The sequence below is a fragment of the Phodopus roborovskii genome, unplaced genomic scaffold (genome assembly GCF_943737965.1).
Source record: "Phodopus roborovskii unplaced genomic scaffold, PHOROB, whole genome shotgun sequence".
Taxonomy (NCBI): Eukaryota; Metazoa; Chordata; class Mammalia; order Rodentia; family Cricetidae; genus Phodopus; species Phodopus roborovskii.
Window position 1 is genome coordinate 1 of NW_026125197.1, and position 126,193 is coordinate 126,193.

The 126,193-nt window shown below is 38.6% G+C and overlaps 1 protein-coding gene across 1 annotated transcript; it reads right to left on the reverse strand.

Moving 5' to 3' along the window:
* Positions 1-6,491: 6,491 nt before the first annotated feature.
* Positions 6,492-119,136, reverse strand: LOC127226804 (E3 ubiquitin-protein ligase CBL-B-like; the record flags this gene model as incomplete). The annotated part of the gene is given in 11 exon segments (XM_051190936.1): positions 6,492-6,616; positions 10,496-10,627; positions 12,341-12,428; positions 15,052-15,189; positions 18,782-18,903; positions 24,670-24,826; positions 40,906-41,052; positions 104,375-104,621; positions 117,565-117,627; positions 117,630-117,749; positions 119,007-119,136. Coding segments are annotated over 10 exon segments (1,325 nt in total), but the record flags the coding sequence as incomplete, so codon positions are not given.
* Positions 119,137-126,193: the final 7,057 nt, after the last annotated feature.

The window sequence follows — 126,193 nt, forward strand, 5'->3', positions numbered from 1 at the left end:
AACACATCTGACAGAGAGAGGGAAGAGGGGAGTGGGAGGGATGGAAGGAGTATTAGGAGAGAGAGCAGAGAGAGAGAACACACATACCAGCCATGTTCAGAATTGATGAACTTTGCAGTGAAATATTGTTTATGGTCTAATAAAGCCACTGGAGATCAGAATGCAAAGCCAGCCACACTAGTTAGGTATAGAAGCTGGGTGGGGGTGGCATACACCTTTTAATTACAGAACTCAAGGGACAGAGGCTGATAGATATCTCTTAGTTCAAGGTCACCCTGGCCTACGCAAAAGTGAATCAGTCTAAGAGAGAATTAGAGCGCACCTTTAATACCAGCCCAAGAGCGGTATATAAAAGACAGGCACCAAAGTCTCAGGACAATTAGTCTCTAGCCACATTGAGAACACAGCAGTCTGAATGAATCTGAGCAGCGTGAAGTTGGAGCAGCTTAAAGATGGCCACTTTGGTCTGAGCACTGGTAGAGGTGAGAACTCTAGCGACTGGCTGCTTTGCTTCTCTGTCTCTGGGTTTTTATTATTCCTGCTACAGAACTTAAATGTTTTGTGACCCATAATTTCACACATGATAAAAACAAGATTGAATTCCTTTCATTTTGGGGTAATCTTCTTACTTTGATATTTTTAACACTGAGAAACTTTAAAGAAATCTAAACCTCCAGAGTACGATATGATGAAAAGACCTTTAAAGTTAAGGGAAGAGTCAATACGTGTTATCATCCGGGTGAAATCTTACTGCAGCAAGGTTAAAATCTGTACTGTGTGTCTCTATTGGTATTTCAGTAGTGAACCTATATTAGAATTGAGTCATTTACAAAAGCTAGCTCTTCATGTGTAAGCTAAAAGGAACTCATGTTCTCTGCTAGAAGAATGCATGGCAAAAATGAACGGAAAGGAGGAGAATTCTGAGCCTTGTGTGGACACTTGATTTTATAATACAATTTCAACATTATTGCAGTAAATTAAAATTAAAATACAGTATAATGAATACATGTGAGCACTGCCCTAACTGACCAACAATTAATTCCTGCCTAATCTGTTTCCTCCATGCCTTCACATCTTCCACTTGCCAATTACTTTGAAGCCCATTCTACACAATAGATAAACTCCTCCACATATATCTTAGCGTGGATATCTAGATGCAACAAATCATTTAAAGATCTAAGCACAACTGCTGTAACTAAAGTAATTCATTTCAAATTGAATCACAGGGCCATATCATACGTTAGTACAGTGCATGGACGCTGTAATGGTCTTTATTGTACTCTTACTCCCAGGCCAATCCCCATGCAGCTCTAGCTATGGGTGGTTTGACTTTTCGTTTCCTCCCTAAGATTGACTGACTTTACTTTAGAAAGAGGAGTGAGGCAATAGGGCAACAACATCCTGAGCACACAAAGGAAGACTGGACGTGGTTTCTTCTAAACAAGGACTGAATTTTTTGCTCTAGCCTCCCTACCTGGAGTGTTAATGTCATGAAAACTACTAATGTGTGTAAGATTAGCAAATATAGAGAGCAGTTATCTCAAAAGACATCATCTGATCAGTTTGACCTATTGTTGGTAGGATGAATTCACTCACAAAGTGAAGAATTACCAGTGAATACCCCTTTTCTTATGCCTGAACATATGCGCATTTCATGGATGTCAAATGTAAACAGCTACATTGACGATTCATTTTGATTGGTCAAACAGTTCACAAGTGACTGAAGTACTTACTCTTGTACATCACCCATCACTCTTTTCTTTAACTACTGTCACATGCAAATGAGACAAAACCATAAATTTCCAAATGCCACTTTGGTTACCAAGTGCCCTAGTTTCTGTCATATGGTCGACTGAATACAGATGAAGAATGTCTAGAACAGAAATATAACTCATAAGGACTGTGCATCAATAATTAAAAAATAAGTTCCTGTCAACACATACTGAAGTCGGATCAAAAAGAACATATGTTATAGGAGAAGAACAATAAATAATTCTGCTCTTAGTCCTTAATATGTTCACAACATGTGAATGTTAAGAGGAACTATTTAAGATTCCTTTTATTCTAATTTACTCAGTAGCTTTCACTTCCTCAATGGAGGAAAATGTTCAAAATGAATGGTCAGAGAATTTACCAGTGGATACTCCCACTACCTGAATATTACCTATATAACATACCCAATGATATAGTAACATTTGTTATGTTACCATCCATTAACACTGTGAGTTAATATTATACATAATCATAACTTTAAGTAACATCATGATGAATTTCCAATGATAGACAATACAGAAAAATTAATGTAGAAAAACCAATGTGCTTTGCTATAAACACTCTACATAAGAGCCCAAAGGGAACAATACAAGTACCAAGTTTCACCTGGATCACTATGTGTACTATTTCTCTATTGCTCAGAAAAATACTATTTCCCAACCATTTCTTCTTAGACATCTTAAGATAAGCACTATACTTACAATTTATTTTATTTCAAAATTATTACAGGAATCCTTTGTCTAACAGTCAAACACTTCCTTTAGAATTTGGTATACGTGGTGTACAGTGTGTATGTTCCCAGGGCTGGGTGTATGCAAGCCAGAGGTCTATGTTGGCTCTCTTCCTTTATTTACTTTCTACATTGGTTTTTGACAGCTCCACAGTAAGACTGAAGCTCACCATTTCAGCCAAAGTTCCCTTGTCTGCAAGTCCTGGGAACCCTCCCTGTTCAGAACCTTTCCCCACAGACTATAGGGATGCTAAGAGGCCAAACTCAGGTTCTCATGCTTGCACACCTACTGGGCCCCAGCTAACCACCTTCTGACTTCTCACATATATAATATGCATGGAAGGCTCCAGGACTAAAGTATACTCCCATTTTGAAACACATTTCATATTTTCCCACCATGGGACGTCTCAGTGAATGTGTGTTTTTCCTTATTAGTTACTTGTAATTTATATCATCTTTCTATGTTTTATGCATTTTGGAAATTACCAGGTATTTTTTATTCATGACAGTTACATCAATAATTGTGTTTCAGAATCAATGGATTTTAAGAGGTAGGTCCCAAATCGTTACTAAACATTTTCATATTTCAAAGACTTTAATAATAACTTTGTGTTGAAAGTAAGTGAAGGACCAAATGAAGCTTCAGCGGTTCAGAGTGTGAAAGAGACTTCTGTTTGGTATTTTACAATGGATGAGCCGATGAGACTTTGGTGACTTAGAACTTCATAGCTTTGATGTGGAAGATCTGGAGAACTGTACAGTAAATCATAAAATGTTCCAAGGCATTCTGAATTAGAGCACCATGACCGGGCTGATTCAATCACTGCCATAGACTGGACAGTTAACTGCCTCTTATTTGGAAGGTACAATGAGATAACACACCGTATAAAGGGCATCATTTGGTTATAGTGACTATTACGTGACGTTAACTAGTTTGAAGCTTAACAAACTACTGTACAGATTCCACTCCCAAATGAAGATACATTCAAAACTAAGCAAATGTGAGGATTGAGGGAACAAAAGAGTATCTAAAACAAAATTTAGTTCTGGAGGAATTCCCATCTTTTCCAGAGATGAATATGATTTTAACACCAATGAATAATCATTGGTATAACACTGCTTAACAATAACTAGAAATAAGGATGTCTGCTAAATGATACTTTCTGAAGGACTATTATAAACCCATTTATATGATATTATCTTATTTGTTCCCTCCGATATAGTCATAGTCTCAATTCCAATTTTCCCAGTAAGAAAATTAACGTTTTTCACAGTCTGATGAAAGCTATACTTAGATAAGCAATACTTGTGCAGGAAATCAAGGCAAGGAGCCCTGTTCCAGGAGCCTAATTGTTTCACCCTAAAAAACTTTACTATTATATCATAATTTATCCAATCTCAGGTCAGTACGCTGTTATGCTCAAAATGTAAGTTTCAAAATAAAAGAAGCCATGATAGTCAATGGATGTTTTGTTCAAACATTCAATTGCTTTGCAGGATGATGCACACCTCAGCTCTGCAATCTGTAATATGACAACAAAGAGCTTTTCATCCTAAAATCTGCTGCTCAATCTAGGGCAGTGGTTCTCAACCTGTTGGTCATGACCCCCTTTGGTGATCACATAGCAGATAGTTTGCTTATCACAAATTTAAATTATGATTAATAACAATAGCAAAATTACAGTTACGAAGTAGCTGTGAAAATCAATGTTATGGTTGGGGGTCACCACTACATGAGGAACTGTATAAAGGGGTCACAGCATTAGGGAAGGGTGAGAACCACTGGTCTGGAGGGTCATTCCCATTGCCCAGGTTTATGATTAGCAGACATGTTCCATAATGCTACCAACTTTCAAACAACCAAAAGCAGAAAAGCTCCTTAACTAAGGTTAAGAGCACCCTTTGCTCTTGCAGACAGCCAGGTTTTTCAGTTCCTAACACTACATGGTAGCTCACACCCGCCTGTAATTCTAATTCTTGGCAATCCAATGTCCTCTTCCGACCTCCATGGGCACTAGACAGAGCTGTTCATATAAACATATATGTAGGCAAAGCATTCACACACATAAAAGTAAATCTTCAAAAGAATGGTTCACACTGGAGTGTTAGAGCTAACTGCTAATGTTTCCCAAGTGTCCATTTCTGTTACGATGCAATGAGAGTCCATCTATTTAGTCAGTAGACACGGGCTTCAGCATTTGTTCTACAAGATTTTATTTTCTCTGGAGTGGGAAGGATGGTTCAACAGGTAAAGACACTTTCCTTCTAGCCTGCAGGCCTGGAAGAGACAGAGTCTGATGCCCGAAAATGACACTTATCTGTAATCCCAGAACCTCTGTGACAAAACGGGAGGTGGAGCTAGGGAGACTGGCCAGGAAGCTCTCAGGCCTGCCAGACTGGAGTGCTCAACATTCCTGAAGAAGAGGGACCAGACCTCAGCAGGTGAAAGGAGAGATCAGCCTTCTCAGAGGGGCTGCTCTGCTTTATACCCTCGACCCCTACTCCGTCCTCTCTCAGCCCTGTGCAAGCCTAGCCATGCCTGGGCTAGCTCAGGGTCACTACAACACTTCTGGCCAAATCTTACAGCTCCTTCAGTCCTCCTCCAGTGAAAGAGAAGCCTCACTCTACCACACTACCTCAAAAAAGATGCACCGGAAGTCAAAGTGTGAAGTGTCCATTTTAAACATTCTTGAAGGCAAGTATTATTTTAGCTTTCGTTAAAAATAATTTCAGTAAGGGTAGAAATTTGAACAGTGTTTTTAAAACAAGTTAGAATAATATCCATTGCTTACTAAGATAGAAGCATTGAGCTCAACTCCCGCCTGCCCCCTGAGCTCTCTTTAATCACAGGATATTAAACCCAAGCTCACAGATTTGCATGTATTCCCTTTTTCTAATTACCATTTTGGACACTGCAATGTCTTCCCCTTCAAAACTGGCTGAATTAAAATACTGGGAAAGAAAAATCACAGAAGAAGTTCACTTTTCTTTAATTAAATTAAAGTTCTTGGCAGCAATTCAAAAATACAGCTGCCCAGAATTGACAGAGATGGTCATTTTATTTGGGGAGACTTAAACTGTGTTTACTGTCTGTGCCATTTGAAAGCCCAGAGGCCATTTAACAGACTCTATAAAACAACGCACAATTCCTTACTTTACTTTCCATGCAGTGATGTGACAGGCTGCACTATGGGGTCTATAGACTGTGCACAAAGGAAGGATGTACCACCAGAGACTGCAAGGATGTGAAAGTGAGCAGGAGCCTGCAAGCTTTACTGAGCAAGGGTAGAAAGAGATGCCGCGCCCAGGTGAATGCTATTTCAAAGGCGCCTGGAAAGATGCTTATTTAACTTATTTGGTATTCTGTACAAACCTTTCCATGGTTATTCAATTTATTACATAACACATGTTTCAAAAATGAAAAGAAAAAAATCTAACACCTCTTTGCGGGGGCATGACTAATGGGCCATTATAACAGCAATTAAACAGCAACCACTGACAGCTGTAACAGCTACCACTACTGTGCCCCTCTTAGGTTTGCTGTTAATTACAACAAAAGTTAAGTCCCCAATGAATTTCAATGGCATCAGAATAGGGCATCAAACGAAAGACAATTCTGGTGAAGAATGACTTGCTAAAAATACACTTCTTGAACACATTATGATTCACTATCCAGGTTCAGTGTTGCCCATTGGACTCAGATTGATTCATCCTAACTTTTAGCAGGCAGGCATTGCCCTGAAGTGATTTTCATATCAGCACACCCAACCACTGAACTGTAGAGTATGAGGAAACACCCTAAAGCTTATAAATGAAGCTGCAGGAAAAGCAGACACTCGGCTCAGGTAATTATCAGCCCCAATCCAGTCTACAAAACTTTCAGGACTAATTGCAAGTAGAAACTATGTCCGTACTTTCTTTAGCGCAGAGGCTGGTATAGAAGTCACCAGCTGCTCAAGATACAGTTCTAAAATAAATAAAAACAGACCTGAGGTCATTGGGAATGAACATTAAAGTGTCCAGGTTTGCTTCTATCAAAGGGTATGGTTGCTGGATAACTAAAGCAGTAGATTTTTGCTGGTCATGATCTACCTTAAATACTTCACTTTTTCTCTGAGAGGAAAAGTGAACAATTCCATGAAATAAAACCAAAAGGTAAACAAATGATTCTATACTATATCATTTTGGAACATAAGCAATGTAAAAAAGAGAGAAATCTGTTAGAATCTGCCCTTCAGCCCAGAGCTCCAACACTCAGAAATTTCCCATAATGTGTACCCTTCAGGATCCCAGGTTTGACAATATGTTACAGAACAAAAGAATTGCTCCATAGTTGTGTTCTGCTCATCCACATACAATCAACTAAGTCCAGGAAGCCTCAAACTGAGGTTCCAGGGAAGAGGCTGTTAAAAGAGTGAATGCTCTTCAACTATGTTTTTGTTAAAGGTTTATTTATGTAATTAATGTATGTGGGTGTTTTGTCTGCATTTACATCTGCATACCAGAAGAGGGCATCAGATCCCCATGGGACTACAGTTATAGATGGCTGCGAGCTACCACGGGGTGCTGCGAATTGAACTCAGACCTCTGGAAGAGCAGCCAGGGCTCTAAACTACAGAGACACCCCTTCAGCTCCTCAACAATATTTTGATTGAATGAAAATAATACTTGTTCTTAATAAAGGAGTATTTTTAGTAGCTTGTTTAAGGGATCACAAAATATTGCTGTTCATGCACTAAATAGAAAGCTTTGCTTTGCACACAGATGTCCTGGTCAGCAGGACCACACTATGTCATCCCTGTAATATAAATGTAGAAATAATTCCAACACAGAAGCAGAATGGTTTGGTGTCTTTCACTAGTGAGATTCCCCTGGGATACAGAGACTCCAAAATATCACTGTAGGAATTTCAAGCCTTGTCCTAATGACACGTTATTTAAGACAAAAGGAAAAGTGTGTCAGACATCACTGCAAATAACCCTGGCAGGAACAAGGTAAGTAGAAGCCATGTCTGGTAGCCCATCCATGCCAGCAGTCCAACCAGAAGCAGAGGTAAATTGTGAAGTTCAAGGGCTACTGCACAGAACACATAGATCCCCATGGCTACAAGTTTTAAATCTCCTTCTCAGGGGGAAAGCTGGCAAAGGTCTCTGAAGATCAGTGCCTTCTCAGGAAGAACTGTCCAGAACAAGCACTCCAGGAGGCTGTCTGCAGATGACCTGCAGCACGGTCCATTAGACCAGTCTCATGTCCCCTGCTTTCCTCCAGTGTCTAACTGAAAACTATGTATCACATCACCACCCACATGCACCATCCTCCATCACTGATCCTTATTCCAGACACTGAATGGATATGCATGGAAATGTTTACAATAGAACCGGAGAAAAGCTCATGAGAGTCACACAAATTGATCCAGAATATTTATTAAAACATATTTTTGTGAGAGGATGTCAAAATTAGTATGGTACTAAAAATGTTGCCCATTTTCCCTTAGTCATATACAAAATCCAACCATCAGTTTAGGGTAATAGTACTCATTGGTGGTATAATTTAATGGGAGTCTTATATCAATTTCATGATCACCTCGAATTGTTACTTTTTTAAAACTTGACTTAATAAGTTACTAATTTATTAGAACTTTCCGAGTAATTTATACTAATTTCCCTTACCCTACTTTACAGTGCTTGATCATGTATGTACTTCCTCAATTTCTAAAAGTAGAACTGAGAAGTATTTAAGCATAAAAAGGAGAAGCAGCAAAGGTTAGTAATTTATAAGTATTACTGGACCTGTCTACACATATGGTCACCAATATTGATATGAAAACATATGCAAGGCATCTGGGGAGCTGATTATTAGCTAGAAAGAGGAAGCCCGTACACCCTCTGGAGAATGTTTGCTAATATACAGAAAGAGTTTGATGCAAAGGGCAGAGCATTAACATTACAGAAGTAAGAAGTTGGAAATAATCCCATGTCCTTTTACACAACAAACTGAGACAAAGCTTTACAGAAATCTGGAAAAAAACAAAACAAAACAAAAAAAAAACCAAACTTTAAACACACCGTTTCCTGTTTTATATTCAGACATACTTTTAAAAACCCACTTGGGTCTACACTCTAAGTGGCATTTGTAAAGTGCATTAAACAAGTTTTCATCCAACTGCCTAACTACCTGCCCATGGTAAGCATAGCACTAGGTCAAACATGTCAATTCCCATGAACACTTCAGGATTGAAGCCCACCTAGAACCTACTGAAACCCACAGCCCCAAAAAGAGGTACAGGGTCCAGTGTGCAGGAGCCTATAATTATGTATTTTCTATTTAAAAAAAAATAAAGATTTTATTTTTCTATCAGGAACACGTGAAAACCATTATTGCTAGACCTGATCCCAAATGAGTGTTGGGTGAAGCAGTTCTAAATACCCCTTCACAGGAGGTGAAAAGTCAACAGCATTTTATACCAGTCCATCTGGTGCAGCTGGAAAAACCTGACTTCCACTGGCATATCAAAATTGATCACAAGCCATTTTGAAGAAGGCCTTGATAAGTCTACAAAATGATTGCTGCTAACATAAACAGCAATTGAGTGCCCATCTGCTGGGAATGATTCTTGCTGATGCCACATCAAGTGCCTTCCTTCCTCCAGCAACTCTCTATGCTGTGCAGATTCATCATCAAAATGAATAGGTTGCAAGAAATAAGGGCAAGGATATCAAGAAAACTTAAAGCAACATAGAAACCAAAAGCGTGTTGAAGGAGACAGGCAGAGATGCTGAACAGATTTCCCGAGGTGACAATGATGCCTATGAGCTCACAGAAGGCTTTGAAAACCTACATCAACTGTATTTCATTTCTTGTTCTTTCTCTTCTTTCCTATCTGAAAGTCTCTTCAGGGAGGGCAAGTCCCTTTTGAAGACTGTGAAATTGTGAAAGTTATTGTATTTTATCACCAATCCATGAGTTCAAGGTGCCATCACTCTCTGAGGCAGCTTGCCTCTTTTCACGAATGCCCGGCCCACCTTCCCTCATAACAGAAGTTCAAGGTTGTAAAGAGGAGGCAAAGAGAGAGAGCTAAAGTTTAAAAATTAAATGTTTTGCTTTCCAAATCACACCAACATGTTGCTAGCTTAACAGGGCTACATTAATTAGCAAGCTGCAAGATGGCTTGATCAAACTATTCTCCCAAACAGTTAAAACTGGAAGTCTATTAAAAGACCCATTTTAAATCCCAAACTTTTCCAACAGTTAACGGTGTGGTGTGGTGTGGTGTGGTGTGGTGTGTGTGTGTGTGTGTGTGTGTGTGTGTGTGTGTGTGTGTGTTTGTGTGTGTAGCTTTCTTCTAAAACATTAAGTTGTTTTGTATTTAGTGACTGCCTAACCATGAACAGGAAGCAAGTTAGTCTTTGTAAGTTTTTCAAAATTGGAAATTGCCTGTTTGGATAGAAACTGCTTCAGAGACATATTTCTCTGGTTTCCAAGTTGGGGTCTCAGAAAACAACTGTCATAGACACACGTAGGACATGAGAATTATCTCAAGAGAAAGAAAATTGGATTGACAGCAGCAGCATAAGATTCATCTACTATAGTTCACTGTACTCCAGGATCTTCCCATGAGCACAATCTGAAGGTAGATTACATGGACTCATTGGGTAAATTAATATTTGTGTTGTGAAATTAATGGTATGACAGAAGCAGGACCACGTACAATCAACAGGAACTTAGTTATACATGTGAAAAAAAATCAACATATAAAACAGAAAAATGTCAATTTCTATGATCAAAACAGTTTATATGCACTTATAATACGTACATATAGTGCATGTACACACACACACACATGCACGCACGCACGCACGCATGCACGCACGCACACGCACACACTACTATTTGAGTATTACTTCCTGAATCATTCAGATGTAGAACCCGAAGGGGAAGTGTGGTTGGGGAAGTAGAGATGGGGCCCTGGGGCTACAGGAAACTTGGCTGTACCTGCCACGCAGTAAGGCACGAGGTGCACATCAGATGTCCACAAGGCTCAATCTTTACGTCTTTGTCATTCTCTGCACAGATCTTACAAAGCTGAAAAGTGGAGCCCATTTCACAATATAGCTCGTATTGTTCCTGGAATACAGGGAAAAGGCACTGACATTAACAATTTTCTAAGCACGAAGTATTAGTATTGAATTTCCTCAAGTACAATGACTCACAGTAAGTTTCCTGTACTTGAACTTTTCAGAATTATGTTACCATTTAAGGACATGTTTTAAGTTGATATTCAATTTGATCTCCAAAATCAATTCTTAAAACATCTGAGATCTTGGCACCAATTTTGTATGTATGTATGTATGTATGTATGTATGTATGTATGTATGTATGTATATGTATATATTTATCTAAATACTCTGGGTTGGTTATTTAATGGTTTATGTCATTATTTTTAAGAACAGACTTGCTTTAACAGCCACAGGGATTCTAAAGACAGTATCAACAGTTTAAGAATGGCAAGATAAATGACTTGGTCTTGGTTTGTTTGTTTTTGTAAATGTCACACTCATGTCACTTCATTGTCAAATTTAAAAGGTGCTGTCTGGACATTATATTTTATTTCTTAGATATCTTAGGATGAAAGATAAGCAATGTTTGCTTGTCATGCATGCATGCTGCTACCACACTTTCTGTAGCCTACAAGCCCAAGCATCTCATTATATCTATTAGAAAATACAATGTGAAATTGCTACACAATGTAAGAATGGTAGCTGTATATTAAATTTTAAATGCCTTCCACAAAGAGTACATATGCATGATATGTATCCCTCACACTTGAGCATATCAAGACTATGGCTACTGAAACCAATAAACATTTTTTTACCCTCTTTGACCTTTATTGTTCAATAAAGTATGAACATATTTGAGTTATGAAATACTATAAAAATAGACTCAGCAAGACAATGATCAAGTCCCCTTCATGTTCTCTTCAACTCAATAATTCTTTTTTTTTTTTTTTTTCAATAATTCTTCAGTTAAACACGTTTCTTGTTTGGCAACTTTGGGAATGCACACTCACCTATTCTTATATAGCAGTTCATTTTGAAAAAGTGGAGTTCTGCAATGTAAGCTTTAAAGGTTAAACAGTGCACTTAAGCTCTGAATCAATAGAGATCTGTAGGGGACAAGGGGGAGACGTTCCCAGTGGACATACAGGGTTCCTGCCCACCTGTTGGTCACCTTACACAACTCCTGTGAGAAGCTATGGGTGGGTTAATCCACTACAGAACCTTTTAGTATTTTGTGATCTGTTGCTTCGTGGGAAATGGTACAGGGAACACCCTGGTGTGCAGCCCCTCCTGTGCACAGGGAAGTGCTAACACATGGTGTTTATCAAAAGATGTTTGCATTTAGATTTTTGACTTTACTGAAAATTAAGGTTTTCCAAGTTCTCACTCAGAGTTTGTGGGACTGTCAAATGGATTTATAAAATGGAATCATGACCGTCAGTGATCTTGAGGACTCACTTCACTTTAAAACCCTTGCATGAAATGGATCACTTTTAATCCTGTTTGTTTTAATTCCATTTTTTTCTCCTTACATCTACGAAGCTACATCTGATTATCTATCTTAGATAGATACCAGTAAGACTGCAACCATTACCACTAACAACAAAAAATTTTATTTAACACAGATCATAAAATTTCTTTGAATTCTTAGAAATCCTAGTGTTAGCATGTTAAACACGTCTGTGTGCTTTCTCATTAGCATGTAGGTAGAAGTTCAGTTTTATTTCATATATAGTACAAAAATAGATATGTACTAATTACATTTCAAAAATATTCTTACCTGTGTAACTTTTATATGATCATGAGGTGTAGGTTCACACAATCCGGTTAAATCGGGGTTATAACTTCGCCCATCAGGATAAAGATAACTGAATTTAAACAAACAAACAAAAATTATTTTAAATATCTAAGGTTTTACTGCAATTAACTCTCATCAGATTCTTCTGTTTAGACTCACATTTTTGTCTTTTTTTGTAAATCAAGAAAATGTTCTTGCATTGTTTTCCTTATAAGAAATGCATAACATAACTAATCCACTTTTATAGTAGTTTCAAATAATATCTGTTAGTGTATATTCTTCATAAAGTTAAAAAGTTATTTCAGAAGCAGATTAATATGTACTTTATTGGAGGCTTCATAACTGGTATCACATTAATGTCCTGTTAAAAACCACATGGGGAGACAACAATTAAACCATAACTATGTCCTACACCCTCTAGCTCTTCTCTGTGGGCCTTTTCCATAGCCTCCCAGTCTTTCTCTCAGAACTTTCCACTTCTGCTAACATGCACACATGTGCACACTGCCTAGATGTGAACACTGTGAAATATGCGCATGCATGTTATAAAACCCAGAGAATATGACAATCCCATATTTCACTGACTACAATAAAGTCACACACCCAGACCTGTAGAAATAGGTTTCCTTCTCAGAATAGAACATTAGCCTAATGTTATAATAAGGGATCTTCCTGCAATGTTCAAAACAGTGCTAAATCGTTATTCAAGAATGTACCGAAAATCGTTTATTGTCATTAATGTCATTTTTAGGCAAGAATGGTTATAATGTTATTGCTGGCATAATTAGTTCAATAAAAGTAATTAAAATCTATGATTAATCCTATTGAACAGTTTTCTATATTATAATGCTTAATAAAAATTTTAAAACACCTAGTAGTGATTATCTTAATGAAAAAGTCTACAAAAGTATTTTTGATGACATAATAAAAACATTCATCTACAAATGAAGAATCTAGAAACATTAGAGTAACCAATATTGGAAAATTATGCTAGACAAATAAACAGCTGGAAGTCTAGGACCAAGTATTTTCCCACAGTAATAGACAGATCACATAGAGTTTTCTTTGAGTCAGGGAATGGACTCATCTGAACAAGATACAGTGCTAACATGAGGCAACTAAATCTTACAAATATTAAATGAGGAATAATAAGCAAAAGTGGGTACTTTTCTTCTCATACAAAGTGGCTATTAAAAGTATTGTCATGCAGGATTGAAACCATCAAACTATATACTAATTTGAGGAAGATGTCCATACTGGAATATTACAGAAATGATAACAAAGATTCAGAGAAAGCTTATAAATGTCTACCTAACGCACAAAGGGGATCTCCGTGATTTGGTTCTCAGAATGTCCAGAATGACCCAGGAATGAGAAAAATGGCACCCTGGCTCATTATCAACATACACCTGTCATCTATGTCACACAGTATTAGTTTAACTATAAGAGAAAACATCCAACCCTGATGATAATTACACCTGATGGCATTCCTTAGTTTAAAAAAAAAAAATCCTTCCAATTCAATCATTATCCCAATCTATTGTGGAAGTGACATTCAACAAGCCAGTAGATTTGATGATACCTCTGAGTATGTATGCACTTGTGTGTGTGTGTGTGTGCGCGCGTGTGCGTGAGTGTGTGTGTGTGTGTGTGTGTGTGTGTGTGTGTGTGTGCATATTAAAAGTTAATTTGCTTAGGAGTTCAAAGGGTTTGTTATCCTTCAGGAAAATTTCCTAGTTTTTATTACTCATTTTGGGGGGTGGGGAGCTTGGTTTTTGAAAAAATAGAAGGCGTAAAATATAAACAAATAAAATAAAAAATCAGTAACACATACACAAAACAAAAGCAGAATCACGCTGGTCTATGCAGAGTTTCCCAACATTATACCTTCTTTATAAACTTAAAAAAAAAAAACTCCCCCCCCCAAAAAAAGCCTGTATCATGGCAAATCAAAAGGTTCATATAGAAATCTTTAAGGTCCTAGAAGTAAAGCATGAAAGAACAGCATATTTATGATGATCTGCTAATAAAAAGAGAAATGTGTATGTGGTACCACAACCATCCATATATTTCCCATATAACTGCTTTCTTAAAGCTGTATATCCTTAAAAATGACAGGAATGCATTCTTGATGGGACAGGAGAGTGGTGGAGTGATGCCCACAAAAAAAGGAGAGGGCAATGGCAATAGCAGGGAATCTTAGTTATAGTAAAAATTTAATGATCAACAGCTTGGCATGAACTGGGTTTAGCTATTAACATATAACTTTGAAATCTGGATTCAGTATTAAGGTTAAGAAAAAGGCATACAAATAAAAAGGAAAGTGAACAAGTGTAAAAGATTAAAAAGGAGGAAAGAAATCTAGAATTCAGAACAAAAGGCAACAATCAATTTTGTTTTACATTAAATAATTGGCAATGAATTACTCTAAATTAGTAATATACAAATATTTCAAAGGTACTCTATGTTTCATCATTTTTTTTTTTTTGATGCTGAAATATGTCTGCTCTATATAGTTAGAGTGCCATAAAATGATGGCTTTGGCCTGAGTAACAAGAATGAAGGGATGTCTATTCCTTAGGCTTGAGGTAAACTACAAACTAGGAGTCATTAGCCTCACTATCTGTTCCATGCTCAGGCAGAATTTGGGTTTTGAATTTATTTGCAAGTCGAACAAATTGTCTCATACTTACAAGCCTTCTCTGCTACCGTCAATCAGGGCTTGGAATAGAGGCTTGTTATGAGGTATGGTCTGCAGGATATTGCCGTCCCCAGTCACATAGCCAATGGCCCATTGTCCCAGCCGGGTGCAGCTTAACCGGAAAATGTAGCTAGGGAACATGACAAAAAGATCTTCACTCACATTCAAAAGACATGACAACCACTAAACAATTTGTTACTCCTTTGTCTCCTGCAGAATCGTTTAGAATTCCGGATAGAAATTTCTACCCTTTTCCTCAATTTAACTCTACTGTGCCTCACTGTTATCAATCTGTGAAAGAAACACTGATAATAATTCTTGTTCATTTAAGTATCTCCAGAGCTCTATTGAAAATAAATGAGGCTGGAAACTACCAAGAGATTTATTACCACCACCCTTGGGGATGTGTGGAAACATGGCTGTTATGATGTAGTTGCGACATAAATCATCCTTGGAGAAGGATAAAATGAAGTAAATAGCTAAATAATTAATTTATCCACCACAGAAGCTGAACCAGGAATTCAATATATTTCTTTACCAGTTGGGCATTAAAATTTGGTCATAGATTTATTTAATGTTTTCTTGCAAGCATTCTATGATTCATCTTTAAGCAAATCTCAGAAGAGCTGAACTCTATCAATTACAAACTTGATAAACTCATAGCTGCTCCACACCTGCCAGTCAAATGCTTTTTTCCATAAGCAGCAGATGTAATTTAAATACTGGTTATTCAAATGAGTGATAAATCTCTTAAATTAATTTCCAATAAAAGGAAATACTGATGTGGCCTTAACTTCATCATCATTTATTAATCATTTCAGTACATTATTCCTCTTTATAGGACTGTATACCCCTCCTCCTTGTAATCATGATATTAGTATTTGGAGTGTATAGTCAGTTAATCAATCAGACCAAAAATAAGTTATCTTAAGCCACTAGATATTAATTTGTTACATGAATGCATAACATAAGGGGCAAAAAAGTAAGAATTTTTTTTCATATTTTAATTATTGATAGAGTGCATTAAAAAGCCTCATAAACTATAGTTTAGCAAACAGGATGATTTGCCACTATATTTAGTAACCTCATATGCTTAGTAGCACAATGACATTTCATTTATCAAGAAAACTAGGCTTATGAAAGGAGGAATTGTTGAAAGAACTGTCAAAAAGGGTGTTTTCAAATTAGTCTAAACAGATTCCCTTGGGAGACCCTAATTATAATATACCAACCTTTAAATTATTGATATTATTAATCAATATCATAAAAATAATTCTTCTCATTTCAGACTAATGGTTATATTAGTTTTCAAATAATATACAGCAATTATCATTTTGAAGGTCACATGTTACTTTAAGAAATGTATATAATGAGTGGGAGAAGTAACTCAGCAGTTAAGGGCATTTGCTTTTCTTGAAAAGGACTCAGGTTTGGTTCTCAGCACACACACCAAGTAGTAGTTTTACACCACCTGTAATTCCAATCCCAGGATACGTGCTGCCCTCTCTGGCCTCTAAGGGTACCTGTATGCACATAGTGCATACACATACATTCAGTAAATAAACCTTTCCAAAGCATCTTATTCAGAAATGTATACAATAAATGTAGAAGTAAATAATATATATATGTGTGTGTGTGTGTGTGTGTGTGTGTGTGTGTGTGTGTGTGTATATATATAATAAAATGTAGAAATCTCAGAGATTGTAGGCACCATGTATTTGAGAAAACATGTATACTTTGACATTGAATTGAACACATAACTATAAAAATTGAGTGGTTAATATTTTAAAAGTAATTACCTATTTATGCATCTTGTATACTTGCAAAATTGTCAAGTTTTAAGAAACTTCTTTTTCTCTGGACTGCCTTACGATGGTGTTTCTAAAATCAGGCATTACAGAGGAGATTCAAGGAGTCCACACAACGTGTGCTGTTACTAATAATTTGTGAAATCTACATATAGCTATTAAGAACAATTTATTCCTCACAGGTAAATTTTGGCTTCCATTTTATTTGTTCAACAGCTTTAAATCATTTGCTCCTGACCCTTCTGTGGGTAGCTAGCTAGCTCTGCCTTCCTTAGGCAGAAGTAAATTCACACTTTCAGATTTAGCACCTTATACTCCAAAACAGCATGATGAATATAATGAGATATATCTGTTTCATTTTCACAGGGTGGCTCACAATTAAAAGTCATTCTTGAGCCTAAAAGTCACTCAAGAGATTAATTCCTTAGATTCTCAATTCTTTGGAGGGGTGCTGGGAACCAAACACAGAACCTGGTACATACTAGACAGTCTTTCAAAGAAGGTAGCTCATGTTTGATTGGTTGTGATACAGGCAAAGCACTTCTAAAGGAACTCAAATATCCTTGGAATGGATTTAAATGTTTTATTTACTGTGAAACCAGAGGACAAAAAATACTTTCTAAAAGAAAGGGCCGTTTAGATAGATATTTCACAAAGCAAGTAATCATCTGTTTATAAGGAGATTCTCTGAACAGATTTTAAATATCCAAATCCCACCCCCTCATACTACAGTTACTACATAGTTCTGGCTTCATGAATTATTATGAGGAGTGAACCCTGGATGAAGCAAAAATAATTCATCTATTCTTTGGGTGATATACAGATTACCTGACCTGTGTGACTCGGTCAGAACAGTTACCTCCCTAGAAGCTTCAATAGGACCCACTTGTGTTTTGTATAACTAGTTCCTTTGAATATGCCATCTTAAATGCTTAAAAACATGAAGCACTTTATCACCAGAGAAGGAACTAGAACTCTAGACTCTGACTTAAGAAGACGGTGTTGAAGGCCAACTAAGCACAAGTGTCCTATGTCATTTTAAACCTATCTAAGAAGAGGGAGACTTAAATAAAAACAAAGTTCTCCCATAAATTGCAACAACCTAGTGATACAGTGACAAAATTACTAAAATGTACAGAATTCCAAGGCAGGCTGTAATGCCAATAACATTCTACCCAGGTCTGCTGTGGCTTAGATGTCACTGCCCAAAGGCCTCTTGTGTCCTAACACAGATGCGCACATGAGCTGGGGAAAGACAGGTTTCTATTCTTTTATTTGCCATAGTGATGGGTGCTTTCTTGACCAATGCCAGAAGAACTGACTAGACACCAAGACCTCTGACAGTCACATTCAGATTAGTCATCTGAAAAGCAAAACTTAAATGTTGAGGCTCTAAAGAAGTGGGTCATGCTAAATTTCAAGGGCATGGGATTGAATTAGAATATAACCATGACCTTACATACTGTTAGGTAATTTATGTGCATATTTAAATATACTTATACATTAGTCTACACTTAGTCATAGAAATCCCCTGAAATTACTCAAAACTGTCTTAAAACAATGCACAGAAAACTAAACTAACTGAATTTTATCTTCAACACAATACTTGAGTGGTCAACATACATACCTAAGTTTAAACTGGAAGATTCTATACATAAAACCACTAATATGAAAACATTCCACACTGATTTGAGGAGAATCAAGCATTGCATAATCTTTAAATTTATTAATATCACTTTCTACTTAACAACAATATTAAAAGTGTATATCAATTTTAAAGGTTCAATCAAAGCGCAGCCCTTTCAGTCTACCAGCTTTCCCATGCCTGTAAGGCCACGGCCAGTTTTCGTAAGAGTGAACCACAGGGAGTTTTCTCTTTAAGCATAACATCCACTAATATTGCTAGAGTCTTACCTTCCGGGCTTGGTGCTATATTTCTGTAGTCGTGCTTTAACTTCATCATAAGTGAGAAATGCCATATACCCCGGATGTGTCACAGCTAAGAAATTCCAATTCCGTAAAATAGAGCCCCAGGGCTAAACACATAAATAAATGGAAAGAGATTACACAAAAAAAAATACACACCAATGACACTGTTTCACACACTTTGAGAAAGAAAAATCTCCTTCATATTTTTAAGTTGATATGGCTTATGAGCATTAGGTCAATTTTTGTTAAATAATAGCAAACAGGCAATAGCTTGTTTTGTTTTACAGAAATGTGTTGAGACAAAGAAAAAAAAAAGCCATGTTTCTCAGGAATATAATAGAGGGCAAAAGGAAAACTAAGTGTTCCTTACACAGTATATCCCCAGTAGAGAAGATATGATCACTACAAAATGGAAAATGTGACCAACTGGTTTGAGAGTTTGATCCCCAGTCACCGTTCTGTACTCTCTGCTGTCACTTTGACTTTTCTGTAGCCCACTGCCTTATCTACTACTCTTAAATATAAAACCCTGTCCAATCTTAGAGCCTTTGGATTTGCTGAATCTCAATCACTCACCCCAACATCCACCCTTTTCTTTCCTCCATTAGGCCCTTTTAGACCCTCCTAATTAAAGCTGATATCGCTTGCCATAGTCCTCATCGTTCCCATTTTTTTTTTTTTTATTGCAGCTTCTTGCTCAGATGCCTCATTTAATAGGAAACCATGATACTAAAGTTAAGTGTTCTCGAAAAGGTTGCACAATAACCACAAAGCCATGTAAGGCTAAGCTGCATTCCTGTGCAGATCAGGCCTGGATCCCAGTCACTCAAGCAGCTTAAGATATATAGTAATCAGGGGGTTATAATTCCATATAGACAGGGTTACCTTAGAGGGGGCTGTTCTTTTCAAGAGTCCAGTCCTCACACTAGCTTTATCCTAGCTCTGCTAAAAACCTGGGAAAGGTTTAGGGTTTGAAAACAAAAAGAAAACTTTTCACAAAAACATGTGTTTCATATCAATCTCTCTTAATCTAATTAGGTGTCTCTCCAGGTATCGGGGCACAAGAAAAAAAAGGCAATAACAGGCAACTTTGCTGCAGGGTGTGGATGAATCATTCCTGCAGTACTTTCAAGACTGAAGTTACATTTATTCCAAAGAATTGGCAGCATGCTCCATCTGTTCTGCCAGATTCTTCACTCACATCATCTACATGGAGGAAAAAAAAAATCTGTGTTTCAAGTCACCGACTTCAAGCTGCTGAAACCGGCATCTCAGACTTGATTACTGTAGCAGAGTTCAGACTTCCATTTGTTTTGAAACTTGTACTTGTTCTTCATTGTGAAGCAAGTTTCCAATGTGTAAGGCAGAATTATGCAAGGACCCTGTGTCCCCTACCAACGGGGATAACAAGAAAGAATGATTTGGGACTAAAGAACTTTTTAGCCTTTTTGACTTAACAAGAGAAGTCTTTAGGGAATTTCCTCACCACACTGACACATCTAATTGGGTAATAAAGGAGGAATGAGAAGACTAGCAACATAGATAGCGGCTCTGCACTTGAAAACTACGGCAAGTTTTTAATTTTCTTCTTAAGGCTTGGCTGAAATTGCATAAAACAATTCTTGGATAAAATATCAGCATATGTCAGAAAGGCAATGGAGAAATTACTGCCATGCTAGACATTTTGGTTTTCGTTTTATTGTTTTGCTCCACCATCCAAGAAGGACAAGGCAAAGGGGAATACAAAATACTGGAGCTGATTCCATTAACATCCACACACATTCTTGAAACATGTTATAATCTAAAACTTTAAAGAGAACCAATTAACAGATCAAAATACAACTAAAAACACGATGAAATTGAAGGTTAAAGCCATCCCCAGAGACATTAAGCCAGAAGGGCAGCTTCTTGTTGCAGAAATATTTATGTGACAGGATGAGTCTGTGCTGTTGTGCACACTAGTAATCCAGAGGTCAGAACCCTACTCCCATCCCCGGCTTAAAGAAAGAAAAAACAAATACGTTGGAGAAAATAATTCTTTAATTATTTTTGTAACTCATTTGTCTAGGATTTAAGGACATCTCTCCCCCCCCCCACCAATCACTGGGATGCTATTAACCAGCAACAGAATATACTGAGGAGAATGCAACAGATGAACCAACTTAATGCTGGAGGAGGGGCCGGGCTGTTCTACTCAGATACTCTCTGGAAACCTTGCTATCACTGATGGCTTCCTTCCCTCTTAGATGCTTTCTAGTCTACTACTGCTTGATGGTCTAGTCGACTAGAATGTTCTCCCAAATATTCCTCTGCCACCCTTCCCCCATAGACATTTTCATGTAAAGTTCTAGGACTCAGGCTTTTCCAGCAGCAGAGGAAATAGGAAGCGAAACCAAGTAGCAGGTTTGGAAAAGGAACAGGAGGAAAATGTCCAAGTATCCATTGCATGACTCTCGTATCTTCCTATCCCCACCTCTCTCTTTGACAGGAAGAGGAAAAGCAGACAGACAAGGGCAGAAGAAGGAAGAGGAAGTGGAAGAAGACCACAGCACAGCCACTTCCTCCCCAGGTTCACCAGCTGTTGTTTAAGTTCCACGTGGACTTAGGATGGGGGCTGCAAGGAAGGACAGGTCTGGTAGTCTTATGATTCCTGCAACCTTCTCCCTTCACCTCTTGGTTTCTCCTCACTGCTTCCTAAGTAGCCACGCTGCTCTCGACTTTAGACTGCAAACTCCAAGAGTACCTCATGGACCTTCAGATGGTACACAAAACACTATGCCCCATTATTTGCTAAAGAACTACCATTTTTAAGTTACAATAAAACAGACGCTTATGCACTTAGAGCACTAAAAACCTTACATTCCTATAAAGACCATGGAAATACTAAGTTTTGATAATAGCGAATTTAAGAAAACTATTACTTAACTTTTAATTGCATTTAAAAATAAAGATCAGTAAAAATGAAAACATCACAAAGCCAATTTCTTCATATTTGAAGCCATAAGTGTGATGAGTATAGTTGAAGTATTAAATGGTAAATACAGAAACCGGAAAAATGAAGAATCTCAGATATTGCAGGATTAATCAGGTTGTTTGGAAACAATTCCTAATAACCTGACCAGGTCATCAAGGCTGTCTTCTGTCAAATAATCCTTTTGTACTTTGTAAAGATGTTTTGCTCTCGTTGGTTTAATAAGGATCTAACTGGCCAATAGTTAGGCAGAAAGATGTAGACATGAGAGCCAGACTGAGAGAATGCTGGGAAGGAGGAGGGCAAAATCATCTACAGCAATGACTCCTGGGGGTTTTTGACTGAGGTTATATTAAATCTATAGATCAATTTAAGGAGAAGTGACAGCCTTATAATACTGAGTCTGGCAGCTTGCTGGAAAGTTATATCTCCTTAGGACTGCTATTTCTGACTCTGTTTCATGTTTTCAGATACCATTGTGCCATATAGAATTTTAGAGTTTTAGGTTCTAGTCCAGGTTTGTAATAATCTTTCCAGAAATGATGAAAATGTTTAACATTGGACTCTTAATACCAGTAACTAAATAAAAACTAGCTTTTATTTATATATAACAATGTGCCATGAACACATTTACATGGTAAATATCAGTCTGTGCAATTGCAGTTGCTGAAATACAGACTAATAGTCTGTCATTACACAGGAACTTATTTGCTTTTGGTTTTGAGGCCATTAAACACTGCAGCACTGTCTTAAAGAGACAGGTAGGTGAGGCTTCACACTCCACACCGAGTGCTTTTTTAAGACCAATGTGTCTTAGACGTAATCTCAAGGAAGCAGACTGTCCTGGTGTACAGGCTTTGAACCGTGTTACGCAGAGGAAGCAGGAGATGAATTTGTCTTGCTGAAAAAGGTGCCACCACATCGTACAGCATAGGCGAGAAATATGGGTTAACCTAAGCTATAGGAGCTAGCAGGTAACAAGGCCAAGCTATTGACTAAATATTATAACTAATGGTGAGCTGGCTGGTAGGACAAAACCATGTCTACAGCTGTCACATTATCTATGCTTTTACTTTCTCACACCCCTATGAATATGCAGATAGGCAAACCTCGGAATATTTAGGCTGCTTGGCTATCTTTAAGTATAATTCTATATCAGACAATGTATGCAGAGCAGTGTGGGTAGAGGAGGTAAGCATATAACCAAAATGAAACTGCCTACATACTTATAATATACAACTGAGATCTTAGTGCTCTTAATGTCTACTCTAAAAAGGCACGCCCCCCCCCCCACACACACACCACAAATAACTACAACAATAAACAAAAACAGAGTTAGGGGAAGCTATGTTTAACAGTGAAAATTACAGAAGATTTCTACATCAAAGGTAAAGAATCAAAACATCATTTAGAATATTTGGCTTCCACTGAAAATGAAGCCTTTGTTCTGCCAAACAATGAGAAATCTTTAACACAGAAGCAAGTTATACAGTTAATGCCTAGTGCTGGGTAACAATATTCCTCTGAAAACCTTCTTACAATGTTTTAAAAGTAACGGCTCTAATTATATTATAAAAATAATTTAAAGAGGGCTTACAACAGACATCAGGAAAATAACCACTAAGCCATTAGAAAATTTGAAATAAGCAAGCCCATACTTCCTATAGTATTTTATTAAATTTTTTTTATCCCACATATAATGTAGAGCTATAATTTCTAAATTGTGATAAAGTAAAATCCACCATAACTCTGTTGTTGGCCAGAGTCTGTTTACCTCCTGATAATGAGTTATGTTAAGTTGATCCTATGCAGTGATTTCTAACTAAATGAGTTAGTCATCTCGACTTTGCAGCTAGCACTAAAGTCACAAATCATACAGCACAGGGAAAAAAATGAAGCTGGTGTCACACTCTAACATTTTATTTAACAATATCACTTTCAGAACATGATCTATTCAAGATTAAAATGATATTTTCAGAACACAATTAAGCTTGATGTCTAGCCAATCTTATCACATTTACTGTAATTATAAGTAGAATTGTAAACATATTGAAAGGATGATTTCATGTTGTAAGTCTTGAATTGAAACCAATAAATAATATACATTTCAGTGGCAAAGCCAAATTCAAAACACGATTTTTATTTTTTTGCATTTAGAGGAATTCTGTTTATATATTTACAATAAGCAAAGAAGCAAAAAAAATATTGTTTCAGTATTATGCCACTTGTTTGTGAATATCTATGTAAAATAATTATGAATGTCAAAAAGCAAAAAAAAAAAAAAAAAAACCCACAAATTTATCACTGGACAAAGCAGAAAGAAAAACAAAATTTTGATTAGAGTTCTTAAATGAATATTGATAAAGTTGTGAAAGAATATCAAATAGGCACTAAAAAATGTGCTGATGAAGAATATCTGTTGGGATGGAAAAATATTTGTTACAACTTGTTGAAAGAGAAAAGCAATTTGTAAAGTGGTGTGAGACCACAGTACACTATACATAGCTCACTGAACTATTCATAGCTTTACCCTTTATCTTCTGATCCAAAAACTGCCGTTGCCAAATACATGGGATCCAACTCTGGCTAACACCCACCTATAATGGTTTCAATATATCAGCCACTGGACTTAAAAATGAGCAAAGTGAAAAAAGTTAAAGAAGGAGTTTAAAATAATTCCTTTCCTGAACCACTAATACTGGCAAGCAAACTACCAGGATCACATGACCTGATATACCAAGCTTGTACATGGGACACACTAAAACTTGGAGGAATGACCAGTGGCTACCAAGTATGTTCTTGTCCATATGCTTTTGTACATTGCATGCAGGTGACAAAAAGAATCATACACAGAGCTAGAGGAAAGAAAGGGATAGATAGACAAAGTAAGTGTATATCTTACCTGAAATAGCCTGGTAAAAATATCAAATTCAAAAACTGAGATATAATCATTGCAAGTTAAATCAATGGTCGATTTCAGAGCCATTGCTTCCAGGCCAGAGCTAATCTGATGGACCTCATGCAGGCACTGTCTGAAGACTTTCCATGGTACAATGGTTCTGGGCAAAGGAAAAAAGATGAGTTAATGATTCAAGTGTCAATGAAAATGGATCTTCTAGTGAAAAACAGAAATAAACTATAACATTAATAGTATTATACTTGAGCCAGGTGGTGGTGATGTATGCCTTTAATCCCAGCACTAAGGAGACAGAGGCAGGCGGATCTCTGTGAGGTCAAGGCCAGCCTGGTCTACAAAGCGAGTTCCAGAACAGCCAGGACTGTTAAAGGGAAACTGTCGTGGAAAAAAAAAAAAAAAAAAAAAAAAAAAAAAACCACACACAAACACACATAGTTGAAAATATTGTGCATAATTCAGGCTCCGTGTAAGGTGTTCACATACAACAAGAATCTTGGTTTCTTATTCAGTTCATAGACATCAAGATGTATCTCAAAGCATATCAGAAGGTAAAAGTATGAGGTGTCATCATCTCTTCCTTTGTATACTCAAGGCAGTTTAACTATGGACCAATCACCTACCACGTCTCAGACACATGCTTTTTGTGGAGAAGACACATGCTCTCTTACCTACCATATGAATACAACTTGAAAACTTCTTTTGTAAGTGCAACTATCTTGTAGGAATTTGTTTATTCAGTATCTAGCAGTTGCTAAATTTCATTATTTATCATATAGCAACAATTTTTTTTTAATGTACTGTCATGCCTCAGAACATTGGAGGACTTCAGAAGGGATTCAGAAAAGGTCTGTCTCTCATTCCTCAAACAGCAATTTCCACTACTCACCCACCCTCCTTTCCACCATGAAAATCTGTAACATCCATTATCTGTTCCTTAGCAACCTTTTCCTCCTTTCACAATGCCAAATTCCTATTCATGAATAGATGGAAGTTAGAAACTATTCATATTTTAAACATTTATATTTCGGTCTCAAAACAGGATACAAGAGCTATATGCATGCTTCAGAAAGACAGCACATATTTAAATCTTGGGCTTTTCTTTATCATTGTCTCCAGAGAAAATAAGCAGAAATTAGGTAAAATTTCCCTGGGTTCGCTCCAATACCAATTTTCTCAATGAAGATCTCATACAGATACAACTTGAATATTCTGAATTATTATCATTATCTACAGCAGTCAAATGGTAGCACAGATTAAGTCACTTAAAGGGTTTATTGTCACAGAGAATCTGAAACCTAAGTGATTCTTGAGGCTCTGGGTGGGGCCCAAAAATGAATAATTTTGACGAGTTCCTAAATGGTGTTGACTGTGCCTGTCACTCGGAGCCATTGTGGGGCACAGCTACCTAAATGGCAATGCCATTGGAGGCCCTTAACTGTGGAAGGGCTCGGCACCACCTCTGGTCTTGAGCACCATATATTTTGGAGGTAGGATGTATACAACTCATAGGAAATGAGAAAAGAGAAAACCCTACTGACTGAACACTTGGAAAGAATGGGAAGATTACAGGAATGTGTGTGAGAAGTAGCAGAAAAACAAATGACAGACCTACAAGACAGTGAAATTACAGCAATGCTTAGGCCTGGTGCGCCATTAAAGAAGACAACTACAACATTTAATACCTCAAAAGACTTTTCTCTATGTCTGAAAAAAACAGGAAACCACAGAGAACTGAAGGGAGACACCACATCAGATGCCATTTAAGAGAAACACACGTCAGACTCTGATGAAGGTTAACAAACTGTTGCTGTCTTAAAAGAACAAGGAAAAATTCTAGTAGTATCAGGAAGCTATTGATTTATAGAGAAGTGTAGTGATACAGTTAGGCCAGCTGCAGTACAGTGACCATGAAAGTGATACCTAAGACGAACATATTCCTATTCCAAATTAAAGATTCCAATACTTACCGGACACAAAGAACAAAACTCATATATAACAAAGGGAAAATGGTTGATCAAAGACTACTGATTACAGAGTGATATAAATAGAACGTTTTTCTGCAAAAGCACAACATTGTTCTACTTAAAAAGCATAAACTAAATAAACTGGCTGAATGGAAAAGTTCAGTCTTATGTGTATGTAAAGTATAAAAGTCAAAACAAAATGGCACTGATAAACGTTTTATATATGTTACCCTAAGATTATCACTATCCAATACTTACAATCTTAAATATCTCATGATTTTCCAGAGGGGAAAACTATATATAAAATATAGCTACTTCTAACTTTTGATGTAACCTACAACTGCAGAGCAGTAATTTTCAACATAAAAAGGAGACGTTTTCCTAATAGTTATGGCATAAGATTTGATCATAGTTCATTTATGATAAACCCTAAAGCCCCAAAGTACATATTCATTAGAACCTTAATTAAAGCTGGCAAAGAAGACTTAGAAACCAGAGCATCATTTGGCTATTTTATCACCCAGAATCATTACTGTATTTCCCCCACTTCTGTGTGCTCAGAGGAGACTAAGTGTAGGGGTGGGAGGAGGAGCAGGGCAGGCAGGCTATATGAGGGAAGATCAGAAGTAGAGTGCAAAGATGCCTTTAAAAGCAAGAAAAGAATACTGTGTTTTCAAATTCTTGCACCCTGGCTTTCTTCACAAAGACGAGCATCAAAGGCCATGAGATCAAGCAAGGGGCAGGACATATTGATGGCAAGATGTTTCACTGATATGTGCACATTTGGGTGTCTTGGCAATGACCACAGGCAAAGACAGGGAAGAGAGTGGCATAAAGGGGCAAATGTGAGCTTCGGTATCTCATCACACTAGAAAATTTAATCTGCTCTATTTGTCGCTTGTCATTCATTATAAATCTCATTAGCTGCAGTCAGAACATCCAGAACGTATACTGGAATTGTTTTCATTTTATTACATGTATTTACTTCTGTGCTATGCATGAGAGAGATAGAGATAGATAGATAGATAGTGTGTGTGTGGGGGGGTAGGGGTTCTGAAGACACACTGTCATAATCTGTTCTTTCCTTCCACAGTATTGGTCATGGGGATTAAATTTGGGTGATCATCTTTGCCATTAAGTGCCTTTGTCCACAGTCATCTTACCATCTTAACAGAACAAACACAAGTAATGCTCAATGTACAAGACAAGTAGGAATCCAGACCATTGCTTCCATAATACACTCTCAGAATCTTTAGAATCTCAGTTAAGCTTGAGAGCTGGGATTCCTTCACAACTGACCATTGTTTACCTGCAATACAGAAATCTCTTAAGGGCTTACAAAAGGGGAAAGTCGCTTCATGGAATGCCCTAAGAGAAAGCAATATGCTAAATAAGGCATTGATATCATTCTGTTATTAGATGCTATACCTTAAATCTATATATCAAAAAGTAACTATTATTTAAGAAAGAGTAATGAATTAGATCAATTTGATGCAACAGGAAAGGGGGTCAGTGGGTCAAAGGTCAAGGGACAACTCAAGTCATCTTCGTTCTTATTTGTGTAAGAGGAAACATGTGTCAGTCTAATGTGAAAGCCTTGAAATTTTAAGATATAAAGGATGAACATTAGGAAATCAATAGAAAAAAAAGGAAGACAAAACAATTTCATGAAGTATCTAGCTCATGCAAGGCTATGTGTTTTATGTGCAGCACTCGAGGGGAAATTTCACATAACAAAGGTGTGACTATGAGCAAGGGTGATAGTGTCTGGAAACAGGAAATAGCATACACATGTGGTAAGAGGAGAATTTACACAGCATTTCTAGAGGGCAAACTGGTAACAGGGTTCAAAGGCTGTACATCAGAAGTCTGCTTCCATGAGATTCTGTCTAAGAAACAGTGGTCTTAAAAAGGTGCTTGGTGTGTAGTGTAAGACCTACCTGTAAGACCTACTGCAGCACCTCTCTCTAAGACAGTGCTGCAGTATGTAATGGCTCCATAGCAAAAGCAAGTAAGTTCATGTTAATCAGTCTGTATTTCAGCAACTGCAATTGCACAGACTGATACTTACCATGTAAATGTGTTCATGGCACATTATTATATATATAAATAAAAACTAGTTTTGTATTTAGTTACTGGTATTAAGAGTCCAATGTTAAACATTACAAATCTGGACTAGAACCTAAAACTCTAAAATTCCACATGACACAATGGTATCTGAAAACATGAAACACTGGGCTGTGGGGAGTTAACAGAGAACACAGTCAGCACACATGCACAGAGTCAGAAATAGCAAAGTCCTAAGGAGATATAACCTTCCAGCAGGCTGCCAGTCTCAGTATTATAAGGCTGTCACTTCTCCTTAAATTGATCTATAGATTTAATATAACCTCAGTCAAAACCCCCAGGAGGCATTGCTGCAGTGGAAACAAACAGATTCTAAACCTCACGGCAAAACGCCAATAACCAAGATTAAAATAAAACAATCTTCAAGAGAAGACAGGCAAGCTTGTATCCTTCACATTATCACAGTGGCGATGAGACGGACAGACAAGCAAATGGCAAAACTGCTATTTAAGAAACAAACAAACAAAAATACATAGCCGCTCTCTATAGAACATCAAGGGTTTGTAAAATGTGATTTTAAAAAGATGTTTTTCATAGATCCTGGTGGGTACAAGTGGGAAGGAACTGAATCTTGCCCATTAGACACTAGTACACCTTTAGAAAAATCAACTTGAGGTATTTTAAAGCTAACTATGAAACAAAGTTTTCTTAGAAGAGACAGAGCATTATCTGCACACATTTGGGGCAGGCATAAAATTTAAACAGAACCCAAAACATTCAAGTATAAAGTAAATGATGAATTGGTGGAGGGTGTGTTCATGAAGAAGACACTATAAACACAATTAAAAGGGAGCAACATAGTAAGATGTTGAATAAACATACAATGATAGGCTCAACCTCATCGGTCATCAGAGAAAACAAAATCAAAGTATGATAAAATTCCATTCTCCTCAAAAGATATTAAAAAGATAAATGACATCAGAAAGCACTGGAGATGTACAGCAAGGTGAACCACTCCATGGCCAGAAGTGACTAGAAGTGCTTCAGGGAATGCTAAGGAGCCTGCTAAAGATGGAGGTCTGAACTCAAATACAACCATCAGAAACGCACAAATACTTTGAGGAGGTGTATAAAACAGTCCACTATTGACAGCCATTCAAATCCATGCACAAGAACGAGTACTTACACAATGGAGCAAGAGAAATGAATTAAACACTGCTACAAATAAGAATAGGGGCCTTTTTGAACACAACAAAGAGAGGAGTCAGTGTCATGAATAAAATAATACAATACATGCTGTCTAACTCTTAATGACTCCATCAACTACAAGGTGAGACTTGGGTGGGTGGGTGGTGCCTACTCCATAGGACTTCCTGCAAGTGTGGACTCCGAGCAACAGAGGGGCAGCTGATATGCTCATACCTTCTTCAGAATGTAATGATAATGGTGTGTTCACTTCATGAAAATCCATTACCTAACAGTATGCATGTTTCTATCCATGAACATTAAATCTGAATTATAGGTTGAATTCTTAAAATGGTATATTAAAATCACCACTGAATATCAAAAGAGAACACTGGAGCAGACAATACAGTATTTAAGAATAAAACTCAAGGAAATCAAGACTTGTTGTTTATCAGTTTTGCCATTGTGGCAGTAGTTTATAAACATTGATTCTGGTTCACTCATTTGTAGTGTCATTTTGGCTTTAAATAGATAATCTGTCCTACCTGTATTAGCCCATTTCTTATTTTAACGTTTCTGTTGAATTTTTCAGCACATTCACCTTACCAAACAGACATTCAGTGTTAGCACTTCTAAATTGAAGCTAGCTTTGTGCAGACTGTAAGAGGGTGTTCAGAAGTTGTCTGGTACGTTTGATTTTACTTTTTTTTTTCATTATGGAGGCAGAATATTAGAACTCTGATTCCCTATGTCTGCTGACACTTTTGTAAATAGTTATTACTTAAATCCAATCTTTTTGTAATGACTGCATTTCTTGAAGAATATGAAAATAGATTCTTATCAGGCTCTCATTGCTCTGCTGCTCCATCAATAAGGGAAAACCAATTGTTTTCCAGAAAGAGCACATCAGAAGGACTGTGGTCAAATAGATGCCTCGGGACTACTCATATTTCACAGGACATAACCATGGTTACTAGAGATGTTCATAGTTAGATCTAATCACTTCTCAACTTCCACAGGAAAGTCACAGACAGCATTTGTGATATGTATTCTTCCTATACAAACAAGCCCGTGACACTCAATAGAGTGGACCATTACTTTTTGCCAGTCTGATATCTATATTCAGAAATCTACATTTGCAGAAATCAGGAAATACTTTCACAATAAAATCATTCAGGTAGCTTTTGCTCTCACAGCCTATACTCACTCCTGTTTTTTTATAGTGGGGAGGACTTTTTCCTTTATTAATAAGAAGTCTCCTTCAATGACCTTCTGGACATTTTGACACTCCTAGAAACACATGCCCTGATCCATTTTGCAATGTAGCTCTTGCTGACCTCTGTGGCTGAACCTGCCTGCTTTCTTGGATCCTAACTTAAAAGGTATGATTCTGTCTTCCTCTTCTTCAGTTTCCCACTCGTGGCAACTGCTGAGATTTTTAGCTTGCCTGCTCTATTCTTTTTCTTTCAAACTCTAATAAAATGTTCATCATGCTTCCAAGTCAATTTTTCAATTGTTTTTATTAACCAGGAGAATAAGAATTCACTAAAGACAATTCTAAATCAACACTGTGACACTCATATTTATTTTTGAAATATGGTTATTAGTAGAAAGGACTAGGCAGAGAGGCTGCAAATACACCACTTATTAAAATGCATTAAAATTCCTGGTATAATTTTTCCATTTCCTAGCCATGGACCACAGAGCAGCAAACTCTAGTCTTAAGACACTGAGTGTTTGTTCATGTCTTCCTAAAGTACAACTGGTCTTCATTATATTTCCTCAGAAAGTTCATTAACATGTGGAAAGTGCATGGCATGCAACTGTTCATGTTCAAAGCAAGCAGCCTTTGATGAGCTATAGTCAGATTAAGTCAAATTTAAAAAATATACACATTAAAATTAAGAAATTATGACACAGAAATTTGAGCAATGTTTTTAAATTATCTTCTTTTCAACAATGTGCTTGCTCAGTATTACAGACACAGACAGATAGACACACACACACACACACACACACACACACACACACACACACACACACACACAAATAATAAAACAGAATTCCTCTTAAATCTCTCAATACTGGCCAATTAACTCAGTAAGCAATGAGTGAAGCCTATTAGAAGTCTAAGCAAGAAAGCAAAACAAATGGGTATCCAGCAATATTTTAAGACCTTGACAGGAGAACCTACACACTGAGCATAATTAGGTATAGCATAAGGCCCTTCTACATTCAGACTAGGTCTCATTAAATTGCCTAGGATGGACATTAACTGTCTCCATAGCCCAGGCACACCTTCAATTTGTAATTATCCTGCCTTACGCTCTTGAGGAGCTGGGATTACAGGCCTGAGGCACAGGCCAGGGATAAAACACCGCTTTATCACTTAAGAGTAACAAATGGGCAAACCTAGAACTAAAGAGGAAAAACAGGTACTTACTATCCTTCACAGTAATAATCAACATTTGAAACATAATATTAATATTTAGCAGCCAGTGATGAATATTTAGTAGTAATGTATTTCCATATGCTGACTGTAAAAAAAAATCAATTAACTTTACTATTAAGTCGAATAGGTTTCCTACCAGCTAAAAGTGATTTTAAGGTGCCACAGAGGCTGGGATGCTAACCTTCCAAGCTCCCAAGGAATTAATTTCCAGTTTCATTGATGCTAGCTGAAGACTCCAGGCTTCTGGGTCAGAAAAAAAGATGTGTTTTACTCACAACAAGACAGTGATGGAAGCATCAGCTGTCTTTTACATGTGCTCCCCAAGCCTTAATTCTCTCTATGAGGACGCCCAGTGGTACCCACACACATGGTGGGATCTTAGTGATGTCGAGACTGACTGAAATTTAAGAAGCCCAGATGTTTTATAATGGGTAATATACATGCTTGTCCAGTCACCAGCTGGAATAGTGCTTGTGACTTACAAGGATAAAACCGCCAATCCCCCAATTCCCTGCCTTCTTCTCTTCCATCCTCCTACCAGTGTCAAAACATCCAAGACAAAGGAGGAATGGTAGGAAGGCTCCCAGGGTTTAGCAAACAAGATCTCTGATTCCAAAGATAACAGTTTTTCTTGCAATATTTTAATATGAGGTCTCTTCCTTAGTATACTGCAATTAATTTCAAATATTTTGAAACATATTTAATATTATAATGAAGCTATAAACTATTATAGAAACACATTTTAAAGTACTGGATTTCAACTTTCTTAAGATTAACGATTCAAAAAGTAAAAATGTACAAGAATTTCTGAGAATGAAATGAGTGAATCTTAAATATTTTTCTTAATGAATCAACTCAAAACTAACTGACAAGAATCCAGGAGAAAAAAATTATGGAATTTTGTGGGATGGAATGTTTTTGGTCACTTAAATTTTTTTGGAAATTTCTCTTTTGGATTTTGTTTTACATAGAGGTTACACAGGGATTTTTCTAAACTATACTTCACAAACAGTTTGGAGACACAATTTTAGGTGCTTAAGTGATTAGCTTAATATCAAGCCCTCATTCAGTAAACATTAGTGATATCACCAAATGTTACTAATGTATTTTGTCATTAAGAAATGCATACACAGAAGGAGTAGGAAGATGGGGTGAGGGATGGAGATGAGGAGAAAGGGAAGTATATAGACAGGGAAGGGGGGAGGGGAGGAAGCATGGAAGATAGAAAGGGAAGTAAAAGGGGAGTAAAGGAAAAAAAAAACATGAGCACAAACAATAGTATCTCAAAATTAAAAAAGGTATCAAAAGCTAAAAAAAAATTGCAGATGGGTGCTTCAGGTATAACTCTTTCCTTTCATCTTTGTCTTACTTAATAAAGCGCAGGTCCTACTCAAGTAGCTTTTTCCTGTGGACCATCATCTACAACAGTGTCTTTTTTTCATCCTGTCTCCATATCTCTCTTTATTTTTCACTTTCTCGTGTGTGTGTGTGTGTGTGTGTGTAGGTGCATGATGAAAAAGTAGAAGGAAGATTTGGGGGAATAGAATAGGTAGCAGAGAGAGTAAAGGAATGAACCTGAACAAAGTGCATAAATGGGCATGTATAAAGATGTTACAACGAACCTTAGGTGTAGGTGGTTATCATACACACTACAGGATATACACAAATGATCTTTTTCCAGGATGTGAATAATTTGTCAACATTATTCTTGTATATAATTTAAAGTTTTTATATTATAGCATGTCACTCCATTTGTGTTATGCATGTGGTAAATAAATGCATTAGTATAGTGATGCAGATATATAAGCTATATATATATATATATATATATATATATATATACACAAAAATAGGTAAAAGACTGAGTAATAGCCTATGCTAGAAAAGTACTTCATAATAAGTTTGCAATAAAGAATTCCATAAAGATTTGAATACCATTGCTCACATTACTTAACCACACTGTACATATTGTGATCCACCTAGCACATAAATTGAACACCCTTCCACTTAAAATTTACCAATGGTTTTGAATTTTTCTTAGGGACCTAAACAATTGAGCTTTGAAAGTTGGCTTTGCATAAGAAATAAAAAGTGCAAAGAAAGCAACAGGCAGAGGTTTCAAAATACAGTATAGTGGAGAGAGAGCCAGCAGAGTTGAGTGTGCTCAGTCCTGAGCCAGGGGAGCCCTTGAGGGAGCAGAACCCACCCTCCCTTGTTTGAATTCCACAGTCACCAAGACCATTCTGAATATAATGTAGTTCGGCTGATCATCTGTCAATAAAGCCACAACATCCTCTGCCCAACAATGGCATTAATCCCTGTAACATAATAAAATCATTATTCTGTTTTGTTGATTTTGTAAGGGTAGCTAATCTAGATCTACCCTGTAAATGTGTTCTTCTTTTTATTAAGATGATGCTGAATATCACTTCTTTCAAAGAGAATAATAAAGAAAAAAGAGGGGAAGACAATGTATTTATAAAACACTGAATTTCCCATGTTCCTTTCTTTTGAACTAACCAGATACCAGAGTAAGTCAGCCATACTCCTGCATCCCTAGCGAGAGGCTAGGTGGATATGTTGTTAGTAAATGTACATTCTCTACAATATACACTCTCCTTGGAAGCCAATGTTCCTCTGGTAAATCAACTTACTACTTGTAGTAATGGCAAAATAATAACTTTAAGCATTTACCATTTTTATATCCTATATTTCAAACTGAACAAACAATGCTTATACTTAGTAAGTTATAATTTTGTGTTTTTTGCATTTTAGACAATGAGTACAACAGTAGGAAAAATCTCTTCAATTTGTATTTAACGTTCATTATTTTATGGGCATAAAATACTACAATTTGTTTAAGTAGACAATAATGGGACCTGGTTTGACAAAAATTGTTTTTGAGTTTATATTTTAGTTTTTAGATATTTTTTCCCTCGTGAACATGTTATATAGTTTCATTGTGAAAGTTCTCAGTTTCAACTATGCTCTCTCTCTATTAATCGAAGAGAACTAGATTGTCTTTTCTACAATGGGAAACAGTTAATAGCCTAGAAGAACATATACCTTACTCAATGGGAAGGAAAAGGAATAAGTTTTGCTTGTTTCTTATTAAAAGTGAAAAGTAAATACAGGAAACCAAAGAAGGTCCATACCACTTTCCTGGGAAATCAAAGGCAGAGGCAATAAATCAGTTACAAAAAGGGCTTTTTCCCCAAGCGCAAGCAAGATATTTTATCTTTAACTCACTTTTACAAGGGGATATACAAATCTTAGAACAATTCAATTTTCACTTTTAATTCTTTTTGGTGTGCTTTGGTGTGCTTTTGGTGTGGAAGTTCCATCAAAGAGTAACTATATGAATTCTAGAACCAGCAAATATATAGATACATGGTATCTGAAGTAAGATCAAAGAGCAAAACTTTAATTACTTCACAATACAGTTGGTTCACTATGCACCAGGCAGCATTCTCCTTACAGGCAGCTTCTAACCCAATGACTTTCCACAGCAGCATCAGACAACAGATAAATAATATCACTATCTCACATGCACCTTAGACAAAGGGAAAGGGACACATGGACAGTCCATGCATGTGCCCAGTGACAAAGCAAGGAAATGTTGCAGTCAGAACCCACAAGCACTACAGAGCCTCTCATCTAAGATGCATTCCTCCATTCAAGGAAACAAGCTGCTTTGTCTTTTTCCCACACAGGCTAGGGAGCCAAACAATCCTGCACTTCTCCCACTCTGTGAACTAAATATACAATGCTCATGGAAACATAAATGACACGCTCTGCTGAGGGATGTACAGAGACAAATCCATGAACCTGACCACATGAAGCTCAGAACCTAAATGAAAGGATGATCATTACCCAAGTGATTTTAATAAAATAGTAAAGATAGAAATGCACACCGTCTGCTAATAAATATTAGTGCCTACACATTCTAAGACATATAACAGGCTCTCAAAAGCAAAGTTAAATGAGAGTCTTCAAATGGACTGTCTAGTCTCTTGGAAGAGTCTCAACTGGGAAATGGGAATGAACATATCAGAGTTTCCTGTAAATTAGAGGAACGGATGGGAACCTGGATACCTGGCCAATAAGAATGTGGAAAACCAGTTTAGATAAAAGTTTGTCAAGAAAGCATCTAAAGTGTTTGGGCACACCATGCATGACTAGCCACCCAAGCAGTGGTAGGAAAATTAATAGAGTGAAGTGCAAAAACAGAGAAATGTGCAAGGGGGAAATACTGGTGAACTGTTGGCTAGCTGTTTCTTTGCAGATGATCTGAGTGTGAGAGCTGAGAGTGGGTGAATCAAAGGGGGCAAGAAGAAAGAAAAGAGAAAAGGAGATCACTTAACCTTTCCTAAATCCTAAAGCTTGGAGCCTTACACTTGAGCTTAGAGCCAATATTTCTGAAAGCAGTTCTGGCTGATGCATGGAATGATTGCTTCTGCTTCCTCCTACACATCTCACTGGTCTCAGACGCTGTTACGGAAGACAGAGGTTCCAATAAAAAGGCTGTTACAGCAAGTCAGGGGAGGGGGAGGGTCAAAACTTCAAAATGGCCATGGGCCTATTAGAGAAATCAAAGACAGTAGTTCATTGGTCCTTGCTGAATAATAATTTGCTCAGGACCCATTGATGAAATCTTATTAGCTACTGATCCTGCTTAGGAAAATAGCTTCCACAGAGTGTGAACACTTTAGCCCCTCCTCTTCTCCCTGACCGTCGCATATTGTCCTCTTCCATTCCTCCATCCCTCCATCCCTTCCCTTATCCTCTCTGCTGCCTTCCTCACCACTCTGCCTTCTTTCCTAGGCAATTATACACTTGTGAGAGTTAGGAAATCTGCCAGACAGAAAATGATTTGGGATTAACAATATGAGTCACCTCCCCTTTGCCCAGATTATAAAGAATATTCCAGAATATGAAGATTTGGTCTGATATTGTATGATTTTGTAAGACTTACATTGACAAATGTATTCAATAATGTTACTTTCCTATATGCTTCTATTATCTCCTAGTGAACAGAAAAAGGAAGTAAAGGCAACAAACAGTAAACTTTTGAAACACTAAAATTTGACAAGTGCAATGATTTTCTCTTCCTTTTGTCATGCCCATCTTGTTTTACTAAGGTGCTCTGGCAGACAGGGCCTATTGGTTGCTATACTGAGCCTCAGACAGAGGGGTTAGGCAGATAGATTTGAAAGCTGCTTTCCTAGTCCCTGTTTTCATAAGGTCTGACCTGAAATTATATTTTAGGATATCATTAAGTCTTATGAAGAATGGCTTGTTTTCTATTTTAATTCATCTATTTTAATTCATTCTTAACATTTTGCTAAAGATGACTGTATCTCTTCAGGGGTGTAAACCATAATAATATGCTTTAAGGAATATATATATATATATATGTATATATATAATTACATATATACATATATACATAAGTATACACACACACATACATACATACATACATACATACATATATATATATATATATATATATATATATATATAATTACAATCAGTTTGCAGAAACATCCTCCTATGGATCTGTTTTTTTTAAAACAATTCCATTCTGATTTGTAAAGTCTGGTTAGATTAAATGAAATAGTTCCCGCTTATTATCACTCTAAAAGGTAAGTGACAGGAATTCTTGAAGATGAGAACCAAGTAAATAAGGGTTATCTGAGGAAGAGAAAGAATTGAGTCCATGGGAAGTTACACTATTCATGAACTGTTCATGAATTCAGAAGACACAGGGAAATGCAGAATAACCACCAACAGAGAATACAGAGATGGCGTCTCCAATAATCTTGCAAAGGTGTTGCTCATTTTATAACTCTAGTTTTATTCTTAACAGTTCTAGAAGCACCTTGAAATTGTATGCTCACACAAAAAGTGTTAAAGTCTCTTCCAAGTCAGTAGACTTGGCAGGAGGATTGGGGACAGGGACAACAGTGGACCTGTAGCTTAAATAATTTTCTGACAGAACAGATCTACACAATAGCAGCCCATTGGTGTCTGTGGCTAAACAGAGGAAACCCAAGCTGTCTAAAATTCATAATTCACTGTACTGTGTGGTGTCAGCAAAGTAAACATGACTTTTAAAAAATATGAGCAAAATTGTCATTACTCAGGAACATCCTAACAAAGCATTTTACTACAAAGTATAATTTTCAGTTTTTGGAGTGAATTTTCATGAACAACTAACTTGTTCTATGCATTTTCAGAAGCTGGAAGAGAAATACTATTTTGAAAGTCACTATGTTTGCCCTGGGTTATCAGGGCTGCAAATGCTGGTATTCTTCCAGAACTTGCATGTCTGCTTTGCACTGCTTATCCATATTCATGAGTATACCCTCTGCTTCGTAGTTTGCATTAGTAGATGACTATGACTCTATTAATCACTCACTGGATACAGAAATGTTATGAAAAGCTGGGTTTCTACAACACAAAATGTCCATACTATTGGGATAAAATGGAATCTTCTCCTTTCATTCAAGAAGTCCATTTTAATATAGCACTGGAAAAATAGAATTCAATATTGACTTGAAGCCAAACAAGGAATGGTGGCACACACCTGTGATGCTGGCACGTGAGAGTTAGCCAGCCTAACAAGGACCTCAACTTTCAGGCTAGCCTAAGCTACATAGTAAGACCCTTCTCAAACAGAAAACCAAAATGTATCTTTGGAACAAAAATGTTGTGTGTCTATTACCATTACTGCTCTATCTAAGTATATTCTAGCTGTAGTAGCAGCTACTACATTAACCAACCAATATATAAAAGAAAAGACAAAGATTAAACCAATACTACAAACCACCAGGATGAAAGCATTGAGCATCTCAAAGCATAGCCATACTTAGCATGTATAACTTCACGATTTATGCAAGACATATCCACCCAGTTTCAAAACCTCGTCATCAATGTAGAAGCCATCAGTCTTCCTCTCCACTGGGCAGTATACCTCTTCCATCAAGAGCACGTGAAGATGCCCTTTGTAAAGGAAGCCTTACAAAGTCACCTGAGAAGACATTTGTCTCCTGTTGTCAGGGATGCTCCACCAAGTTTTCATAGTTTACATGAATTATGATGAATCCATACATTAGATCCAAACATTACCCTGCTCATGGACATTTTTATCTGAGTAAGAAGTGTTTATGAGAAATATCTTCACTGTCTTCACTTGGCAGCTATGTGATGACACTGGCAACATAGCTTTTGTTCAAATATAATGAATGGGCTTTTGGAAATAATGCACACACAGAAAGGGTGGCTGGGTGAATCAAGGAATTTCTTGCACCTCATTTTAAAACATCTTTTCTAATCTTAACATATACCTCCTCTAGGAAGAAGTTTGTAGTTTCTTTTTTCTGTTTTAACTATTTGCCACCCAGCTCCCAAATAAGTACACAGAGATTTATTCTTACTTATGAATGCCCAGCCTTAACTTGGCTTGTTTCTAGCCAGCTTTTCTAACTTAAATTATCTGGTTCCTCTTTAACTACATTTTGCCTCTGGGCTTCTTACCTTTATTCTACATATCTTTCTTTCTCTGTGGCTGGCTGTGTGGCTGGGTAGCTGGCCCTGATGTCCTCTCCTTCTCTTTTTCTCACTTCTTACCCCTTTTCCCTATATTTCTTCTATTTAGTCTCTCTGCCCAACAGCCCTGCTTTTTTTCTCTCTCTTGCCTAGCTATTGCCCATTCAGCTTTTATTAGACCAATCAGGTGTTTTAGGCAGACAAAGTAACAGTTTTACAAAGTTCAACAAATGCAATATAAAAGAATGCAACACATCTTTGCATCATTAAACAAATATTCTACAGCACAGATGAATGTAATACATCTTAAATTAATATTCCACATCAGAAACCTCTCTCTCTTTTTTGTGCATGTATATGGTATATATTTCCATGTTTGTATCTGTGGATGCATGTGTGTGTATTCATATATGAGGAGGCCTGAGTATGACTTTCTCAATCAATCTCCACCTTATATATGAGGCAGGGTCTCTCACATTTCACATTACCCTGGGCTCACCAACTCAGTTAATGTAGCCTGTTAGCTTGCTTTAGAATTCCATCTCCATGTTTAGCATATTGGTGTTACAGGTGGGCTGCCATTCCCATCAACAGTTATGTGGATCCTGGGAATTCAAGCTGTTGTTTCCTGCCTACACAGCAAGCACTTTCTGTTGAGCTATCTCCACAGTCTGATTTACGTTTTTGAAAGTAAATATTCCCATATATATGTAATATATATATTATATATATGAAATTATACACATGAATTATTTTATGTCTCTGCTTTTCAGAGCTAATGGACTGAAAAAGTTCTCTCAGAACACATAATTCTGTCTAATCTCTGACATATACTCTAACAACAAAAACTATATGTTGCATTATTACACATATGATGACCACAACAGGAACAATTACCATTCTAAACACTTAGCAAGGTTTGGGGGACAAAGCTCAGTGGTAAAACACTTATGGAACATGCAGAGCTCACTTGAGAAAGATGGATCCATATTCACTTACTTGTCTCCGAAAAACTTCCTCCAGAATTCAGCAGCATCTGCTTTTGTGATCCGGAAGTTATCTCCTTGGAACTGGCCATTGGGAAAGATTGCCTTAATTTCTGCCAGCATGTGACTGAAGATAAGGGACAATTTTGTGAGATTCCGTCTGTACAAGGGGAAAAAAAATGAAGAGAGGTAAATAGATGCATGCAACCTTTAATGAAAATTTAGGTTAAGCCATGTAAATTCTGTTTATATCAATCTGAGTCTTAGGAATCAGTCATGAACCTAAAAATAAGTTGGTCTCAACCTGAAAATCCAACTAAAATAATGTTCACTGCACAATTACATTCCTAACAGGTTTTTATTGATCCTTTACCTATATATTCATTTAACAGAAACATATACAGGAAAAATTGTGTAATTTCATTCATTAAGCTCACAGTTTAATGAAAAAGATAAAGTCATGGATGGCATACACAACTACAAATGCCAAACACAAATGAGAGGGGGCTATTGCTACCCAGAGAAGGGGAAAATATGCCACTAGAGGGGAGTCCAGGAAGATATGTAATTGCATGGCACACGAATATCCTGAGGAAGAGGAGAGGGTGGGAGAGGAGAGGAGAGGATAGGGGAGGAGAGGAGAGGAGAGGGTGCTGAAAGCATCACAAGCAAAGCTTTCAGAGGATGCTTATCACTTTGGTTCTCTGGAGCTCGGTAAAGGGAAAGATGTGACAGGAAATGGGATGAGAGCACATTCATTTGTACTAGACATGAAGGAAACCAAATGAATGAGCCAAAGTGTCTCTGAATTCACTGGCCTCATCTACCTACAAAGAAGATGTCTTTGTGAAGGGGTTGAAAACAAACATTTGCAGACTTCCCTGGGTCATTCTAACATATTTCCCTCATTATGAGGGAATGTGAAGGAGAGCCGAAACAGGTAGAACGAAATGTCTCAAAAGTATGATGTGGCAACAGGATGAGAAGAGATGAGTAAGCAAGAAATTAATGCTGGGATTCTCCATTCTAATTCCCACATTTTGGGGGGATTCCAATGTAATTTAAAATATATTTTATAGGCCAAAGCAGCACTACCACCTGCAACTACTCTCAAAGTTATGTCATTAACTTTATGACATAAACTATGTTGAAAGGTCCTCAATGCCAGTGCAAGATAATGACAAAGCTACTGAACGAAACACAAAATGTTAAACAAAATTATTTTAAAGTAAGTTTAATTTGATTTTACATTCTTTTTAACTCACAACTACCAGCCAGAACTCAACCAACATACACCACACCACCCCCACACACACACACACCGTAAAACTTCCTTCTACTTTGAGGCTTTAAACCACTTTGAGTGCATACATGAAATACACATGAAATATAGAGAGTGATTTAACTTGGAATATGTAAAACCTTGTATTTACCAATGTCTTTGTCACTAAAAATCATGCTTCTTTGCCTATTTTTTCCTCTTAAATCTTACTTAATAACAACAGAAAAACAAGAACAACAACAACAAAAAACAAAGAACAAAAAACATGCTTAGAAGAGATAGTGTAACATGAACCCATGGGCGGTTTGCTTCCTAAAACACTTTTGAAGATACATAAGATGAACAGAGAAAAATATAGATATTCAAGAAGTGACAGAGTAAAAATAAAAAGGAAACAATAGGCATACACACAGTTGTCATAATATACTCATCCTTAAGAAAAGTGCCAAGTAGTCTCATAACACACATTATCTATGAAGTTTCATTTCGAAGGAGTCAGAAGTTAGCAATCTGCAGATTCACTATCACTGTCCACAACTCTTCATTTCCTGAAATGCATCCACACTGGTGCTCAACACAACCTCATTCAAGAGCAAATATGATACTCAGCAGAATCTTTAAGATTGAGCTGGCTGTCCCATGTCTGCCCACCCATCCAGATTAAAATGACAGCAGGTGTTAAGACATGGATTCTAGGAGATGAAAAGCAAAATGTTCTGTTCTATAAAAGTATCCAAGTGTGCTCAACCTCAACTGTAAAAACCGTCAAGATCCATGCTTAGAGAAAAGAGCAACCTTAGAAAACCTGCAGTGAATTAAATCATCTTATTAGATGAGTGGGTTAGTTTTCCACCAATCCTCCAGCTGACACATAAGAAGGAAAAAGAGACATGAATATGGTTATAATTAAGATAAATCAACTGTTCCTTATTTTCTAAAATGCTTGCCTCCATTCCCTTGTGTCTTTGTTCTTTAATCCTATCCAAATGTTTTTAATTTCCCCTTGCTAGGTGTAGGCATAAAGTTGGTGATTACTAATTTTGGCTATATGAGCCACAGGAGACGGAAGAGACATTCAACATGTAAAATAGAAACATGAACACTGTATAATTTTAAAACTACGGGCTCTAATGGTCACTAGTACATACATGAATAACTACTCCTTGTTTCTTTGTGTGCATAGATCCATTGTTTTTTAAACCTGCAAATGGTTCAATAAATTTTGTCAGTCTTGTTTTAAATGACCTGAGATAAAGAAAAAAAAAAAATACACTTGACCTGTGTTTTTTAAAGAAACTCCTACTTGTCTTGTTAAAGGTATCTGGAGCCACTAGTGCCATGGTCTCTTAATTTCCATATAATCCAGAATTTTATTATATTTAAACATACCCTACAAATATGTAAATGACCATTTTGGGAACTTATTGCCAAAAAAATTGATTTGTGAGGCTTATAATTCAATAAGGTTAATTAAATCTTTTATTACTATTTAAATTTATTGACACAATATACCCACCATACTCTCTATTATAGACCTCTAGCTGTTAGTAACATCCTAACTTCCAATAAATTACAAAGTTACATTTACTTCTAAGCATCTAATACTGGGGAAGAAAAAAGCCTCCCTAAGCATGTTCTCTGAGGCTGAGATACTTGTTCCTATCATACAAACATTCCAGTGAGGCAGCTTTTCCTAAAGCCACCTGATTTGCCATCATATGATCAGAAATAATGACTAATTAACACTGGCTTTCATGATTACTAATTACAAGCTCTCCTACCCCACCTCACACACAAAAAAAAAATCTGTTCAAAAAGACCACAATATAATGGTATTACAAATATAATTCTAAGGTCACTTACAAAGAATTTTGCATTATGAATTCTTTCATTTACAAGAAAATGTCCTCAATACTATTTATCTTCCATTACCCATTAAAATATGAGCCAAGAACTTTTTCGTGTGTGTGTGTGTGTGTGTGTGTGTGTGTGTGTGTGTGTGTGTGTGTGTGTGTTTCTGAGTAAAGGTATTTTGAAATACCAATCAGAAAGTAGATATTAGTTCTGAATAGAACTACTGAAGATATCAACATTGCAGGAGGCTGAAAAGGAGGGAAGGTGTAAAAATAAATGAACAAACAAGAAAAGGAAAGTAAAGGCAGTTTTACTGTTTTTTTGAAAACTGTGCCCAATTCATCCATAACATCAAGGTCATCAGTTAAGCTGCAGGACACCCTTCTGTTCTAGATTCAGTCTCCAACAGTGTATCCCTTTTCAATGGTGTGAATCAAGTTCTCTGAAACTTAAGGAAAGTTGTGGAAGGTGAATCAAAAATATACAGCTGAATTGGAATGAATAAATGGCTTAAATTGATATCACTTCATTGTTTATGAATAAGTCCAAGTAGTTTAGATGGCTCTAGCCAATATCATGAAGGACAAAGAATAAATACAGTTTGATTCTGGGATTAAAAAAAAAAAACACACACACACACACAAAGAGGACATTACAATAAAACATACCAGGGCGGGGTGAGGTAGTACATCCTAATCATGGCCATTAAGACTTGACTATGTAATGTTGAAAATTAATCAATAACCACTTTTTTCATTTATGGCATCCACTGAACATGAGAGATGTACAATGCATATGATCTAGTGAGATTACATGTTGTTGGATCGTCTGTCCCATCGGAGAAATAGCTGTCATAATGCAAGGAGGAAATAAAACCTAAATTAGGCAAACACTTTAAAAGACATTTAATTAGTGAAGTTCAAACTTCAGGAGAACGTGCTCCTCTGGGTAGAAGAAACGGGGGATCAGATTTTATCAAAAACTATTAATAATTCAATTCTCACATTCCAAGGGGGAAACAAAGTGAACACAAGCCCAAGCAGCACAGAAAACATATAAATATAGGCACTCAGAAGGAAACTCATGGCCAGCTGAGGAGTAATTTCTACTGAATCTGTGACTTAGTGCCTCCAAGACAGGCTTAGAGGGGTTCCACCTGTTGTTGACCTTCGGTACTCTCATTCCCAAGGGAGCAGGGAGACATGGCTGACGTCAGCCATGGCTTTCATTCCTTCCTCCTCAGAACAGTCTATTATTAAGAAGAGACCAGACTGTCTGAAATAAGACTGATTATTACTCATTCCTCTGCCCAAATACTAAAAGCTGTCAAGACCTCTAAGGGGACTGAAGGTTGGTGGCTTTGGTTCTAGTCACAGCACCAGAAGAAAAAAAAGCAGAAGAGTCCAGCAACTGTTTACCACTGAAGATGTAGTGTTTACTTCAAGCCATAAGACAAGTGAGGAGTGTGCCCAGAAACAACTTAGACTGGAACAAAGGCATTAGGACCATCTTCAGTCTATCTACATCAACGAGCTTCCTGGGAACTGAGGGCTGATGGCTGACTTGGGAGTGGAAGCAGACCAGGCAGAAGGGGATGAGGATACAGAAGAGAGTGGGGATGAAAACAAAGTGTAATGATAAGTGGGAAATCGTCACAACAAATTTCATTCTTTTGTATGCTTATTAAAATACTAACCCATTAAATATGAAAACTGATTAGAAACTTTAAAAGAAAATAACTAAATCAACCTAGAAGATTGCTACAACAAAAGCCAAGCTCCAATTTCTAGAGCCTGAATCTGGGCACTGGGCATCCTTAGACCTCTACATAGCATTCTCTTCTATGTGTGATATACAAGTTTCCACCATTAAGGTAAAGGCTATCAAAGCAAGGATTCTGCTCAGGAGGAAAGCTACAAATGGACACTTCATGATCATTCTACTCAGAAACACTCAAAAATTAAATTATGCTGTTATGTTCAAAACTAATATACTTAAACGAGTTTTTAAAAGACATTTGAATACATATGGTTGAATCATTCAAATACTCTACATTTGAGAGTTTGGCTCTGCAGTCTGTTATGACCAGAGTCATATCCTTACTCTGATGGTAGGTCCTAAGTTACTAAGTCTTTGGACTTAGTCATTTTGAAATATTACATAATAGACTGCCCCACTGAGGTTTTTTTGTTTTAAGTGATGCATGGGGCAAAGTGTCTAATATGTATAAGTCTGAGAAGGTTGATGTGGCTTTTCTTCCCATTTTAGTATGAATATCATCTATATAACTGATAGCCATGGAGAACAGTATACACCTTAGGAATACCATAGCATTCAGTCCTTACTCAGGAACAACTAGCAAGCAGCCGACACATACATAACACTCAATCATTTGCCCTAGATACCTTTGTGAATGTCTAACACATGCCAGGCTTGGTCTAAGTACTGTGGACAATGAAGACAGATCGCTTCACTTAAAAGTGATTGGGGACCTCCAAAGATTAAAAACATTCAGTAGTAACAAAGGGAGCAGCTAGAGCCAGAAGCCACGTGAAAGCAATCATCTGAGAGAAGATTGTAAGATTCCCAGGGTGACAGTTCCAAAGGGAACACTGCCTGTGATGAGTAGGTCCATGGGGAAGGTGGATTAGGTTGGGTATGAGGACTCTGTGGTTCAACAGGGCTATTCCCCAGGACTTTGAAAAGTTCTAGGATAAGGCCAGCACTGCCCACACAAGGACTGCAATAAATTTTACCTTACGAATTCAATAAAGCTGTTAAATGTTTCTTTCATGCTAGCCATTTTAACTTTGCATCAGTGCCAAAGAAGGATTAACAACTTATCTTTGCCGATTTCCACAAATGAATATCTACTGAAGCATAATATGATTACTCCTACTTTTATCTGGTTTAAAATCTTTTTTAAAATTCCCTCAATAACATAAACCCTTCTTTTCTTTAGTATTGGGCCTCTTTTGATGAAATGTGATCTGTGATAGAATCCCTTCGTAATAAATCTTTAAAATGTAGACCAGACTATTAATTAGTGCAAGAAAGCAAGGAGAGCACACTTCTTTCAACTCCTTAGATAAAAGATAACGTGCAATGAAAGATCCATAAACTAAGTGGAAAGTTGTGAGTATGATGAGATCCAGACAGAAATGATCAGAACACAGAATATTTATTTATTTATTTTTCTCAGAGAATGGAACATTAGGAACTGAAGTACACATTCATGACCAGACGTAAGGTGGTAATGAGTTTCATCAAAAACCAAAACAAATTTGACTTCAGAAGAGCAACAGTGAAAACTGTTAGAAAATAGTGAGATCAGACTAGCACAAAGGCTGGACAGGTAAAGAAGCTTGCTGCCAAGCCTGAGAACTTGAGCTTAATCCCCTACTCCCACAGGGTAGAAGAGATCAACTCCCACAAGTTATCCATTAACCACTATAAAAATGGAATATGTGTGCACATTAGCACATACTCAAAATAAAAATGAAATAAGGACTTAAAAAAGGACTTGTTTTTATACCCCAAAATAACCTACCATTACAAAATATAAAATATCCTCCAGTGTAGTAGCTATCTGAATATTACTCATTTCTTTTACTGCTTATTTCCACTTTCATTTTAAAGGCATAAAAAGTAAGACATAGTTGGGAATCTTCATAAGCCCTGTCACATATACCAGAAGAAAAAAAAAGTTCTTGGTTTCTTTTTCCTTGAAACATTCTTGAGCCCACCAATTTTATTTATTCATTTTTTAAAAGTCATCTGGTTCAGTCAAGGATGGTTTTCATTTTGTTTTACTCAATTAAATATAGTCTACAATTCTTCAGTATTTTAAAAACATGTGTTGATCCACGGGACAGCTACCTTTCCATCTTTCTTTTGACACTTTCTTGAGTTTGTCCCAAGCCATCCCCCAAGGCCTTCTGCATTGCCTCTGACACACTCTTCCTATGACTCATTCTGTTGGCTTATCTGTATCAAAATATGCTCAAGTCATCTTCTCCACAACCTTTCTTGTGATGAACTGGCTGTTAAATGCTCCATCACTTTACCTGCCCTGAATGGTTTCCCCTGAAGGGTAATGAAGATCACTTTATGTGGCCACATACTGCAGTGGACTTTAATCACATCATGAAGAAATTTTATACTTGTAACAACTTCTTAAACATATATCCCACAAGCATTTGATTATAAAGTGTCATAAAATATTTTAAAATTTTAAGGAAAGATTTCCTACCACCCAAAATAATGCCAAAGAACAAGTAGACAGAAGTGATGCTCTCTCGCCTCTCTCTTTCTCTTCTCTTCTGCTCCCGGTGTCTCTGCCTCATTTCTCTTCCCTTCCCCCTCACTCCCCTTCCTAATAAACTTCTCACTCAAACAAACAAACAAAAAGAAAGAAAAAAAAGAAAGAACCAAAGTGATTTTCTCTCTCTCTCTCTCTCTCTCTCTCTCTCTCTCTCTCTCTCTCTCTCTCTCACACACACACACACACAGCAGTACATTTTACTAACACTGCATACTGAGGCAATATGGTTCTAAATCTTGGTAAAAAATGATTTTTATAATTACCAAAAACTACATTAATGCTAGAATAATATAGGGTTTAAATCTAGAATCTGAATCAGAAAAAAAAAAATTAAAATCCTCTGTGAGCTCAGAGATATTTTCTTTTCTTGCTTTCTCATTATGCTTTCTTTCTTCACGAATGGCAAGACAGAATGCCAGCAAGTCAATGGAAAAGTGCTGCCACTCTGACATGCAGTCTGCAGGGACAGAAGCAACTGGAACACATCTGCCCTGCTTCCTGAGGAAGCATATGAAGTTCCCACCATACTAACTGTTCCGCAGAACCTTCTTCCCTTTTGGGAATCTGGAACACTTCCTTACAGATCCTGCTGTCTCATCTCCACATCATTTCCCTGGAACACAGCACGGGAACTACAAATGACACACAGAAGTGGAAAGACCCAGTTCATCTCCATTCCTGACAATGCAACACGGACAAATGGAGAGATACTGTGAGCTTCACGGCATCCCCCAAGAACTAAACCATGGCTGTCCTACAATGACAACCAAAATGGTACTAATTCACCACACCATTCCCAGGTCTATTCATGGTAGGCACAATCTGGTATGATTGCCACAGCCTAACACTGAGGAGCAATGGGATGAAAGGAAAGTGTGGGATGATGAAAGACAAATAATTATCAGTATATCCAATCCAGACAGACACATCAAAACTCTCAAGATCCACCCACAGCATCACATTATAGGTAAATGATAAACAGTCAACGCATAGGATATATGACAACACTGGCAGCAGTGGTCTCAGAAGAGCTGATTCACTAGAGATGTTTGTCTTCTTTTTTTATTTCCTATTTTCACAAGGAACAAAAGCATCATTGAAAACCTTTCTTTTTTTCTTTCTTTCTTTTTTTTTTTTTTTTTAAGAAAAGGGTGAAATGTGCTTGAGGAAGAATGGACTCCCAGAACAGCGCATGCTCCATCATCTGAAGGGCCCCACTGAAAACACCTGTGTTGGTTTTCTTATCAAAAGCCTTTTGCCATTCTCACCATCACCCAAGGAACACTGGTTGACATATTTCTGCAAAGGGATTCACCTCTCCCCTCTACAGTATCCACAAATCCCACACGTATATTTATTCTGAATCCTTACCTCCAAAGAAGGATTCTTACACTCACACTCTTAAATAGCACAAAACATAATGGATAAACACTTAAGCCCATAGCTAAAAACTACTCAAGAAAGAATGGGCCCTTAAATCTCTTTGATAACTTTACTTCCTACTTTTATAACAGGCTCTGAAGAGTTCAGCTCAAAATACTCTTAGCAACCTTGTCTGGCAAATCAGTACATCACAATGCACGGTGACATACATTAACCCAAAAGATACAGCTACATGAAATCAGATGAAACCACTGGCCACAGTTTTTCTTCCATTCACAAGATGTTGAATATGATAACAGTTCAAGAGGTGTTATCACAGAGAAATGCTGTGACGATCTTGCTGCCCAGTTATTCTTCTTCCAGGGGGAAAATAAAAGGGTAAAGATGTCTCAGGAAAACAGCTCCTATAGCCCGCCAGTTCTTAGGTGCAAAGCTCCTCTGGACAACAGACTCACTTTTCTAAACATGGAGGACACACAGATGTCACTTCTCCTATGCTGAATGGTATGACCAATCCTTGAGTAAGTGGAATCTATGTCTCAAGAAACACGACTAGTTAAATGAATGCCAGTATATAATGGGGTACACAGAGAGTTTATAGTGTACACAGCACAGCGCTGGTAGCTGTGTATTCTAGACATGGGCCTTCTGTGAAACATCTCTCATCCAAAGCATCTGTGAGATGAGGTGGTGGGAACATATTCAAAGGCTCCACGACACGCATTGGGGTGGTTAACATTTTATTGCAACGAACAGGAGGCAACTAGGAAACTGTGTACTGTAGACCCCTATGTCATGGGCAAACTCGTGAGTGCACTTTACAAACTGCTGATGAAGTAGAAATATAAAGCTGTACCATATTTTCAACTTACAGTCTCCCCCAAACACATCTGAACTAAAGACAAAAGTCCTCAAACCAGGATGCTAGAAATTGAATATAGAAAACTGAAATTACAGTAAGCACAGAAACTGTCACTATCTCATCCCAGGCCTTCATTTTTACTTTGTTCCCTATGGCTGTCTTCTCTGACATTGCTTTTCTCTTTTTTTCTTTTTAGCAAAAGAAAATCCATGAATAATGTTTGCTCTCAAAACAATGAAAACCACAAAACAACAGGGGGAAAAGGCCACTTGAAACTCTCTGCGTTTCATGTTAATGAATAGTAAACATTACTAGTGAAACCATATGAAAACTGTACACTTTAGCAGAACAGAGTATGCCCCCCACCCCGGGAACATACCATTTCAAAGGCTCTATTTGTTCTTGGTAAGGAAATATACTAATCTATGTAATGACGGCCAGGCAGTATCAGAATTTTTCCACTCACTTTTTACAACAATCTAGAAATATTCAGATATGGATGCTCTTTTGACTAAGCACACTAAGCACATGACAGCTAATCACCAATTTGATTCAGATATATTACATCTCCAGTCTGACTGCTAATGGGCTAAACTCCTCAAGCCAATCAATCTACACTTAGGTATTGGCTGTGGCACATAAACCAAGACCCAGTTATCTGTCTCTGGCAAGAGGCTCAACACAGCACAGCTTAAAAGCTCTACGCAGGGCATCAGAGCCACACCTTGCATTAAGCTTAAACCATGTTGCAACTGTATATTCCAGGACACTATCGTGTCCTCTGTAGACCTTAGTTTCCTCATTTTTTACATACACATCATAGCAGGTCTTAACTCAGAAGATCTGTGGAGGTTAGAGATGGCCAAAGATTATTTTGTCATTCGTTTCATCATGAGATGCAAACCGTTGTCCTCCCTTTCTGTCTGGAACAGATTATGGCCCATTTGGTCAACAGGAAGTGATAGATTGGCACCATACAATGTTAAAGATGACAAAGTGAGAGGGGATCTTAAGAGACCCAAAGTTCTGCGTCTCTCTTTGAAAGTGTCCCTGAATGTACCGGCTTTGCTGTGAGGACAACAAAGCAAGCATGTAGAAATGTCTCTAGCAGCCCCCCAGTAGCAAGTCAACATTGCATGTTATACATGGGTCACCAGTGGATCTTCCGTCTGAACTAGTGCCCCAACCAGCATGACATGAAGAGGAATCATGCAATCCACACAGCAATCTGCAAATAATTGAAGTTAAATAGCACTACCAAGTTTGGAATGGTTTGTAAACAGAGTGTTATAACTGGTTTAGGGAAACGGATACACAGTAAGCACTGGATGTTTATTGGTACTATAGCATCTCTTGCTCATGAAGTTTATGACCAGAAGTGTTTCAGATCTGTAATTGAGAGCGGTGTATGAAAAATTATGGGAATAAGGCCCAGGTCAGGTCCACATTGTATATAACTTACAGTTCATTTTAAATAATTTACATAGTGGGGAATTTTCCATGGATGCCGTGACGTGAGCACTCACAATTCTTCATATTTTACAGCATCAAGGGATGTGAATTTCAGATTACTCTTGGTCCACCCATGCTGAACAGTGCTATCATATCAATTTCCAAGGGCTACAGAAGTCCCTCCTAATTTGCAGAGAGGCACAGCCCCAGGGTTCTACATGGATACCTAAAGGTACAAAGAGTATGGACACTTATATATACTATTGGGGGTTTTCTTATTTTGTTTTTGCTTTTTTGAGACAGGGTTTCTCTGTATTGCTTTGGAGTCTGTCCTTGAACTCGATCTGTAGATCAGGCTGGCCTCAAATTCACAGAGATCTACCTGCCTCTGCCTCCTGAGTGCTGGGATTAAAGGCCCATGCCACCAAAGCCCAGCATACTGTTTTTCATTATGTCAGCAACTTTTACCGTTTCACTTAAGGGGAGCCCATTACAGTGTCACTTTCCATGTTTTAATTGCTACTCTTGGGTTTTAAGACCACTGTTAAAGTAAAATAACAGTACCAAGGACTGTAATGCACAATGGTTGATCTGACAATTGAAGTAACTTATAAATAACTCCAGGGCAGGCAGCATTTATATCTTGTATGTGAATATGATGCCCTGAGCTGGATGGAGCAGGACAACACAGACGTTTGCCATGCTACACAGAACGCCAACTGAAAATGTATTTGTTTCTTTTGGGAATGTTGCATTTAATATTTTCAGACTGGCAATTCAGTTGGCAATGAGTAACTGACAACACAGAGAGTGACTCCAAGAACAAAGAGGGACTACTGTGCCATCATAGTCAAAAGGAGCAGTTGAAAAGCCGGGCCCTCTCCTCTGAACAAAAAAAAATTAACATCGCACAGGCAAGGTATCAAGTACGTTATTTTAAATGTTTGTTCTTATTGAAAAGAAATATTTTATTAGAAATCATGTTACATTTCTTTATTTTCTGATACTAAAAACAACCAGCCCAAAGAGGTTTATAAAGGAAATCTGGAGTAGCATGACTGGAAGGCAGTCTCAACAGATTTGAACCAGAAGGGATGGGTGCATTCATTTCCAATACATATTTACTTAGGCACCCATGAGAATATCGCTAAGCCCAGACACTGGCTTATACTGACAAAATAATGGACTTATTTGTACAAGTCTCAAATACTCAAGCAAAGGCAGGGAACCTGTGACATTCACTAAAAGGTAAGCAGAGACATGAAATGTTTACAGACTTTACAGCAGTCCTTTAATTGAGCTGCCATTTAAGTCTGTGTCTCCTGAAGACAAATTAATGTAACCATATCTGATGTCTGCCTAGATAAAAAACAAACAAACAAATGACAAAACAAAACGCCAGCCTAGATGTTGGCTTGTCTAAGCATTTTCACCAAGGCTAACAGGGTCTGAGTCTAAAAGTCAAACACTATTCAATAATCCTTGGCTTACCAACACTAAAGACTCACTTTGCAAAGAATATCCCCTTTGGATCTTCCCTATACCGCATTATACAGCAACAATTTCAAAACGACATTTAACAATGCTGCTCATCAGAATGGTGGTTTTGTCTACCCATGGAGATGGCTTTAGTGAGACAATTACTCAACAGATGCCTTGCTATGACTCAAGACTTGCTGGATTTAATTCATGCCCAAAGCAACAAAATCAATCACTTACTTCCCCCCTAGAGATAACAGCCACACAAAAAACAAAAAAAAAAAAAAAAAAAAAAAACTGCATTTGAAAACCAAACTGATTTCAATATTTCAGTGAAACCTTAGAAAGATATGAAGACTGAATAGCAATCTAAATGTATTTCTTGTGTAGGTATGTTGTACTTAACTCTTATGGGATTCAATATTAAAAGAGAGGGGTGAGGCTACAAATAATTCACAAAGATCAGCGGTAATACGGTCATAATTAGTCTTCTCATCTCCATCTCTTACTCCAGTCACAGGCTCTTGCTCCCTTGTCTAAAATCTTACCTTACAAAAAAATGTCAGTTCTCTGTTCTTTCAGAATGGTGTAATATGTATCTGTGATCAATGTACAGGGAATGCTATCGATCTTAGATATATTTATTTACTCAATAACTATTCACTAAGAACTTGTTGCAACCTGCCACTATTCTACACCATGGCCATGGAGGGTGAAAGCTAGTGAATTCCCTGCTGCCTGGTCTACAACTGAGTGACTACCGAGAGAGGAAAACACACCTCTGATTTAGTGAACTGCTCTTCAGAGACTTCTGGACTATGGGAGGCCAAGGAGGAGACTGCTCTACCCCGAATCCCTCTTAGACAGAGCTAAGATGGGCAGAACAAAGGAGGAACATGAAGAGCAAAGCTGCCAGTTTAGCAGAAACAAAGCACACAGGTATAGATGAGGGTGACACTATAGCAGACTGAGGGCAGAAATGTCAGGCATGCAGGGACAAAGTTGATTGGGCAGTTAAGACCACACCACAGAAATGAAACCACCTCCCCACTCAGGCCTATCCATTTTGTCAGTTGAGAGTCCGTGGGAACATTATCCACAAATGTTACCATGATTCTGGCAGCAAGGCACACATGTTTGAGAAGGGACTTGAACAATACGACTTCCCATCCATCCAATTTTCATAACATTGGACATTGGGTGACTAGGAACCCCTGGATCTTTATACACACCTACAAACTGTGTTGAGCAAGCTTTCTCCATTTTTAGATTATAAATAGATTTTCAGGGGAAAAACAAAAACAAACAAACAAAAAAAGCCTGTATGTGCCTGCTAGAACACACTCTATATTTAGCAAACCAAGAAAGCAAGCAAATGAAAACAATAACACATGGAGAGGCACAGAGCAGTAGGTTAGTCCTTCAGAGCAGGTGCTCTGCCTTGGAAGACTCTGGGCCCCTGGAGTATTACCATCGGAAGCAGCCTGAGATGGCATGGCAGACATACTTCTGAAAAGATGCGTCTCCATTTCAGATACCACAGTGATTCTCTCACTTCCAGATATGAGTCACCAGACAGAAATCTTGTGTGGTGAAGAAATCCTTTTCCTCATGACTGAAAATAGAATTCACAGCCGAACACAACCAAGCACAAACACACATGAATAGCCAATCACACACCATGCCATCATCTAACATTTCCATTGGAAAACCCCTGGCCAGGGAAAATCTTTCAAGCTCCCAAGAACATACCCAACCTGATCCTGTGGGATGCACTTAGTTTGTTCTTTACAAGTGGACCGATTGTAGTTTTGCATTAAATGTTTTATGGATCCTAGATATAATTCCTGTGTCAATACATAGCACACAGCACTGTACAGTACCGCCTGAACCTGCCAACTCCAGTGTGTAACCCAGCACTTGTGGCTACCTAGAACAGACTTGCAGTGTCTTTACTGCACCTAATTTGTCTTCATCGATGTCTACCTTCATCATTCCATTACCACGGAGTACCGACTATTTCTTCAATTAGACAGCATTTAACTTAAGTAGAAAGAAGGGAAACTAAACACTGACAGTATGGATATTAAATTGTCTAACAATGCTACTCAACATTTGGTTCTCAGGTCAGCAGTATCAACAGCGGCTCACAGCTTTAAACATTCACAGCGGAAGGCTTCACCTCACAACTGTTAGACCAGAGCATGAATTGAATAAGATGAGATGGTTCCTGTGTAAGCCTGGCACCTGAAAAATCACTGGTTAAACAGGAAGCCAAACAAGTTCAACAATTTTAAATCTTTCATTTTCTATCATCCTTCTTGTAAGGCAGCATATAAAGTAGCCTTGGTTCTAAGCCCCTATTTAAAGATCTGTGAGAGACTTTACTTGGTTGTTCCATACCCCATAGCTATTAGTCCCTTGGTAATACTGCCAGTGTGCCAAGAGCCTGCTCAAATCGTTGTTCTACAGTGTGTTGCTTCCTTTCAACTTGGACTTCAAGGGCAAGGCTTACGGGACTTCCATTTGTCATCCCTCTTGCTCAATCACCCAAGAGACTCATCATAGTACTTGAAGGCCTTGTCCTGGGACAGCCTGTACTTTTTACTTTTGTAAATATCAGCATCAGATGGATGAACCCCAAATCACCACACCCCAGTTTAATCCCGTAAGTCTCCGCTGGTTGATAAATCAAATTCTTCTGATGGAATAAAACAATGTGGGATGACAGAGACAGGACTGGGGAATCCTTGTGTCCAACTGGTGTCCCTATACCCCTGCTCTGGGGTTTCTGTGCTCACCTACAGCCATTCTGAGAGCAAATTCTGAATAATCTTCCTCACTCTCCATTAACCTTCCAGCTGCCTAAGTGCAAGTATACCACCTTAACATCAGCAAGGAAGAACAGGTTACCTGTGTCAGCAATACATGAAAACCATAGGCTGTAAATGCACAACTACTTTCTTCCCCAGACTCGACTGTTCCCACTGCTGTGTTTATCTCCTTCTAACTTAGTAATTAAAGAGAAATCAGGAAGGGGTTCCTGTTTACCGTCTCAAATATATGTTCCTGGAAAGTGTCAATCAAGCTCTGCTGGCTTACTTTGTCCGGAGATCAACAAACCAGAGAGCAAGACTTTAGAAGTTCAGCCTGTAGTGGGGTGAGGGCCCACAATCCCACTTGGTCCAAGGGGGCAAGAGAGTCAAGGATTGTGGAACCAGCTGCTATGAAATCCTAAGGGAGGTGCCGAGTTAGCAGCTAAAGAGAAAGTGAAAGCCGGGAAGACACTCTTGGCAGAGCTAGTTTGGAGTAATAAATCAAGGGTAAATTTAACCAAGACTGCAGATCTGCCTCACAGAGAAGCATGGCTTTCAATACAAAGCAAATGATGATGACTATGTCCTAGAAAGCACTGAGTTCACATGCTTTTATTTGTAGGACTCTCAAATGTGAAACAATGGAAACAAGGGAAAGTGGCACAGGAGTCCTTATTTCAACACTAAATGCATTAACATGAAACCTATAATCTGTTTGTTGCTACATAATGCTCTCCTGCTGCAAGAAGAAGGGTAAACATCCCAGGGAAAAGAATAAATCCATGTTGGGGCTAGGTTTAGATTCACAGAACACTCACAAATCCGTATTCCGCCCTCCATTCCTGGGCAGAAGAACCCTGGGGGATTGTGAGATCAGGCAGAGTTCTGCCTTGCAGTACTTCCAAATGCCTGGAATCACAGCCATGGAATCCAGTCAGGTACGTGCCACAAGCTTTGGGAAGAAATGAGAGAAAAATGCCAAAGTATACTCTGCAAACAACCAGTTACTATTTCCCTATGAAATAGCAGCTCATGACTTTTCAACTTGGAAACTGACCTCATGACTTTTCAACTTGGAAACTGACCTGTTAGAAATCAGTAAAGGTCACGATGAGAGGGGACAGAAAACAAAACAAACAAACAAACAAAAAAAAAAAAAAACCCAAGAATGGAACTGGTGACAAATTAACTAGACATTTAACACAAAACGCACACATTTGGCTAGATTAAATTGTAAGTTGTCAAACAATTTGAATTTACCCACTTTATTGCTCTCAGTAAATTTGGAATAATATCTGTTCAGTGTCTAGTAATGTTAGTAGAACAGTCACCATTTTTAACATGTTGCCGGGTTAATTAACTTGTTACCAAAAGTCAGGCTTGCTAACTGAAAACCTCAAACAGATGTCAGCATAGCCATATAAGCAGTATAGCCACATATCAACCTTGCTGGGAAGTTGTGTTCCTTCAGAGGCAGCAGATATTTACAAACAAATGCTTTTGTAATCTTCTGTAGGAACATTTTTAATTGCAAAGTTGTAGACAGTCGGAACCTCAGAAATAATTTGTTTGTAGTTCCCTATTTACAGACACACAGCTATAAACTCAGATATGTTGTGCCTGGCCAATGCCCCTGAACAGCTGAAGACTACAAACGACCAGATGACCTGCACTAAAGTCACACATATTCTATCATGGTTTCTTGGCAATAGGCAATACTTTCCTGTGGGTTAGCCAATTAAAAAGCCAGAACTCATTTTTAGATGCTCAAAATGTTAAGGACAGGAAACATGTAAATATACAAAGATATACTTAAAATACATGTGTAAATTCTATTAAACAAGATTGCATGTATACCCCACAGCCTAACAATCTTACTCAAAGATACATATCTACCAGAAATAGATATATACATGTACATACACACACACAAACACATGTGCACGCGCGACAGACACACACACACACACACACACACACACGATCACCAAAAAATGTACAAGAACATTTATGATACTACTTAAAGCAAATGTCCATCAACAGCACAGATAAACTATGAAATATTCACAAAGTAGAGTACTACACAGTAAGAAAAGCCAACAAACTGAAACCAATACTATGTAGCTATAAAAAATGCAGCTCACAATCAAAGCTCAAAAACTTAATCGCCGAAAGGGTTGGGGCAGAGAGAGGAGGTAGAGCTAGTTTCCCCTTTTATTGGGTAAGGAATGAAAAGGGGCCTTCAGGCTCCATCCATAACCCCGAGGAACACACCCTGTGTCCTGGGCTACTCTGTCCTACTGGCCACTGTTCCATCATTCCCACTGAAAGCTCAGCAGAAAGGATGCTTACACCTCACAATGCTCATGCACTGAGGCTCTTATCACAAAGAGGGCTGATGCACTGCTGGCTTTCTTTCATTTTTGTGGTGACTACCTTAACACTGTGAGCTATTTTCTTAATTCATCTCCCTTTCTTTGACAAATTCACCTACACAGCTATAAAGTCTGATTTCAATAAAATTGTAGAATTCCCATGAAAAAAAAATACTGTCAAACGTATAATATGCACATGTGAAACATGTAGGCACAAGTACACCTAATTTAATCTTGTAATTTAATTTAACTTTGAAAGTGATTCAGACATTAGCAATACCTGATTTTGTCAGGCAAACTTCTTTTGCATAGACATCCCTAGTCTCTGCTCACATATGCATGGGTACTCTCCCCTTTCATGAGGGGATGATGAGAGGGGTGTTTCCCTATGCAGACCCATTGGGATGACAGCACCTGCAGTCTGATCTCTCTTGGATGCCGCTTACAGAACTGGTCCTACTCATCCTGAATTTCAGGTGGCCATGGATTTACCTTTCAGAAGAGGGCAGCTAGTTTAGCACACCCTAGCAAATTACAAAGCACCTCTTTTTCTTAAAAAAAAAAAAAAAAAAAAAAAGAAAAGAAAAAAAAAAAGACTGCTTTAGAGTTTTATTACATTGACTAGAGATATATACACCTACTTAATGTTTTTCAAAATATGGAATTCTTTAAAGTCATACATGCATCACTCTGAATTCTGCCCTTATGGGTTTATTACTTAAACAGAATTAAATAGGTTACAATTTTAAAAGCAAACTAAAATCCACCCAGTAGATGAATGAACCCTTTCTGGGTGTCTTGTTTTGCCTTGGAAATAACACAAAAGCACATGGGATTCAGCCATTGTTTATTGCCTTTGGGGTTCATGAAAAAAAAAAAAAAATGACTAAATCTAGCCCTATCTAGAGACTTGAAATGTTGGCACGGGCCATTGTACTGGTCAGAAATAAGGAATTACTACAATTTCCTGATCTCCAGTTATTCAACTAACAAAAATACCTGACCCACAAACCACAATAAAAACAGAGATCAAACTGTCTGGGATAAGAGAGGGACAAATGGAGATTTAGGTCTGCTTTTCCTCCCCCACCTGTAGTCAGAAGCAGATGTTAAGATTGAGGTTAAGGGTGGGAGAAGGAGACTTCCTCTTTGCAAAACCGAGAAACGACAATCTTTTCCCCTTTCGTTGCTCATTTTCAATGACAAGAGTTTATGCAAACATATGATTTCCAATGAGAAGCTGTTGCTGTTGCTAGGTGTTAGAGCTCCTCACTACTTGCCATGTTATGTATGTTGGGGGGGGGGCATCAGACATCTCACCACAGAGACCTCAAATGCCTTATAATTCTCAAACATGACCTACCTTGGACCTTAAGGTCATTACATTACAATTCAGTGAAGGATACCAAGTTGTAATCCATCTACAAATATGTATGGAATAAATCACCAAGTAATGACAAGCTCCTCCTGTGCTTATATGCCCTAACACTTTGCTTCTTCCATAGAGAGAGAAAGACTGCTTGCTCTACCCTTGAACCAAGGCATGAGCAGACAACTTGCTTGGGCCAAAGAGCCCACAGAGCAATTTCAGCAATAGACATTACAAAAGTGCTGTGTGTTGATAGGTCTCCTTTGCTGCCATGAAGACCTTTGCAATCATGTAGACATGCTAAATCATACTTATTGAGGGAAGGGACACATGAAATGAAGTTTGTGGCATCCTGAGATTCCAAACACAGAGTGAAGGCACTCAATGCCATCCCCCAAAGCTAAGCACCACCGGGACCATAGAAACCACTTAGTCAATTATGAGTCAGGAAATCAAAACTCTAGAAAGCAACTACATTCACGGCACAACTAGAAGCAACTGGCCCAATGGAAAGAAAGGGCTGTAAAAGTGCCTAGTGTAGTATCTAGCATATAAAATTATGTTATATCTTTACCATTTCATTCATTATTTAAGGCTTTCAGAGAACACACACACACAAAGAAGATACTCCTCTCATCCAAGTTAGCATCAGAAATCCTGGAGGCATTCAGAAAATCTCCTCAGTTCTGCTTTCTGACTCAATAACTTTTGGGTGGGGCTGAGAATGCCCTTGCCCAGCAAGTTCCTCAGAACCATCTTGATCTCTGTTACCCTAAACTTCACACTCTGCAGACCACAGCCCTAAGTCCACAGTACAGGTCCTGCATTGGGTAAACACTTTCTCATCATAGCCTGTAAGTTGGGGATGGCAAGTTGAAGTCTGTGAAAGTCAAGAGACTATTGTGTCAGGGAAGCTACAGGCAATGTGAGAGACATCAAACCAAACTATAATGAAGGGTTTTGAGTATCTATGTGTTTGGTATGTAATGAGGTATTGACAGAAAAGAAAAAAGCACTTCTCACTTAATACACAATACCTTTATCTAAATATATGGAGTTATGGAGTTAGTCTACACTACTTTCTCAATTTCCCCTTTCATAACTCTGAAATGCCATTACTAAAATGCCAGCTTAATGTCTACCATGCAATTATGTTACTAATACAAGCATGATCTGTCTTGTACATTGGAATGGTAGGTAACCCTGACCACAGAAATATAGGACATCATCCCCAAGAATGAATGATGTTATAACATGAACATTTATAGTTCCAGTACTGGGTTGCATGCATGTCTATCTGGCCTAACACAATCTCAGTTGTTTTATTCCTTTGTTTGATTTTCTTTCAGACAATGTGGGCAAGTTACAAAACCATGCCTGTTTCTAAATCTCTTTCCTAATCTCTTGAATTTCATATCTAAGGTTAAGACATATATATATATATATATATATATATATATATCATATATATATATTTGCTATGAACTTTCATGTTTCATTCATTTCTTGTGTTAAAATAGATAAAAATTATACCTGTCATTTTGCTGGACTAAGCCAAGAAGTACCATAATTTCATGAGTTCCCCAGAAAGAACAAAGCATATCTTTTTATTTTCAAAAAAACTGTATGTCCACATATAAAACACTTAAGCAGCAGTCTAAAGATTAGCATTCGTTTTGGGTGGGTTTTGAGCAAATCATTTAATCTCTTTGATTGGGGCTCAGATTCCTTATCTTGTAAGAAAAAACTAGTAGCAATATTCCTAAATCCTGCTGGCATGATAGGATCGTTAACACACTTTACAAAACTTCAGACACTAGCAAAAACCCGCACTACATAAGTAAATGCCTCTGTGGAAAGGGCTCAAGTATCAAGGTTGTTTAAACTTCCTAGGGAATTCCAACATGGAGCGAAAGTTGGAAACCACTCAAGAGGTCTCCAGGCATGGAGTGACCCAGAAGACCTCAAGGTGGACAGTACAAAGATATCACCTGGGGGAATGAGAAATGCTTCCTGTTAAGAAAACCTAGTCAAGCCCATTTGCCAGAACCTCAGACAGCACCAAAGTTCTGGGGTGACCTTCCCTGTGATGTCTTTGTCTCATCATGACTGGGAATCACTGTCAAGACTGAGAAGATTGGCAGAAAAACAAAAAAACAAAACAAAACCAAAAAAATAATTCAGAATTTTTTACAGCAAAAACAAACAAAAAACCCTGAGGGGAATACACACACACACACACTCACAACTCGAATTTGCAAGCCAGGCAACATTCAAGCTTACTGCTAATGCTGAGCCCAGTCAATGATAGTCCTAACTAAGAAAACACAGTGGGTACCTTCCTAAAAGCAAAAAAAGAAAACAGAAAACAGAAAAGGAAATATAATGTACACATTGGCAAATTACTACACAAATCAAACTGAGTAAATAAATGTAACAACTTAAGAGAATTAATTTGAGAAAAATATCCAAAGACATTTTTGTCCTGAAAAGTTATTTTGGATCCATTAAATTTATATAATAATTTTAAAAATTGAGAGAGAAGGAAAGAATACTACCTCAGCAAATTAAACACAAAACCCCAGATGGGAAGAGTTGGCTCAGCAGTTAAGATCACTTGTTGCTTTTGCAGGGGACGAGGGTTTGGGTCCCAGGTGTGGCTAATCATAGCCATCTTTAACTCCAGTTCCAGGGGACCTGATACCCTCCTTTGGCCCACACCAGCCCCAGGCACACAGGTGATGCACATTCACACATGCAGGCAAAATATATTCATATAAATTAATTTGAAAATAACAAAAGATGCTGGATGAGGCCTTCAAATACATTTGTTAAGTATTTAACACACACACACACACAAACACACACACGACTTTTGAAAGCACACACAATCATGACTTGGGCTGGTTAAAAACCAGACTTCAGAGAGGATTAGCCCTTTCTTTGAAGCATAACTATGAGCATATTAATAATAATAACCTTTAGAGAGCTTGAGAAAACAGTATAAAAGGAAGCAGCAACTATCATAAACACATGAATGGTCTATAACTTTAATAGCTATGGTATAGAGCACTAAAATGCCAGTTAATCACCATGTTAAATAAACTTAGGAAAGTGGTAAAAGGCAAAATTTAATGAGAAAAGCTATCATATTTTTCAATATTTCAATGTGTTAAAGATTAATGTGAATGTGTCCAGCTACTTAAAATATAACGAATTCAAAGGTTAAAATGAGCAATCTTCTAACAAATGGCTAGTCAAATTAGTCACTGAGCCTTTTAAGTATGCACTGAGCATTAAGAGAGGATTAAGAGGGGTCTGAAGGATTGCCACTTTCATTTTATGAAGAACTCTGAAGTGCTTAGCCACATCACGGCAATCATTTGAGATGGTTGGCCTCTGGGTGGTACAGGAACCAGCTTAGGGGAGAGGATCCTCATGCCAAGCTTGCCCTTCCCACTGCCCACCTTTAACACTCCACACTTAATCTGTCAGCAGTTTTGTCATAGTCACAGTAGAACAACACCGGTTAAAACTTCTTGGCTGAAGAGTTATGGGTTAGAGACAGCGTCTACTCAACCATATGCCTCGAAATAACGCCATGACCAGGACTCCACCTCCAATAACAGTCACCTCGAACCTGAACCTAGGAAAGGTCCTCAAAGTTTGAGGGAGATACTTTGTGTATATGTGTGAGACTCTATGGATTTTGGAAAGAAATAAAGAACAAGTCATCAAAAATAGATGGATGACCTTAATATTGTTGCTTTTTAAAAAGTGATTTGTATTACTATTATTGATCTTTAAAATAACAATCACAGTTTCTCCACCCTCCTCTCCATCCAGTATGTCCCCACCACTTCCCCTTCGCTTCCCCACTTCCATCCACTCCTCAGTTTCTATTCAGGGAGCAGCAGGCCTCCCATGGATATCAACCAAACATGGCATGTCAAGCTGCAGTAAGCTTAGGCACCTCCCTTTGTATTGAATGTTGACAAGGCAACCCAGAATGAGGAATGGGATCCCAAAAGCCTGAAAAACAGACATAGTTCTTTAATAAATTTTAAGAGTCTCATAAGCATGTCACTAATGTGACACAAGTCAGACACTAAAAGATGCTTGCATACCCACTTCAGCCCACATCAGACCTGATGGGAGTCTCCTCTGCTCTTCATCATCAGACTCTGCTTGCAGCCCTCCTTCCTGACTCCAGGATTCACACCTAGGCACTCTCAACAGTGACACTGCTTCAGGAAATGGGTCTCTTCCCACCTCTGACCATATCCAGCCCAATCAGTCCACCCTTTGCTTCTGGATTTCAAAGATCGGTCCTTGATCTTTGGTTAAATTACCCATGCCTACCTTGCTGGTAGAAAAATTCAACAGTCTCTACTAGACCCTTAAAGGATCTGAATCAAAAGGAGTTAAGCACCAGCCTCTTTTCCATGGTGACCCACTGAAATGTAAATCAAAGCTGCATGATGGTCAAGTGTCAAACTAAAGGCCCAGATATATGCTAAATTCAATGAGGGTCCCATAGGGAGCTCAAGGGACTTGCAGCCAAGAACAAACTATGATTTAAAACAAAACAAAAAAAAAAAACCCTAAAAGAATCTACCAACAAAAGTCATTCATGTGTCTCTATGTTTGGGAAGGAATGAGAAGATGTACAGCCTCAAGTGGTACTCCAGGGTGTAACCACATGGGAGCAGCTCAGACATTTCCCATTGCAGCCTAGACACATGTCATGCAGTAATGCGGAAAATTAAGTTTGCAAGAACATTGAAAATGAAGCTAACCCTGTCCCTGCACAAACACACAAACACACATGTTTTGGTGTAATATTTCACTTCACTATCACATCTGCACTGCTCTGTTTGAGGCTGGGATAACTCCTTGACTGAGGCAGGGAGCACTGAAGCCTGCAGTGTTGATGGAAATTCAATTAGAGAAATCAGTCAAGTCTTTACACCAGCCAGTGCTAACAAGCACTCCATTTATAAATAGCTCTCATGAATAGTCATTTTATGTACAAATTTGGTTGCTGAAAGATATTCACTGAGCAAGCAATTCCAGGTAATTTGCTAGTTGTGATTATTGTAATGTGTAATTTTTAGCTGTGATAATTACGCAAGAGATTTAAAACACACAATCTTCAGAATAATTATGGAACCTCTATTTATTTCTTTAGGCTTTCTGTCTGAGAAGAGAGGCTGTGGATATATGAGGCCTGGGGTTTCTTCCTCAAGCCCCTACTGATGTGTCTATGGCACTTTGTATGTCTCCATTTCTCTCCCATGGCTTCTATCCTCCATCAAATACTGTTACTCTCAGTGTCAAGCTCAGTGTCAAGGACATCATAAAGGCATCCAGAGTTGCTGTCCTAAAGTAGACAGAGCCTTAGTGCTGAGGAAGAAATCCACCTCAAAGCAGGCCCACCTTCGCTCTGCAGTGGAGATGGGACACAAGAGGGCTGCAGCTCCCTGATGTCCCTGCTTCATACAGTTCTTTGCAGTGAATTTATCTGTTCTATCATTCTAATTTGGGTCACTGGGGTAGGTCATAACGTTAGTGGAAACTCAAGATTATCTGGAGGCTGATTAATGACAGAGTGAACAAAACTGAATACACACACTTATAAGACAATGGGGCAAACTTGAAGGAGCTCCAAAACTTTCAAATGCAGTCTTTTAAAATTTGCATTTCATCTTAAAATGTATTCAATATTTAAATATTTAAAACAAGAAAAAGTTAATAGAAATAGTAAAATACTCTGTTTCAGGAGTACATTTTAGGATAATGTTACCAGTAAGTTTTTTCTTTTCCCCTAAGAACCTGTATGTTTTCTTGAAGCTACAACTTAATCCCTCGAAATTGGCAGCACTCAGATGGCACTGACTGAGTTAAACTACCCAGCTGCAACACTTTACATACATAGTAGCTGACTTTTAAAAATTGCCTTTTACATATAAACTGTGGAAACAATTACCATGAGACACATGGGAGACTAAGCACTTCAAATATGGTTACTACAAATACATGCCAGATTTGAAGACAATAGGAATTTAAAAAAAAACAAAAACTAAACTCTTTCATTAAGAATTCATAATTCTGAGATGGCAAGATGGCTCAGTGGGTAAAGGAACCTGCCAGCAAATATGAAAACCTAAGTTCAAGCAACAGGACAATCACACTGGAAGGAGAGAACCAACTCCTACAAGCTGACTTGTGACCTCCACACATGTGCTGTGACAGTGTGCCCAAACACACACACACACACACACACACACACACACACACACAGAGAGAGAGAGAGAGAGAGAGAGAGAGAGAGAGGTGCAAATAACAACCCAATGCAACACAGAACTAACTATTCTGTTAATATAACACAGCATTTAGACATTTTATACAAAACAAAGCATTTAATAAAATCTCTCTGACAAAGCTGCTAGATAACCTAAAGTGTTATGTGTTTACATTATAGCTCACTGGACAGGGTTGTGTCTAGAGCTTCCACTTTTCCATGTCTCCTGATTTGTTTCTTTTTCCTCCTTCATTTTTAATTGCCTACTGATGGGTCCTTGAATCCATCAAATAGTTCTTTTATATCTTGTCTTTTACTTCAGAGAGTGGGCATCCCATCTGTAGTGTACTCTCCATCCATCAGCTCAAAAAGCTATGTCCCTCATCCTCACTGCTCCTGCCCCTCATCCTCACTGCTCCTGCCCCTCATCCTCACTGCTCCTGCCCCTCATCCTCACTGCTCCTGCCCCTCATCCTCACTGCTCCTGCCCCTCATTCTCACTGTTCCTGCCCCTCATCCTCACTGCTTCTGCTCTTCATCCTCACTGCATCCTCCTCTGTACCATCTTATTACCCTGGTGGTAAAATTACTTATATTCTCAAATAATTACCCATCACCACTCTCAAGAAAAGTATGACTTATTACTCTGTAGGTTTAATGAACAGACTCTTTTTAAGAGTTCTCAAAAGAGACAGAAGTGGTAACTGGAAGATTCTTATCTCGTTCAGGAAGCAGATATTCTTTTAAAGGTCACAGAGCTAGGATGGGGCTTGGCCCCTATCTAAGCTGCTCCAGACATCTGCAAAGCAACTCAAATATATTAGAGCTGCCACAAGCCACACTAAAACAATTCCTTTAATTTTGAATTGAAAAGTAACAGGCAGAAACACCAAGAAAGGGATATAAGATAGCATGAGCCTCAGGAACAATGCTGACCAGTAACAATGAATATTTTGAAAACAAAGTTTTAGTTTTTTGTTTGGTGGAATGAAGAAATTCAAATGAGGTTGAGCTATAAAAGATATTCCTTGTTAGTGCTGAACAAGCATTGTCAGTAATTAATTGTAGAGTTGTATATTCACACAGGATTCCATTTTTTAATGTTTTCTCATTGTTTTTTTATGTGCACCTATTCCCATGATGTAGACAAACCTGGAAAAAGTATACAGGTCTGTTCATTAAAGAACATAGTAATTGACATTTGCTCTGGATTTAAAAGGAAGAAGAGGAGAAGGAGGAGGAGAAGAAGAAGACAAAGAAGAGATGTATTTTATTCTCACTTTCATGTAACTTTACAGACATGTTTAAAGAAAACTGAAAAACTTACAAACAGGACCTTTCCCTTGTGGGTTTGCACAAACACCGTCTAGAATTCCTGCCCAGAAGTGGGCTCTAACATCCAATGGCTACCTGGAAGCCACCTCAGGGAAGTTGTGGCATGGCTCTCAGAGCCATCACTGAGGCAAAACAGCCCTTTGCTGCCACCCAGGCAGAACCAGGAAAAGCAGGACTAGATGTAGGATCTCCACACACCTCAACTAATACTCACTGAGTAGGTAATAGATGTGCGCCTGTCTGTATACTTACAAACACAAGCCACCTAGAAGGAAGCTGCTGTGTAATAAAATCAGAAGCAGTTGACCCAGCAGAATTTTATATTAGGAGATCATTAATGTTGCCCAACTTAGTGACACAAATGGAGTATGACTATTAAAAACTGTATCACAGTCACCTGATTTCTCTGAAGGTCTATGAGGTAACAAGGTCAGTATAAGAACTTACTGTCACACAGTAAGATGACACTGGTGACAGCTACTCATGAGTCTTCCAAAAGCACGTTAGATTTTTCTTAATCTTTTAAGCTTATATCCATTTGATTAAGAATATCAGGTAAGCCTAATGCAAAATACAGCCTGTAATCTTAGCAACCATCACTCAGGTGGGTGAGGCAGGAGGACAACCATCAGTCTCAAGCTAGACTGAACTATATAAGAAGACCCTGTGTGCTTAAGTCAATGAATCCTTATTGCCATGTGAGACTCCTCTTTAGCCCCTGTGTGTAGCAGAAGGCCTGCTCTCTGCTCACTCCTGTTTACAGTTGTTACCGCCATACACTTAAGACAAAAGGATAGGGATGTGGCTACATCGGCAGCTGGCCCAGCAATCTATGCAGACATTGTTTTTACTGTTTTCCTTTCCAGATCCTGGTTGGTTGACTTTTTTATCAAAGAGATAAGGGCTCAGACGGGCAAAGGTCTCAAAAACACACATCAATGGCAAGCAGCAGAACAGTACAGTGGAGCAAGCACACACGTGTGTATTTTTAATGTCTAAAGAGAGATTCTAAGACTAATAAAGAGGAGACTCTCAGAAACCAGGAGTCTGCACTTGATAATAACAAGATTAAACAATGAAGCAAGGTAGCCAGACCCAACTCCCAACATAAAAGCACTGTAGACATCCCAGAAGAAGCAGCCATAAAACTGTGCACTGACTTAAGAACTACCAGCTAATGTCTCACCAAGTCCAAAAGGCAAACTCCCCAAAGAAGCTCTCTGCTCCTGTAAGGAGGCTGCCAAGTAGGTTAAATGGTTCTGCCCTGTACTCAGGACAGCTGCTAATCAACTTGCCTGAAATATAGCCAACTCAGAGACTGCTACTGGAGAACAAGCTCACTCGTTTTGTTCAATGAAATCAACTGAATTTCAAACAGTCACTACAGCATGCTCTATTACTGAAATGAGCTTTACTGGCATAAAACCTTATTTTCTCCCTGTGGAAAAATGAAAATATATAGCTAAAATACCTGGAACTATTATTCCTTTGTCGAACAGACTTTTTAAGTCGCTTAATTTCTATTGTAGCTATCTAAGCATCACATCTGAAGGGACCTTCTGTAGCTCACCTTCAGAAGCCAATCAGAAGCTAAGGATCACTTGAGCCATAGAGGGCGACTCACCAAGGCCCAGAACATACACTTCTAAATACCACAGTGACATCAGAGGAAGGAACACAGTGAACAGAAATGTGACTACAAGAGACTGTGAACCAGTCTGCAACCAAGACAGGAATAAAATGTATAAAGCATTTCATTAGGAACGTGGGAGGAAGTTGGGGGTTTCTTTTTGAAAACACAATCTCACAAGAGAGAAAAAAAAAAGATTTTAATGTATTTGCACATTCTGTTAGGTGCATGAGCCTCCAATTCCCAAGAAATATTGGGTGTGTTGACTATTCATCAGTTGTAGAAGATAAGTTCTTCACAATTTATGTTTAAAACTCTACTCAACTCACTAAGTACACATATTCCGCAACTCAGCTCGTTTAGATGCCACATGTTTAAAACCCATTAACTCTCCACTTTTAGTACCACTCTTTGTTATCAAAGTAATCCAACACCAGAAGAAAAGCATTAGCAGATACATATGTGATTCAAAACGTTCCTTTCTTACTGTAATCCAAGTGATTAAAAGGCAGTTTTAGGAAACCTTAATTAGGCTTTTCCTTGAATAATAGAGGAGTCCCACTGAGCAACACCAAAAGTAGGCCTTTTCTTGAAATTTTTGACACAGATCCAAGTTGATAAAACTCAGTTTTCTGAGCCAGAATATACAGAGTTAGCTCAGAGCCATGGTTATTAGTTTTCAGTATAGAAGGAAATGAAGGACAGCAAACCCCCCTGCACTGGAAGACAGGTGAGCATCACAGGGGCAGAAGACAGTCAGCATGGACTAAATAAGCAGCACAGAACTGGCATGAGATGCACCAAAGCACCAGAATTGGGAGGAACCAACAGGCTAGGTTTACAAGGACAGAAACCTCTGCTTTGTTCTTCCCACCCACATGAATCTTATGTAAGATAACTGCTAAGCCATTCCTTGATGACCATATTAATGACCTTAACGTCAGAACCCTAATTTCTTACTTCACAATCGATTAAACAGCCATATGACAATTTCTGCAAAATACAAATAACCATCCCTTTGCCTCAGAGCTATTAAAAAATGAGATGGGAAAACACATTTAAAGAATAAATCCATACATGTTAAATCAAAAACAATATTCCAATGACTGTTAAGGCTAACCTTTTGACACAATATTCTCAGATAGGTGAAACCTGGCAACTAAATAAATACAAGAAGGAAACAAATGGCCAGTCATTTCCCCCAGTAGAAAGAATCGGGACAAAAATCATAAAGAAAAAGTCAAGAGACTATCTCACCTCTCAGTGACAAATACAAACAAAACATAAGGAAGTCAAATTAAGCAGATCAAACACAAGCTCCAATGCCATCTCAGGAGGCTTATCTTGATCCTGCCTTGTTTCATGGAGGAAAATACTTTAAAGAGCGATAATTCCAGATATGAGGATAAAAGAAAACCCACTTTACAGACCAGTATTACTGAATAACCTAAGCTATTACCTGGCATAAAGTGAGTCACTATGTTTACAACAAAAGTTTTAAACACGGGCATTTTGAGAAAAGTCATTAAAAACCACCATTTCTTTTCCTCACAAATATTCACATTCACCTTTCCTATAAAATGAATTCAAATTAAAATTGTGAATGAGTTTTAAGTGTCAATTATTCCTCAGTGAACCCGGAGAGAAATTAATCTTTCAAGGTTTATAAAGTTAGCCCCCATGGGGCCTAAAGCAAAACTGCATGTTTCACTCTCGAGAGACATATTAGAAAACTTGTAATGTTGTGAAGAGACTGACCTTTCAGGTGCAAGTCAGCTGCAGTACGTGTGGAATCAATGTTGACACATCATGGGTGGGCCAACCGGGAAGCCCTTGGGATGGAACAGCAGCTGTGTAATACTCAACACTCCTAAACCCATTACTGCAACACACTAACTGGTCTACCTTTGAGATCTGCTCTTTTCCTCACTCACATGAGGCTGGCTTTCAGTGGAGAACATTGACCAGCCAGATAACTTCCCTATAAGTCTTTTTAGACAATCCTGTGGAATCAGTAAGATGGAAAAGTTGATGGGGGGTACTGGAAAGTGAAAGTCAACTAAACATTTTGATTGACTGTGTGGCTCTTAAGTTAACTGCTATTACTGATACTCATTTTAATGAAGAGAACAAACTATCAATTGGATTTCAAGGCCAAATACTTGCACATTATGATGTGAGGAATCAAAGTAACCCCGAAACTAAATAAGTTTGGAACAAAATTAAATTTATCCCACCAAAAGCTTTTATGTACTTTATGTTTCTATAAGCATTAAAGATAATGAGAAAACACCACACAATAAAAAAAAAAAGTATGGGGATCTGCAAATATAGCTAATTTGATTGTTGATCTGCATTCCTAAAAAAAAGTTGCTTCCATTTTGTTCTATGCAAATGTCACATTTAACTACTTAATAGGTTTAGCTTATTAATTATGGCAGCAAACACTTTGATACTTCAATTTAAATATTTTGATGAGGTGAGTATCTTCTACCACGGAATGTACTAGAGAAAACAGAGAAAGTGTCTAAGAGATGCATGCTTTCCAGTGATTAAAGAATTTGATAAAAGCATAAAGGAAGGCAACTCACAGCTCAGGGAACTGTTCAAAGTGACATGTTTCCATTGGGTTCTCCCATCCCTGTTGTTACCTGAAGAATCAACAGGGTCTTTGGAGTACGACAATTTTCAATTTGATTAAATGCTGATTTAATCTGGGCAGTGTTGTCAAATGTTCATAAACACACTTCCTGAGATCATGCCACTGCTATGCAATAATTCTTCATATCCCAATCAAAGTAGAAACCCCATGCCTAAGACTCAGATGACATCTAGATCTGGTTCAAAATCAAAATTTCTACTCTGAACCACTACTGCCAGCTTATATTATATAGTCTATGCCTTGCAAAACAAGTTGTCCATTTTTGGTTCTCAACCTATGAATATCCTAAATACTACCAATCCACAAAGCTTTCTCTGATCACATCAATCTAATCTAAGGAATCCTTCCTTATTCTGGAATCATGTGTATCTGTTTCTTCTTCTCAGACAGAGTCTCATGTAGCTCAGGCTGGCCTGAAACTCACTGCATATGCAAAGATAGCCTTGAACTAGAAAGCACAGTTCCTCCTGCCTCTGCTTCCTGAGCTCAGGGATCACAAGCTCACTCCCCATGGATGGTTCAGGAAGCTTTTTTATTTTCTTCTCTGGGGGGTACTTCCTACCACACTTCTTTTCAAGATTATACTGCTCACTTGTGCCTATACTATTTTCCTAATTTGACAACTCTTTCAAAAATACCCAGAAACAAACCCGTATACACTGAGAGGGGCATACATCTTTATTGAAGTGCTTATAAGATATTTATTTGGCTGAGAATGTTACTCAGTTGGCAGAATATTTGCCTAACATGTACAAAGCTCTGGATTCAAATCCCTACCACCAGGCAAACTGGCTGTGATGGCACACACATCCTGAAAAGCCCAGCATTTTGGAGGTGGAAATAGCTGAGTCAGGAAGTGAAGGGCATCCTTAGCTACCACCGAATGCTTGAGGTTAGCACAGGCTATAAAATACCCTGTATCTTTTTTTTTTTTTTAATTGTAGGATGAGAGACACAGAAATAAAGCACCTATTCTATTCACAGGGTGATAAGCAAACCCCATGGGAAGATAGTCTATCAGTGGCTTTATTGTGGAATGGAGTATGAACGATAAAACTTAGATTCAGTTAACTGTACAAAGACTGAATTGTAACATCTGACTTAATATGGGTTCCTACTCTGTAACACCATAAAATTAGGAAAATTAAGTTCATTGACCTCACTAATTAAAAAAAAAAGTAAATTACTTGTCCCAAGATCATTTGAAACAAACTATCAGATTTTTTATTCCTTTTTTTTTTTCCTTCTAAAGTAGTGGCTCTCAATCTTCCTAATGTTGTGACAGTTCTTGTTGTAGTGGTCCCCCCCACTATTAAATTATTTCATTGCTACTTCATAGCTGTAATTTTGCTATTGTTATGAATCATAATATGAACATCTGATATGCAGGATATCTGATTTGTGACCCCTATAAAAGGGTCATTCTACCCTCAAAGAGGTTATGATCAACAGGTTGAGAACTGCAGTTCTAAACCAATTAGACACATTGATTGCAATTATCTTCTGAATCACCGAAAGTCCTACAGCATTTTAATAAAGAAGCTCAATGTTAATGCAGCGTCTTATATCAAGGATGCTGAAATTCCAAAGACGTTTCTGATATTAGGCAACAAATAAATGCCAAGACAAATATTTATCAACAAAAAATTATGGCTCTGGGCTGGAGAACTGGCTTTGCATTAAGAGCACTAGCTGTTCCTGCAGAAGACCCAGCAGACCATTTCTGAGCCCCATACATAGTGGACTAAAACTCCCCACGACTCCAGTTTCAGGGGACCAGATATCATCTTCTACCTAGGCTGGTACCACAGACTCACACAAGGTATACAGCCATATGTACAGGCAATCACACATGCAGATAAAACAACTGAATCTTTTAAAAATTATGGTTGATTTAGATCACGTGAGTCTATGTACAACTACAACTGTGTAACTGTTGTAACTCTGAACTGAATGTAAATTTGTTTAAATAATTCTGAGCAGGAGAGAAAAGGCAAGAATTCCTCAACAAATAAAATATGATTATAAAATTTGATTATAAAGGTTACTTTAAATACTATTTAAAAGTATATAGCTATTTAAACTCGTCATACAATTTCAAAATCTTTAGCAGGCTGTAAAGTATGCATAAAAATAGAGTGTAAAGGTTTTTTTTTTTTTTTTTGACAGCTAAGGTTATTTCTCTTGTGTGCTTCAACTGTGTTTTGTTGTTCTTGATATCTATAAGAAAATGACTAGGTCAATAAGCAAAACTACAGACAAGGAAAATGCTGTTCCAACCCCATTGTCTCTCCGTTGCTTTCACAATTCTTTAATCTACAAAGCACAACCCCTTCCATTTGATCGACACTTAAACTTACCACTGTGCTTCTGTTGGGGTAGAATGTTAGGTGTAACTTGGCTAGGTTTAGCTTCCTGTAGTAGTAAAATACAGCCAACCTGTGATTACTAAGTAAGGGCAGAAAGGGCCTCCAAAAATCAATTTAACAGATTCATTAGTACCCAAGATGGGGTGAAAGTAGGGAGGGGGAACATGCAGAGACCACTCAGTTTTACCAACCATGGTTTTTATTGTTTTGTTTTTCTGTTTGTTTAACTCCATGCTCCTAGAAACTTGCAGCTGTCTTTTACAGAAATACACTACAATGCAAATTTTGCACTTAGCGTACAAAAGAAAATTCTTCAAAGTAGAGGCCACTTTTTCTTTCATTGCTACCCACTGGGTGGTCCCTGACAGCAGCAAATTCAGAGCGAAGCTCTCTTTCTTATTGTACAGTAACAGATCTTTGAGGCTAGACATTCCATTTTGATCTTTCCTAAGAAATGTGTAATTTTAATTCTATAAAATTAACTTAAACTCTGTGTGTGACATGTGACATATGTGTATGTGCTATGTATGTCTATCATGTGACATGTGTGATGTGTTATATGTGTGCATGTGATCTGTATGTAGTATTTGTGCAATGTCTGTTGTGTGTGATACATATGTAAAGTGTATTTGTGTTGTGTATGATATATGTGTATGATAGATATGTGTGTTATATATGTTATGTGTGATGTGTGCACGTGATATGTGTTGTGTGATAAGTATGCTGTGTGTGATATGTTTGTATGTGATGTTTGCTGTGTGTGTTATGTGTGTGTAGTATATGTGTAAATGTGGGTATGCACTCCTTTGTACACATGTGCAAAAGAGGATGTCAAGTGACTTTCATCACTCTACAGCGTTTTTAAGGAAGGGGCTCTTACTGAACCTAAGTTCATCTTTACAGGTAGTCTAAGTAGCAATCAAGCTCCTGGGAACCCCTGTCTCTCTCTTTCTGTCCCTAACCTCAATACTGGTTTTTACTTGGAGATCTGAACTCAAGTCCTGACTACACAATTTCTCATCACACATACACACAACCAGTGTTGTTAAAAATCTCACCAGAGCACAGATCTGGGGGATCCTTTGCAGGGAAGGGTAGCACATCTCAGAAGTGCCAGCAGGAGCCAGCATCTGTGCTATGCTACAAAACATGAGAGAGAGAGCTTCGGTCAAATCATCCAACCAGTGACATGGCTGTCTCCAAGATTTCCAAATACTGAAGCAGAAACAAAATCAAGATTCATCCTCATTTTCTCCCTTTCTTTTGTAAACACTTTCCCACCATTCCAATATTTCTTTGTAGACTTGGAGAATACTGCCAAAGGGGGGCTAAAGGACCAGGCTCTCCCAACTTCAGAACAGAACGAGAGTATCTCTGTCACATGATCATAACTGTTTCCTCCTACTTATTTCTTGAGATCCTGATTAAGCAGACATGTATATGAATATCTTATGTTACTCTAGCAAATACACGCGTCTGTATTTCACTTTGTTTTGCTTACCAGCCTCGGAACAGTTCCACAGCAACACATAAGACTCATTATACTAACAAAAGGAAATGCTTCATTATATGAAACTAATTTGCTTAATCAATTACCACTATTCACACATATAAACTCCAGACTATACTGTTATCTTTAATTATGTTTTATTCTTTTGCATCTATATACAAGAGCAGTCAGGGTGCTTAATCTGTTGAGCACAAAACAATAGTTCTGAGTGGGATACCTTTGAGTATCTCTACATGGAAGGGCAAAGGAAAGGCGCTCAAGGAAAGATGGCTATGCACGGAAGAATGTGCCTCAGCAATTCTAACAGCTCCATGGCTAGGATGAGCATCCTAACAGGCATCAATGCATCTTGCCTAGGCTGCTCAAAATTCTGCACCCAACCAGTGCTAATTTGGGGGTGTAACTGGGTTCTCCTCCCTGGGGAGAAGAAAAAGAAAACCAAAATGATGTTCACAATCACTTACATTTTCTGGGAAGTTAATCAGGGCCAAAATAAACAAACATAATTAAATTTACAAGAGTCCAGGGTTAACACTAGGACCCTTGCGATATGATGGGAAAACAACCTCCAATGAAAAATTCTTTTCAGTCAACTCTGTTATTCTTAGTTCCCAAACATTCTATTTTGTTTTCCTTTTCTATCTTGCAGTTTCGTTAAGATGTAACATTTGTTTAATCAACATAGAACATAGTTAAAGCTTACCCAGTAGCAATGTCTAGAAAATTGAACAGCTGCCTTCACATACGTCAGCATTTGGTGTTCTCTGTAACTACGGGGCTTCCTAAATCAAAGCAGAAAGAACTGCTCCCCCCAGAGGGGGAGCCTCTTGAGTCTTGCCCCTCTCCTCAGACCCACTGCTGGCTGACACGCTATCCATCTATGTACTTGCTGTATTCCTGTTTATGGCTCAGAAAAGTCCTTGTTTATAGAACCCGTTCAAGGGGCCTATTCAGCCTCAGAGCTTAAGTGTGCTGAAATTAAAAGGCTGTGCTTGAATTTGGTAAGTGACGTGACAGAGGGCAGAAGGTCTCTACCGCTTAATCTTAGACCTTCACAAAAGGACAGAAAACTCAAACATCACCTCTGACATTCTCCCAGCTTCTACTAAAAATAGATGGCAGTCTGAACCTTGCAGAAACAGCTGTTTCTGGCTATGACTGGTACCACTTACAAAAAATAAAACAATAAAAAAAAAAAAAAAACACCCAGAAAGGGAAGGCCACTAAACAAGATAGTGCCAGGGCCTGATGCCATCTCTTCCTCTCAGGCCACCCAGTCATACAGCTTAAGGGGACAGCAAGCAAGCTCCCCAGAAGCAATCACAGGGATCAGCCTCCTTCTGGCTGTCAGTCCCCATCTACAACCACCGAAATTCAGCACACGTTTCCCGATACACACTAGTTTTCTAACATTATGAGAGAAATTTAAGTAAAAGGCATTAGTTTGATGAACACACGGGAAATTTCACATTACCCAGTCAGCTACACTTACTTTCAGATCAATCAGATGATTGCAAAGCCTGCTGGACAGTAGCGGAAACTCTTCCTTCTGCCAGCATAGACGGGCCATGCACCTGAGGATGCCCAGGTGGATGCTTTACTGACAGGAGTTACAACTCTAATTCAAGCTGCAACTGACCTCTTATGCGGAGCTCCAATTTGCCAGGGTCTCCTGAACTCTACACCCAAAGTTCTCCTCTTGCCAGAGTACAAAAAGTAGCAGGGGTTTGAGCTTCTACTAACTGAAATCTATATTACTATGTCCCCGCATGCCACCCTCCCTCAACAATCTGTGCCTCCTTTTGATTCTGAAGAGCTGACTTGGATCCTCCAGAAGTCGGCATGCCCCTGTACCATCACCATCTCCATCCTGTTATTTTCACAACCTCGGTCAAACCTCTCCTATCCCAAAACTCTTCTCCTCCCTATCTGTCCTCCTGAGAAGCTGGAGATTAACACAATCACAGCCCGAAGCCCATTGGTGTGTTCTCTCTGTGCCTCAGAGTCCTTCAGCTCCAAATTCACAAACTGTCCACTGCCTTGGCACTTCATCTGTAGCCCTTCATCCTCTCTGGGGATCAATATGGAAAGAGCAAGAAGGGCCGTGTGCCCAGTCTTCATTCTCTGAAAGGCAATTTCAAGGAGACCTTGGAGGGTTTGATAGCTTTGGAGGCTCACCAGGGACTCAAAATCAAATGCCAAGCACCTCTTTTGCTTATGTATGAAAAAATGGTACTCGGGCACCCAAGCAAGTTCACAAATATGTACCTAGAACCTAATCAAATGTCACACATTTGTGCCGCCTAAGAGGATTAAACACCTCAAACATATCCTTGGCTCAGGAAAACCGTGGCATTGGCAGCTTCTTTTTGAATTCTGCCCTTGCCTCTCAGTCTCATTCTTTTTGTGACTTCCCTGGGTGCCAGCTGTGTAGTCTATGCCAATCCACAGGTGTTCTGTGGTAAAGGGATCTTAAAATAGGATCGTGAGGCCAACTGTGCAACTCTGGGTGAAATGTGGAGGAAGTTGACAGCTCACACATGGTGACCTGGATGGCACAGTGAGGGCAAGAGCTATCCTGAAGCTGTCCTTCTCACTCCGGCCAATGACAGCGGAGCCCCACCTACCACCTCAGTCAGACCCAGAAGTCCCCGCTCCTTACAAACGCGAGGCAGAGGAGAAGCACGCATGGTGCCATCTGCTGCTTCCCAGAGCCCAACACGAAACACAATTACAGCAGTTTTGTACACGCCGATTTCACTGTGGCCGGCTCTCTCTTCCTTCAGTATCACCAAAGGAGCTCAAATACGAGCAAACACACTGAAATAAATCTGAGAGGCGGGAGGGCTAGCAAGCCTAGACCTGAGGTCAGTATCCATAATCTGCATGGTGGAAAGACAGAAACCAATATCCACAAGCTGTCCTCTGGCTTCCACACACCCATGCACATACATCCAAAAATGTTTGTGTATTCATGCACATGTACAAAAAGGAAAACAAAGTTTAATTAATGTTTACAAACATGGGATTGAGGCAAATCAACAACTCGGAAGCTTGTGCCCACATAAAATCTTGCTTTTAGGGTTAAACAACTTCTTGTGACATTGCTTGAAAGGTACAAAGCGTGTGGTGACTTGCCATTAGTGGACGTTTTGATCTGCCCTTGATTCACACTTCCTGATGTTAAGATACAAAAGCATTAATGTAAAAAGAATGATGTCACCACCAGAGGTGATGTCACACATTTCACTTTATAGATTTATAAGCCATGCATTGCATCAACAATCAGGCCCAGTCTTTCAACTCGCATTTCATTTAAACCTGAATAGTATTTTTGAGGGTGTTATGACATAAAAATTCCTGAATCAGCTTAATAAAATGTAAAATCTTAAGAGCCTTGTTTCAGTTAAATAAATAACAAATAGAAACACTCTGGAAAGTTAAGAACCATTCGACTTTAAATTTCAGTCATTTCCTCGACCACAGAAGTGAGCATACCAACATTTGCTACTTACATAAAATGATTTCTATTGAGCTACTGATAAAGAAGTGGCAAAGCCATACACCAGTGCAGCATAAAACACAGTGTCCACTTAAAGGGGATAAAATACTAGGCAAGACACAGTCACATAGAACCAGCACAATATTTCAGTATAAAATGCAACACAGTTCCTACTTCATTAGTGGATCTTTACCACCATCATATAAACGACTGAAATCACCATTTATATGCATGTTCAAAGAGGCCACTTCACCGATAAATAATCTCTGATGGCTATGCACATCACAGTATCAGGTCCATACTTTTTACCTGTCATTAGTTCCTCACCATCTTTAACCACCAGTCCATTTCTAATCATTCAAATAATTGTTATCTTAGCAGTAAAAGCAACTGTCGCTTATTCTAGAACTCTATCAAACCATCCACCGGTATTTTGTTAATCTGCCCATGTTCATCACAGCGATTATTATAATGCCCCGCTTTGAACTAAGGACACCTTGAAACTCAAGGATCAGGAGACTAGACTTATAAAGCACATGATTAATGGGATTTAAATTGGGTAAAGATTGAGTGAAACCTGGGAGAACTGAGGACCAGACAGTGAGTGACATAGGGCAAAAAATACCAAAGAAGTCGAAAAGGGATTCATGGAGTTAGATGACTGATAGGTAGGCAGGCAGGCAGGCAGGCAGGCAGGCAGGCAGGCAGGCAGGCAGACAGACAAGGGACAAAGACTGTGAATGTGCCTAAAGAAAGCCATTTTGGATTAGAGATTCTAGGTGACATGATGCATCAAGGGCTAGGTGAAACAATGTTAAGAGCTTCTGATAGTACTATCCATTCAGGTGATTTTCAGAATGGCCTAGAACGATGGTAACAATGAAAAGAAAAATAACTCTATGAACAGAGCCTCAAGAACAAACCATCGTAAAAGCTTGACACTAAAGATGAAAATGAACAAGAAAGCAAGAGTAGACAGCAAATGCAATGCATCAGGTGACTTCTAATGACCCAGGACAGAGGATAGGAGTTACAGTACTCAGGGTTTCCCATATCCACCTGGAAGCAAACATTCCTTCCATCTATGAAATGAACTATAAAACGTGCCTGAACCACAACAAGGAAGACTACATGTGTTCGCATCCAAGTTAAGGTGTGAAAAGTCTGACATTTGTAGGCACTAAAGAGCTATGCATCCAGGATGTGGTAGAACTTGGCATAGCTTGGAAAGGACACCAGTAGAACATACTGCTCCTTTAAGATAATGTGGTTCTTCTTTCAACTTTTTTCCATGCAGAACTTCAAGTGTGCTTTACTATGGTTCTACCAAGATCACAGTTTCTTGATGATATGAAACACAACTAAATAATTTGGGACCAAACCCTGACATTCAGAGTAGCTACATCCCTTCCCCAGAGTGATGATGTAAGTTGCCTTTTGAACTGAAAATGACAAACCAAACCATGCTTCTGAAAAATCTCTCATTCATCATTATGAAACTTTTTTTCTTAGTACTCATCTCCCACACGGAAATTGGTTCCCATAACATTCACAATTTCTCGTAAATGTTATTACTTAGTTTAAAAGGTTGCAAAGCACAGGGCATTTTTCCATCCATTATAATATAAGCCCACAAGCTCCCCGAGCAGCTAACTGAATTTGATCAGCATGTGTGTTCAGGAGGATTGCCAGGCACCTGGCCTCTATTAAGGCCTATGAGCTTGGGTGAAGGAGCCACTTAGAGCACTCCAGACCTTACCACTCCCCAGCCAAATGCATATGGGGAAGGAAAAGGCTTCTACAGGAAGAGAAAGGAAGGCAGAGCAAGGAAGAGCAGAGAATGAAAAGACAAGGGTAAACTACCAATAGACAACATCTTCCTTAACCTCCTTGGGACATTACACCCATTAGGACTGCAAACTGTACCTAAGTGGTTTAACATCAGGCAAAACTATCTAATAAAAACCACAACATATCATACTGAAAAGCCATATTAGCATAATTCAGTGTTTCTTCTGGTTAAGCCAGGTACAGGTACAGTTACTAAAGTTTAATATTCCATATGACAATGCCTTCATATATTACTATACAAATTTACTATACACTCAAAAGAGTGTAATAAAAATAGCACATCATCAACATGAACATGGATTTTTAGCACATAGATTTTGCAGTGTGTGACAAAATAAAGGATATCTGATGCTGATGTTATTTCCTCTGTGCTGAGTCTAGCACTTCTTAGTTGACAAGATAATTAAGTGCCCAGACTCCACCTGCCATCCCGAAGGCATCCAGAGACCATTCCTAGTAATCTTCCCATTCTAGCTAGCAGATGTCATGAAATGGGAAAGAGGATGTCAATGACTTCACTGCCCTTAAAGCTCTTTAAGGGGATGAGTTTAAGGGCAGGGGAGACAACTGAGTCAGTAAAGTGCTTGCCACATTAAGTGTGAAAGACCACAGAAGCCAGTAGAAAGCAGGAAGTAAAGGTGTGTACTTGTAATCTGGGGTGACAGAGACAGGAGGATATCTCAGGCTCACTAGCCAGCTAGTCTAGCTGAATCTTCAAGCTCTGCATTCCATGGACAACTCTGGCCTCAAGACACAAAGCAGACAGCTTTCCCCAGAAAGAGAGAGAGAGAGAGAGAGAGAGAGAGAGAGAGAGAGAGAGAGAGAGAGAGAGGAGGAAGAAGGAGGAGGAGGAAAGAAAGAAAGAACAGCCCCAAATTGGCCACTGTGCTACACACATACATACATGGGTGCATTTTCCCATCCATATAAATGATACATGAGCACACAACAAACACACATACATAAGCATATATCCCCAATACTCATGTACATGGGTGCATATATCCGAAAATATGCATGTACCATACACACACACAAACACACACCAAAAAAAGGGAGGAAAAAAAAGGAAGGATGAGCCGGAAGCTCACAACTCACCACTATTCCCATTTAATTGGTTCACAAGGCCACACTGCGTTAATCTGAGCCAGTGAAATATTCCATTTAGGATGTATAAGAACAAGGAAGAAAGTATGGCAGAAAACAAACCTTGAAGGCAATTACCAACCTTTAATACATATGTCAATAAAAACTATAACATAATTTCCACGAGTATTCAGTCATGTTGAATTTACTGAATGAATGAAGCCAAGAAGGAAGATCTCCCACTTATACATACTGAAAGTATTTAAAAATCAAGATAAATTAAAGGTAGAATTTTTAGAAATAAACAACAAAATTAATATATTAATTCCATAGTTTTCAGCATAGAACAAAAAATAAAAAATAGATACCAACAAGTTTAAATGTCACCTTTGACCCTGGGGTAGACAGTTCACACCTTTATTGGAGATGACTGAAAGTTTTGTATAAATTAATTTCTGTTCTGAACACAACCTATTTCTTAAAAAAGGAACCAGCAGGTAGAAGATGCCTTAACCAGGAGTCCAGAAAGGTCAAAGGCTGTTTCACACATCTTTTTCTAGGAACAAGGCAGGTGTCACCCACACCAGCAGAGATGAGGTGTTCAACAGGGTGAGGAAACATTTCAGTTACAGTGATAGAAGCTCACTGGGGACATCTGTGTCATGTTTCTGGACCTGAAACTTCAGTGTATGCGATTTGCTATAATTAATATGTTACTGTCTTCCTGAATATAAAAGAAAAAATAAAAACACTTTTAGTAAGGGTCAATTTTATATTCCATTTCCCATGTGCACACTACACAAGAGACATTGAGATATTCTCTATTGCAATAAAAGACTAACATTTAAAAAATGCTGGTTTTATATGGCTCTCAAATATGGATTTAGGAAGCTTGCTTTTCCAACCGTGCTTTATGACTTACAACAAAATAAACACATTATTATTGCAAGCTTAAGTGAAACGATCTTTTCCATAGTTTTGTCTTAAAAAACATAGGTCATCTTCACTGTGAACACTATCCTAATTCTGCAGAACACCTGGGAGGACCAATGTCCGCCCCTGCCCATCTTTGCTTCTATAACAGTAACAATACCTATTTGCAGGGTATTTAACCAGTCTTCTAACTATTGGTGATATAGCATTGATTTCAAAAGGGAAACCCTTTCAAAATTAATTAAAAGCCTCTTTAATTTAAAATGATACATCATTTAGTCTAGAATATCAGCGTTTATAATAGCCTGAAGACCGTATTCCAATTTCCAAAATATCTGATTATCCTGAATCTAAGATAAATTCAAGCTATTAAAAGTATAAGGAAATCATATCATTTATTGCTAAAAATCTACTTCAAAACAGCCCTAATAAGATTGCAAACACCAGCTTCTAATTTAAAGGAATATCCCATTGTACAAGAAATTACTTGGGATGCCTATAAACTCAAGAACGCCAATAGCCAAGAATGTTTACTTGCTTTTCTTTTCACTGAGGTGTTTAATCCAAGCAAATCTGATTCCTTGGATATTAAAGAGAAAGAAAATAGAAAGAGTATAATGCATAGAGACTGATGGATTCTCTATTGCCTTGCCAGCCAGGCAGCACTGCTCCAATGCCCAAACAACTCCCACCAGAGGCTGCCAGTACCATTACGACCTTGCAATCCTCGTGAACAATGATGGACAGACCTCCTACTCAGTTATCTAAATCACCTAACAAGGCTGTCTGCTGTTTACAGGACACACATTGTGATCCTTAGGCTCAGTCTCCTAGAGGAAGCAATACTTCCTGCTGGAAACTTATCTCCACTGGAGGTAATACTTTCCATCAGCTCAGCACCACAAGGGCCTGAAGGTTTTCTTTTTGTCACAGGAAGTGCCGGTCACACTGATACAATTTCCATCTCATGAAGCATCACAAAAGAGGTGAAAACTAGTTGAAAAACACCCCACCTGTTTCTGAAGTGTCTCCAATGAACAAATAAGGGAAACAGGATCTAATATTATGCTTTGAAGTTAAAAAGGTACAGTATCTGCTCATATACTTTCAGAGACAGAGGGACAGCAGGACACCCAAATAAGACATCATGAAAACCTGTGGTGCTGAGGGCAGAAGTCACCTACTGCTTAATGTGAAACCAAGGATCTACATCCAACACAGCTGAGGCATGTTGTGGTTTCAGTGTGGACCAAGTGTCCACTAAAGCGCTATCTCATCAAAGCTAAGTAGTGGATGCTGTTGACAAAAATTCGAACGCTTGGGAGGTGGTATACAGCAGATGATGTATAGGCCACTGGAACATGAGGTAGTTTACAAGGGGCCATTAAGAAGTAATTAAAGGACTGCCCCAAGGGGAACAAGCCTGGTGATGGCCACGCTCTCTGTTCCGGCTCAAGACTGGAACTCAGAGATGTTCACCTCCACTATTGCCATTCACAAGCTTCTTTTAATCGAACTCCATTCAGAGGGGTGCATAAAATACAAGGCTAAACATGTGAAACACAAAAATGAAAGTCAGTAGTACCCAACTTCAAGATGACTAGAACTGATAAAATGCAATCCCAGAAACAGAATGCAAACCTCTGTTACATAACCATGCTCAAGGCTGAAGGAGGGGGAAAGAAAAATCTGAACAAAACCCACTCCCATTCCCCACACTGCTAAAACAAGCAACACACAGAATCTTCACAAAACATGCTCTCAAATGAGCCCAAGTCAGGTGTGTTCCTCCACTTCCTTACATATCTCCTATGGTAACCTTCCCTACCTGACTCCAAACCTGCCCCAACAGTAACATGAACATTAGACCAAATATACTTCCTCAACAGAAATCTTCCCTGACTCCCAGGTGGGGCCCCATAACCTAATAATCTGTGAATCCAGATGACTAGAACATCCCTCAACAAAGTAGGCCATCAAAGGCCTAAGACAGAGCTCAACTTCCAAACTGCCAACTCTCGTGTTCTAACACACAGAATATGAAGCTTCAGTTCTAGCATTTGACTATTCACACGAAGCTTCCCAAATTAACTGTCAGGACCAGAGAAGTGCTACCAAGGACATGAACTGGATCTAGACAACTGTAAGGAATGAAAATAGAGGGGTGGTTGAGAGTGTAAGTTACCCCTTGACAAAAGGGTAATAGAAATAGAAATAGAAAGAAACTATCATAAAATTTCCCTAAACACTAACTGATAACCTGAATAGTCAGAGACACATCTAAGGAGATTTGTAATCTTGGTTTTGGGTCTCCCCTAAAATTGTTAATAGCACAGATGGTACCTTCTAGAAAGAAGCAAGTTAAAAACTGAGAAGTGAAAACTATCTAGGCCTGGTCCAGGGAGGAAAAATCAAAACCAAGTACAAGTTGAAGAGTAACCAAAGGTATTTTCCTTAAAAATAAGGAAAGCAAAGAAAGAGAGGATACTATGAGTATACTTGGTAGGATACTATGGTGTGGAAATACTTAACAATTCATCATACAGAAGACCTGAGTTAAAAAATTAGTGTGAAGCCAAAAATTAACAGTTGTAAGTAACAAACTATTATAAGATTGTAAGGGAATTAACAGATAACCTGTTTCATGAAGGGGCGTAGACCAAAGATTTCTTTACATAAATCACAGCACTTGTAGGGAGTTCAGTAACCTAAAAGCCATACCCACAAGACTTCCCCATATACCTTTTACTGTAAAGAACAGCATGTGGATACATTGAGTTCCAATGTCATATTTCTCAGAACTTTTGAGTACCTTAATTCTGATGTCTCAGTTCTCTGCCGACATGAATCCTAGACACTGGTTCTAATTATGGATGAGGGGCAGAGTTATCCATGAGGCTGCATGGTCTTTTTCATCCTTTCTAAAAATGTCACATGGAAATTCAATCCCTAGCTCACTGAAAGAAATACCTCTGCACAATACCAGAGTAACAAGTCAATTTAATGACTGTCTTCTACCAGATAGACTGTTACATCTCTCTTTCCACCTACAGAAGGAAAAATAAAGTTGAACAAAACAAAAACAAACCAGCAATAGCTCCTGTTATGACCTTCGTACAGCTTACCTCCACCGCCACTCATGCTGAGACTTAATTCTTCAAAGCAGCAATGCTGGGGAGGAAGCCTAGTGGGAGGTGTTTGTGGGTCACCAGGGTTCTGTTTCGTGAATGGATTAAGATGGTGACTTTGTGGACTCCATCAGCTGCTGTAAAATTTGTCATGTATTAAGTTCCAGTTCCTCGGTTTTCTCTAGTGTCCTTACTCATTATGTGATCACTCCTTGCACTCCTTTAGCCTATGCTTCCACTTTCTGCCCATCATGGAATACAAGGAGGCCCTTGACTTAGTCAAGCAGATGCAGCCATCAAATTTGAACTTTCAACATCTAGAATGAAAAGAGCCAATTGCACCTCTATCCTTTATAAGTCACCTGTGCTTAAGTACTGTATTATAGCAAACAGAAATTGAACTATAACACATAGGATTAAGGTTTAATATGCTATGTTATATATGTGTGTAACATTCACACATCATGTCAATAATGCCTGTTTTATAATATTCCTTATGAATATAGCTTGAGATGAAATAAACTCATCTCTCATCCCTCAATGCATATACCTGAGATCTTCTTATGTATAGGAACTGGAGTAGAATCTGGGGTAAAAGTGGTGAAAAGAAGAAAGACAGGGCTGGAGAGATGGTTCACTGGTTAAGAGCACTGGCTGCTGTTCCAGAGGATCTGAGTTCAATTCCCAGCACCCACATAGCAGCTCACAACTGTTCATAACTAGACATATATATGGAGGCAAAACACCAATGTACATAAGATAAAAATAAACACATTTTTAAAAAGAAGACATACAATGGTAACATGTTCTTGAAGTGAAATGATGGTAAGAAAAAAAAAAAAAATCATGGGTGGGAAATGCAGCCTGATCCACTGAGGAGAGTCCCTTTGGGGCACCAACTTTTAACTACATGAGGAATGTTCAATACCTAATTAGGTCCTTATACAAAACCTGAAAGTTGGAGAGCTTAGAGTTCAAGAAGATGACCTACACCTATGGAGGGCTTAGAGTGAGGTCTGAAGAAACTGACAAGTGATAAGTAGCTCAGTTAGACAATCTGGTGGAATTATTGTCACATGTAGATTGGATGAAAAATAAAGAGAAATAGAAAGATAAACCTAGACAAATTATACTTTCATCTCCATTATTTCTCCAGGTTAGAGTTATCAATTTCTACCCTGCCTGCCCACATGATTTTGACTACAGTAATTATAATGTATATGAAGACTGAAAATGAATACAACTCTGTATGCGCCAAGTCACTGCAACTCATTTGCTATGATGAGAACATTCACAAAACACTGCAAAATCTCACCTTACACAGAACAAGAAAACTAGATCACTTACTTTTTTCTGAAAAATACAGGCTTACTAATTTCCATAACTAATTAGAGCTAATAGTAGAATTCAAATCTGACAAAAGACAAAAAAAATTAATACTTTTAAGGCTGGGAATGGGTGTAAAAGGCTGTGGTATTAATCCCAGCCCTATGGAGGCAGAGACAGGCTGGTGTCTGAGTTCAAGGCCAACTGGGTGTTCTAGAGCTACACATAGAAATCCTGTCTCCTAAAACCACACACACACACACACACACACACACACACACAGCTTTTCAAAGTTAGTCTCATAGAATATTTTCTTTTTCTACTTGTAATCATTTTCACTTCCTGAATACAATGGTACAATGACTTATTTCCAGGACTCGGTAGTACTATAAGTATAACTGAATTTAATTTTGATTTGAAAAGATTTTCATTTCTAGAAATTAACATTGCAATCTAAATCATTTTATTAATTGGAGAAATTTCAAAAATTTATTGTTTCCCAATGAAGGAACTTATCAATAATAATAACATGGTCACTTTTATTGAACTGTTGGAACACTGTATATTTAAAAGAGAGGACAGTCGATTTGACATAAAGTTTCTTCTACGACACTTAAATATCGAATCTTATAGCTAAAATATCCAGCACAGATATAGGCCCTCTGTAATTGTTTTCTAGTTGCCAAACAGAATACTAACTTGATGCCTTTAAAAGCTACATGGGGGAAAACTCAAGAGAATGAGAAGCAAGTAGACTGTGGCAGTTTGGAATCTGTTAACGGTCACAAGATCTCAGTCTGATATAATTTTGAAAGATTGCTCTACAATACAGTGACTGCAATTAGAATGACCTGCATGCTTTAGGAGGGCACAGTACACATTTTACCTGTTCTCACTACATTAGATCAGAGGGAGCAGATATGCTAATTCACTCAATAGCTTGATATTTGCATTCCATAAGGTATAGAGATAATATCAGTGCACCGTGATATATACAATAGATGCATAAAGCTATAAACTTAAAATTAAAACAAAGCAGGAAGTTGAAAATAAAGTTTTAAAAAGTTCATCATATATAAAAGTAAGTTCATGAACTAAGAAATAGGTTAAATTTCTTTAACAGCACAGATTACACATAGCAGAGCAAGCCCAAGTAGGAACGTCAAAATTCCACACTTATCTCCACTGGAGAATTCATTTAGAGAAGTCATACTTGATTTTTGATATATGTTTTGTTTCTTTCTTTATGGGGTGGCATGGGTAATCCAGGCTAGTCTTGAACTTGCAACTCTCCTATTTCAGTTTTTGGGAGGCTGATACTATATAGATGTGTACCACATAAAAGTGACCACATCAATCTTAGTAACATACATGCTATAACTGAAGGTCAGTGCCCAGTTCAAAAAGCTCTTATTAAACTTAAGCTCTACAAGACCCACACATTTCAAGGCTGATAGTTTTTAATGGTAAGAAGCAATTGCATTTCCAAAGTCATCATAATGATTTCCACAGGAATAGGGTACACACAATTTTACAAAGAATAACCAAAAATGACTTTATTACATTTTGTTTTGCTGAAGCCATCAATACTTCTGATCGCAACCTTCTCCTGAAAAATTCAACAGAAATCCTTTTGTCATCAATTTGAATGCAACATAACTTTCATAACGTTAGTGTACTGCTGAGAAATGTCCAGTGAAGCTGTGAGAAAATATAAATATTCACCATGAAAATAAGTTGAATAAGAAGAAAGACCTAGGCTACACACCAGGAGAAATCTTTATACACTGAAGCCAACCAGAGTGCATTCTAAATGGCAGCTGAACACTCAGAGCAGAATTCTATAAAATTAAATAGAAAAATTTTCCTGAGATACATTGGGACTCAGAAAAAGGCTTACACGTTTAAAAAAAAATTACCCATGAGTTCCAAGTCAACCAGAGAAGTACCTGAGTGATATATGAAAATGGGGTGCATCCCCCACTTCTGTCCATGCTTCAGTGACCTACAGTGAATTGGGAACTTCCTGAAATAGCATCTAGTTAAAAGCCAAAATCTGAGAACAACGCAGCAAACTAAGTCTCACCCTGTTAACTTGCCATCTGTCTTTTGAATCCAACTACTGAAACACTATAATAAAAATTCTTGTTATTTCAGCCTTCTGGCTATCTTAAGCCCCCATAAGTGACAGTCTGCAATAAATGCATACATGCTTGCTGCTAGAATGAAGCCACACACACAGTACAGGAGACAGAAAAAAATCATTACACAGTGGACAGTCACTAGTGCCAGCAGACAACTACACCAACTGAAACCCAACGGGAACCTTAGCAGCCAGAGATCAACACCCCAAGCCTCTCATGTTTCATCTAGAAAACTCATACTACTTCTCGAGCTTGGTGGTCTTGGCAAGAATTACCAGGTGTCATTTCTCTAAGCAGTGGTTCCCAACCTTCCTAATGCTACAAGCCTCTAAGACAGTTCCTAAACTAAAAGATTATTTCTGTTGCTACTTATAACTAATGTTGCTACTGTTATGACTCATAATGTAAATAAGTGTTTTCCTGGTCTTTAGGGGTCAACCCACAGGTTGAGACCTACCGCTCTAAGGTAATAAGAAGATAGGACAGACTGCCTGGGTCACTTTCTCTTGAAGAATGGCTTCTCAGCAAAGCCCAGGGACTCTGCTTCTCTGTCAAGTACAGCAACCACAGATGTCTTTACAAAAAGTAATATAGGGCAGCCATCTGTGTCTGCAACTACCGCCTTCAAAATGAGACATTGATTCAGGAGTGTTCCCAACCTCCTAGGAACAGACAAAAGTAACTTGAACTATAAAAAAAAAAAAAAAAAAAAAAAGCCTGCAACATGAACTGAGAGAGGGCAGTTCATGTTGGTGCTCAAACCAGTCTGGGGAAATACCACAAACACATCATAGAGTCAATAGTGAAACAAGAGAGGCTCTGACCTCCAGGGTTACAAGATGAGAAAAACATTCTGGCATTTCTTTTAAGGGCAAGTTTCAAAACCCAACACTGGCCTGAGAAACCGACCAATGTTGACTATTTCTTTGCATGGAGGGATCGTGGCCAAGAATACTGGTAAAGTTGAGATAACTGACATCCTACACTGCATAACTGACAAAAACACATGAAGCCACCCCCCTCCTTGGTATTATGAGTCAAAACAAACTGCTGACAAAGGAGAACAGCTATGTGAGGGGGTGCAACAATAACACACAGAGAACACAGAGGCTTCTGTTTGCCTTTCAAGTGTTACAAGTCTGCCCCACTGATGTAAGAAAACAGCAGCTTTTTTTCTTTTCTTTAAAGAGTCTTTTGCACGTTTAGAACATATCACATGTGCCTCAGAGCTACTCTGCTTCTAAAAAAGAAAGGAAGGAGTCAGTATACTTAGCAAGAATAGCAGACTCATGGGAGCTAAGTAAGTACAAGAGAACCTTAGTTGAAATTTAATGTAATTAAAATTTTGAAAATTCTACACATCACAAATTTTCTACCAACAGTATCGCAAGACAGTTTCCAGAACAAGATGACTGCAACTATTTGGGGGAGTCAGGGTAGGGGAAGTCAACCACCTCCTGCCCCAGCAAGTTATGAGTATGATCAAGTAGTTTTGTTAATAATACAGACCAAACAAAACCATACTTACTATTCATGTTGAAAGTACATGTTTTGGGAGGATTCCCCAGTTGCTGAAAACTGCTATATTTGGAGTCATGAATATAGCACAGAAAAGAAACAAAGTCTTTAACCAAATGTTAACATAAGGTTAAAGGAAGTGAAAACAACTCAGACGACTAATAAGTAAACAGGAGAGCTGTGAATATGCTCAGGATGCAGAATGCAGGAGCAGGCCAAAGCAACAGGAGCCAAAAGGGCACTTTATCCAGAAAGCACTTCCGAGCTATTGGTGCATCACCAACTTCTTCCCAAATCCTACCTTACTAAAGATATACAAACAGTTAAAAAGCTGTACTAAAATACAACTGCTGTACAATATGCGGTGGTATTAATCTACATTTGCATATGCTTTCCTTTAAAATAAATGGCACTCGCCTCAAGATCTCAAGAAGGTGACATTATTTTACCTACCACTGAAGGCTTTTCACTAGTTTCCAATGTGAAATTTTAGCCTTTCCCACTCTCCACAATAGAAGCTCGTAATCTGAAATATAAATCAGGATTTCCAAATAGTAGTGAGGGAATTGGGAGAAACTGCAACTATTACATGCATCTGCTTTGAATACGACTCTTTGATCACTGTTTTGAATACTATGTGAAAATCCACACAAGTGATTTTTGCCTTCAAAATTTTATGAAGGGTATTTCCTCCCTTAGAACTTCTTCCACTCTCAGGAGTTCCTTCTCATTTTCCTTTAAAAAAAAATCAATATTCTCTTTGATCCAAAAAAATAATCAAATTAAATTTTTGTGAACATTTAAAATGCCACCAGCTACCATCACTTAATATGACAGCAATATTTGATGATACAGAGCTGATTGGCACATGATAGTCCTTGGTAAGGGCTATCTGATCAGAGGAGCCAAAGGAATTCTGCTCAGAGTGATCAGAAAACATGTAACCAATAGAGGTGGGGTGAGAGCTTCAGTTGAACCTGTAGCTGGAAACGATAACCTCAGAGAGGAGAAGAAAGGAAAAGAACAGAGTAAAAAGAAAGGCAGGCATACAAAAGTGAACTTTATGGATAGTGTGGAAAGGGAAAGAAGGCAGGGTCTGAATCCATCTTCTCCAACAAGACTTTCCCAACGAACTTGCAGAAAAGCTGGTAAGTGTTATTTGACATGACTGGGAATTGACATGCTGTTCCTCCAGCAACAAAAACAGGGGCTCCTGCAAAGAGCTCTGAACACGTGCAATTCAAAGGTCCCCAGAAATTTTATAATGTGGATGAGTTGACTTGACTAACAGAGAACTCTGAGGGTGGGCCAGATGTCAGAAATAGCAGACACAACTTTTGTAAGTATACATGTTCAGACCCCAGGTGATGAAGTTCAGGACGGACAAGCCACATACAGTTTAAATCAGAAGAGAATTAACCAAAGGGATATAAAGAAAACCCAAGGGACTAAGTACCTCAGACAAATCTCACTATTTCCTTGAACCGAAATAAAACCTAAGCAAAAACTGAAAATAAAAAGGTTTAGAGGTGCCGAGCAACACTTCAGCCAAACATATTTACAAAACATGTGCCGAAGAAACAGTTTTCAATGCACAGTATTTTGGGATGTGACTAATGGCTAGGAACAGTCTTGTTGAAAAGAACACACTGCACTGACTGAGCAGCTGACAGGCATTGTTAATAATAATTTAATGAAGATGAGGAGAGAGCAAGTCTCATGGCCCTGAAACGTGCAAACTGTTCCAATACATCCTTATCCACTAGCACTTATCATACCATCAGCTGCAGACTGAGGCAAACTAACTGGTAAGGAGCCATCACATGCAGAACTCCTTTCAAGTCACAAGGCCTTCAGCCTAAACGGACCCTCCAGGCAGAGAAAGGGGTCTACCGAGGTAGCTTGATATAGACCTTTGTTGTACAGGCACCGATAACTAAGATAAATATCACTGTTAACACACCTAATACACCCAACCAAATACTGATCTTCCTTAACTAGCAAATTGATTACTACACTTGAATTATGCCAAGCTTAAAAGAAAATAAAACTGCCTTCTCTTCTAAAGGCTAGGTAACTAGTCTGAGATGAACCATTCTTCATATATTCGTTTTTATAATTTGTCCTCATTGTTCACCTACAGAGCCAATAAAAACTGAGAAACTACATAAAAAGCTGTAACTGACAGATTGTAGTTCAGTGGTAATGTACCTGCCTGAGACATGTGAGGCCTTGGCATTAACCTTACCACTGAAAATGAGTTTCTACTGCTCATGTGAACATCACATCATTTGGGAGGGATGAGATGTGAGATGTCACCCATACAGAGGTCATTATGTGTTAGAGTGACAAACCCCAAAATTTGTATCTATTAATTTCAAATACTGCCACAATATAAATAAGTGTTCATATTAAATACTAATAAAGTATTTGTTTTACATAGCATTCGAAATCTAAAACTTCTTACAATTACAGTTCCTGAAAAGCCATCGAAAATGCAATGTGACAATCCCCTACAACACTGCTTACTGCCTTAAGTATGAGTCTGTTCTTCTGGCGACACGTGTATAACAAAAAGCCTAGGATGGGATGACAACTTCTCTCCTTAGAGCAGAGGCAAAGTTCACTGCAGAGACAATAATGTCCCCTTCCAGGGCAAAGGTCATCACTATCAATGACTGTCCTTTGAAGATCCTCTGTGGTCCAGCTCAGGATGTTATCACTGGGTAGTCATACTGTCCTGTAGGAGCTGGAACAGAGACTCAGAACAACTAACAGTCAGTGCTTAATTTCCTGACCAAAGATCTCCCTACCTTCTGCTTGTACATGAAAATGTAACAAATAAACGAAAACTGTGGAGTCCTCGGCAACACATTTTTACAGACTGAAGCCTTAAAGCTTCACCCGGAAATAGACCTCTTGTGTGTACATATCTGCTTATCTGTTGTGACAGATACTGTCAGATAACACCACACCTTCTCAATCCCTGCTCTCTGTCTTCCTCTACCTCAGAGGTTGAAATTTACATTTTTCAGTATTAGAACATGCTTTTCATATTTGCACTGCTCCTGTGGTGCCCTCCTCCTTACTCTAGTCTGTAGCGGGGGCGGGGGGGGTGGGGGGGGAAGGTGCAGTTATATCAAGAATTCTTCATCCAGGAGGGGAACAGAAAGGAAGAGAAAGGCAAGCCTCACCCTTCAAGGAAGGGAATTACAGAGCCAGACAGCACAGACTTCTAATTACATAATCAACTGTCATTTGGATTTTACTAGTGGCCATTCATTCTCCTAACTGGGGTGACACACAGACTCAGTCTCTGTTGATAAAATAGCTTCTAACAGCTTCTAACAACCCACGGGCAAAACTCAACCTGGCACTTTTTTTGTACATAAGGTTTTGGCAGACCATAGTCACACCAATTAATTTACACGCATTTCCTTCCTAGTAAAAAGGCAAAGCTGACTGGTTCCCAAAAACAAGGTATTACATTTACTATGTGGCTCAACAGTTTGTGCAACCCTGACTCAAGCCACTTTTAGAACAGTCCTTTACTTTAACACCTCTAAACCAAGTGCCTATTGCTAGACTTGAAATTGTGCACAGCACAATGCTTTGTGTTTTAGTATTAAAGACAGGAAATGGATGTGCCTGCCATCTCCATGAAAAATGCTTCCTAGTTCCTTTTTTTTGCAAAGCAAATAACTTTGCACACAGATTTAATGATATAAGTCATAGTTACTTATTTTAATTAGCTCTCTAGCATTTATCAGGAGATAAAAAACAAGAGAGTCTTAATCAAGAACAGCCATAGCTATTAATAGTATAACTTTTAATTATATATGCTGATATTTCTTCAACTTTTCAACAGTAAAGATGGCATTTAAACATTAAAACAACAATAGATGTGTCAATATATGAAACTTTATTATTGGTCAGCACTGACTTCATCACCTTTTTCAACACATGCATGGTAATCAATCAATTCAGCATTCATTCCAACATAAGCCGATTATAAAAACTACTTCACCTGGCCTTACGAGCCTTTCCAAACAGAATTTCAAGTCATTATGTTTGGCATATCCTATTAAGCAAAGTCTCTCACACGTTGATGACACTCCAATGAGTTTGAAGTTTCTTCCCCCGTGTAGAACAAATTTATACTTGCATATCTGGTGACTATTAAAGAGTTGAACTGTATCTTCTAAGGAGATAAGTAGCATTCTAGGCTCTATAACTGTACTTGGAAATAGTGTCTTTACAGATGTAGCAAATTTAAGCTGGGTTATTGGGGCAGCTCTCAAATACATATTGACTGGTGACCTTCTGAGAAAGAGGTTTAGATAGAGAATAAGGGGTGTGGAGGGGGAGAGGGAGGGAGAGAGAGGAAGAAAGAGGGAGGAGACACCATGGGAAGATAGATGATGGAAGCTGGGACTGGAGTACTGCTTTCAGATGCTCAGGAAGACCAGAGCTACCAGAATATGCAAGAGGCCATGCCCTCCATGTAGAGGTACCTAGAGCAAGGCCCTGCAGATGCTATGCTTTCAGTGTCAGCCTCCAGAACTGCAAGAGAAACAAATCCTCTTGCTTGAGCCATCCAGGTGGTTGTATTTTGTTTGGCAGTTCGAAGAAATGAACAGCACTGCCCATGTGTGGCTGCTGTGTGAGTACTATAGGAGAATCGAGATCAGGTAGGTGTTTTGGACAACACAGTTCGGTACTGTTCAGTTTCATCTGGTCCTCCGCTGTTCTGCCCAACAGAATGAACTAATGTTCTTATTATTTTAGTCTTTGATGAAGAGTCCTTTTGGTAATGACCTCTTCTGTGTACCTTGTTGAAATGAGCACAGCCATAAACTAGTAATGTATCCATATACGTATACACAAATGAGAACTCAAGTCCCAAACAATGTTATTAGGGAGACTGAAAACTTTTGAAAATTGATTGAGAAAATTGAAGGACTTTTTACTGTACGGCAGACAGCCCTGAGTTCTACTTATTTGAGCTACACCTTCCCCAATTAGTGCAGAATGTTAATCCCTTTGGATTCCTGGAAGCTCTACTTCATTGTTAAATTACTGAAAAGCTAGAGTCCTCTAGGGTAGATAGTCAAGCACTTCGGGGCTATAGTATTATCACTGTGGGCTTGTCTGCTTTATAAACAGACTTAAATTAGCTTTGTAAGAAACTGCCAAAGGAGCTTCCTCTAAGAACAAATATGCCACTTGAAAGACATCGTTCATCAACCTTCTTTGTGGGAGTGTTGTTATTATGAAACTAAAAACAAGCATTCTTTCCTAAGTGCTTCTGGATTTTAATTATCAAATCTGAACATCACCAGATAGGAAAACATCAATTTTAATAAGCTGCTTTAAGACTGAAAAACATAAAAGGTATTCAACCATAAAGCCAAGTTCACTGGAGTCTTGTGTGTTTGTTTACTGTCTCATTGCGTAAAGGTTATCTAGGGAATTTATAAACAGTTTATAAACTGGAATCTGCAGGGTCAATGCCCCAATTTTAAAAACCCAAATATATGTGTATAAAATATAATCTGACTTGAAAATAAGTTGCAAATAAAAATGTAGAAAAAAAATCAGGAGTTAAAAGCTGAATGATAATAGGTTGGTGGTGAAATCAAATAAACCAAATAAGCAACAGATACATGGATTAAATGCAAATATTTTATTAAATCCTTTAAAGGGAATTCTTTCTAAATAACATCTGAAAAATTTCCTGTTCCTTTACTTTCAGAAAAAGGGATATCACTGAAGAACTTGCTGGAAAATGGACAGTTTCACTTTATATTTGAGCACAAATCAACTATCAGCTAAAATGTACTTTGTGTCTAGTAAACAAACAGGGTACAGTTAGCTAAACACACTGGGCCATAAAGTCTGAAACAGTCGAGGGTCTGCAGGTTTTCCTGCCCACCCTAACAGTCTCTCTTTGTTTAATTCCAAAAGCATTAGTCCAAACAACTTTCTGGTGACCCCTATGTTAATGATGTGTTAAAGAAATGATTCCCTTCATTTTCAAGGCCTAAGCTTTCTCTACAGAAGCCTATTCATAACTTCTCAAATGCATGAAATATTCTTATTGGGAACAAATAAAACTTTACTCCACTCATTTACAATTAATCAACCCTTGAAATATGCTTAAGTTTCTCAAAAAATAAAACTCCACTTCCTAGCAGGCAGACATATTCCACATAGAAGATGAATGCTTTAATTATCCAGTTTTGCATTTTAAAAGACAAAATGCCTAGGATACAGGCAAAATATACACAAAATTTAAATAATAAATGTATTTAAATATTGGTGTTCAAAAATAAATTTGTAGACTATTTTGTTCACTTAGAAACCATATTATTTTGTATGCAATTTATATCTCTTTTCCTCATGAACTCAAAAGGCTATAATTTTTACTATTAGGAGGTAGAAAATAGAGTTTGATTAAATAAATACAAGCATTCCTTTTCATGCAGATAAAGAATAGATATTTAACAGAATGGGAAGCATTTGATACCAGTACAATCAATCTTTCTGCCTCAGCCAATGCAGTACTAGAATTATCGGTATAGGTTGCCATGTCTGACAAACATTTAAATATAATACACATCACATTACTCTTTCTTTAAAACAATGATGACACCAGTAGTAGTAAACATGTAAGTTTGTTTGTGATAATTATTTTGTTGGATACTCTTTATTACTGGTATTATTATTAGGGGTGTTGGAGGGGCTGTTTTTTTCTGCTTTTTTTTTTTTTCAATTCAACTTTTAACTTAATTATGTCTTTTCAAAAGAGCAGCTCCAAAATTTTCTGGATAGCTAGCTACCTCAGCTACCACTAGGTATAGAGCAGGTGCAAGGGGACAGGCCCATGAGGATAGGGTTGCTCATTAACATAGGAGATAGCAGCCTTTTCCTTTGCTGAGCCTCCTCGGTGGACAACCAAAATCTGCCTGATGTGTCTGCCTCTGAAAGGATTACATTCTCAGTGCTGAAATACACTCCCATTAAACCTTAACAAGCACACGTGTTATTATGTGCAACGTGATAATACTGTCCCTCCTATACAAGCACTTGCTCCATTTTCACGAAGAGTGGATTTGTCTTCTACAAGACTGGTGTACAAAGAATGAGGGCCTTTGAAATGATATTAATAAGGCACCATCCACATTGTCTCTGTGTGCATTTTAAAGCTTTTATTTTCTCCACAGACCGACTTTCAAATGAAGAGCAATTTTTCTTCACCTCAGTTAACTTTGGGTTTTGTTTCAGTAGCAAAGCATGTGAGAGGGAAGAGCTCATTGAAGCAGTTAGTAAGAACATGCTCATAGGCCATCCTATGTAGCTGTGCAATACCAGGCTTTGCACAGAAGCTGATTAATGTTTACTGGTGAAAGATAAAATTTACAATAAAAACAGTCAACTAGAGAAACTGCCAGTAAAAATCACAGAAAAGCAGAAGTTACCCTCAAGTCTATGTGACATTTACCTCCAAAATGCCAACCCGAGATAGGGTCTCCTTTTCCTATCCTATCCTAGACTTCTCTAAATGTCCCTGTTGCCTACCTTGCACACTCACATGCAATCGGTGTGTCACATATCACTGCATAACTCTTCCCAGGAACACCCCCTCAGAATGAGTTCAACACCCAGCTGAAGATACATCAACTTAACCCAAGGCAAGGTTCAATTTTTTTCTCTAATACATAAGTAAATAACACATGGGGAAAGTAACACAAAGGAGTGTGACTTTATTAGTCAAGCCCCATGCCTCCCACTGCCCTCCAAGCCTGCACATGCCTCTCCTCTGTCAGAAACTATTACTCTGCCAATTCTTAAGGCAACAGGTTTTCACTGTGCCTTAAATGTCTGTTTTGGTACCAAATACATTTACCTGGCTATAATTTCTACCTAGCTCCTTCTATAGTAGTAAGCAAGAAATACAATTAAAACAAATTTTAATTTATTTGTTCTATACATTTTACACTGCATGTATATCACATTAGCAATAATTGCTTTAACAAATCAAACCACTTGCTCTTTGGCAGCCAACTGGGACAGCTCCAATTTCACAACTGAGCCCCAAAGTTTTCTGTTTTTATTTACATATAATTTTAAAATAAAACCAAAAAGAAGTACATTCTTGACACATCAGATACATGGACATTAAACATTTTGACACATACACTCATCCAACACAACTTTATCCAATAAAGCAATGCTTGATAAGTTGTTGACTATTTCTACTATTGTTCTTCATTATCTACTAAATAATATTTCTCTTCTCAGTGAGCCATTTCAGAACCAAAGAAAAGACAGTTCAGAGGACTTATGATTCCCAGTAACCAGCATGTCTGACACAATCAATGATCATTCTACTGAACAGCACAGAGGCCAACAAACTTCCATAAGAAAATAACCAGCATGTCTGACATGATCAATGATCATTCTACTGAACAGCACAGTCAGAGGCCAAACTTCCATAAGAACATTCTCAGAAGTTTCTTTCTATAAGGTTCTACACAGCAAAATACCACAAAGCTTCATATGCTGTTGGAGGCCATGGGAGTTGCAGCAGGTGACAACTGATGTTCAGATCTCAACCCACCAGAGGAATGGTTCTGTGGTGGAAAATCCCATCTGAGCAAGGCCCCGTGGGATCAATGACTCAAGAAACTGTTGCTCCTCTCTGTAATTTCATATGTGCAAAAGCAGCTATGATGTCTCCCCAATACCTGCATTGTATGTAATCTCATGTGACATGTACATGTAATCTCACGATTACATCTCAATCTTATGGGCACAATATATCTCTGGATGATTAGGAAGATGGATCCTCATTAACCTATATAATTTTGATATGTAGAAAATATATTAGGATTTGCTTCATAACTAGATCTATTGTCCCATGAGGACTGTAAGACACTTAAAAGCCTGCTTTGTTCCCTTTACTCAGACTAACACAAGTCTCCCCAGTCTAAGGTGAGTTACACAATTAGCTCATTTTTACCTTAGGGCAAATTCAAACTAGACTGAATGTTTCTGTATATGGATCATAAGTTAAAACCTTTATAGATATGCACAAGGTCAGAGTTACAGAGGTCTACCAAGGCTATTAACTCAAAGCAACCTTAAAAAAACCAAGCCAATTCTTTGCTTCCCAAATATGGCTGATAAGACCTGACTGTGTAGATCTCTATGTAGCTTGTCTCACCCAGGCACTGTGCCCCTGGCCTCTGGTCACAGTCTTACACCTGGAACATTGAAACCATGTGTTGCCATGGTAATGGCTTGGTTCCTTATCATTTACCCAAGGAATGTGTATGGCCAATGAGATGTAACTCTTTTTCTTACTGCCTCAAGCATTCTGTTTAAAAAAAAAAAAAAAAAAAAAAAAAAGTATTTAAGCTAAGAGAACAGAGAAACAAGGAAGAATTGAAACATAAAATTGAAACAAAGAACTAGAAAGAATTAGAACTCAGAAGGAGTTAGAAATCCAGAAGAATAAAGAACATGACTCGAATAGCATGTTTGTGTAAATTTATTATGGAACCCTTAGATTAAAAAAAAAAACCCTAAGTTCAGTTTCGCTTTGCTGTGGAGTTTTTCTTCCAACCCTGGGAGTAGCCTTGAGAGCTGGTCTCCAAAGCTACTAAAAACGTGCAATAATGCATCTCAAATAAATTTGGATTTAGACTCCATGGACTCTCAGCAGTAAGTGCACACAATTATATACTCTGAGAGAAACACAAATCAAAGAAGTCTAAGTCCTTGGTACCTATGCCAATGATACATTATAAATCATCATTTGACAATTATCTAGAACAGAATTTGTACTTTTAAAAACAGTTGGCTAAAGACCATAAGAAAGAGGCCACAGATGACAGAAAATCCAACAAGGGAATATGCTATCCCACCATACAAACTAATATATTTCCTCATACAGTTGTCTATTAAGACATAATAATTAAATTTACTTGGATACTTAAACCACAGGTACAAATGTAGTTTACACAGATTACACAAGACAATCTTATGTGACCTATCATTATCTGGGACATGGCACATTGTAAGGAGTAAGGTTTTTCCTCCCACTGCCTGGTCTTGTCCCACTGCCGCGCCAGCCCCAAATAAGGCACAAAGACTCTATATTTGATATTATGCTGTTGGCCAGTTACTTGTTTCTTATCGGCTAGCTCTGTCTTAAGTATTAACCCATTTCTATGTATTTCCATGTGGTCTTACTGAAAGCAGAGGAATGGCAGTTCTGTTCTCTCCAGACTCTCCATCTTGACTCCTCCTTCCTCTTTCCTCCTTGTCTCCTAGTCCCACCTATCTTGCTTTCCTATTGGCCAACAGTGCTTTATTCATTAACCAGTATGAGAAACATATACAGAATGACATCTCCCATCAGCACATAATTAAAAAACTGTTATATGTGTCCTGAAAAATTTTTTGGCAATAAAAGGTGCAAATACAAAACAGTCAATGGTGGTGGTAATTATAAAATGTCTGTTGAATTAGAAAATATTTCAAGTTTCATTAGAGGACATAAAAGTGGGACACAAGTTTACCACATCAATCTTATACCCAGCTAAAACACTACTCCTACTCAAAGTGCTACCTGCGAGTCACACACTTTGTTGGCATCCTGATATTAAAAGGTAACTTAACTAGCATGCCAAGAATTTTGAGGTTGAATTTGGTGGTTTTACATGCTGTGTGTATTTGTTTGGTCAGCTTTCACAAACAATGCCAAAGCCTCCATACCAAAACAATTACATTTCCTAGTATGCAACCCTAAATCATCTCAAATCAAATGAGGTTCTGTTTTCTAATGTAAAAGAAACATTACATGTTTCTTAGAGGTTTTCCTAATTCAAGGAACTCAAATTCAGAGAGGTAAATGAATTTAACCAATGTTAACACTGTGTCTCTTAATGCATACTTGTGTTCCAGCTGGAAATACTTTTACTAACAGTGAATATTTGGAGTTAATTTAAGGTAGTTCAGAAAAGGGACAGACTATACATTCCCTTATCTAGCTTAAGTGATCTTGAAATGGGAAAACTAAAGAGCCAGACAACAAACATCAATGCGCCCATACATAAAGCATCCTGGCTACACTGGACAGTGGTGATAAACATTTAATCCCAGCACTGGGAAGACATAGGTAGGTGGATCTCTGTGAGTTTGAGGCCAGCCTGGTCTACAGAGTGAATTTCAGGACAGCCAGAACTATTATATAGAGAAACCTTGTCTCAAAAAGAACAAACAAAAAAAGGCACTGGCTATAGGTACCCAGTGCCCAGTGTCCCGTTTTACGTAAATACTTAGCTATTGGCAGATTGGAAGGTTACAGAGGAGAGACTCCTCTCTCAAAATCAGCAGCTTGAACACCAGAAATGCAATTGGAGGACTTAACTGGTCCAAAGAATGTGACACAAGTGGAGACGAGACATTCTAAACAGTCAATAAAACCTTATGATCCTATGACTACTATATAGATAGGAAAATTTCTGGTAAAGAAAGGACAACCTGTTATTTCTCCCCACCCCTTAACTGGGCCTGTCAACCATCTGTCAAACTCCCATCAAAAAAACCATCATTTCTAGAAACTTGGAGAACTAATTAATATAAAGTCTACCTAAGAATGTAGGCTGGCATAATGATTACTTTGGCTACTGCCCCAACTCATCCTCTCTCTTCTACACTACGTTTTGTGTGTCTGAACTCATCCAGCAGAGCTCACAAGGACTGGAAAAGTCAGAGTGATATGTCCTGGTAGCATCAGAAAGTGGAGGCAGGGGGATCAAGAGTTCAAGGCAAGGCATGACTGCATAGAAAGTCTGAGTCTGTGGGCATGGGAGAAGCTCTGCACTTAAGAGCACTGACTGCTTTTCTAGAGGACCCAGGTTTAATTCCCAGCACCCCATATAGTAGCTCACAACTACCTATAACTATAGTTCCAGGCTGTCCCACAACTTCACACAGACAGGCAGGCAAAACACCAATGCCATCCTGGGATACATAAGAGAGGTTTGGTTTTTTTTGTTTTGTTTTTTAAAGTATGGGTAGATAACAGTAGCCCCAAATACAAAGTGATCAATACTGATCTGTTGACAATGCTGTGTCCACACTAATGCAAAGACAGTATTATGGTTGAAGCTCCAGTCTCAAGGCTGAGCGTGACCAAATCTGTCACACAGTAGATATGCTAAGATGATCTACAGAAAACCTTGATGCCACAGTGATGGCAACAAAATAGAAAAAAGCATATCGTGATAGCTACATTCATAGAAATAGAGCTTTTTGACATTTTCTCATACAATGAAGTAGATGACTTATCAGGCTCGTGGCTGCTCACCTGATAGTCCACCTGCCACCCTCTCCTGCCTTCTAGACCCATGGTTCTTGGCACAGGGGAGTCAAGGAGGGGGCTTATAGGAAGAGGAAGGTTAATTGAAGATAGGGTGATAATAAAATAGCTTCAGATCAATCACCCACGCTAGGGTGGGACTTCACATTAATGCTCTCATGGTTGCTATCACTCAGCTTCTACACATAACCCCAGTAATCACACTGGTTGACCAAGTTGGACTTAGGTGGAATTGTTGCCTTGTTCTGTCAGTGGCCTATCTGGGTAGAAGAGAGGCTTGTTCCTATGTCTTAAAGAAAATCCATACAAAAGACACAAACTAGATAAGACTACTTGCCTAGGAGGAAGGAGGATGAACTAATGTGAGTGGTCTTCCTGTGAAACTAAACTACTCTATCAACAGTGGTCTATAGAAAAGCAAGAACATTGACTCAGGTGCTGCTTTCCACCTAAACTTATATAATGTGAAAAGTAAATACACAAGGAAATGACATAGTCCCCCAAACATGGGCATTGCATTTCTGCTCACTCTCAGATAAAAAGCAACATAAACAACAGGAAATAATGAACAGCAGATATGTCAAGTGTGCTTACCTGTCCTGCGACTGTTCTTCATACATTCTCTCCTTGCCTTCCTTAAAGAGCCGGATAGCTCGCTTTGACTTCTTCATTAGACTGTCAATGTAGATTTTAAAATACTCGTTCTCGCTCAGTTGAACAAGCTTCTGGTTGTCATCATATTTACTCAATATAAGTCGTAAGTGCTGATATGTATCAGGTAAAATGTCAAGTATATATGGTGGGCTATTTTTCAACTGGAGTTTGGGGTTTTTGGCACAGTCTTACCTAAAAACAAAGAAAGAAAATATTTTATGGGAACTGTAGTATTTTCCCTCATAGAAAAATGATAAGTGGATAGAGCCATGTCCCTTTCGTTTACACAGTGTAATCTGTGCTCTGAATTACTGAATCAGTTTACAAAGCAGCAACAAATACCTTTCTCTAACAATAACCAAATCCTATTCTCTTATGCCACACAGCTTTCCTTTATCTCATCCTCATTTCAACTCTGGACACCTTGATTTTCTTTTCTACAATGTCGCAATGATAGAATTTAACACAACTCCAGTATCCTGCTCAGTGATCGCCATTATACAGCCAATATTCTCCTTTTTAGTGAAAGCTGGCAACCGATGGATTTTATTTCTCAATTAAATTCATGGCTATCAAAATTTTTTAATTAATATTTTGATTCATTGTTTCTGAACCCCAAGGAGAATTTTTAACATTAACAACAGAGCTACTCAGCAGTTAAACAGGTGTCAGGTCTAAACAAGTCTTTCCCCCTCAGTTTCTACCAGGCCTACAAACATGTGACGTATATCATTCAGTCATTGCACCAGGTGCCGCCCAGTCACTGGAGCATTCAAGAGTAAGTGCTGCCTGCAGAACTGAAAACACTTTCTACCAGAAAAAAAAAAAAAAAAAAAAAAAAAAAAAAAAAAAAAAAAAAAAGAAGTGGCCATTCAAATCTACATTGCATTTGTTTCCACATGTTAATAGGACTTAGCCATTTAAAAAAAAAAAAGCCTCTTCAGTCTGTTCCTATGACTAGTGTATTGGGGGACACACTAATTTGTGCATTTTAAGAAGATCCCTGGGAATTAATTGCATAATGCTTTACTAAGGTGTGAGAGCAGCACTCGTGACATGCCCACCCGCAGGAGGATCTGTTAAGTCACTGTAGCACAAGGCCTGCCCGGAGTCCCTCAGATACATGTTCTTCTAGGTTTTGTGCAAGGTTTTGGTTTGTGTAAAGATTTTGGAACAAGGTATTTTAAAAGCAATAAATTAACAATCCTGTCATCTTCCTTCTCATCAAACTGAACCTCACATTTGGGTGGCAGTGGAGTGGCCAAAGGACATGTCTAGAACCTGTCTGATAGGAAGCTGAGTTGGAGAGACATTTAGTATGGGCTTAGAGGGTTTATATGCAAGGCATACAGTCACTTCCATAAATAGTAAAATTATGGTTGGCAGTCTGAAATAAACCAGACCGAGAAAAATACTGTGTGATCTCATTTATGTACAGAATCTAAAACTGAAGAAGTGAAATAAGTAGAAACAAGTTGAAGAATAGCTATAAAGAACGAGGAGAAGAAAACGTGGGGAAAGTAGGTCAAAGGGCACACAGAGCAGGGCAGGAAGATGACCAAGTCTAGAGATCTAACAGAAAGTGCAGGGCCCACAGCTGCAGTATCACCTTGCTACAGTAAATGTTCACTGCGAAACAAAGCGGACACGGTCCCTCATTCCACTAGAGTCACTGGAGTGCCTCTTTCCCTTCACAGGTACACCAAAACATTGTGCCATAAACCTTAAAGATACATAATTTTCATGAACAGAGCATTTTTTTTTTTTTTAAGTATGACTTCTGGAACACACGAGTATCATAGAACTGACCATCCTGCCATGGGGGCAGGGAAATGCACTCTAATAATCTCTCCAAATGGCCTCTTGGAAGCCAGGCTAGGAAGAGCATGTGGGTAACAGGAGAGACTAAGAGCAAGACGTGGCATGGGAGACATGTTCATCAACACCTCCAGTCTTGGGAGCCTTAAATTTTCCAATTCGTTTGTTCGTTTGTTTCTTTTACTCTAAAGAAAATTCACCTTCCTAATTAAGCTTATATAGTAGGGACCCTCCAAATAATAATGGTTTCAGGTTTCACAAAACATATACCTGTTTCTGAACACACACACACACACACACACACACATACACACACACACACACACATGGATTTGTTTGTTTGTTTGCTTGCTTGCTTGCTTGCTTGTTTCTGAGACAGGGTTTCTCTATGTAACAGCCCTGGCTGTCCTGGACCTTGATTTGTAGACCAGGCTGGCCTTGAACTCACAGAGATCCTCCTGTCTCTACCTCTGGAATGCTGGGATTAAAGGTGTGTCCCACCACACCCAGCTCAAATATATATATATATATGAAAACTCTGACTTAAACTGTCAAGCATCAATCTTTAAAAACACCAATTTTCACAGTAATACACTTAATATTTTCTCCTACTGTGTACACTTCCGAAGACAGAAGATTTTAGCACATAGTATACAACTAATAAATAAACAGGTTTAATTGACTGAAAAAAAACATCATTGTATACACATACACACATACACACCACACTTTGTGTAAATAGTTTGACTATATAATTTGCTTAATTTTCATAATTGAGATAATTGAGTTCTATAGGTATACAATTAACAACCCAGGGGTAAGGGCTTAATTTAAATATAAGAACACTACCTTAATCCTCAAGAGATTTCTTGGCAAGGGACAGATGAAATCTCCCTTATTAAATAATATCAAGCCTTTGTAGAGTAAAAGGGCTGACAGAACTTGCCAGATAACAAAGAGGAAGTTCACTGCCAGGACCATGGGTCATATGTCAATGATTTACACCAGGACACAGCTTTTTAATTATTTGTTGATTTTTTACTATACACAACACACACACTCACAGTATGAATGTGCAATGATGTGCTTGCGCGTGCGTGCAATGGCTTGTGTGCGGAAGTCAGAGAACAACTTGATAGAACCAGTACTTTGCTCTCACCTTGTGGGTGCAGAGATAGAATTTAGGTTATCTGCTTAACTACAAGCATCTTTACCCACTGAGCCACATTTTATCAGCTCCCATTTTTCAATTCTCGAAAGCTACCATGAGCACACATGAATTTCAAGCTCTTACAATAGACACAACTGAATATAAGCAGCATGTCCTTGTAAAACGTCACAGATTGATAAATTATTAACTTGTAAAGAGAGGACAGGGCAGCTTCAAATTCATTTGTTCCATTGCTTTGGTTGTTAACTACTTGATGAAAAATACCACATATTTTTTAGACATTCCAATTAATTGCTTTTTAGTAGATTCTTTTCCATTTTGTGGATATCTAATTCACTATTCTTTACATGACATTTTTCTCACTTTTTTTTTTTTTAACTGTAACTTCATGTGGAAAACACACTGCTTGATTAAAGGACAAAACCCTCTGAATAACTTCCATAAACCAGGTACTGAGCTATATGCCAGGAAATTAAGGGTGAGTAGAACATACTTCCTGCCTTAAGGAGTCTGGCAAACGAGACCTTGTTCTATATAATTAACTTAGGAGCAATGTGATACTTGCTGGAAGGGATCTTAGTAAAAATCTCATCCAATCCATTCATTACTAGATTTAAAAAGCTAAGAACTACAAAGATTAAGGGACAATTTAAAAACCATCAATTCAACACAAAGAGCTTGCATCTTGTGAACCTCGGGCCCCTGCATCTTCCAAACTATATCACAACTGAATTAGAATTAGGCATATAATTAATGATATCCTTCTACACTCGTTTCCACTTTTATTTTATTCCATTTGTAAATTGACATGAACTTCAAGGACCATTTGTTATTCAAAGAAAGTAAGTATACATGCCAGGCACTGTTTGGGCCAGAGGGGAAGACAAAAGAATTAAGTCACAGACATGTCCTTCTGGAGTTTTTCTAGAGGGAAAAGCTGGTGGTGTAAAAAAGAGTTAAAGAATTCAGAACTGTGGTGTGACGATGTATGAACAAAGCTCTAGAAGAGAAAAACAGCAGCTAAGGCATATTCCCAAGAGCATCAAGAAAAGCATGCCTAAATTTGCAGAAAGGAATATTCCAGGTGAATCATTATGGAAAGGCTTAAGAGACGCCTGGATAAAGACAGGGATTCATGCAGTTGTGCAAAAGGGAGGGAACACAGGAAGGCTGTTGCATACACAGTACAGAAGACCTGAAAGGGGCTGGGATCTGTGTTGCATCAGGGGTCGGAAGGCCACCCTGTCTTCAATGTTTGCACGGGAGAAGGTAGACCTGCTGGAGCTGAGCAGTTCATCAGCTGGACTACTAAACTCAGTTGACTTAGGACCGCTCCTGCCCAAAATGAATAACCCTACCCCAAGACTGTGACTTCTCAGCAGCTCAAATTCAATTCCAGTCGATAAATATTTATTAAGAGCTTGCTATGAACAGGGAACTACAAAGCCAGGGGAAAGAAAAATAGCTTTGCTAAAAAAAACAGTGTATTAAGGGGGAGAATGGGGATATGAAGTTTACCACAAGGTTAAAAGCTTTCTAGAAATACCTAGGCTGTACCTACAAGGAAAGTCGGTGGCTATACAAACGAGCTTTCACAATAAATAAATAAACAAACAAACAAACAAACCCAAGTTATGCTATGCAATGAAGGACATTTTAGGGCACTGACTAATAACTAAAAGAACTGGTTAACAAGGTCGCTCTTCTTTTGAGCCAGAAAAGAAAGAAAAATCTGGTTTAGAATTAGGCTGAAAATGCCATTAGAGGCACTGACCCAAGGGTTTTTGGACTTTTAAAAAGGAGTCTTTAAAAAACTTGAAAATCACTAAAAGCAACTTTCTCGTTATGACATTGCAGTCTTAAAACATGGAAATGCAACCTGCTAAGGGCTACTTCTCAGTAGCAAGAGGAAAGGATCAGACACTCTACAGCAGCACAAAACTGATGCTTGCATTTAATCCTACTTAAGATGTTGAAGGGGAATCTGTGTTCATATAGTCCATGTTGGCTGAAATACATAAATTCATTGTTCAGAATATACATACTTTATATGTTTTAATAAACACACATATTTTATCATACCATTAGACATTTTCAACTATATCAAAGCAAGGGCACAAATATAAAACCAGAATTTATTACTGCTATAAAAAAAAACTTGCAAGCTATTAATTATTCTTGGAATGTTCTGACATTTAAAGTTTTTTGGCTGTGTCTTAATGAAAATTCACAGCCAAAAAGCAATAAAGAGGTTTTAGATTAGCTAGCATAGCTTGCAAATTATGTTGAAACCAGCTCTAAAACCTAGGAAAGAAGTTTTACAAGAACAAATGGAAATGGAAAGCAACTGTGTCTATACTGTAAGTTTCAATTCAAAGCATACTTCAACTCATGGAACACCCAATAATACTGAACCAAATCACTTAATCTCCAAACCAAGTATGTATGCTGTGTTTACATGTGTGGTGCTGAAGACTGGACCCAGGGGTGGCATTCAAGCTTACCTAACATTCTACTACCACTAAGTTAAACTAAACCCCAATAATGCTCTCTCTCTCTCTCTCTTTCTCTCTCTCTCTTTCCTCCCTCCCTCCTTCCCTCTCTCTGTCTCTCATTGTATTTATGATATTTTAATTACATTTCTCACTTCCCTTTCCTCCCTGCAAACCCTCCCATATACCCATCTCCATTCTCCAAATTCATAGCATCTTTCTTCACCAGTTGTTACACTGTACGTAAGCATGTATTTGTTTATACATACATATTCCTAAATATAATATGTTGAGTCCATACAATGATACACATATGTATCTTTTGGGGGCTGACAGTTTGTCACCTGTCAACTTCCAATGGATATAGTCACAAAACACTTGCACACCTAAGACTTAGGGATCGTTGCAGGAGAGAAGGCAGAATGAGTGTAAGGGTCAGAGGATCAGGGACTTTGCTGGGAGACTGTGTTTCCTAGTAACATGAAAACTGTGTCTATAACATTTCACCAACAAGATAGAAAGAAGAAAACAAGAAAGAAGAGTTAAGGCTTCTCAGGAAAAAAAAAATACATATCAAACATCCACACTGAATAAACCTGTTTGGTAGTACCAAATATAAATAGTAAACACAAGCTTGATTTACCTCCTGTCAGGGAAAGGTCATTCTGGGGCAGTGTGCTTCACTGAAGTCTCAGTGGTTTTCATAATTTTTGAATTAAAAAAAAAAAAAAAGTGAAGTACTCAGCACAATGCCCAATGCCCAGTGCCTAACGCCCATTATTAATCCATCTCTCATTTCTTTTTAGTTCTTCTTCTCCTCTCTATACTTTATATTCTATCACAACAAGGCAAAGTCCGTGGAGACATTTATAAAAGCATAATAAGATAGTGGCTCTGGCTACTCTGATCAAAACCATGACATAATCTTTTCCTTTCTTTTCAAGAGTTCTTTCAGCTGGCAAAAACCTTTCATGCTACATGAAATCCTTAAAGAGTCTGGAGTGTTTCCTACAGGAATAAGACTAAAGACAGGCCATTATTTTTGTCACCTTACATAGACTCTTGTAATTTTTTTCAAAGCTAGAGACTCTCAAGAAAAGAAATCAGGCGATAAATTCACCTATCTTTGAACAGATAAAATACTAAGAACTACTTTAATTGTGGGTATGCAATACTTGGATTGAGTTTAACAATTGCTTTAATCTTAACGTGCTAAGTGTGGCACTTTGAATAGGTATGCCTCCCATAGATTTATGTGTTTGAATGCTTGGCCCAAAGGGAGGGGGCACTACTGGGAGATGTGGGCTTGTTAGCGGAAGTGTGTCCCTGTGGAGTGAAGCTTTGAGGTCCCATATGGTCAAGCTATGCCCAATGTGGAACACAGTTGCTTCTGCTGCTTGCAGAACTCTCAGCCCCTTCTCCAACATCATGTCTGCCTGCATGCTGCCATAAAGATAATGGACTGAACCCATGAAACTCTAAGATAGCCCCAATTAAATGCTTTCCTTTATGAGTTACCATAGTCATGGTATCTCTTCACAGCAATAGAAACCCTAAGACACTAAGCTACACATGTTGGTCCACTATTACCTAAGGTTTCTTTCCTTAATAATAATATTTTTTTTAAAAAAGTCACCCTACAAATATACTCAAAAATAAGCCTTAAATATGCTGGGACAGAACAGATAAAAGTGTCATGGCAGCACTATCATCAAAACGGGATATATTTAAGATACTCTCTAATGTGAAGGAAAGAAATAGGCTTCCATTTATATTCATGTTATTTACCTACTTCATTGCTAGAAGACTGACCTATAATATACAACTTTAAGATACGGCTTAAACATTGCAAATATCTTAAACTACTTGCCAACCTAACAGGAAATGTACACATTCAAGACGTCCCTGTATGTGCCTCACTTCGCTCTTGCCTACATGGAAATTATACCTATCTGCCAAGGTCAGCACTTCTAGTTCCATCTACACAGCTTTCCCCTTCCATACTAAATCTAGAATGCCTTCAGTTACTCCTTCTTCTTATACACATTATATCTTGTTCTATTTCTGCCTTGCTCATGCACGGACAGACAGAAAGACAGACAGACACACAAAATTAATTTCAACCCTTACTAAATCCTCAAGCTATCACAACTTTCTTTTTCTTTTTCCTGTTGCTACAGTTGTAGACCCACTAAATAATCTCCATACATAGTCTAATCTGGCTCCATCACAAGTGAAATTAATGTGCCAAAATCAACAATAGGCTCTGATCAGGAAACCCAATGACTTCCTAAGTTTTTACTCTGTTTAGTTTCTCTACTTAAATTTAGCTTCATAAGAACCTGAAAGCCTCTTCTCTGTTTGTGACCAGAATCAATACACAACTGTTCTTTTTCTACCTTTCCATTCTTACCCTATGACAAGTTTCTCTTCTCTCTAAATAAACACCCCCTCATACTCCCAATAACTGGTTTTCTGCCTTTGTCTCTGACTCTAAGGCTCTGCATCAGAATTCCTCTGTGGTGCTACAGCTTAAGAAGCTATGTCTTTGAACACATCTACCAAATACACATCCTGGTTTCAAATTCTCCCTGAACTACATACCCAGTTTTCTGACTGCAAAATCAATTCCTCTCTCATAGAGCATACTCAAAACACAAAACAGACACAGCAACCCTCAAGCTTGGCCTTTCCCTTCCTGTGCCCCATCTCATTTGGGGCTCCACTGCCTTCAGAGTCAACTAGGCTGAAAACCTCAAGACTCACTTTCACTGCACCTTCTCTTTCATTCTCCAACCCTCAAAGTTCTCAGAGAACAACAGCTTTTCTTCCAAATGCCTTCCACTACTGCAGCATGCTTGCTAACCCCCCCCGCCCCAGCAATTCTCTAGCTAAGTTCTTTATTATTTCTCACCACGTTGTTTTAATTCTCCCTTTCCCCACTGTTCTTTAGCATTACCCCAACCTTCAGAGTTAGTAGAGTAATATATGGAAGACTAGCCTTGGTTTTTATCTCCCCTATCAGAAGTGTTCAGCAATTATACGCCAAGGAAATAAACTGAATCCAAATTCTTTGACGATATTTGAGGTTTCTACCATCCTTTTCTGCTCTACTCTCTCTTACTCAACAATCTGCCTTTATTCCTTCCCATAAAAAAATACCTTCCACCACCCCCCCAAGTTCAAACTATCTTCTAGAACACTTGGACAAGTAGCCTTCATCAACTTCCTGCCCCCAGCAAGAAGCAGTCACCTCCATCACATACTAGATACAGTACTTACACGATATTATAGCACTTATTTAATATATTGTGTGATGCAATTGATGGTATCTGACCATACCTAGGATTTGGGGGTGGGGGGAATCAGTAAGGAAACTGACAAAACATAAAACAACGTTTGAAAGAAAGGAAAATCTAAGTGTTAAAATATTTTTAAGAGTTAAAAAAAAACAATCAAAGCTTCCATTATATGCCTGTTTTCTATCACAGGGATATGACAAGTTAACTCTTGGCAGATTCCCTTGAAAACTTTCACTTTGGCAAATAAAGTTTTTCCTAGGTGTCACTAGTAGTAAACTTTAGAATCATGCCAATTATGTCAGCACAAATTCAAAATCCAATTCAGTGATAAGCAAAACTGTCCCAACAGGTTGTGTGTTATTATACCCAATCAAGATTTAATAGGGCCCAGGGTTCTGCTAATGACTGACTTTAAGAAAAAAAAAATGAAACACACGCATAATACAAATCAATATTATTTATTGGGGTCTTGGGAAACCAACAGACAGAATTTGCATCCAAAACATTCTGGCCTAAAATACAGACCAGAAGTAGTGTGATCCCAGATACTCTGAAGGCTGAGGCAGGAGGCCCATAATTTCAAAGCCTGTCTGGGCTATAAGAGTAAAATTCAAAATTTAGGCAACTTAATGTACTCTTGTCCAAAAGAAAAAAGTAAATTAAAAAAATAAGGCAAAAACACCCAGTACCACTCGGGAAGGGGAACTGTATGTTAAAGCTTGTAGAATCTTTTTCAGATGTATCAGGAATTTAAATTTTTAAAAAGTAACACTATAGAACTATTACGTTAAAACATACTTAGATGTATAACCTATGCATCAATGATTGACAAACTTCAAAGTTCATTCTGGTGAAATTACACACAGAGAGAATGAATTATTTCAAGTCTAAGTGATGTGACATGGGTAAAAGGCAGGAACATGCTACTTGGCAGCATCACTTTTTAAGTGCTTTTAACACTTACGTGCCAATGTAAATTCAAATAAATGGAGAGGCAAAGGCATAGGCAGGTACTCAGCTTGCTTTGCTCTTTAGCATCAATTAATTATTTTCTAATTTCCTGAGCATCCATGTACACTCAGGGCATTTAGCATCTATTAGAAGGAAAATGGTTTCTTCTGTTTTCCATCACCTGGCTCAGACTCCGTGCAAACCACACTCAGGAACCTCACATTAATAAATTATGACTCCAACCACACAGATTAGCAACCATTTCCTTACCCTCACTTCAGCATTTCCAACAGGAGCACAATAATGCTCTTCCTAAAAGCTAGAATCCAGAAACCAGAAAACGAGTGTCCAGAATGAAGTAGGTATCCTCTATTCTGCCTCCACTCTCTTTTGAGTCTATACTCCAGTCCTTTTCATACCCCATGGCATTACCGACTCATATGTCCAGCTTAATACTGCCCTCCTGATTTATAGACTAAGGATAGAGTTATGTCTTACCTAGTGTCCCCCAGTAGTAACCACTTACTAACACACAATAGAACCTCAACAAGTGTTTAGGAAGCCATGCCTGTAACAATTTTGGAACAAATTCCATATTTGATTGTATGTATTTAAACCTATGTGTGTACTCAAGAATAGTTCTGTCAGTTTTATCAATGAGACACCACTAATCAGGTGGTTTAGGGTCAGTCTCTTAGACTCACAGGAAAAGCTAAGACCAGAAAACTGTGAAAATGGGATGCCTTGGGATCAACCGTTGGTCATTTTCTCAGTGCATGCACTATGTGAACTCTGTGTTACTGATTACAAAACATTACACATCTTACAAAGAACACAAGGAGCAATTGCTTTCTCTTATTCTTGGTGACCTTGGAAAGAAAGCCTGCCCTGGGAAAATAGAACAATTAGTTGCAATTGAATTCTTAGTGAGTATCTTAAGTTCTAGAGAGAAAGGAATTATGAAACTTACGTGTTATGTACTGTCCAGCCCAAATCTAATTCACTGTCTCCTCTAAAATGAGTTATGTTGCTTAGTAGTTACCTGCAAATAGCATTTTGAAGACCTCCCCAAGGGAAGAGGCTTTGCAAAGAAAACATACTTACACCTGACTTTTGCTTAACAAGCTACTAGACATGAAAGAATCTGTTCTGCTGGTCACAAAGTAAACTCATACTACTGTAGCTACCTTTCTAAAGCTGAGTGATATCTCAAATGATAATATTTTTGTACTAGTAATAAAGTCCCTGAAAAATAGTCAGATAATGTTGATATTATGAGCCATTTCTTTCATCACTGTCAAAACTTGAGAAGACCAACCCATGTTGGAGACTTCTTTCTATACTACAACCTTCAATACCATTTTGCCAATTAGGATTAGTAATTTTCAGTGCCTTTCTTTTACTGTGTGACAAGAGTAGAAATTAACACACCAAACTATTATGACAAAGGATGTGTGTTTTCTCCAAAGCCCACAAATGCATTCACATTGTCATCTTTGAGAAATAATTAAGATGAATAGGGAAAGTCAGATTACCGCACTTTTGCCAACATGGGCACCCACATCCCACTAAGTAGAGGCTTAGGGTAAGAAAGTTCCCTGTGTGTCATACTCAACTGTCCAAGCTAAGTTTAAACTCACAAAAGGATTAATAAAATAAACACTGGTAGGTGTTTAACTGTCAAATAACCATCCATTGACTATAATTCATGGTGAAGTAATTAGAAGCAGTTACTGTGTAGATAAACAACCAGTCATAGAACAAAATTATGAATACCACTTTTTTTTTTTTTACTATCTCACTGACATGACAATAACTATGGCTCACCACTTCCTTAATAAATCTTTTTGATTTTACATCCTAGCCCTCAATTACAAATATATAAATACAGACCATTTCGAGGACTGATGTGAACAAGGACTATCTCTTCAGTGAAATCTGATCCGTTTGTTGCCTACTTATGTAACAGACAGAACTGGAACAAACCATGAATTTCTTCTCCTACCACTAACTAATGACTCAAGCAATAAGGATGACCTTCAAATGCGTACTCTATAGAAAAGTGGAGATGGCTCACATTGTGCTTGCCAAATACATGTAGTTTTTCCAGCTGCATATTTTTCATTCTTAAGTGTCCAAGGCTAAAACCAAAGCCTGACCCCAAGCAGAAAGTTGCAATGTTCTGACATCATGACATCATTCTGTCTGGAGCACTTTAATATAACAATTTGAAAAAAATTGGCAGAGGCTTAAATAGGTCACAGGGAAGTCCCAAACTAAGGCTATCCACCTGGTTAAAAAGATTCTGGTGTTCCATTTGATACCAGTGGCCATCCAATGACAGGCCCATGCTTTAGTTGCCTTATCCAGAGCCTCCATAAGGATACATGAAAATAAAGCTAATAGTGTCACCTCCCAGGATTGTTTCTACTATTCCATGGGGTTTTTTGTTTTGTTTTGTTTTGTTTTTAGCCAATTTTGTCTTTAGCAGCAAACCAAAGCAAAGGTAAATGCCACCCTATGATTTCAAACAAGCTTTGGCTCATCCTTACTTAATAGGGAGCATATTTTAACTGTCTAAAATGCAACATAGTCGAACTGCTTCAAATTCATAAAGTATGAATTTGTACAAAGACGTAAGCTATCACATTTGTCTTGCAAGCCTCCTTAGACAGCTAGCTTTACAGTAAGGGCCCTGTGAGGTGCCCACACTGCCATTTCAACTGGACATTTCTGAGAACCAACATCCAGTTTGGTTTCATCTTATGAAACTAGAGTTCATCTAAAAGCAACAAGCAGAAACCACAGATGTCTCTGACACTCTCAGCCGCACACAACCTCCACACACATTTTCCTTTCACAATAAACAATGCACACCCCAAAAAGATTCCCTGCTTCAAAATGGAATAGTAGATGCAAGAAATCAGAGTGATGATGCCATGAACAGTAAAGAGAGAGAGAAAAAAGCCTTTTTTTAATGATGATGAGTTGACACAGAAAAATGGAAACTCCTAAACACTTCTTCCTCCGCAAAGCACTGGTTCTTTCCCCAGTGGATGCTTCAACATCACACATGTGGCTGTCCTAATGTGCTCCCTCTGAGACTTTTGTTCACTTACTGCTTTTAGCCATACGCCCACCCAAAGTAACCAATGGTAAAAACTCTGGATATCTGAGTAATAATATCCAGGAACTCTGGACCTTGAGAAGCAAGACAAAACGTTAAAAGAAGAAGAAGTCTTTGCTTTGAATCTAACTCTTCCAAACACAGAGTTGGAGAAAAATGGCCAACACAAATCCAAAGAGACCTGCCACAATGACGGTTCTTAACCATATGTATAAAGGGATGTGAAGTAACTGCCTCAGAGTAAAGATAGCCATGTGCACGCAGTGAACTCACCACTTTGTCCATGAGCTTCCAAGTCTTCTCCACAGTCCTGCGATCAGCTGCAGCTTGCTTGGGGGTCCAACTGCATCCTGAATAGCATCAATAATCCCCAAAATTCGACCTTTGCGGGGGTTTCCTCCTCGACCACCAGGATTTCTGCCATTCATAGAATTTGCCATCTGGAATCCTAGTCCTTTTAGTAAGGTAGATTTTTAAAAAGAAAAGTTAGCTGGATATAAAAGTATTTTCCCAACAGGAAATTGAACCCAAGAGGTTCACTCATACCCACTAATAATATTCTCTGCCACCATGAGACAAAACGGACGGTCCCATATTCAACTTTTTAGTAACCCGGTGTAACAGCGTTCTCCAAGTTAGGAACTGTAACGCTAGGGCTTGCTTTCACAAAAGTAGAAGTTAAGGATGCATCTCCTCCTAGCATTCCACACAGCTACAGCTAGCCACCACCAACAAAACAACTTTTAACAGAAGGCCTCCCCCTTCTGCTGTAATCTAGATTCAAAATAACCAGGGCTGCAACCCCCTGAATTCATGTTAGGAGCTTCACTAGAAGCCTCCTTCACGCTGTTAGATTTCGCCAAGTTATTACATAAATGCAAAGTGCTCCGCACAAGCAGAAGGGGCATGTCTGTTGTCAACAAAGGCGGAGGACTTGGATTTCCCCACGGCAAAACCAGCAGCCACGGACACACAAGTAGTTCTTTAAAGCGTTGCGGTGAGTAGTTTTTCCCTAGAGCCAAATAAACGAACCAACAAACAACCCTTTCTTAAAAAGCGGTGAGAACCCGGCAAGGGCGGGCACGCACAGAGGAGTTCACTTCTCGGGGTGGCCCCAAGTCTGCCTACCCGGGATAGGAAGATCCAAAGCTTTGTTTCGGGACGCCCGTGTCCCTTCCCGGCCCGGGCCCCTCTCGTCCGCCACTCGAGGATCTGGGAAAGGGACCAGGAATGCAGCGGGGATAAAGTATCCCTAGCCCCAGAGCTGCCCCCGGAGTCCCACAGCCAGCCCGATCCCGCTCCAGTCGCACGCACCTCCCACCAGCTGCGACCAGTCTCAGTCCGCTGCCTCCCGGGCCTCCGGCCAGGCGGGGACTGCTCTTTAAATCCCCACTTGGCTCAGGCCCGCAGTGGCGACAGCAGCTGGAAGCCAGGGCTGTCCCCTCTCCCTGATGGCCCGCGCCCAGCTTCCAGAGCTCCCGGGCCAGCAAGCAGCGCCCAAGCTCGGGAGCCCGGCTCCCTCCTCTCCTCAGGTCACCCCCGGCCCTCCTAAGCCACGCGTGACCGCGGGTCCCACTACACACTCGCGCGCGCGCTGCCCTGGCCGGGGTGGCTCGGGCGGGGACTCTGTGGAATCGCCCTAAGAGAGAGCGCTCCGGAGAAGAAGCCACCGAGATCTCAGGACACCGGGACACGGGGACGCGGCAATTACCGTGCAGACAGCTCCACGCCCGCCCGGCCGTCCCGCGCCACTCTCGGGAGGCCGCCGCAGCGCCCGCCGGAGGAGGAGACCACTCACTGGCCACCCCACCCCTGAGCCATCCCCGGAGACCAGGGCGCGGGGCGGGGCTAGGGCGGGGCCTCAGGCGGCCGGGGCCAATCCTGAGAGCCTGGTCGCTGCCAGACAGCGGGCGGAGCCAATGGGTGGGACGAGACTCGCCTCCCGCGCTACCCCCAAGTCCACGTCCTCTACGGTACACAATGGCCCCAGAGGAAGGCCCGCTCGCCCGCATCCCACTTGGAGAAGAACTCGTGGGGAAATGGGCCTAGGGCAGCCTTGAACCAAAAAGTGGAACAAGGAAAGGACCTGGAGAGAAGCGGCAAGCCTCCCGGGGAGCTCACCAATGAGGGGGTGCGCAGGTGGGCGTGAGCGCCCCGAGCGGGAGTCTAAGCCAACTGGGGGCTAAAGGCGGGACTTCCTGCCTCATTCACCTTCCTAGTCTTTGTTTCATAGCAACAGAGTACCCGCTGCCAGAGTGGTGCTTCTCAGCTCTGGGCGGGTCCCAGGCTTAAGAAATTCATCTCCCTAGGGCTGCCAAACTCGGCTACTCAGGACAGCAGCCAAATAGGTCCAAGACCGGGTTTCTTGTTGACTCTCAAATAAAGAGCAACCGTCCCCTAGCTTCTAAGACCAAGGGTAACCCCACACAGTGTAGGCGAAGAGTAAAACTCGATTGCCAACCCTAAAACTTCCTAAATTTCTGAAATGTTTCCCTTTTACTCTTAGTTCCAGAGGGATTCCAGATCAAACACCAGGCTGAAGAGAAAGCAAAATAATTGACAACTATGGCTAAATAGTCTCTGGAATCTTGCCAGGGCAGTAAAAGTCCCATACAATGGGGATTACTAATGTATCTTGCACCTTTTCATGTTCTGTTCAAGTTTCTCCATAAATCTCTGTATGTAAAGAACTCAGCTGTTAGATTTTGTCTGAGTCGCTTTCCCTCCCTGTAGATGTTTAATGACAACTTTGTATCTGACAGTCTCTCCCACTGTTTGTCTCTTTCTGGGACTCCATCCTTGATGACCATATAAAAGGAAACACGTCTGGTAGTGCTAAAAATGAAATGCCAGGACTCTGCTGTCAACATAATCATACACTAAACAAATGCTTCTGCTGTCACATTAAACAAATGCTTGTATTTCTCTCCATGAAATTCAATCCCATGCTGCTATTTTTTGCCGTTTTACATACTCAGTAACTGGGTTTTCCCCTGCACTTGATAGGACAGGCTACAACTTGTACCTTGGGCTCCTGGACATGATACACACATTATACACACACACACACACACACACACACACACACACACACACACACACACCTTTCTCTAATCAATTTTCCTGATATACGTGTCTCAGTGGTTCTGACCACTCCCTAGTATTTTAGTGCAGTGATGATTACTGTGAAGACTCTCAAGTTGTGACAGAATGCTCTACAATCCTAAACTCAGATAGCTTCTATTTTCATTTAGTGGAAACAAGTAAATTGCGGCCCTTTAATCTGTCAAACAATAAAGTATGATTCAGTAAGTAATATTTTATGTCATTATTTCAATAATAATAATAATTAAGAAGTAGTTCCCTCTTTTACATATGTAAAGAGTATAGGCCTCTACATCTCCTTCAACAATTCATATCTCCCTTACTGCTCAATAAGAGCTATAATTCCTTAGTGGAGACTATATAAAAAGGAGACCTTTGTGGGTACATCCTCTGTGGATGTAAAAGGTAACTTTAAAGATAATTCAAAAGAAAGTGCAAATAAGTGTAAAGGGCACTGCTGTCCAGAACTAGTTATACTTTAAATTACACGTGTTACTTAACTTCATGTTTGGATAGATATAGAAGAGAATATGTAGTCTATTCCTTTAAAACTGCAGTTTGTAACTGAAGGGTACAACAATGACAAAATAGCTCTGATCCAATTGCAAAGAGGGGGGGAGTGATGAGCAAAGGGGTCAAGACTAGGACAGGGAAACCCACAGAAAAAGCTGACCTGAACAAGGGGGAGCTCATGGACCCAACTGACAGCTAGGAAACCAGCATAGGACAGAACCAGGCCCCCCCAAATGTGGGTGTCCAGTTAGGAGGCCAGGGCAGTCTATGGGGCCTCTGGTAGTGGAACAGCATTTATCCCTAGTGTACGAATGGACATTGGGTGTTTATTCCCCATAAAGGGATACTCTCTCAGCTTAGACACATGGGGGAGGGCCTAGGCCCTGCTCCAAATGATGTGACAGACTCTGATGATCCCCCGTGGAAGGCCTCACCCATTCTATGGAGCAGAAGAGGGATGGAATGGGGGCCTGCGGGGAGCATGGGAGGATGGGAGGGAGAGGGAATTGGGATTGGTATATAAAATAAGAATTTTCTAATTTAAATTTTAAAAGGGGGGAAAAAGATAATAGCTCTGTCTGTGAAACAAAGTGTTTCATGTAGATACAAATGACTGACTGCATTATGCTTTGTTTCTCTACTCTGGTTAGGACCCAGGTATAACACATTCATCTCTCTGGAACTGCCAAACTCTTCTATCCAGAGCAACAACCAAACATGTCTGACACAGAGTTTCTAGTAGGCTGTCAAAAAAAAAAAAAAAAGAAAAGAAAAGAAATAGTGATTATGTTAGTCAGGGTTCTCTAAAGGGGCAGTAGTGATGGAATATAATACATACATATATATATTATAATATATAACATAATATGAATATATATTAAAGGGTGCTTTATTCGTCTGACTCACATGATATGGTCAGGGTAGTCAAAAAAATTCTGTCTCACACTGCAGAGGCTTAGAATCCCAGAGTCAGATTCAGTAATCCCGATCCAGTGCTAAAGGCCTACACAATTCCTGGAGAGCAGCTGGTAGTCGATCTACCTTTAGAAATGGAGGGTGCTAACACCAGAAAAGGAATGCTCCAGCAACAAACGAGATGAACCCAACCAGCAAGAATGAAGGAGCACAGGAAAAATCCAAAGTTTCTTGCATCCTATACTTAGGGTGATTCTTCCAACTTTGAATATTGTAATCAAGAAATTGCCTCACAGGGTGAACATGAGAGATGGCTCAGAAGTTAAGTGCACCTGTCCTTGCAGAGGATTTCGATTCCATTTTAAACACCCTATGTAGCTTTCAACTATCCATAACTCCAGTTCCAATATATATATCCAGTGCTGCCTTCTAACTTCTGTGTGCACCAAGTGTACACGTGGTACACATACACTCCTGCAACTAAACATTCACACACACACAATAAATCTTTTTTTAAAAATCCATCATAGGATTGCCCAGTATCTTGCATTTTAGTTGATCTCAGATACTATCAAGTTGGTTGACAACCAAGGTTAGCCACCACAGTCATCAAGCTTCTAAACTGAAATAGAAGGCTTGCATATACATGCATGTCCTGTGCACTATATACCTACACACATATATTGACATGTAGAAACTCTGTTTATCAAAACCACCCAAAGTATAACTAAGTTGCTGACATAACATGGGTCCTAGCTGAGTTCAAATCTGGACTTGGGGTTTGGTGAATTCTGGTGAGCTGGTATGGTATCTGTCCTGTATTCTGTTAGCAGGATTTAATATGTATGGAAGAATTAAGACTTCTGTGGCTAAACAGAAGCATGAAGATACTCCCCAATTGAAGACTGTATTAATAAATGAGGGTATAAACATTGCTTTCATAGAGTTTGTGATATTTTTGTGTCTAAGCACTAATATTCCAAGCCGATAGAGTTGATAAGGAAACAGTATGCTCATATCTGCCAAAAGGCAATCCCCAGGCCCACAAATTTAAAATGAATGCAATGTCCCTGGGAACTTGAGAAACAGTGAGGTTCCTACATAAAAGGTCTTGCAAGTAGCAGGGTGGCCAACTAGTGAAAAAAATACAGCCAAATTGGCTGTTTTTGCTTGGTTTCTATTGCTGACCCAAAACAACTTGGGGATGAAAGGGTTTGTTTGATTTACATACCTAAACCACAGCCTGTCATTGAAGGAGCCAAGGCAGAGATCATGGAGGAATGCAGCTTACTGGTTTGTTCTCATGGCTTGCTCAGTCTGCTTTCTCATACCACCCAGGACCACCTGATGGCATCCCCTTCCCATAGTGGGCTGGGCCCTCTCCCATCAACTATTTAACAAAAACATGTCCCTCCACAGAATTGCCTGCAGTCTATCTGATGGAAGTAATCCCTCAATTAAGTTTCTCTCTTTCCAGATGACTTGAGCTTGTGTCAAGATGACGAGAAGAATCTAATCAGCACACTGGCCAAAAGTACATGTGAGGCCTCAAGCAAGAGTCTTAATGTCAGGGGCACTTCAGAAAGTTTACAGACACAGTGATAAACACTTGCAATTTCAGCATGAATCATTTAGTATTAGTACATGCCAATAGGTTGGGTGTCAACTAGGAAAATGCAGATAATATGACTGTCATTAAACGTGGCTCAGGTTCTTTAAAGGGAACAAATGACAACTGTCTGGGGGAAAATATTACAGCATTTGTTCATTTTTTCTGGTTTCCTTCATAGTCAAAAATGATCCCTGTGACATTAGACCTGATTTGAAAAATTAGACATGAGTTTATAAAAATGTCAACTGATTCAGTGGGATACTTAGAGGGCTATCATAGAGGGAAACACATGGCAATTCTATTTTACATAATAGAGAATTTACTTAATTCACAATTCCATCAAGTTGTTCTTAATCAACCTGCAAACCTTCCAGGGCATATTTACAATGGGTATCCTGACACAAAAACATAATACCATGAAAAAATGCTAATCTCCCAGGTAAAGGGGGTCGCAACAAGAAATAAGAACCATATGTCTTAGTTATGTCCATTGCTTGCTAAGAAGAGTACATTTCTGTCCATTCTTTAACATATTAACTACTGACAGTTAAGGATGCTAACTCAATAGAGTGATCAAATATAGCCCGACTCAGACTCCTGATTTGGCCTTAAGGACAAAACACAACCTCACTTCTGAAACACAGAGTCTAAGTAAAAAATATAAATAAACTGTTGCTCCAGTATTTTCTCAATGATTCAGACTTCCCTTATACAGTTCTAGTTCATGGCTTCTTGTCCTCAGGGTTACTCATATTGAAAAATGAATAGAGATACTCCAGCCATTATCACCAATTTTCAAGCTAGGGATGAAACTGAGAGTCAGAGGAACAAACTGAACATCCATTAGAATGAATTTCTTTTAAATGATCATTAGAGAATCTCAAAAATATTTCTCACAAACATCTCAAGGCCAGAGCTTAGCTGCAAAATAAATAAATAAATAAAATTGAAAGGTGATGTGCTCCCCCCCCCCCCGCTAAGCAATGAAGGTCAACTAAATATCAGGTTTTGTTTCTGCTTCCTACTTTAATACAATTCTGCATTCTTTCCTCTACTTCACTGTGCCCTCCTATTTCACTATCCAGTCCCCATGTCTCCATACAGAAGTGCATAAAATTAATTCAACATCTCAACAGTTCAGATTCGAGAAGTTAAAAATCTGAAAAAAATTTTGCTTTAAGATTAACTCTGCAATCTTTATGCATTTTGATTTATAAAAACTTAAGCAATATTGAATTTTCACATTTAGTTAAAAATATTAATTCTCGGTTGCTAAAGGCAAAGGGGATGTTGTGGAGGATCTGTTCACTCAGCTGGGGCTGGGATCTGCAATTTTGCTAAATTTCATCCATGATGATAGGGACCCATCAAGAATATAAGTGATGACTTCAAATTAGCAGGAGATTAATTCATAGTATGAAACAATGTAATTCTGCAAAAATAGTCAGTGTTAAACTCGTATTAGCATAAGCCAGTTACGTAGTTATTTTTCTACTCAAAAGACCAATTTAAGCACAGAAGAGTCCTAAATGGATATGGAAATAAAAATAAGGAAATCCCCTCACAAATAACTCTAGCAGCAGTAGGGAGGGATCGATTATATTTCCAAGCTAAGGAAAATATCAACCAGTGGTTCCTCAGTTCTCATCCTCTGAGTATTTAAAAAAAAAAAAAAAAAAAAAAAAGTGGTTTTGAGAGGAAAAATCTGTTAGGCATCTATCTTTATCAATTGTGATTTGAAACTTGTTTCATTTCTCAATATTTTAATGTTCTATGCAGGGGGGTGGGTGTGAAGGGATGGGAGCCCATGAGGAAGGAAGCTTATGCATGCACATGTAAGTGTTTATTACAGGTAAGAACACATGTAAAGTGTAAAGGGGGATGGACCCCAGCTGAGGGACAATTTAGAATGAGGGAGGATGAGTCTCAGGATGAATCACCTCCTTCCACCTGGCACCTAGATGCACAGTTTCCCAGGGGCATATGTAAGGCAAGTACATAACTAGATGCCAGCTTTCAGTACTTGAGTCCATTGAATCCTGAGAGTGACAGATTCAGTCTATAAGTACACTAGGCTTGTCTCCTTTTGAAAGCCCTAGAAAAGGGTGAAGTAAAGGTAGACTGGTCTTCATCAGATTTGCCACTATAGTAGTCATAGACTTGTGTTTATGTCAGCCTTGTGCTTTTGCTATAGGGCCCGCAGTGCCTGCAGTACCCATCTAACTGGGTAAAGCCTTAACCCCCTGTGTCTTCCCCACTAGTGAATTTACAATGGTAAACACATAGTTGTTCTGGCTACTCCAAAAGCCATTTTATAAAGAGATTTGATAATGGAGAATCCAGGCTCATTTTACGAAACCACTAGAAATCCTCTTCCTCCCTCAACTCCTTTAATATAAACTGGATTGACTCGGCAGGAAGTTTTCAGTGTAACGATGCTGTTGAAAGTGGTCTCTCCTGCCTTCCATCCCTTTCTTGCTGGATTGTTTGTTCAGGCATCAGGGTACGAACCAGAAGCACCAAGCTGAGGACTCCTCCTGCCAAGTATACATGCTTGGCTGTCGTACTAAATCAAGGAGGGAAGCAATGCTGCCACACTCATTGAAACTCACAGTCGTCATTGCTTCACAAAAATCAACAAAAATCCTCTCTGGAACGCCCAATACATGCCAAGAACTATGCTAGACACCAGGAAATATAATGATGATTAAGCACCAAGCATTCACAAAGAGAAAGCAAGCACATACAAAGAT